This window comes from Orcinus orca, chromosome 4, assembly GCF_937001465.1.
Source record: "Orcinus orca chromosome 4, mOrcOrc1.1, whole genome shotgun sequence".
Lineage (NCBI taxonomy): Eukaryota > Metazoa > Chordata > Mammalia > Artiodactyla > Delphinidae > Orcinus > Orcinus orca.
This window is the reverse complement of record NC_064562.1, coordinates 135731373-135872556: the sequence shown is the minus strand read 5'-3', so window position 1 is coordinate 135872556 and position 141184 is coordinate 135731373. Positions and strand designations below refer to the sequence as shown.

At 36.9% G+C, this 141184-nt stretch overlaps 2 protein-coding genes and 1 long non-coding RNA gene across 3 annotated transcripts; 2 read left to right on the top strand and 1 right to left on the bottom strand.

The window, feature by feature from the left end:
* The first annotated feature begins 60757 nt into the window (after nt 1-60757).
* Nucleotides 60758-66016, top strand: IL2 (interleukin 2). Its single transcript, XM_004265103.1, has 4 exons — nt 60758-60951; nt 61045-61104; nt 63716-63862; nt 65645-66016. The coding sequence occupies exons 1-4, from the start codon at nt 60805-60807 to the stop codon at nt 65753-65755; spliced, it is 465 nt and encodes a 154-aa protein (XP_004265151.1). The 5' UTR covers nt 60758-60804; the 3' UTR covers nt 65756-66016.
* Nucleotides 66017-95247: 29231 nt separating this feature from the next.
* ADAD1 (adenosine deaminase domain containing 1) lies at nt 95248-140722 on the bottom strand. The gene is made up of 12 exons (XM_004265101.3): nt 140606-140722; nt 140061-140240; nt 139115-139303; nt 136792-136959; nt 132064-132131; nt 127330-127456; nt 120241-120364; nt 118280-118450; nt 116834-117063; nt 108954-109191; nt 104709-104841; nt 95248-95361 (listed from the first exon to the last, which is right to left on the bottom strand). The coding sequence occupies exons 2-12, from the start codon at nt 140230-140232 to the stop codon at nt 95248-95250; spliced, it is 1734 nt and encodes a 577-aa protein (XP_004265149.1). The 5' UTR covers nt 140233-140240; nt 140606-140722.
* Nucleotides 105740-138623, top strand: LOC125964333 (uncharacterized). Its single transcript, XR_007477271.1, has 3 exons — nt 105740-105910; nt 106692-106773; nt 138545-138623. It is a non-coding gene; the product is annotated as an uncharacterized LOC125964333 (long non-coding RNA).
* Nucleotides 140723-141184: the final 462 nt, after the last annotated feature.

Here is a 141184-nt window from a genome sequence, read left to right as displayed (position 1 = left end):
AAGTACTATTTTCAAAGGGGAGTTTTTTGGCCACAAGTGGTGAACTACTTTTCAAGTGATTGTATAGAGTAAAACTTAGCTCAAGTTAAATTTAAGATATTCTCTATTTTTTCCTTCCATACGGACCAAGAACATTTAAAAATGTCTAGATGAACCAGAAATACTTCTAGACTCTGAGAATAATGCTTTTTTAACTTGAATCTTTGAATGTAATTCTAATAAATAAAGACAAAAAGTCATGTGTATAAACTCAGAGAAAAATCTAAAATAATGAAAACTCACTATATACTCCAAAATTTTCTTGAGTGTTCTTTAATATAAAAATGTTTCATTAACTCAGAAAACATTTCCTTAGGCCCTGTGATGTGCCAGAAATCAAGCTAGCCACTGGGTAAACTGAGATGAATGAGACATGGCTCTGCTCTTGAGAAGTTTCAAGTATACTTCTCATTTTATATTATTGGACTAAGTTGCATCATGTTCTACCAATTTACCTTTTTTTTTTTTTTTAAACGTAAAAGATGGCAATTTCTCATGGTTTAACCTAATAGCTACTATATTGTATTGCACTGATTTATCATCAGAAGGATAAGTAGGCATCCCCATGAGACGTGGAGTGGAAGATGATGACTTCCTCTTGCCTGTACTACTGAGATCGTATTGAATCCTGTAGCCTAGAAAAACCACTGGAGGTTGCTACAGTGTTCTGGCAAAGGGATGAGGGTGGAAAACACTACCTATCTGTGTTATCTAAAAGTAATTTGGGTGGTAGTTTAGGGGATGAATGCAAGGAAAGAGAAGTTGAATATCATGAGATTAGTTGTAAGGTGTTTCACTAGTTTAAGCAAGAAATAATAAGGACCTGAATTAAATCTACTCTACAAATACTATAGACAACATCTATGAAAATAACAAGATGGCTGTGATGATTAATGTTATGTCTCAACTTGACTAGGTCACAGGATGCCCAGATATTTGTTTAAACATTATTGTGGGTGTGTCTGTGAGGATGTTTCTGGATAAGATTAACATTTGAGTCACTAGATTGAGTAAAAGCAGATGTCCTTCCTAATGAATGTGGCCTCATCCAATCAACTGAAGACCTACATAAAATAAAAAGGCTGAGTAAGAGGGTACTCCACCTGTTTGACCATTTGAGCTGGGACATTGGTCTTTTTTGGCCTCCAGACTAGAACTTATACATTGGCTCTTCTGAGTCTCCAGCTTGCCAACTGCAGATCTAGGTACTTCTCAGCTCCCAATGTGAGCCAATTTCGTCTTTATCTATCTATCTAATCTATCTATCTATCTATCTATCTACCTATCTATCTATCTATCTCCTATTGGTTCTATTTCTCTGGAGAACCCTGACTAATACAGGTTTTGGTACTGAGAGGTGTTCTAGAGGAACAGAATGTTAAGGATCAGTTTTCTGAATTATTTCTGGATTTCTAGAATTGGTTCCCTATTCCGATTAGGTTTAAAGATGCTAATGGCTTTATTTCCAGTAATAAAAAGAGTACTAACACTCCATGGTATGATCTGACTATATAGATAGGATAAATATCACAACTGGATACTCCTAATCAACTACTTTGAAGAAGCAAGGATCTGGGTGACTGTGTATATAATACTTTCAAACATTTTTGGCAAAATAATGAATATAATGAATGAGGTTGGCTGGTTGCTCCTATTGTTGCTGGACAAAGTTGGGATAGAAAAGGATGGGTTCATGGATTCAAATTCCCAGCTCAAGCATGCTGCATAGATGATCTGAAAGTTTCTTTGTGTGCTCACAAGGAGACCCTTATTTCCTGTAGCCACAGGGTTGAGACTGCTGAAAATCAAGGACAGACTCTCATCCTGTGACTGACTGGCTTAATTACAACGCAAGTTGAACTCCTAGCCTCTCCAGAATGTCTATTGTTAAAGTGAGACATTGATTGGGAAGGAGCAGATCCTGAAAGCTGAAATAGAGATGTGTGGGAAGACCCTGGTGAGCTGCAGACATTGAGACCCTAAATTCTGATTTAGAGTCTTTTCAGTGGAAGACACCTCCCTACTTCCAGTGGAAGCAGCCTCTCTACCCCTGTCTGAGGGGATAAATCCTGCATTGCCTGAGGAAACTGTAATGGCCTCCCTTGAGCAGTTGCTGTACAAGACACTGATGATTCTCCTCAGGACCACTCCTGCCACCCATCCTTGCTTCTATACCTTTAACTAGACTCATGTTCCAGCAAGTCCCTGAAGGTAGGGTGCAAATTGTGATCCATGAGGAGATATGCTACACGTTCAAATAATTACTTGAGTTTTAAAATTTATACAGGCAGAAATCCAGGGTTCATGTGTAGGAATGGATGTTAAGAATGTCGATAATGGTGGAAGGAACATAATATTGAATCAGGCAGAATTTATCGATAGGGGCTCACTAAGTAGAGATTCTGCCTTTAATGTTACAGCTTGGGGAGTTAGAAAGAGCTCTAATGGTTTCTTTGGTTGGTTGGCTAAAAACATGCACCAAAAAAGTGGCCCACAGTGAGCAAGCTGGAAGTACCAAACCTGCCTTGGTTTAATTCAGAGGAAGGGTTAGGGTTAGGCTTAGGGAGATTGGAATGTTAGAGTGGATTTGTCACTTAAGACCTAATCACCCACACTGGGAGAGTCCAGAAGAGATACTTTTCATGATTACTGTGATAAATAAATTTGTGAGGAGAGCGCCAGCCCCCTTAAGAACTCTGTGATCACTCTTTTCACAGTGGGAACTAGAGTCACTGAATTGAGAAACCTAAACACACGGGGAGTAACTGGATATGGGGGTGGCAGGAACCAAGTGGCAGCAGTCAGCAGCCAAAGGCAAGGTGGGTGTGATTACTGTAAATGGAAAGCAGAGTCAAAACAGTCACTGGAATAGTCTGAGTGGCACAGACCCATGGGGTTGGCTAGTTGATCTTGGTATTCCTAAAAGTGAAATGGATAGAATGCCTACTAAATTCTTACTTTACCTAATGGAACAGAATAGAAAGCCCAGAAATAAACCTATACACCTATGGTCAGTTAGTCTATGACAAAGGGGGCAAGAATATACAATGGAAAAAGAAAGTCTCTTCAACAAGTGGTGCTGGGAAAACTGGACAGGCACATGTAAAACAATGAGATTAGAACATTTCCTCACACAATATACACAAACAAATTCAAAATGAATTAAAGACCTAAATGTAAGACCTGAAACCATACAACTCCTAGAAGGGAATGTAGGTGGAACACTCTCTGACATAAATTATAGTAATATTTTCTTGGATCAGTCTCCTAAAGCAAAAGAAATAGAAGTAAAAGTAAACAAACGGAACCTAGTTAGCTTAAAAGCTTTTGCACAGCAAAGGAAACCATCAACAAAATGAAAAGACAACCTCCTGAATGGGAGAAAATATCTGCAAATGATGTGACTGACAAGGGGTTAATATCCAAAATATATAAACAACTCATACAACTCAATACCAAAAACAAACAAGCAAACAAACACCCTAATCAAAAAAATGGGCAGAAGACCTGAAGAGACATGTTTCCAAAGAAGATATACGGATGACTAACAGGAACATGAAAAGATGCTTAACGTGGCAAATTAATTATTAGAGAAATGCAAATCAAAAACCACAATGAGGTATCACCTCACACCTGCCAGAATGGCCATCATCAAAAAGTCTACAAATGCAGTCATGGACAGAGTCTCCTTAACCATCTCAAGTCCCAAGCTGGCCCCTTTTCCTGCTTTACCAACAGAAAAATTCACATCATCCTATTGTCAACATTGACATAGTCCAACAAGTTGCCTTCATTTAGAGAGCTGAGAGAATAAATGATAAGCACTTAAAAAAAAAGTCTACAAATAACATAGCATAGATCAAGGGAACATGATAGAAAGCCCAGAGATAAATCCATGCACCTATGGTCAACTAATCTATGACAAAGGAGGCAAGAATATACAGTGGAGAAAAGACAGTCTCTTCAATAAGTGGTGCTGGGAAAACTGGACAGCTACATGTAGAAGAAAGAAATTAGAACACTTCCTAACACCATACACAAAAATAAACTCAAAATGGATTAAAGACCTAAATGTAAGACTGAACACTATAAAACTCTTAGAGGAAAACATAGAAAGAACACTCTGACATAAATCACAGCAAGATCTTTTTTTGACCCACCTCCTACAGTAATGGAAATAAAAATGAAAATAAACAAATGGGACTTAATGAAACTTAAAAGCTTTTGCACAGCAAAGGAAACTATAAACAAGATTAAAAGACAACCCTCAGAATGGGAAAAAATGTTTGCAAACAAATCAAGGGACAAAGGATTACTCTAAAATATATGAACAGCTCATGCAGCTCAATATTAAAAAACAAACAGCCCAATCAAAAAAATGGGCAGACGACCTAAATAGACATTTCTCCAAAGAAGACATACAAATGGCCAAGAAGTACATGAAAAGCTGCTCAACATCACTAATTATTAGAGAAATGCAAATCAAAACTACAACGAGTTATCACCTCACACCGGTTAGAAAGGGCATCATCAGAAAATCTACAAACAACAAATGCTGGAGAGGGTGTGGAGAAAAGGGAACCCTCTTGCACTGTTGGTGGGAATGTAAATTGATACAGCCACTATGGAGAACAGTATGGAGGTTCCTTAACAAACTAAAACTAGAACTGCCATATGACCTAGCAATCCCACTAGTGTGCATATACCCAGAGAAAACTATAATTCAAAAAGTCACATGCACCCCAATGTTCATTGCAGCACTATTTACAACAGCCAGGTCATGGAAGCAACCTAAATACCCATGGGCAGACGAATGGATAAAGAAGATGTGGTACATATATACAGTGGAATATTAGCCATAAAAAGGAACGAAATTGGGTCATTTGTAGAGACGTGGATGGACCTAGAGACTATCATACAGAGTGAAGTAAGTCAGAAAGAGAAAAACAAATATTGTATATTAATGCATATATATGTGGAATCTAGGAAAATGGTACAGATGAAATGGTTTGCGAGGCAGAAATAGAGACACAGATGTCAAAAACAAAATTATGGACACCAAGGGGGGAAAGAGGAGGGCGGGGGTGGTGGTGGTGGTATGATGAATTGGGAGATTGGGATTGACATGTATACACTAATATGTATAAAATAGATAACTAATAAGAACCTGCTGTATAAAAAAATAAAATAAAATTTTATTTTAATAAAAAAAGACAAGGGGCTTCCCTGGTGGCGCAGTGGTTGAGAGTCCGCCTGCCAATGCAGGGGACACGGGTTCGTGCCCCGGTCCAGGAAGATACCACATGCCGCGGAGCGGCTGGGCCCGTAAGCCATGGCCCCTGAGCCTGCGTGTCCAGAGCCTGTGCTCCGTAACGGGAGAGGCCACAACAGTGAGAGGCCCGCGTACCACAAAAAAAAAAAAAAAGACAAATACTGGATGATATCACTTATATGGGGAATGTAAAGAAATAATACAGGTGAATGTATATGCAAAACAGAAACAGAATCATATATATAGAAAACAAACTTGTGGTTACCAAAGGGGAGAGGGCAGGGGGGAGGGACATATTAGGGGTAAGAGATTAAGAGATACAAACTATTATATATAAAATAGAGAAGTAAAAAAATATACTGAATAGCACAGGGAATTATACCCATTATCTTGTAATAACCTTTAATGAAGTATAATCTGCAAAGATACTGAATCACTATGCTGTAACCTGAAATTAACACAGTATTGTAAATCAACTGTACTTCAATAAAACAAACAAGCAAACGAACAAAATTCTAACTTGATTTGTATAAGCCCAAAAGTTTCAGGTCAAGTGAAGAAAAGCCTAACCTGAATTATAAAAACAGAGAGTCACAGTCCCTCAATCAATTCCTAGACTTGAGCCAGGCTACTTACTTAGAATTCCTTGGATGAAGGGAAGGCTGGATCCCATAAGGAAGGACCCTGGTACACTGCCAAAAACTTATACCATCAATCTTTCTTCCAGCCTTCCCCAAAGCAATCTTTAGCCTTTTACCAGGATAACTGTGTGTTGGGCAAAAGAAAATAATCAAAGCTTTTGGGGACTACTGCATACTGGCTCTGCACTGATATTTATTCTAGGAGACCCAAAACATCATTGTTGTCCACCTATCAAACCAGGGGATTATAAAGGTTGGGTAATGAATGGAGTTTTAGCTCAGGTCTGTCTCACAGTGAGCCCATTGGGTCCCCTTGTGGTTATTTCCCTAGTTTCAGAATGCATAATTGTAATAGATATACTCAATCCCTACATTGGTTCCTTTTTTTCTTTTTTTTTTCTTTTTCTTGAAATTTAATTTATTTTTTATACAGCAGGTTCTTATTAGTTATCAATTTTATACATATTAGTGTATATATGTCAATCCCAATCTCCCAATTCATCCCACCACCAGGCCCCCAACCCCTGCTTTCCCCGCTTTGTGTTCATACTTTTGTTCTCTACATCTATGTCTCAGTTTCTGCCTTGAAAAATGGTTCATGTGTACCATTTTTCTACACTCCACATATATGCATTAATATACAATATTTGTTTTTCTCTTTCTGACTTACTTCACTCTGTATGACAGTCTCTAGATCCATCCATGTCTCTACAAATGACCCAATTTCTTTCCTTTTTATGGCTGAGTAATATTCCATTGTATATATATACCACACCTTCTTTAACCATTCATCTTTCAATGGGCATTTAGGTTGCTTCTATGACCTGGCTATTGTAAATAGTGCTGCACTGAATATTGGGGTGCATGTGTCTTTTTGAATTATGGTTTTCTCTGGGTATATGCTCACTAGTGGGATTGCTGGGTCATATGGCAGTTCTAGTTTTAGTTTTTTAAGGAACCTCCATACTGTTCTCCATTGTGGCTGTATCAATTTACATTCCCACCAACACTGCAAGGGGGTTCTCTTTTCTCCACACCCTTTCCAGCATTTGTTGTTTGTAGATTTTCTGATAATGTCCATACAACCAGTGTGAGGTGATAACTCTTTGCAGTTTTGATTTGCATTTCTCTAATAATTAGTGATGTTGAGCAGCTTTTCATGTGCTCTTGGCCATTTGTATGTCTTCTTTGGAGAAATGTCTATTTAGGTCTTCTGCTCATTTTTGGATTGGGTTGTTTGTTTTTTGTTTTTGTTTTTATTTTTGCGGTACGCAGGCCTCTCACTGCTGTGGCCTCTCCCGTTGAGGATCACAGACTCTGGACGCGCAGGCTCAGCGGCCACGGCTCACGGGCCCAGCTGCTCTGCGGCATGTGGGATCCTCCCGGACCGGGGCACGAACCCGTGTCCCCTGCATCGGCACGCGGACTCTCAACCACTGCACCACCAGGGAAGCCCAGGTTGTTTGTTTTTTAATATTGAGCTGCATGAGCTGTTTATATATTTTGGAGAGTAATCCTTTGTCCCTTGATTTGTTTGCAAATATTTTCTCCCATTCTGAGGGTTGTCTTTTCATCTTGTTTATGGTTTCCTTTGCCGTGCAAAAGCTTTTAAGTTTCATTAAGTCCCATTTGTTTATTTTGTTTTTATTACCATCACTGTAGGAGGTGGGTCAAAAAAGATCTTGCTGTGATTTATGTCAAAGAGTGTTCTTCCTATGTTTTCCTCTAAGAGTTTTATAGTGTCTGGTCTTACATTTGGGTCTTTAATCCATTTTGAGTTTATTTTTGTGTATGGTGTTAGGGAGTGTTCTAATTTCATTCTTTTACATGTAGCTGTCCAGTTTTCCCAGCACCACTTATTGAAGAGACTGTCTTTTCTCCATTGTATATCCTTGCCTCCTCTGTCAGAGATGAGTTGACCATAGATGCATGGGTTTATTTCTGGGCTTTCTATCCTGTTCCGTTGATCTATATTTCTGTTTTTGTGCCAGTACCATATTGTTTTGATTACTGTAGCTTTGTAGTATAGTCCTAAGTCAGGGAGCCTGATTCCTCCAGCTCTTTTTTCTTCCCTCAAGATAGCTTTGGCTATTCGGGATCTTTCGTTTCTCCATACAAATTTTAAGATTTTTTGTTCTAGTTCTGTAAAAAATGCCATTGGTAATTTGATAGGGATTGCACTGAATCTGTAGATTGCTTTGGGTAGTACAGTCATTTTCAGTTAATTCTTCCAATCCAAGAACATGGTATATCTCTCCATCTGTTTGTGTCATCTTTGATTTCTTTCATCAGTGTCTTATAGTTTTCTGAGTACAGGTCTTTTACCTCCTTAGGTAGGTTTATTCCTAGGTATTTTATTCTTTTTGTTGCAGTGGTGAATGGGAGCATTTCCTTAATTTCTCTTTCTGATCTTTCATTGTTGGTGTATAGGTATGCAAGAGATTTCTGTGCATTAATTTTGTATCCTGCAACTTTACCAAATTCATTGATTAGCTCTAGTAGTTTTCTGGTGGCATCTTTAGGATTATCTATATATAGTATCATGTCATCCACAAACAATGACAGTTTTACTTCTCCTTTTCCAATTTGTATTCCTTTTATTTCTTTTTCTTCCCTGATTGCCATGGCCAGGACTTCTAAACTACCTACATTCGTTCCTTAACCTGTGAAGAGAGGGCTAGTACTGTGGGAAAGACCAAGTGGAAGCAACCAGAACTATGTCTACTTAGGAAAATAGTAAGCCAGAAGCAATACTGCATTGCTGGAGGTATTGCAGAGACTAATGCCATCAAGGACTCAAGAGATGCAGAGGTGGTGATTCCCACCATATCCCCATTCAGCTAGCTTATCTGGCCGCTTCAGAAGATTTTGGAGAATGACGTTGTTTAATGCTAAGCTTAACCAGGTATTGACTCCAATTGAAAATTTTGTACCAGATGTGGTTTCATCGCTTGAGCAAATTAACCTATCCTCGTGTATCTGCTAGGCAGCTATTAATCTGGAAAATGCCTTTTTCTGCAGCTCTGTCAATAAGGACCACCTTGCTTTCAGCTGGCAAGGCCAGCAGCAGACCTTCACTTCCTATACCTCAAGAGTATATTAACTCTCCAGCCCTATATCACAATTTAGTTTGCAGGGATCTTGATCACCTTTCCTTCTCATAAGATATCACACTGGTCCGTTACATTGATGATATGATGCTGATTGGACCTAGTGAGCAAGAAGCAGCAATTACTCTAGACTTATTGGTAAGATCTTTACATGCCAGAGTGTGAAAAGTAAATTAGACAAAAGCTCAGGGGCCTTAGTGAAACTTCTAGGGGTCCAGTGGGGTGGGACATGTCAACATATCACATCTAAGGTAAAGGATAAGTTGTTGGATCTGGCTTTTCCTACAACTGAAGAGAGGCACAAGGCCTGATGGGCCTCTTTGAATTTTAGAGGAAACATATTCCTCATTTGGATTTGTTACTTTGGCTTATTTACCAGGTGACCCAAAAAGCTGCTAGTTTTGAGTGGGGCCCAGAACAAGAGAAGACTCTGCCAACAGGTCCAGTCTGCTGGGCAAGCTGCTCTGCCCCTTGGACAATATGATCCAGGAGATCCAATGTTGCTTGAAGTGTCAGTGGCAGATAGGGCTGCTGTTTGGAGTCTCTGGCAGGCCCCTATCAGTGAATTACAGCTCAGGCCCTTAGGATTTGGGAGCAAAACCCTGCCAACCTCTGCAGAGAAACAACTCCCCTTCTGAGAAATAGATCTTGGCCTGCTACTTGGCCTTTGTAGAGACTGAATGCTTAACCATGGGCCACCAAGTTACCATGTGATCTGAGCTGCCTCTCATGTACTGGGTTTTCTCTGAATCACCAAACTGTGAAGTTGGGCATGCACAGCAACATTCCATAATCAAATGGAAGTGGTATATACGTGATCAAGTCTGAGCAGGTCCTGAAGCACAAGTAAGTTATAAGAAGTACCCAAATACCTATGGCTTCTGCTTCTGCTACACTGCTGCCTCTCTCCCAGCTTGCACCTATGGCTTCATGAGGACTTCCCTATGATCACTTTATTAAGCACTTCATATACATGAACTCACAATAACCTTGAGGTAGGTAGTATCATTTCCTTTTTACATTAGAGGAAGTTGAAACACAGAGAGGGTAATACCTTGCCCGAGACCATTTAGCTACAGCTAGGCTTTGAAGCCAGTCTGATATCAACATCTCCCTTTGACAACATGCCATACACATATTTTCTAAAATTCCACAGGGTATACGTTGGAGAGTTCTCCTTTAGCCCTGATGTTCTTTTTAGTAAATTTCTATTTCTCCTTATTGGGCAGAAATGATTGTGAGGGAAAGAGTAGGGAGAGGAAGCAAGCTGTATATCCAAAAGGTACTTCAATTAAATGGGATTTAGTCAAGTTAAATTATTCTAAAAATTAACAATAACAGAGAAAGTAACCTAGGATCTTTCCTCTTATAGACACAGGACTTTTAGGAGGAGTACTGTTTATTTCTCACAAATAAGCCAACTTTTTTAAAGGACTTAAAAAAATTAGAAAGCGTTCATTTAGAGACCTAATTTTCATCTGTAAAAATTATTTGCCCAAGTCACCCTCTCTTCCACACTAATTTTTCTTATTTCCTCTAATTCCAACCTTTAAAACATTTAATCTAACGTTCAGCATGGTGACTATAGTTAACGATACTGTAATGGATACTTGAAATGAGTAGATTTTAAATGTTCTCACCACACACACACACACACATACACACAAGGTAACCATGTGAGGTGACAGATGTGTTAACTAACCTTATTGTGGTAGCCATTTCACAATATATATGTATATCAAATCATATTGTACACCTTAAATTTATACAATGTAATATAGCAATTATAGTCCAATAAAGCCAGAAAAAATTAAAAACAGACATCAGAAAACAGCATTCATATGGGCCTTAAAGTAACCAGAATGCTAGTCCCTCAGATAATCAGAAAGTAATTTTTTAGTTTATTTTCAAAAAACTGTATCATTTGTTATCATAAAAGCCCAAGTGGTATTAGAGATAGTCTGGTGGACTTTCCTCAGAGTTGCAAATGAATCCACTAGTCTCCCTTTTGAAAACTGTTTCCTCACTGGCTGGTAAGTACAAAGAAGAAAGTAATAAATACAAGAGCAGAAATCATTCAAATATAAAATGAAGAAACTATAGATAAAATCAATGAAACCAAGAGTTGGCTCTTTAAAAAATCAACAAAATTCATAAACCTCTAGCTATAATAATCAAGATGAAAAAGGCAGAAAATTCAAATCACCAAAATAAAATGTAAAAGGAAACACCAATACAGATCCTATAGATAGTAAAAGGTAATAGGAAATGTTATAAAACAACTTTATGCCCCAAATTTTGACAACCAGATGAAATGGATAAGTTCCTTGAAAGACACAAATTACTAAAACCCTTGCAAGAAGAAATAGGAAATGGAGAAGTCCTATATCTACTAAAAAAAAATGAATTCATAGTCATAAGCTTTCCCATAAAGAAAACTTCAAGCCCAAATTCTTCACTGGATAATTCTATTAAATATTTAATAGAATCTCTGTCAGAAAGTTGAGGAGGAGGGAACACTTCCAAACTCATTTTACAATGCCATTATTACTCTGATACCAAAATCAGACAGACACAAGAAAAGAAAAAATATAGATCAATATCCCCCATGAACATAAATGAAAGAAACCTGAACAAAATATTTATAAATCAAATCCAGCAAGATATAAAAATAATAATACAGCATGACCAAGTGACGTTTATCCTATGAATGCAAGGTTGGTTTAACATTCAAAAAATTAATGTAAGTCACCGTATTAATAGACCAAAGGAATAAATCATATGATAATCTGATAACATGATAATAAATCATATGATAACTTGATGATATGATAACATATACAATGTATATCCTATACAACCAATACTTTGGGAATGGCTGAAATAGAAAAATGAAATGGTAGAATTTCAGGAGCAGGAATTTTCTTGAAGAGAGGGATTATCTGAAGGCACATGTGTGCATAAGATCAATAGCCATTTATATAGTGGATAATTAGTTTGACTTAGCCCAAGTTCCCCAGAAAACAAAACCTGAGGCAAGGTTTATGTGTAAAGGCTTTACTAGGTGGTACGATCTTAGGGCAGCAAAAGTGAGGGGAAAAGGAACATGAGGCAGGAAAGGAGAGAAAGCAAATACAAGTTATTGCATTAACAAGCTGGCCAGTTTCACAAGGAAACACTGTTGACTGCTCAGTTGCACAGGATATATCTCTTTGTAACCACAGTGCTTTAAAACAGTTCATCAGGGAGAGGAATTATCAGCCAACACCTTTCTATCTTCCATGCCTCAATGGTCAAAGTTTGCCACGTGGAACAGCAACTCTCCTGCAGTTCTTGGTTGTACAGCCCTGATTTGTCCAGGCAGCTTCTGGAGAAGCTGGATACCATGCCTTACAGTAAGATGCTTCATTTGAGACCAGAGTGTTGGGAGAGGCCAGATCCTCTGTAGGTCTGGTTAGCTCCTGTCTGTGTTCCCAACAGGCCCAACAAAGAGTCCAGCAATCACTTTGAGGAGGCAGTGACAGCAGGTGGTATTAGGTGACAGTGGTGGCCAAGGCACTCCACTGACCAAGCAGTGAGAACAGTGAGAACCCAGAGGGCAGGCAGGGCTGAGTAAATTTGGGAGGTGCATAAACCAGGTCTGATGCAGTCTCCAAAGGACTGATTGCTGAGGGTGATCTGCTCATAGCTTGAAATACCCATCTAAAGTTGGCCCATAGTTTCTGAAATCCTCTGAGATAAATTTGCTCCAAAATGTGGTACATGTTCCTATTTATTGGCAATACACATAAAAAGTTGCTCAAAAATGTGCTACATGTTCCTCTTTATTGGCAATACACATAAAAAGTTGCTCCCTGAGTTTTCGCAAATGCTGGAGCAGAGTTTAACTGAGCATCAATTCATTTTCTATGTCGGAAGTCTGAAATGTTTTTTTTTTCCTACTGAGATGTACACCCAGATGATGTGCCTGGGCATCATATACTCCTATGGGTTTACCTGAGATGCGGTGCAACTCCTGGCATTCTCAATGTAATCTGCTCGTTCTCTCTCTCTCTCTCTCCTACTCAAGGGAATGTCTACTGAGAAAGCCACATAGGGATAACCATTTTTAAAAAATATATATAAATCATTTGCAATGATTATTAGTATTGTTAGGGAGTGAAGTACAGTGTTTAAGCATTTAAGCTGTGGAGTTCTTAAACAATCCAGCTTCTGCCACATTCTATGTTACTTAGGACTTTGGACAAATATCTTCACCTCTCCTGCTACATAAAACACAGACAATAATGATATCCATCAAATTTGGTTGTGTGACAATTAAATGAATTAATCTCTTGCACCATTGCTGATCTAGAAGAGTGCCTAGCTTGTACTAAACATTCAATAAATGTTAGCTAGGAGCAATATCTAGTTACTCGTGATTATTATCAATACTCAAAAACCATTATTAATAACAAATGACTTCATTTACCAGTGTGCCACTGGTATTCAATTCAATTCAATTTGATGAATGTAAACCACTGTTCTATAAGAGAGGTAGAAACTGTATTTTGAGTTTGCTACAATTTTGTCTTTGAGAAAACTGGAAATCTAAGTCACATATCTAGTTCAAGTACTAACTTCAGCAAGGTATATTAACATTTCTATGAATTAGATCTTTATTCTAATTCTTATCAGAAGTTGCAGGATTCTGGGTTCTTTATTGAAAAGGTTATTCTGGAGTTTTCAACTGGTTTTCTTCTCAAAAGGCAGGGTAAGTTAAAAATTGGAAAGTATCAGAACTTGGGTCTTAGAACCACTGATGGAAATGAGTTCATGAACACAGGTAGGTGGGAGAGCTGCAGAGCGAGGTCAGACAGTGTGGGTGCAAACAAGTTCTCTAGGTGGGTGTTTGTCTTTCTCAGGTGCTGTTTTCTTCCCAGGCATAAGTTCTCGGTTGTACTAAACAGAAGTTGTTTAGTAACAGCCACCACTGGGGCACCTAATCACATCTTTACCTTTTCTGTTAGAAGCAGCTTCATTCTTTGGGCCTCCCAGGACAGAAGTCTTGGTCTGGTCTTTGTTTCATCCCTTGTAGCCACTGCATTCAATTTGCCTCTATATTCTCTAGTTGCTTCCTCTAACATACCCAGGGCCCCATTCTGTGCATAGTTGGTTTTTACTGGTTTCCAAGATAGATTGAAATTATCTGTTTATGGACCTGTCTCCTCCACGAGGTGAACAGTTACTCCAGGGCAGCGCTGCCTTCACCTCTCTACCCCCAACACTTAGCATAGTGTCCAGCGCAGCACATTCTCAGTGTTGATTAGTCGGGCACGGTCTTCTGCTCTTTCACTTACTCTTGTAGGCTGTTCACACTTTTCCATCCAAGGACCGACTGCCACAGAGAGCCCAAGAGAGCTAGCTGGCCTTGGAGCAGAACCTATAGCCATTCTGCAACATGCAGAGAATGTCATTTCTCTGAAGTATTAGATTTTATCATATTTGTTTGATATAAAGAAATGTCTTCAATTACTTACAAGTTAAAGTACCTTTTCCCCCAAATCTTCAAGTAAAATGAATGCTCAGTGAACATTTTGGTGTGTGAATGTGAGGGGAGTGCACCCCAGTTTAAAAGGCACAACTCTATTTTGTCTGTCTGGAGCAGCTATCAGGCAAATATTTCTCCTACACATTCTAATGATGTCCCTCCTCTGCTTAATAATTTACAAAACTTCCATGTGTCTCCTGCATGAAACTCAAACTCTCCAGTCTGGCTCCTATGCTCCTGTTGCCTCACTTCTCCCTGCCCCAGGGTGGGGGGTGGCACATCACTCTAACCAGCTTGCCTACTCACTGTCCCTGATGTCACGCTCAATTTCATCTCTGGACCTTTGTACTAATTCTCTAAAATGTCACATCGTCTTTATTCTGTTTTTCTTGAGGACCAACTCATACAACTCCTCTAAGAAAACGTGTACATCGCTCAGGGCCTTTTACCTTCTCTAAAATCCTCTGTTAAGGCAAGGAACAAGGGCTAATTTCTCTCTCTGTATCTCCCACATGGGTACAGAGGGGATGTTAGAAACATCAAGGAGTATCAGCATTCTTCTAGACCTCTGTGGCCACTTGGTCTAAGCTTGCACAGTAATACACTCATTTACTTACCAAACATGAATTTTTTCCAGTTTTATTGAAGTAATAATTGACAAAAATCATGTATGTTTATGGTGCACAATGTGATGTTTTGACATGTGCATAAATTGTAAAATGATTACCATGATCAAGCTAATTAACATTTCCATCACTTCACATAGTTGCAATTATTTACCAACAAGAATTGAATGTTTATTTTGTACAAGTCACTATGCATAAGAATTTTCACACTAATATATTTGAAGATGTTATTGGTCTTGCCCGAACATTTGTTGTGACAAAAAGCTTAGTTCTTAACAAGAAGGTTTATTTTATTTTTGGGCAACTGTGCAAGCTTTTCTTTATGATCATCTGAAATATGTTTTTCTGATCTTAGTTCTCCTTTTGGAACAATTTAGAATGAATCATATATCTTTTCCATATAACAACACTTTGATGTCATTTCATTTCATTTTTTTACAATTCTATCCCCAGCTGACATTAAAATTCTCATCTTCTGTTCCTCCTTCTCTGTACAGCCAGACCCTTCCTCAACTTAACTGTTTTCTTCTCAATGTATTTGAGTTTGCCATAGTCCTTGGTAATTGAATATGGAAGTATCATTGTAATATTACCAGTGTAAGTATCTACTGAGTAATCAGGGCACTTTAACATTTTAGCCTAGAGACCAGTGTCTCAGATGACACACAGGCATGTCTTAGTTACCTATATCACCAACGCAGACTTGATTGTCCTCTCAAAGCCAAACTTGTTGACAAAAATCAGATCTCAAACTATTATTTTCAAAAAATGACTAGCAAAAATGCATCACGGTTCCTTTTTGGAACACATGGAAATCAATGTGTAGAAGAATCCATTGTGTTCCTGGCATGGTACCAGCTGCTAAGTAGATGGTAGTGAACTAACAGAGATAGTCCCTGTGATCAAAGAGCTTTCAATTTTTCCAGAAAGAAAAACAAATAATAGAAAGAAAACAAAAAACAAATTAATATAATTGGTATAAAAGAAACAAACAGGACAAAGAAATGGAGTAAAAATGGTGGGCCCCACTTAGATAGGGTGGTGAGGGAAGGTTTCTCTGTGGTGCTGACAATAAGTTGAGATCTAAAGAGGAGAAAGAGACTGCCGTACTAAGTGAGAGGGGCAGTCTTCCAGGAAGAGGAAACGAATTGTGCAACAGCGTTAGGGAGGAAGACCTTGGTTAAGTTTTAAAACAAAATGGAGGCCAGAGGGCAGAGGAAAAAGTAGAGCAAAACAAGACTGGAAAGGTAGGCAAAGGCCAGGTTACTTAGGGTCTTATAAGTCATGGGAGGTTTTGAGTAGGATGGAGCTAAGAAGTGGCTTTTGATTTAAAAAATATTCGGGCTGCTAGACACCCAGCCAGGAGGCAAATATAGTGGTCCAGGCAAGAGGTGATAGTGAGTGGCTTGGACCTGGGTAGCTACAGTGGGGCTGAAGACAAGTTGATAAATTTGAGATCTATTATGGGGGTGCAAACAATACTTTGCTAATGTAATTACCTATCAAAAATACGCATCTGCAAATGAATTCTTACAAACCCAAAAGAGGTATTTTCATGAAACCATGGGCACATCAAATAAATAAATAAATTGGTTTTTTGGTTGTCTTTTTAAAAAGCCCAAAACAATATGTAGCAGGGTTTCTGTTTGCATTGGCAGAAAGTGGCCATATTCCAGATTTGAAACATCTGGCACTATCTCTTCTGAAAGCATGAATGAAAAGAAGGGCAAAAACAGTCATGGGGGCTATGCTCCTCTGTCCTTGCAGTAGAACAGTGGGTCCCAGGCTTATTTTGGGTTCACATTATTAAACTGTAGATTCGGTTCAGCCTTAGATTCATGACTCAATATTCTAGGAAAACAGATTTCTGCTCATTTTAGAAAAGAACTTTCTCATAACTGCCTTTTGAGGAGGTAAACTTCATGCAAATTATCTGTAAGACTTTCTGTCTTCTCAATTTTTACCAAATAGCCATTTAACTGGCCAAGGGATATCAAGAGAATGAACTTGAGAATATAAAAGTTGCATTTATTGGTTCTCAGAAAGGAAGTCAGCACAATATCCCAGAAGCTGATGCTTTAAATGTGCTTGGATAATAAAAATCCAAAGAGGAATGTTAAGACATTTTAGTCCTATTGCTAAGAGAGATTAACTTTGTCGTCTTGGACAAGATTCTTGGTTATTCTTTGACTTGATTTACTGAAATGTTATATAGTTATAAAAATCAATGGTTTTATCTCCCCTGTAGTAAATTAAAATCTGAAAAATCCCCCAAACTGAAAAGGAAAACTGAGAGAAAGTACCCACTAGTCAAAAAAGGAAAGAGGGAATTATTGAAGCACCTCGCAGCATTAAGCAATCATGACTCAAGGGCCAGAGAAAATCACTGAGTCAAAAATGAACAATTTTTCACTTGAATAGACTTTTCCTGCTCTATGAGCCTTGTTGTTTCACATTTCTAATCCTCTGAAAGGTTACTGGATACATCATATGGTGAGGATACAAATGTCACCAAGACACTGTGACCCCATTCTCATCTTGACCTATGTCCTAAAGTGCATTCAAAAGAGGGTGAGAGCTTGGTGTCTATACTTTGAAATGTGGCCTCTGTCTGGATTGATTTTATAGTGGCTCTTCTAAAGAAGATCCCAAAGAGACAGACCCTTTAGTGTTATTGAAGACATTTCTCTCTTCCAGAGCAAGTCTCTTAACCTCTCTCTATCTCAATGTTTTCATCTGTAAAATAAGAATAATGTCACCTAACTTACTACAGTTGTAATGTTTAAGTGATAAGCTTAAGTAAGATAAAACAATTCTTGAAACCATGTTTTATGTTAGTGACGTATTGCTGGCTACGTTAGTGACAATAAATGCTATTATTATTTTTACATTCTCATCCATAGCCATAACTTGAACTTCCATGTGAACACCCATAATTCCCAAAGACTGATCAGCCCTTCTGACCAAACTTTGCACTGTCACAGACTCTTGTGCCTCTCCATCCAAAATACTCCATCCACAATTATAACCCTCTCTATTTATTGAGTTCAATGTGTCTGTCCCAGCATATTCCCACAATTCTGCCCTGGCCAGGACTCTTCCTTTCTGTCCCCATTCACACCTCCTTTCTCTCTCTCCCCACCATCTGCAGCGGAGCACAATGACACATGTAATCCCATATCTGTGTCTTGTTCATGCTGTTTCCCAAGCCTCTAATGCCCTTTTCTTGGTACACACAAATCCTATGCATTCTTCAAGGCCTTCAATTCCATCGCCCCTACAACTTTATCTTCTTGAGCTAACACATATCCATATCAATTTGGTACTATTTATAGCAACCTTATTTATGTTTTCATTTGTTTTTCTGAATGAAAGTCTACTTTTCCTAACCAAATTGGAGACTTCCTAATAGTAGACTATGTCTAACGCTTCTTGCATATCTCCAACAGAGTCCCTCACTAAATCACACACAAACTGGGAACCCATAAGCACTACCTGACTTTAATCAAATCTCCAATTGAGTAAGTTCCTTCTGAAACAAGCTTACAACATGCCACAAAAATGGCTACAGGAGTGGTAGAGATCATATTTGTAATTCACTAAAACCCCTCATAATAACCACCACTTAATGACATCCCACATGGCAGACCCCATACAAGGCCAGAACACAATTAATGCTCCCTGAAACCTACTACTATCTCCATTTTGCAGATGAAGAAACTTAGAATCTCAGTTAAGTAATCTTCCTTAGGAGATAGAACTTGAAGGTCATTACCTTCAAGCAGGTAGTTATACAGTTTTTCCTGCATTTAATTACATGCTGTATATACTCCTTTTATCCACCAGCAATGTAAAAGAAACAGTCGGTCTTGTTTAATTTCTTATGTGAAATCTTTATAACTAGAAGTCACAAAATGGCAGTTCACAGCCAAATCTGGCCACCAAGGTTGTTTTGGCTCACACATTAAAAAGATATACATTTTAATGGCAGACATTTTAAAGCTAATGATTTTACCTGAAAACCTGGATTCCTAGCTAAATTTGAGTGAATTAAAGTTAGATCAAATATTTGATTATGAAAAAAATTAAGGTTCTAAAATAAAACAGGAATTGATACTTGCATACTCTTGGAACTGTGAAAGGCCTTTCTAATATATATATGAAGTCCAAAGGCCATAAAAACTTTTGACATAAAAATTTAAAACACCTATATGGGAAAGAGAGGGAGAGAGAGAGGGAAAAAGGAAGAAGAGGAGAAGAAGAAAATGAGGACAAAAGACAAATTAGGAAACAAAATTTGCAATATGTATAGCAGACAAATGCTAAACTATCCCTAATATACAAGAAACTCATCAAAATCAGTAAGAATATCATTAAATTCCCAACAGAAAAAGAAGACAGAATTAGGAGTTCACAAAAGGAAAATACAAGTAGCTAAATAAACATGAAAAGATGCTGAAACTTAATAACAGTGAAAGAAATTCAAATCAAAACAACAAGATACAGTTTTCACCCATCACACTGGCACATGTTAAAAAGACTAATAATATCCAGTCCTGGCAAAAGTGTACAGAAATAGGCACTCTCCTACAATGATGGTGGAAATATAAAATGGTACCATCTCATGGAGGGCATTTGACAACAGTCCTTAAAATTTTTAATATGCCTTTCCTTTGACCTGACAATTCCGCTTTCAGGGATTTACTTTAGACACATTGCAAAGATGTGTGCATACAAATATTTATTGTAGAATATTTGTAAACAAATTTAAGTGTCCAAATAAATATATTAGATAAATTATGGTACACTCATACAATGAAATACTAAGTAGTTCTACGGAAAAAGGAGATAAAGATATGAAAAGAATTATAAAAAAAAGACAAAGAAAGAAAAGAATTATAGAGCGTATTATTAGATGAAATGTTTCTGTGTATATCACAATCCTATTTTAAATAATTATATATTTATATGTGGGAAAAAGTCCAGAAGAATATACATAAACCATTAACAGCAATATTTTCTGATGAGATTATTTTATACATTTCTGTACTGTTTGAATTTTTAACTAGGATATATTTCTTTTGTAAACTTCCTTCTCCATCACAAAAAAACCTATAGATATATTTTATGGTTCCTTTAGTACCCACTTCCTCCTTATTTCTCTGTACGGAGTCATTCCAGGAGACCAGTATCAGGCCATGTGGAGAAAAAATTCTGTTCTCTTCTCTATTTCCCTCTCCATCCAAGGACCCCATGCACTTACAAATTTACAGTCCAGCAAACAGGTGGGGAAGAGGCTTTCTCCAGTCTTACATGCTCAGCCTTCACTTAGGCTCAAGGGGAATAAAACCCAGTAGTGTGTTCTTCAGAGGTGAGCATAGTGTTTGTCATGGAACCTTGGTAAACTGCTTAATATTTCCTCACCTCATTTTCTTTCTTCATAAAGGAGTCATAATAGTATCTACATTAGAGTGGCTTAGGGATTAAATGAGAATATAAATGGCTGGCATATGGTAAGTACCTGCTAAGTGGTAGTTGCTCTTATCATCGCTATTGTTATCAACTGTTCCTTTTAGGGTCAGGACTGTGCCGATGGTATTCACTGTACATTTTATTTCATTCAGTTTTATACACAAATGGGCATCTAATAAATATTTCTTGACATGTATGGCCACAGAGCGCCAAATGATTCATGTTCATGTCAGTGCGAATGAATACTGAGTTACATTTTATAACTCAGATGGAGACTGTTATATTTTTCAGACGGAGACTCTGCTTTTACAGGCTGATCCTAAGAAATGTTGAACTTGTCCATTCAATCTAAGACTGCATGCCAGAAATGTTAGAGTTGCCCAGGACTGAGTATCAGTGCTCTGAGAGTGAAGAGCTGGAATACAGAGAGGCAAAGGCAAATCTCTCTGCAGGCAGAGCCAGCACAGAGGGGTAGAGAGGAAGAAACTGAGTTGCATAAACCCCAACCCAATCTTCCTTTCAGTTTACTCATCGTGATTTCACTAAAGATAAAAAGTAGACCCGTCTTTACTGACTAGCCTTCCCCCACTCCCCTGCCGCCCAAAGAAAAATTAAACACAATCTTTTCAGGTTTGAAACCTTAGAAGGTTTCTGTAGTTAATTCTTGTCAAAAGAATCTCAAAGAAAGATACAAGCAGTCTTAACAAGCCTCTTAAGAATTCGATTTAAAAAATATCTTCATGATTGTGTGCATGAGACACAGCTTCTTGCGTGACTAAAAAGATCTGTTACAGGGAAAAGAGATTGTTTTTGAGTGTGGGCAGGGGATTCCTGATATGATCAATCAAACCAGTAAAGTATGTTTTCTTGGATTTGTGATTTAAGTTGGAATTTCATTTCTTCCAGCGAATTTCCTTGCCTTTGTTGATTGCTTCTAATCTTAATGCCATTAAAAACTTGAGTTTTTTTTTAAAATATGATTCTGAATGTGGAAAAACAAATTGCTTGCTCATTCTCATTTTCAGTGATGGAAGGTATGAGTGAATTCATTGTGGTGCACACACCTCCTTTACTTTCAGTTTTTCCCTTGTTAAGATATGGAAAGTAATAAAGACAGTAATTTGAATAAAGGTGGGAAGACCAAGTCTTGGGCAAATTTCTCCACTGCTTTTGCTTAATTATCAAGTTGATGTGAATAAAAACTCCAGATTTTTAAGGTAAAATTAATACCAGGATTTCAGCATTTCTTTCCATTGTATCAACTCTCTAATCACCCTCCATCTCTCCCTCTTCAGAAGGGGAAATACATTTTTGTGGAAAAAAAAAAGTCATTTTTTCAAGGGTTTAACTTCTAAAAACTCCATATCATGATCCTGTCAAAAACTGAGAGCTATGAATGCACTATGAATACTCCGGGGCAAAGGTTCGCATTTGATTTGAAGTAAACATTTTTTTGGTTTTTTCTGTATGTGTATCTCAAAATTATTACAAACAACACCAGCACAAAAAAATAATTGTTTTTTAATACATAATGCATGGTGGGTCCATTTAGTTTAATCCCCACGTTCCACAGGTGAAGCAGCAGAGTGTGAAACAGCTCAAAAAGACTAGTGCACGGCACAGAGATACAGGGCACTGGAGTGAACTCTTAGGCTAGTTTCCAAGCACTGTGGCTTATCCTCCTCCACTAAGAAGGAGGCAGCTCAGTAGCTGCACTGATGGCAGGAGAAAGGTAGGCATTTGCTAAAGGCTTGGCTGGAAAAAGAGAATCTCTGCCATACTAGAAAATCTAGCCCAGAACCATCCAAGAGGGCCAGGCAGACAGTGAGAGCTGAGGTCTAAAGATGGACTCAAATCAAAGAACCAGGAATCACGGGGCAAGAGCCAGTGAGTGGCACCAAAGAGGAGACCATCTGGATTAATTCCAAAGACCTGTGTGAATGGATCTAGCTTACTTAAGAGACCAGGGTAGGGCAAACAATCATATTAACTTCTACTTTTTAAAAGTATAAATATGCAACCTCATTTAAGCCCTAAATTACAGTGGACAATAATCTTAAAACTAACAGAAGGTGAATGAGCCCTCTCTTTCTGCTCATATAACCCATATGAATGGCTTTATCAGTTTAGAGTCAGTCATAGTGCTAATTTTAGCAGTTAATTGTTTTAGCCCCACCTGCAAGTTATTAACAAGTCCAGTATCTCAATCTTGAGCCCTTCCCACTTCCTCAACCCTTAACTGACATGAATTGCCAAAAAAGCCAGGTGCCTACTCAGTTCAAAAAAAGTCAGTCTTGATTCCAAGCAATAGGTAGAAGAGACCCTTGCTTTGGTTGCTGCCATGGGTCCCACACAGGCCAAAGGATGTTGTCTCTTGGTGGACTGATGCTCTTGCTATCCCAGACCATACCCAGGCTGAGGTACTGCCATACTGGGCTTTAAAGAGAGAGCCAGCCAGTCCACATGTTCACAGTCTTTGTTCCAAAGGCTGAGAGCTCTAGGCCAGGGGGGGTCCCAGGAAGGCCTTCCAGTCTTAGCCATGTTGTACAGATCTCCTCCTTGCCCCCATGAATCCATCAGACCAGGTTCCTCATCTCTTACAGTGTGCTTGCTTCTAGGCTATTATCCTTTCAAACTGCAGGAAGATCTGTCAGAACCATCCCAATCCATCAGGAAGTTTCTAATGAACTGACATTTAAAAGGCTTTCTACCTCCTTTTCTCCCAGGGGGTTGCTTGGCATCTATGCAAATTTACCTACCTTTTCTCCAGCAACCAGCCATGCACAACAAGGGGTCTTGAGAGATGTCTTACATTAGGATTCTGTTCCACCCTTCTCCTGGGGCAATGGGTGCCTGTGTACCTTTTGCTTGCCTAACCATTTGGGATCACTTAAATGACTATCCTGAAAAAGAAGACCCACTGTGCCCACCTACACCAGGGAAGTGCTGTCAGCTTTAAGCACTGGCTGGAGTTCTTACATTTCTATCCCAGTAAGCACTTTGTTATACCTGGAACTCCAAATCTAAATTCATGGGAAGCAGAGTGGGTTTGGTACCGTATGCTACATTCATCTTGTAATTCAGGTGTGTCTGAGCATGTCTAGAAGGCTGGCAGGGTGGCCCACAATAGGTCTGTTTGCCTAAAGGACTGAAGAGCCTTCTGGGAAAGAAAGAACTCATCCAAACATACACAAGAGTCCACATCCTCAAGTTTGGTCCAAGAACAAAGGATCACAGTGGGCAATGGGGAGGGAAGAAAGTCAAGAGAGGGAGTAGACCAAGGTGTTTACTACTCACATTGTCTTTCAATCCAACTCCCATGGACGTAATTCTATGTCCAAGGTGGAAAGAGCTGCAATAAAGCGTGAATAAAAACTAAAAGAGCTATTTCACTAAACTTTGTAGACCTTAGGAAACTCAAGGCAGCACTTTCCAGAGGAAATTCAGAAGACAAGATACTTTTGCCCAGCATCACACAAATCAGAGTTTTGGTCGAAGCCAAAAGGACCTTGACAATATCAACAGCTTCAGGACACCACCACAGCGAGCCGGAGAAGAGGGCAGGGAGGAAAAGTGCCACGTGTGAGCTGAGAGTGAGTTAGCAAACACAAGTGACCTCCCTCCTGGCCTTTCAGAATCAGCCGGGAGGAATTTCTGTGTAGCAGGTAGAAGTGCAGCAAGAGAGATAATTTTTTGTTTGTTTTTTTTTGTGATACGCGGAACTCTCACTGTTGTGGCCTCTCCCGTTGCGGAGCACAGGCTCCGGACGCACAGGCTCAGCGGCCATGGCTCACGGGCCCAGCGGCTCCGCGACATGTGGGATCTTCGCGGATCGGGGCACGAACCCGTGTCCCCTGCATCGGCAGGCGGACTCTCAACCACTGCGCCACCAGGGAAGCCCGAGAGATAATGTTTTGTGACTGTTCCTGTGCTTGTAACCCAGTCTGGGCTGGGAGACAAGCCTAAAATACAGCTGAAGCGTGAAAGTTTGTTCCGTGGAAACGTGCCAGGTCTTCTGCATTCCATTTGCCTTCTATAGATAAAAATGTTTCAAAAACAATTTGACAGTAATCCTTATAAATGATAGCAGCTGCTTGGGGGCTGCAGGGAGGAGAAATCAATCTGGAAAATGGGCCTATATTTTTGGGTAAAAATCAACCATTAGGAACGGAAAGATGACAATCATTTTGTCTTGTCCTTGGTAATACGTAGTCATGCTTGAGGCTCAAGGTTCTAACACGTGCTCTCTGCTCCGAAAATTTTTTGCCATGTGGAAATGTCAACTTCTGGAAATATTTTCTTGCAAACTTCTCTTGAAAAGAGCCTGCACATCAAATCCTGAGCTTACATGTTTTCATTGCTTATATTAAACCAAAGAATTTACCTATCTCTTTGTGATGATTTTGACCAATATTATATTTTCCTTTTTTAAGAGCTGCTTGTTTGGAAATTTTTTCTTTTTTTTGCTTTTTATTCAATAACCTTTTAGAAGATTCTCTACTTTTTCTTTATCTTATTTCTCTTTTATCTTTCTTTTGTAAGTGGAAGAGAGGAAGAAGAAACAGAAGAGTATCAGATATGAGGACTAACCAATGGTCTGTAAAGGGAAGGATGAAACTGTTTTTCCCCCAAAAGAGAATACTCTTTATTGTTATTGTTATTATAAAGGTAATATTGCTTATGTCAAAAATTCAAAAAATAGATATAAAGGAAAAGTAAAAATTTACTCTTCAGAAGATAATCTCTATTAATGTTCTAGTAAATGACTAACATGTGTCTCTCTATGTAGAATCATACATACGTACAGACAGAGAAGGAGAGAGAGTGCACAGGAGCCTTTCTAGGCCCTTCAAGAAAAGCCTGGTACTGCCTAAACGTTTAGGTACAATGCCTAAACGTTGTCACCTAGGATAGGCAGACAGATAAGTAAACCTCGTGTTTCAAAATTACCCATAACGCAGCAGCTCCACAGATCAAATTAACCACACAGGATAGCCCTAAAGCTTGCTCAGGAAAATTGCCAGAACCACACTGTTATCTTGTTTCCAGAACAATTCAGATCATCTATGAGGAAACTCATAAACAATCGTTTTTTGACGTACATAATCATCTGATAGGGACCACAGCTCCTGAGTGGCTCAAAATACCACAGAAGTGGGTGGGGAACAGTTCTACTCAGGAGAGTCCTTTAACTCATTTCCCTGTATCTGATAACTGCAGAAGGTCCAAGTTGTTTTAATTTACCTTTATATTTGGAGAAAGCATCCCAGAGAGACTCTGATAAAACTTCTGGAATCCACTGGTTGCTGGTCTGCATCCAGGACAAACTGAGTTACTTTCCATCAAAGCAGGAATTTTAAAACAAAACAACATAAAATAAAACAAAAACTTTTATTAACAGGGGAAGAGGATTGGTGCTGGTATAATCCCCAACAAAGCTTCCAGTATAGGAGTGGTGTTCAATCTTAGTGGCAGAGTAGAAAGAGTTGGACTTTGGTGTCACATAGTTCTAAGTCAAATGCCACTCACTTTGAGCTGTGTAAGTCTATCTGATTCAATATTTGGGACTAATAAGTACTTGTTTTTTTATCTGAAATACAATTTTAGCTGGTCATCCTATATTTTTATTTGCTAAATCTGGTTACCCTACACTCACTCAATGTGTGTCAATGCACAAGCTACTTTCTTTCTCAGAATCTCCAGCTCTGTATATGTAAGGTACAGGATAACAATAACTAACTCCTAGGTGATTGAGATGCACCTAGCATTCATTCAGTTGATATTTACTGACTGCCTACTGTGGAGAGGGCACTGGCCTAGGCCAGGGAAATACAGCCTGTCCTCCTGAAGATTACATTAATGGTTAACTGCGCAATTGGTCACTTACCTTAAACTGTGATTAGCACAACAGAAAAGCAGAGGATGTTAAGAGATGGAGATCTGTACCCTACAACTAGTCAGAGAAGCTTTCTCTGAAGAAATGACACTTTAACTTGGATGCATATATCCATATGTGTGTATTTATGGTACTCAAAACTCAAAATGTCCAAAACTGAGCTCAGTATGCACCTTTCATCTCCTCCCCCAAACCTGCTTTTGTCCTAAGTCCTTATACTTCAGTTAAAGGGACATCACTCATAGAGTGCCCAGGCAAGAAACCTGGGAGTCATTCTGAACTCATTCCTGACACTCAGTCTCTATATCATTTCAATTATCAAGTTTTGCCAGTTTTATCTTCCAAACATTCCTCAGATCTGTACCCTGTTCTCCATCTGTACTATCACTGCCCTCATTGTCTCTTGCATGGCTATTTTGATAGCTTCCTAACCAGTTAATATACTGCTAGTTCTGCTCCTTTTAAACCTATATTTTACACTTGAAATAGAAAAAGCTATTATATTTCCCTGCTTAAAACATTTCAGTAACTTCCTTTTACCAAAAGTCCAAGCTCTACAACTTGGCAAATAGGGTCTTCATAAATCGGTTCCTACACAAGACTACACTGTCTTGTATCAACATTTGTATCCTAGTAACACTGAACTACTTAGTTTCCCGCACATTGCATAATGTTTCCTGTCTATGCCTTTCTTCAATCTGTAATTTCTGCCTGGTACTCTCTTCCCTCCTTATCCAACTCTAACTATACTTCAAGACTGTGCTCTATTGTCCTCTCTTCCAGGAATTCCTCTCTAGAAGACTTCTCAATCACCTAAAAGTTATTGTTATCCTGAACCATACATATGTAGAGCTGGAAATGTGAGCTAAGTGTCAAGTGGATAGACCATGCCAGCGGCCTGCACTGACCCCACTGGGAAAGCCTCAGACTGTCTGATATCCCTTCTGAGAGAGACTTCTTGGTCTGAGTCATCATATTTATTAACATAGGATTCACCACCATGTTTATGGTTGCTTGCACCAGGAACAACCAGCAGATTCAAAGACAGTCATCAATAGACTGGCCCTTACCCATGAGGCCTGTCATATGAGTTCTACTTAACCTAGTACTGTGCTCAGCAGGAATGAGGATGGGCCAATCTAGTCTGCATTGCTCTCTTGGAGAGTTTGAACTGAGAACACTCAGCATCAGAACCAGCAGACAATAGTATGGATGGAAGCCAAGAGACACTGAAAGGGGGCAAGAAACAGAAGCCATAGTAGAGTAGAAGCCATGACTGAACAGAAGCTATAAGGAGATTAAGGTCAGTTAATTGTTAGCAGCAGAAGACATAAAAACACAGATAAGAAGTAGCCTACCAGATGGAGCTTAGTCTGCTACGGAGCAGCTGACATCTGCTACTGAGAGAAAGATAAAATTGCTAGCCGCTGGAGTAAGCACTGTACCCCGAATGAGCTTTCCATGGCTGCTCTTGAGGTCTGACCGAGTAGCTGCAGGATGATGTTCAAGTCTTCATTAGACTGCAATGCCCAGGTGCTCCTGATATGTTGTATGCCCTTATCTCCTGAGGTAACCTACACACATTCCATACAACTCGGAAGGGCTGGAGTAACCCAGCACCCTTTGCTGGCTGTCCCAGCACTCTGAATAGCCTATGAGAGCCTATACATTTTCCCAGTATAAGAATACTGCCGGCAGTTCTGGTCCTAGGCAAAAAGGCTCACCTGAGAAAAAAGGTGTCATTTCCAAAATGATAAAAGAGTCAAATCAGCAGTAAGGTATAACAATTATAAGAATATAAAACGTAAAACAAAACTACTCTCATACCCTATTGGTGTATTTTAAATAAATACAGGCCTTTAGAGTACAGTCTGACAATACCTATCAGGAATAGCCAGACACCTTACTATGGGTTAAATTGTGTCCCCCTAAAAAGATATGTTGAAGTCCTAATGCTGGTACCTGTGAATGTGACCTTATTTAGAAATAGGGTCTTTTCAGATGTAATTAGTTAAGATGAGATCATACTGGATCAGGGTAGGCCCTAAGTCCAATGACTGGTGTCCTTCAAGAAGGCCATGTGCAGACACAGAGAAGAGAGTACCATATGAACACAGAGGCAGAGACTAGAGTGATGTATCCTTACATTGAGGAATCCCAAAGACTGCCAGCAACCACCAGAAGCTAGATGAGGGACAAGGAACAGATTCTTCCTCAGGCTTAACTCTGCCAAAATCTTGATTTTGGACATCTAAACTCTAGAATAATAAATTTTTGTTGTTTTAAGTCAACAAGTGGGTGGCATTTTGTTACAGCAGCACTAGGAAACTCAACACACGTCCCAACCCCTAAACAAAAAGAAACTCATCTGGGGGTTTTTCAAAGAAATGGTTTTAAATATGGAAATATTCGTATCATGAACATGTCCATCATGGTGTTAATTATAAGTGGGAAAAAACAAGAAACAGTAAAAAATACCGTAATCCGAAATGGCTAAGTAAATTATGCTCATGAAAACCTATATATCATACAAAATGCTTTTGATGGTTAATTTTTTGTGTCAACTTGACTGGGCTGTGGGTGTCCAGATATTTGCTGCCCGTTATTCTCAGTGTTGTCCGTGAGTGTGTTTCTGGATGAGATCAACCTTTGAATCAGTAGACTGAATAAAGCAGAATGCCCTCCCTAGTGTGAGTAGGCCTCATCCAATCAATTGACAACCTAAACAGGACAAAAAGGCTGAGTAAGAGGGAACTTCTCCTGCCTAACTGCTTGCGTGGAACATTGGTCTTTTCCAGCCTTCAGACTTGGATGGAAACATTGGCTCTTCTTGGTCTCCAGCTTGCTGGCTGCAGCTCTTGGGACTTCCCAGCCTCAATAATTGGGTGAGCCAATTCTCTCTCTCTCTCTCTCATTCATTCACTTTATATATATATATATATATATATATATATATATATATATATATATATATATATATATATATAATGAATATATATATTCTGTTTCTCCAGAGAGCCCTGATTAACACAATGCTTATGATATAATGATTTGTGAAAACAATTCCAGGACAATTTTATGTACTGTATGATTACAGGTATGTAAAATATGGCAATCTAAAAGATTGGAAAGAGATATATAAATGTTATTAATGGTTAGGCCAGGTGAAGGCCTTAAGGGAGAATTTTGTTTTCTCTTTTTCAAAATGTTAGTAATGTGTTCAGATTTCTTAGATAATTAAAAAAAAAATTTAAAATGGTCAACTGCATTATTATTATCAAAAGACTAGATAGGATAATTTACATATGAAATTTCATAAAGAATGTGATAAGCATTCATACTCTAGATTTTCCAAGCTTTATTATTTCTATTTCAAATCCTACATTGTTGAACTATATTTTTCAAACTTTATGTTGAATATTTTGACTTAACTGAGAGTCCATTGCTTCTTCTAAGGATCTATAAGAGATGAAGAAGTGTGGAAGATTTGAATTTTCCACTGAGGATACTGTCATTAGGAGCTAGGACAAAGTGTATCTCTCTTTGTGAAATACCGGTTCTATGAGCACAAGTCTATTTTGTTCATCACTGTTCCCAGCCCCTAACTCAGTTCCTGGTACATGGGAAGTGCTCAATAACTATTTGTGAGCTGAAAGAACAAATGAATAATTGAAGGAATGAACTTTAGATAATAAAAGCTGGGTGTCTCTCAGCCCATGCAGTATTTTTCTTAGATTAGGTTTTCTGGTTTCATTGGTCTCTTTCTCCTTTCTTCCTCTACCTTCCTTTCTTCCTTTACCTTCCTCTTGGTTCCTATCTTTTTCCTCTACTTAGGATGATCTTCACTTTTATTTTAGCTATTCTTTTATGGTAAGTTGCCTCACAGAGTTTTGGAAAGTAGACCTAACGTAGAATAAACAGTATTTTAAAATACTAATTAAAATAATTAATTGTAAGTACTAATTATTTTAAATTGTAAACTCTATGTTTAAGTACTAAGCTATATGGTACAATTAATTTTTAAAAAGTTATACCATAATAAACTAAAATCTCTTTGAGATCAGAAAACTGGCCTTATAATTCTTTATATGTTTTACAGCATTTGGCAGAGGACAGTGAACATTTCATATGCTTTATTTTATTTTTAATATACCTGCTATTTAAATGCTATAAATACTATTAAAACTGTTCAGAAACGGTATGGATTATTATCAAGAAAATGATTAAATTTGATACAGTCATTTGATATTACAAAATCATTTTAAAAGATGTTTTAAACATATTTATTTGCCTGAGAAAATAGTTATAATATAATGTTGGGTGAAAAAAGCAGAATACAAAATCATGTATACGGTTATCATCCCAACTTTGCCAGGGCCATGAATTGAGAGAGACAGAGAAAGAAGCGGGAGACTTTAAAGAATGCATCAAACTGATAGGAGTAATAATTGCTGGACATATGGGACTACAGATAATTTTTGTCTTCCTTGTACTTTTTATATTTTTCAAAATCGCTACAATGAACATGCATTATTTTTTAATCAGGAGGAAAAAACCCATCACTTTAAAAACAAAAGCTCTGGACTCCACTGCTGGATACATGGGATTCAGAGGTGTATTTGTGTGAAAAGATCTGGGTTGGACTCTTTCCATAGATAGCAAAATAACATAATGACTTTCAAGATTTCCTTCCCCTTCCCCTTTGTAGCATCTTTAAGATTCATTCCTGAGATAACCTATTCAGGGACGCAGGAATCTGTTTTTAAATCAAGGACACCTGATTTTCTCTCCTGTACTGAGATAGTACTGAGAGACTGTTAGGATACCAACAGCTGTTGAAGGATCCAGGAACCACACACCTGCTTCTGAGCATAGCAAACAGATATACGCCCAGCACTGGGATGAAAAAAAAAAAAACCACCCTTATAAGAATTCTGCCATTCCAAACAATCCATGCCTATTTTAAACTTACACCTTTTGGCCAAAACCTGAAGTGTCTGGAGAAGAAGAGCACAGGGAGTCTTGGATATGTGTAAAAGGCTGTCACCACTTAGCTTCTTTGGTTCTGGACACTTCCAACTATGTAATCCTCGTTGCCTTGAAAGCTGTATCTGTTCATAAGAGTTGTGTGTGGACTCTGATGTTGACTTTCTACCTGTATATGACTTCTCTGATGAATGTCCAGTTTCCAACAAAAAAGGAAAATACATACCATCTTCCCTCAAGCTCCAGTTGTGAAAAACCATTTATTAGCAAGTTCCCTAGACTCAGAAATCTAGAATAGTTTTCTACTTCTCTTTGCCTTAGAACAGGATTACTAGTGTGTGCATGTGATGCTGGTAGGCAGGGATGGAATTCCATGACAAGATTTACGAAAAAGGCTCAGAAGGAAAGTTGTTATGGAAGAGAGTGATGCTCTGTTCTGACACAGAAAATAAGAACTGAAGGCAACAAAAGACAATTACCTCTTATTTGCTGCCTTGGTTCCAAGTAGCTCTAGGATTCCAAGAGGGTTTGACTATTGCTGAGTCATCGAAGGGTTTCAATCTTTCCTCTCTGTTCAGAGTAGGGCTAGCTTGGGAATGGTGGAGGTATGGGAAGTAGGCCTTCCAGTCTTGCCCTATTCTGCATCCAGCTCTTAGATGCTGTGGGAACAAAGCAGGACTTAATGAAGGTCAAAATGAAGTCCCCTTTGCTATAATCCTTTTTCCCTCTACTGTAGCCTCTTCACACCCACTGTCCAGTGAGATATAGAGATAACAAGAGAGAAGGTAAGAGAGTTGAAGCTAAGAAGAGGATAGTTCTTGAGGCTTAGGCAAGGAGGCAAGGTCCTCTCCAAAGTCTATCAGAGCTTGCCAATCCTAAAAGAACAAAGGCAACTTTGGGGGGCAGAGGAGGAAAGGGAGGCTCAAAGAATCCCTTATTCCCCACATGGACATTGGGAGGAGTTATGAGAATAGATCATGTGGCTATTTACGGGGTAACAAGAAACAAGGTCCACCACAGCTTCCTGCAGCATCAATTGTGATTCAATTTCCCAGTCAATTGGACTCCTATGGATGGGAACTCAGAAGCTGAGCTAAAAACCACAAGGTAGCAGGAGGCCATGGATAGCATACATTCTCCCAAGTCCAGGAGAGCTGCCACAGGTAGACTGCCTGAAGCATTCTGATAGGATGGGGCAGCTAGATTGGGCCTATCTAGATCCTTATGCCTATCACCAGATACTCATTTCTAGCTTCTGGAAGAAAATAAATTACTCTGTACTAAACTATATATGCTTACGTACTTTATCCAGTGGTCAATATGCAGCAGACATTGTGTTTGGCTTACCCCAACCCCTTCTCCACAGTCACCTACCAGCTGGGGGTGGCCATGGGTCATTAGTTCTGGCTGATAGTATGTAAGTAAGATCACCCTTCCCTCTTCTTCCTGCTTAAAATATAAACTTGATATTTGGAATGCAGTGACCATTTTGTCACCATGAGGTGACAGATGTATATAAAAAAGGCTGAGAATCAGACATTAACCTTGACATTGTCAAGCTACTGAGCCAAAACAGCAAGTACATATGACCAGATTTCTTATATGACACAAATAATACCCTATTTTTTTTAAAGCCACTATATTGGGGTTTTGCTACTTTCAACCTTGAAGCTTTTCTAAATGATACAGGGAGTCTACCTAGCGTTACTGAATTATAAAAGTGTTGGTTGTCGACAATAACTTAAGCCAAAAGAGAGATAACAAATACATAGCTTTGTCAATCAATTTTTCTGCCAATATCTACTCATACATGCAGAAGGTCAGTGAAAGCCAATCACAATAAGACTATCACCCTTGGAACTGGTTAATTGGGGGAAGGGCAGGCCTAAGACAATTGAGATCAAGGACCTACTTGAGTTTCTGGGAAATGGAGCTAGTTTCACTCTCCTACTGGATATAAACAAGGACGCGCATTATTCTAGTTTCTGCTGGCAGCCATATTATGTTCATGAGAGTAACTAGTCTTAGCAGGAAGCCAACACTGTGGCAGCAGAGAATATGGATCCTTGATGACCTCTCTAAGGTGTTGAATCAGTTGGCTCTGGAGTCTACCCTACTTTTAGACTTCCTAATATATGAAATACATGTCATTGGTATTCAGGCCAATTCGAAGTAGGGCTTCTGTTACTTAAAGCTGGAGGTATCCTATCTGATACAGAGTTTGGTACATGAAACTAAAGTGCTACAAGTCTCAGACTCTAAAATGTGATGTGAAATTTGTCGAGTAGAGAATGTGGGACTAATGGCAACGTGCACCCTGATATTGTTCCTCACTGAGAGGTTCTAGAACCTTGCTTGGGAAAAAGTTGGTAAAACTCTTTTACCTTGGGGGCAGACATACCTACTAAAGCTACAGTATCCAGGGAAATGACAGGAAAAATTAGGAATGTTAGAATGGATCAGCTGCTTCTTTCTGCCTTGGTAAAACTCTATAAGAAAGAGAGAAGTAGGGACTAAAGGTGGCCCATCTGTTGGCAGAGAAAGAAGAAAACAAGAGAACCTTTTCTGTCTATGGCCTATAATCTAAGTTTGTTGAGAGTCCAATAATTTTGAGCTTTGCAGGCTGAAAACAGACAAACCAAAACAACACCAAAGATGTTTCTGCAGGAAGAAGGGAGAATGGAGTACGCACATTCATAGAAAAGGTTTGAGAATCTCCCAGAAACTCTAGGCAGTATGATTGGTGAAGATTTTTCCTTATTGAAGCCAATCCAAAAAGGCTGGGAGAGGTGGCTGTTTCTTCATATGTGCAGACGCCAATGCAAAGCTATAAGAAACACAAAGATTCAGGGAAACATGACACAACCAAAGGAACAAAATATACCTCCAGTAACCAACCCTAAAGAAATGGAGATCTATGTATTTCTTGACAAATAATTCAAAGTAATCATCTTAAAGAAGTTCAGTGAGTTACAAAAGAACACAGATAGACAACTACAGTAAGTCCCCAACACATGAACCTTCAAGTTGGGAACTTTCAAAGATGTGAACATGTTTTCTCGTGTCCAATCATGTAAGTTAGTTCACGTGTCTGGCATACGTTGTCAAGTGCATGCATCCTCTACAAGTGGTTGTGCTTTTTTGTACTTTACTGTACACTACTGTATAGAGTACAATAATACAGATGCTTTTTATTTCTTTTCCTTCCCTAATTGCTCTGGCTAGTATTTTCAGTACTATGTTGAATAGAAGTGGCAAGAGTGGGCATCCTTGCCATAGCTAATATCATACTCAACAGGATGTCTGGAAGCAAGTGTAAAAGCAGCAGTATACAGCTGATTGTGTTAGTTGGGTATGTAGGCTAACTTTGTTGGACTTACAAACAAATTGGACTTATGAACTCGATCTCAGAATGGAACTAAATCATACGTAGAGAGTTTACTGTAAATGAAACCAGGAAAACAATACATGAAAAAGTGACAATATCAACAATGGTAAAAAAAAAACAAACCCAAAAAACAAAACTGTAACAAAGAACCAAACAGAAATTCTGGAGCTCAAGAATTTGATAATTACACTGAAAAATTCAATACAGAGCTTCAGTATCAGACTTGATCAAGCAGACGAATCAGTGAACTTGAAGACAAGTCATTTGAAATCACTCAGAGAAACACAAAGAAAAAATAATGAAAGAGTGAAGAAAGCCTAAGGAACCTATGGGACATCATCAAATGAACCAATACACACATTACAGAGTATAAGAAGGAGAAAAGAAAAAAAGGGACAGAAAGCTTATTTAAAGAAATAATGAAGAAATTCACCTCAACATAATAAAGGCCATATATGATAAGCCCATAGCTAATACCATACTCAACAGTGAAAAACTGAAATCTTTTCCTCTAAGATCACTAACAAGACAAGGATGCCCACTCTTGCCACACTATTCAACATAGTACTGAAAGTTCTAGACAGAGCAATTAGGCAAGGAAAAGAAATAAAAAGAATCTAAATAGGAAATGAAGAAGTAAAATTATCCCTCTTTGCAGATGACATAATATGTAGAAAACCCTAAACACTCCACAAAATAAGCATTAGAACTAATAAATTCAGGAAAGTTGCAGGATACAAAACCAGCACACAAAAATCAGTTCCATTTCTATACACTATCAATGAGTTATTTGAAAAAGAAATTAAGAAAAAAATTCCATTTACAATAGTGTCAAAAAGAATAAAATACTTAGGAATAAATTTAACCACAGAGGTGAAAGACTTGAAAACTACAGAACATTGGTAAAATAAATTAAAGAAGACACAAATAAATGAAAAGGCATTCTATTTTCATGGATGGGAAGAATTAATATTGTTTAAGGTCCACACTAACCAAAGTGATTTATAGATTAAATGTTATCCCCATCAAAATCCCAATGACATTTTTTATATAAATAGAAAAAAATATTAAAATTCATTTGGAACCATTAAAGTCCCCAAATAGCCAAAGCAATCTTGAGAAAGAAGAACAAAGATGGAGCCATCATACTTCCTGATTTCAAAATATATTACAAAGCTACAGTAATTAAAACAGTATGATAGGGACGAGGGGAAGATGGCAGAAGAGTAAGATGCGATCACTTTCCTCCCCACAGATACACCAGAAATACATCTACACGTGGAACAACTCCTACAGAACACTTACTGAACGCTGGCAGAAGACCTCAGACCTCCCAAAAGGCAAGAAAGTCCCCACGTACCTGGGTAGGGCAAAAGAAAAAAGAATAAACAGAGACAAAAGGATAGGGGCGGGACCTGCACCGGTGGGAGGGAGCTGTAAAGGAGGAAAGGTTTCCACACACTAGGAAGTCCCTTCGTGGGCGGAGACTGCGGGTGGTGGCGGGGGGGGGGGGGGGGGGGGAAGCTTCGGAGCCGCGGAGGAGAGCACAGCAACAGGGGTGCGGAGGGCAAAGCAGAGAGATTCCCGCACAGAGGATGGGTGCAACCGGCACTCACCAGCCAGAGAGGCTTGTCTGCTCACCCGCTGGGGCAGGCGGGGGCTGGGAGCTGAGGCTCGGGCTTCGGTCGGAGCGCAGGGAGAGGACTGGGGACTGGGGCTGGCGGCGTGAACACAGCCTGCAGGGGGTTAGTGCACCACAGCTAGCTGGGAGGGAGTCCGGGGAAAAGTCTGGACCTGCCGAAGAGGCAAGAGACTTTTTCTTCCCTCTTTGTTTCCTGGTGCGCGAGGAGAGGGGATTAAGAGCGCTGCTTAAAGGAGCTCCAGAGACGGGCGCGAGCCGCGGCTAAAAGCGCGGACCCCAGAGACGGGCATGAGACGCTAAGGCTGCTGCTGCCGCCACCAAGAAGCCTGTGTGTGACTACAGGTCACTATCCACACCCCGCTTCCGGGGAGCCTGTGCAGCCCACCATTGCCGGGGTCCCGGGATTCAGGGACAACTTCCCCGTAAAAAAGCACGGCGCGCCTCAGGCTGGTGCAACGTCATGCTGGCCTCTGCCGCCACAGGCTCGCCCCGCACTCCGTACCCCTCCCTTCCCCTGGCCTGAGTGAGCCAGATTCCCCGAAGCAGCTGCTCCTTTAACCCTGTTCTGTCTGAGCAAATAACAGACGCCCTCCAGCGACCTACACGCAGAGGTGGGCCCAAATCCAAAGCTGAGCCCTGGGAGCTGTGAGAACAAAGAAGAGAAAAGGAAATATCTCCCAGCAGCCTCAGAAGCAGCGGATTAAATCTCCACAATCAACTTGATGTACCCTGCATCTGTGGAATACATGAATAGACAACCAATCAACCCAAACTGAGGAGGTGGACTTTGAGAGCAAGATTTATGATTTTTTCCCCTTTTCCTCTTTTTGTGAGTGTGTATGTTTCTGTATGAGATTTTGTCTGTATAGCTTTGCTTCCACCATTTGTCCTAGGGTTCTGTCCGTTTTTTTTCTTAAAAAAATTTTTTTTCTTAATAACTTTTTTATTTTAATAACTTTTATTTTATCTTCCTTCTTTCTTTCTTTCCTTCCTTCCTCCCTCCCTCTCTCCTTTCTTTCTTTCTTTCTTTTTCTTTCTACATTTTCTCCCTTTTATTCTGAGCCGTGTGCATGAAAGGCTCTTGGTGTTGCAGCCAGGAGTCAGTGCTGTGCCTCTGAGGTGGGAGAGCCAACTTCAGAACACTGGTCCACAAGAGACCTCCCAGCTCCACATAATATCAAACAGTGAAAATCTCCCAGAGATCTCCATCTCAACACCAGCACCCAGCTATACTCAACGACCAGCAAGCTACACTGCTGGTCACCCTACGTCAAACAAGTAGCAAGACAGGAACACAACGCCACCCATTAGCAGAGAGGCTGCCTAAAATAATAATAAGTCCACAGACACCCCAAAACACACCACCAGATGTGGACCTGCCCACCAGAAAGACAAGATCCAGCCTCATCCACCGGAACACAGGCACTAGTCCCCTCCACCAGGAAGCCTACACAACCCACTGAACCAACTTTAGCCACTGGGGACAGACACCAAAAACAACGGGAACTACGAACCTGCAGCCTGCAAAAAGGAGACCCCAAACACAGTAAGATAAGCAAAATGAGAAGACAGAAAAACACACAGCAGATGGAGAAGCAAGATAAAAACCCATCAGACCTAACAAAAGAAGAGGAAATAGGCAATCTACCTGAAAAAGAATTGAGAATAATGATAGTAAAGATGATCCAAAGTCTTGAAAAGAATAGACAAAATGCAAGAAACATGTAACAAGAAACTAGAAGAACTAAAGATGAAACAAGAAACGATGAACAACAAAATAAATGAAATTAAAAATACTCTAGATGGACTCAATAGCAGAATAACTGAGGCAGAAGAACGGATAAGTGACCTGGAATTAAAATAGTGGAAATAACTATTGCAGAGCAGAATAAAGAAAAAAGAATGAAAAGAACTGAGGACAGTCTCAGAGACCTCTGGGACAACATTAAACGCACCAACATTTGAATTATAGGGGTTCCATAAGGAGAAGAGAAAAAGAAAGGGACTGAGAAAATATTTGAAGAGATTATAGTTGAAAACTTGCCTAATATGGGAAAGGAAATAGTTAATCAAGTCCAGGAAGCAAAGAGAGTCCCATTCAGGATAAATCCAAGGAGAAATACGCCAAGACACATATTAATCAAACTGTCGTAAATTAAATACAAAGAAAACATATTAAAAGCAGCAAGGGAAAAACAACAAATAACAAACAAGGGAATCCCCACAAGGTTAACAGGTGATCTTTCAGCAGAAACTCTGCAAACCAGAAGGGACTGGCAGGACATATTTAAAGTGATGAAGGAGAAAAACCTACAACCAACATTACTCTACCCAGCAAGGATCTCATTCAGATTTGATGGAGAAATTAAAACCTTTACAGACAAGCAAAAGCTGAGAGAGTGCAATACCACCAAAACAGCTTTACAACAAATGCTAAAGGAACTTCTCTAGGCAAGAAACACAAGAGAAGGAAAGACCTAAAATAACGAACCCAAAACAATTAAGAAAATGGGAATAGGAACATACATATCGATAATTACCTTAAACATAAATGGATTAAATGCTCCCACCAAAAGACACAGATTGGCTGAATGGATACAAAAACAAGACCCATATATATGCTGTCTACAAGAGACCCACTTCAGACCTAGAGACACATACAGACTGAAAATGAGGGGATGGAAAAAGATATTCCATGCAAATGGAGACCAAAAGGAAGCTGGAGTAGCAATTCTCATATCAGACAAAATAGACTTTAAAATAAAGACTATTACAAAAGACAAAGAAGGACACTACATAATGATCAAGGGATCGATCCAAGAAGATATAACAATTGTAAATATTTATGCACTCAACAAAGGAGCACCTCAATACATAAGGCAAATACTAACAGCCATAAAAGGGGAAATCGACAGGAACACATTCATAGTAGGGGATTTTAACACCCCACTTTCACCAATGGACAGATCATCTAAACTGAAAATAAATAAGGAATCACAAGCTTTAAATGATACATTAAACAACATGGACTTAATTGATATCTATAGGACATTCCATCCAAAAACAACAGAATACACATTTTTCTCAAGTGCTCATGGAACATTCTCCAGGATAGATCATATCTTGGGTCACAAATCAAGCCTTGGTAAATTTAAGAAAATTGAAATTGTAACAAGTATCTTTTCTGACCACAACGCTATGAGACTAGATATCAATTACAGGAAAAGATCTGTAAAAAACACAAACACATGGAGGCTAAACAATACACTACTTAATAACGAAGTGATCACTGAAGACATCAAAGAGGAAGTACAAAAATACCTAGAAAGAAATGACAATTGAGACATGACAACCCAAAACCTATGGGATGCAGCAAAAGCAGTTCTAAGAAGGAAGTTTATAGCAATACAATCCTACCTTAAGAAACAGGAAACATCTCAAATAAACAACCTAACCTTGCACCTAAAGCAATTAGAGAAAGAAGAACAAAAAAACCTCAAAGTTAGCAGAAGGAAAGAAATCATAAAAATCAGATGAGAAATAAATGAAAAAGAAATGAAGGAAACGATAGCAAAGAACAATAAAACTAAAAGCTGCTTCCTTGAGAAGATAAACAAAATAGATAAACTATTAGCCAGACTCATCAATAAAAAAAGGGAGAAGACTCAAATCAATAGAATTAGAAATGAAAAAGGAGAAGTAACAAGTGACACTGCAGAAATACAAAAGATCATGAGAGATTACTACAAGCAACTCTATGCCAATAAAATGGACAACCTGGAAGAAATGGACAAATTCTTAGAAATGCACAACTGCCAAGACTGCATCAGGAAGAAATAGAAAATACGAACAGACCAATCACAAGCACTTAAATTGAAACTGTGATTAAAAATCTTCCAACAAACAAAAGCCCAGGACCAGATGGCTTCACAGGCGAATTCTATCAAACATTTAGAGAAGAGCTAACACCTATCCTTCTCAAACTCTTCCAAAATATAGCAGAGGGAGGAACACTCCCAAACTCATTTTATGAGGCCCCATCACCCTTATACCAAAACCAGACAAGGATGTCACAAAGAAAGAAAACTACAGGCCAATATTACTGATGAACATAGATGCAAAAATCCTCAACAAAATACTAGCAAACAGAATCCAACAGCCCATTAAAAGGATCATACACCATGATCAAGTGGGGTTTATTCCAGGAATGCAAGGATTCTTCAAATCAATCAACGTGATACACCATATTAACAAACTGAAGGAGAAAAACCATATGATCATCTCAATAGATGCAGAGAAAGCTTTTCACAAAATTCAATACCCATTTATGATAAAAATCCTGCAGAAAGTAGGCATAGAGGGAACTTTCCTCAACATAATAAAGGCCATATATGACAAACCCACAGCCAACATCGTACTCAATGGTGAAAAACTGAAAACATTTCCACTACAATCAGGAATAAGACAAGGTTGCCCACTCTCACCATTCTTATTCAACATAGTTTTGGAAGTTTTAGCCACAGCAATCAGAGAAGAAAAGGAAATAAAACAAATCCAAATCAGAAAAGAAGAAGTAAAGCTGTCACTGTTTGCAGATGACATGATACTATACATAGAGAATCCTAAAGATGCTACCAGAAAACTACTAGAGCTAATCAATGAATTTGGTAAAGTAGCAGGATACAAAATTAATGCACAGAAATCTCTGGCATTCCTATACACTAATGATGAAAAATCTGAAAGTGAAATCAAGAAATCACTCCCATTTCCCATTGCAACAAAAAGAATAAAATATCTAGGAATAAACCTACCTAAAGAGACAAAAGACCTGTATGCAGAAAATTATAAGACACTGATGAAAGAAATTAAAGATGATACAAATAGATGGAGAGATATACCATGTTCTTGGATTGGAAGAATCAACATTGTGAAAATGTCTCTACTACCCAAAGCAATCTACAGATTCAATGCAATCCCTATCAAACTACCAATGGCATTTTCACAGAAGTAGAACAAAAAATTTCACAACTTGTATGGAAACACAAAAGACCCCGAATAGCCAAAGCAATCTTGAGAACGAAAAATGGAGCTGGAGGAATCAGGTTCTCTGCCTTGAGACTATACTACAAAGCTACAGTAATCAAGATAGTATGGTACTGGCACAAAAACAGAAAGATAGATCAATGGAAGAGGATAGAAAGCCCAGAGATAAACCAACGCACATATGGTCACCTTATCTTTGATAAAGGAGGCAGGAATGTACAGTGGAGAAAGGACAGCCTCTTCAATAAGTGGTGCTGGGAAAACTGGACAGGTACATGTAAAAGTATAAGATTAGATCACTCCATGACACCATACACAAAGATAAGCTCAAAATGGATTAAAGAGCTAAATGTAAGGCCAGAAACTATCAAACTCTTAGAGGAAAACATAGGCAGAACACTCTATGACATAAATCACAGCAAGATCCTTTTTGACCCACCTCCTAGAGAAATGGAAATAAAAACAAAAATAAATAAATGGGACCTAATGAAACTTCAAAGCTTTTGCACAGCAAAGGACACCATAAACAAGACCAAAAGACAACCCTCAGAATGGGAGAAAATATTTGTAAATGAAGCAACTGACAAAGGATTAATCTCCAAAATTTATAAGCAGCTCATGCAGCTCAATAACAAAAAAACAAACAACCCAATCCAAAAATGGGCAGAATATCTAAATAGACATTTCTCCAAAGAAGATATACAGACTGCCAACACACACATGAAAGAATGCTCAACATCATTAATCATTAGAGAAATGCAACTCAAAACTACAATGAGATATCATCTCACACAGGTCAGAATGGCCATCATCAAAAAATCTAGAAACATTAAGTGCTGGAGAGGGTGTGGAGAAAAGGGGACACTCTTTCACTGCTGGTGCGAATGTGAATTGGTACAGCCACTATGGAGAACAGTATGGAGGTTCCTTAAAAAAGTACAAATAAAACTACCATATGACCCATCAATCCCACTACTGGGCATATACCCTGAGAAAACCATAATTCAAAAAGAGTCATGTACCAAAATGTTCATTGCAGCTCTATTTACAATAGCCCTGAGATGGAAGCAACCTAAGTATCCATCATCGGATGAATGGATAAAGAAGATGTGGCACATATATACAATGGAATATTACTCAGCCATAAAAAGAAACGAAATTGAGCTATTTGTAATGAGGTGGATGGACCCAGAGTCTGTCATACAGAGTGAAGTAAGTCAGAAAGAGAAAGACAAATACCGTATGCTAACACATATATATGGAATTTAAGAAAAAAAAATGTCATGAAGAACCTAGGGGTAAGACAGGAATAAAGACACGGACCTACTAGAGAATGGACTTGAGGATATGGGGAGGGGGAAGGGTAAGCTGGGACAAAGTGAGAGAGTGGCATGGACATATATACACTACCAAACGTAAAACAGACAGCTAGTGGGAAGCAGCCGCATAGCACAGGGAGATCAGGTCGTGCTTTGTGACCACCTAGAGGGGTGGGATAGGGAGGGTGGGAGGGAGGGAGATGCAAGAGGGAAGAGATATGGGAACATACGTATATGTATAACTGATTCACTTTGTTATAATGCAGAAACTAACACACCATTGTAAAGCAATTATACTCCAATAAAGCTGTAAAAAAAAAAAGCAAACTAACAAACAAACAAAAAAACCCAGTATGATATTGGTATAAACACAGACATATAAATCAATGGAACAGAATAGAAAGACAAGAAATAAACTCATGCAAATATAATTACTTTTCAGTAAAGGTGCCAATAATACACAATGGAGAAGAATAATCTTGTGAACAAATTATGTACAGAAAACTGAATATCCACATGCAAAAGAATGCGATTGGACCCTTATATTAAACCACATGCAAACAACAACTCAAAATGGATTAAAGACTTAAATGTAAGATCTGAAACTGTAAAACTCCTAGAAGAAAACATAGAGGAAAAGCTTCTTGACACTGATCTTGGCAATGGTTTTTGGATATGACACCAATCGCACAGTCAACAAAAGCAAAAATTGACAAGTGGAACTACACCAAAACTAAAAAGCTTTTGTAGAGCAAAGAACAATCAGCAGAATGAAAGGCAACCTACAGAATGAGAGAAAATACCTGCAAACCATACACCTGATAAGGAGTTAATATCCAAAATATATAAGGAACTCCTACAACTCAATAATAATAAAACAAAACAACGCAATTAAAACACAAGCAAAGGGCTTCCCTGGTGGCGCCGTGGTTGAGAGTCCGCCTGCCGATGCAGGGGACACGGGTTCGTGCCCCGGTCCGGGAAGATCCCACATGCCGTGGAGCGGCTGGGCCCGTGAGCCATGGCCGCTGAGCCTACGCGTCCGGAACCTGTGCTCCGCAACGGGAGAGGCCACAGCAGTGAGAGGCCCGCGTACCGGAAGGAAAAAAAACAAAAAAACCACAAGCAAAATACTTGAACAGACATTTCTTCAGAGAAGACCATACAAATGGCCAACATATAGATGAAAAGAATCTCAACTAATTATTAGGGAATTGCAAATCAAAATCACAATTAGGTAACATCTCACACCTCTTAGGATGGTTATTATTTTTTTAAAAAGATAATAAATGATGGTTAGAATGTGGAGAAACTGAAACCCTTGTGCACCATTGGTGACAATGTAAAATGGTGTACTTGCTATGGAAAACAGTATGGTGGTTCATCAAAAAATTAAAAATAAACTATCATATGATCCAGCAATTCCACTTCTGGGCACATGCAAAAGAGGTGAAATCAGGATACTGAAGAAATATCTGCATACTCATGTTCACTGCAGCATTATTCACAATAACCAAGATACGAAAAAAATCTAAATATCCATCAACAAATGAATGGATAAAGAAAATGTGGCATATATATATATATATATATAAAATGGCGTGTTATTCAACCTTAAAAAAGAAGGAAATCCTGCCATATGCAATAACATGGATGAATCTCGAGAACATTATGCTAAGTGAAATAACCCAGTTACAGAGGGATAAATATTGTACTACTCCACTTCTATGAGGCATCTAAAATAGTTAAACTCATAGGAACAGAGTAGAATGGTGGCTGTCAGGGGCTGGAGGGAGGGGGAAATGGGAAGTTGTTCAATGAATATGAAGTTTAATTTGTGTAGGATGGGTAAGCTCTAGAGATCTGCCGTGTAACATAGTGCATACTGTTAACAGTAATACACTGTGTGCTTAAAAATTTGTTAACAGGGTAGATCACGTGTTAAGTGTTATTACAGCAAAACGGGGGGTATAACATATATGTTTATTACCTTGATTGTGGTGATGCTTTCATGGGTATTCCTGTATCCAAACTCATCACACTGTATACACTAAATATGTGCGGGTTTTTTGCATATCAATTATGCCCCAATAAAGTTGTAAAAAAATAAGTTAGTAATTCCTGACAGCATTTGTATTCTTCGAAACTGGGTTCAGATATGGTTGAACTATCTCTTTGACATGGTCAACTATAAAATGTAAAATAAATTTTCCAATTTAATAACGTGTTTGCTCATGAAATAATGCCCCTAGTTATGGAAGGTTTTTGCAGACAGAATTAAAATATGATGGCTATTTCTATGAATGTTAACTCATGGAATATCTAAGTCTCTCTTATATGACATGGGTTTGTGGTTTCATCTTTGTTTTTCCATCTTAGATCTCATACTGACTTAAGATTGGGGAGAGTCGCTTTTTTCTTAGAAAGTGAATCTTTCTGAGGATGAACAACTTGAGTAGGTGGAAATGGGTTTACTCCCAAGCTCACTAATGCCAATTTCCCCCCAACCCCAGGCTCTCCTGGTATCTACCTGGAGAAATAGAAGAAATATGTTGGATAATTTAGATTGAATAATAAAGTAAATTTTGAGAAAGTGGGAGGTTAACCAATTTCCACTAACTTAATTTAGTAAACTTAATGTCTTATCTACTCTGTGTAGTTACTGACTTATTTACAACTTGGCTAGAAATTTTAAGCCCAGTATATATGGCCAAACAACACTGAAATCCAGTAGAATGGTTAGGAGATGGGTATTTGAAGGAATGTAAAAGATTTTAGAATTTCTTGCTAAAATGCTACAAAGACTGCAGACATTCATGGGTGAAAGTATATAAAAAATTGGTTTGCCTCTGTTTTGATGAAATGGAGACAACATTTCAACCTGGAAACACACTATTACAAAGAAGTGGGAAAGTAGTAAATGAGATTTCTCTCTGAAGCTATCATTCTTGTGTGTTACTGAAAGCACAAACTTTTTAGTCTATGTAAATTGAGCAATTTGAAAACAGGTCTCTTGGCAATGTTAATACAATCTTCGATTAATAAACATTATTCTCCTTTATCCATGAATCCAGTCTTATCAATCCACTCTGGAATTAGTGTTTTAGGAAATTATCAATAAAAATATTTTCAATATTAAATTTTAAACTTCATGAATTCAAGAAAGAACAGGTATGAAAAAACAAACCCAAGGAGAAAGCTCACAACTGAAATGACTATTTGAGAAGTTTTCCTTTGACTATTATCTGCTCAGCAGGGCAGAAACAAGAGTCTCTCACTCAGCTCTCTGATTTAAGACAACAGCTCTTTTAGTTCTTTTTGGCCAGAAAATTAGCAAGAGGTAGATTAATAGAAAGTACAAAGTTAGGGAATAGACTGTATGTCATACGAAATGGTTATGGTAATTGTGAAATAAAACCTTTATCTACCCCAGTATAAATACACATCACATTTTTTTCTCCAAATATATGGCATAATCACAAAGAGAAAACCATAAAAGCATGCCGTTTTCACCATAAAGAGTAGCATCAGGATGGAAGCGTTCCATGGAAAGCCCAACTTTTCATCATTTCAGATTATAGGTAAATATCAAAAGAAAAACATGGAACACACAGTTGACTATACATAGCGTAAATCAACAAAGGAGGATCTTTGCTTTTATAAGTATTTGACTCTCTCAAAACTCTGTTCAGAGGACAGATTCTTCTGCTCCCTTAGAATTCAGTCACTCATTTATTTGAGACGCAGTAACTCTTTCCATCCAGAATACTACAAAATACCCACTGAAAGGTGTTTTTGGCCTTCATGAGGAAAAAAAGTGAATAATTTCCTTGCTTACCCGTGATAAAATAGTTGTGTCAGCACTTCAGTAATCCACATTTCTCCCCCACTCCAACGTTCCCTACCAAACTTTCAACACTTGCTGATTCCACATTATACGATAGCACTGCTTCATTCTGAATCTCTCAGTAACAAATAGCACATGGTAAATTTACATACAAACCTGATGCTGTACCTCATGCTCACAAATTGGCAAATAAAATTCAGATTTTATTTAATTAATCAAGGTATTTCTCAAGGAAATGATATGCTGTCTTCCTAAGCTATGTTCAGGCTCCCCATAGAGTGTTTCTGCAAAATTTTGATATGAGAAAAAAAGTCATTTTTTTTGGCTTTGCTCCTCCAATTTCTCCTCCGTACTACTACTAGAGGAATCTTTATAAAATGGAAACATAAAATCTATCAATATCTTTCCAATGTACTCAGGAAAAATCCTACTTCCTCAGAATGGCTTACTATAAATATTTATTGAGTGACATCTATGTGTGAGATACTGTTACAGGCCCTAGGGGTAGTTAGTAATAGGCAAAACAACCAAACAAAAATCCCTGCCTTCACAGAGTTTATATTATAGTGGAAGGACACAGACTATATTTAATGAATAAATAAGAAAATAATGCAGTGTATTGGAAGGTGATAATAAGCTGTAGAAGGGGAAAAAACAGGGAAGGGAGATAGCTAGTTCCTGGGAGGTCAGAATTAATAACATGAACAGAAAAGGTCTTTCTGAGAGGAAGATATATGAGAAAAGAATTGAAGAAGATGAGGGAAGTCAAGAGGATACTGGGGTAGAGAGCATTTCAAGCAGAGGAAACAGCAAACAATGGCCCTGAAGCTGTCGCAGGCTGTTTTGTTCAGGGAATAGAAAGGAGAACAGTGGGACTTGAGGGAAGAGAGAAGAGTGGAAGATGACATTACTGAGGTCAGATGAGGGGGCCTTGTAAGCCAATTAATAACTTTGCCTTTTACTTTCGGTGAGCTGAGAAGCCTCTTGAAGGTTCTGGTCAGCCTGATGTAATCTGATTTAGATTTTAGAAAGATCATGTTGTCTCCCGTGTGAAAAGAGGCTTACAGTATAAGGGGCAAGAACTGGAAGAAGAGGCATCAATTAGGAAAATTACTGAAATATTCAAACAAAAGATAATAATGGCTTAGACTAGAGTGGTTGAGATAGCTGTGGTTTCAGTGGTGGATCAAGGATGAATTCTGAGGAAGAACCAACAAGATTTTTTGACAGACTGAATATGGGAAAACAAAGATGAAAGAAAACAAAGATGATTGCATAGTTTTTTGTTGCTGTTTTGAGCAGTTCATGCTGTATGGAATTCCCATTAGCTAGTGAGAGGGAAAGCCACGGAATCACCTTTTCTGGAACTATTGTCACATTTCTATAGTATTGGTTGGTACAGTTATTCATCCTAAAATATATTTTTCAAGCATTCAAATATACTGATGTGTTGGAGGATGCCATTTTCATTTACTACTCAAAGAGAAAGCATTACCACTTCTACAATATTTGGGACTTAATTAGGTTATGATAATTGGCAATAGGAGTAGTGATTGAGTGCCATGTGTTATCTTTTACCATTTAACAATAAAGACAATTTAAAACTTTAACCCATTTCATTTTTCTTAATTGTAATAATATAGTTGTTTTACATTACATTGGTTATATATGTAATTCTTAGAGATAAATATAGTTTCATTTGAAGACACTATTTCAGTTTAGCCACAAACCAAAAACATACTGCATGTTTCAACCACAATTATGAAGCTAGCAAAAAAATTTTAACAGCTTTGAACTATAATTTACATACCATAAGTGTACATTTCATTGGTTTTCATTATATTGACAAAGCTGTGCAACCATCACCACTATCTAATTTTAGAACATTTTCATCACCCCCCCCCAAAAGAAGCCCCATAACCCCTTAGCAGTCACTCCCCATTCTCCCTTATTCCAGCCTCTAGAAACTACTAATCTACTTTCTGACATGATGGGTTTGCTTTTTCTGGACATTTCATATCAATAGAATCATACAATATTTGGCGTTTTGTGGTCAGTTGCTTGAAATAAGCATAATGTTTTCAAGGCTCATCTATGTTGTAGACTGTATCAGTACTTCAGTACTGATACAGTCTATCAGTACTGATAGACTGATATCAGTATCAGTCTATCAGTACTGATAGACTGATACTTATCCATTCGTCAGCTGATCGGCATTTAGGTTGCTTCCACTTTTTGGTTATTTTGATTAATGCTGCTATGAACATTTGTGTACAAGTTTTTATGTAGATATATTTCCATTTTTCTTGAGCATATACCTAGGAGTGGAATTGTTGGGTCGTATGGTACTCTAATATTTTGAGGAGCTGCCAAACTGTTTTCCAAAGCAGCTGGACCATTATTTTACATTCCCACCAGCAATGCATCATGGTTCCAATTTCTTAACATCCTTGCAAACACATTGTCTTTTTTCAGTTATACTAATTGGTATGAAGAGGCATCTCACTGTGGTTTTGGTTTGCTTTTCCCTAATGATTAATGATATTCAGTATATTTTCATGGGCTTTTTTGGCCATGTATACATCTTTTTTGAAGAAATTTCAAATCATTTGGCCACTTTTAAATTGGGTTATTTGTCCCTTTATTGTTGAGTTGCAAGAGTTCTTTATACATTCTGGATATAAATCACTTATAAATATATGATTTGCAAATATTTTTTCCCATTCTGTGGATTGTCTTTTCACTTTCTTTATGGTGTTCTTTGAAGCACAGAAGTTTTAAATTTCGATGAAGTATAATTTATTATTTTCTTTTGTTGATTTTACTCTTAGTGACATAGCTAAGAAACCACTGTTTAATTCAAAGTCTAGAATATTTACCGCTAAGTTTTATTCTATGAGTCTTGTAATTTGAGCTCTAAAATTTAGTTTTATGATACATTTTGAGTTAATGTTTGTATATGGTATGAAGCTGGGGTACAACTTCATCCTTTCACATGTAGAAATCCAGTTATCCCAGCACCAGCTGTTGAAAAGACTATTATTCTTCCTCCATTGAACTGTCTTGGCACCCTTGTCAAAAATCAATTGACTATAAGCAAGAGTATATTCTGGAACTCTCAATTCTAGTCCATTGATCTCTATGTCTATTCTTATGCCAGTAGAAGCTAGCATATATGTTATACTTGGCAAGTAACAACCTACAGGTCCCCTTGCATTTACTGTATTACATTGGAGCATCCCTATATATGTCTGTTTTTCTACTAAAATATAAAATTCTGTAGGCTAGGGATAGCAACCTATTTTTTTACTCTCATAGCCCATGAGATGATGTTCGATAATGTACCTTAAATATTTTGCAGTCAAAAAAAAAACCCCAATAGGATTGTCTAATAAGAACAAGGCCTAATGTACTCATACAGTGCTGTTAGGGGCATATAATGAGAAACCCAAAATAACAGTGACTTAAACAAGATATATTTATTTCTCTCTCACATAAAATAATTCAGCAACTAGGCAATCAGAGTTGATTTGGTAGCTCCATGAAAATATTGGTATCCTAGCTCAGCTCTAACATCCCTAGAGTGTGGTTCCCTATCTTTAGGTCCAGAAGAGTCGCTAGAGTGCCGCCATTATATCTGCATGGCCACACCTCATTGCAAAGGAAAACTAGGGAATGTGGTCTTTACTGGGGAGCGGTACTGTAACCAGCTAAAACTCAGGATTCTTATTCTAAGCAAGAAGGAAGAATAGATATTAGGAGGAAATTAGCATTCTCTACAACAGAAATAACAGGATAACTTTTTAAAATCCGTTTGTGCCTTAAGAAATAAGGTATTTAGGAAGCTCCAAAGTAATTCAGTGTCTCATAGCTGACCCTGTAGGAATGGACTGAGATACGCCTGGGATGGATGTTGCTTGTTCTTCCTTTTTTCAGGCTCTGATGCTCTAGCCATCTGGGACCCTCATGTGGTCCTACCCTCACCATTGTGGTGTGGCACTTGAATTTATATTCCCTAGGAAATAGTATCATACAATCTAAATTTAAATCATCCCTAAATGCCTAGTCAAATTAAATTTCTTAGTGCTCCATTTCCCCCCAAACGTATTCTAGTGTAGAGAACAATATCTTGAAATCTAGGGGATACTAGGATTTCATTACATTTATCCTTCTAAGTAGTATATGAGCACGTCAAAAGAACTTTCAGTGATATTTCAACCACACAAAAGTATTTCTAATAGTTGGGATTTTAACCACCACAGCCAGCATAGCCAACCACAGAGAGAACGCTGTATTAAAAGAGTGTATTATCTTGGATTACATAGTCTACCTGTGAGGTATAATACAATTATTTTTTCTCTTCTGTATATTCTACACAGAAAACATAAGTTACCTTTTGCCTCACCTCAAGAATATTCTTTGTACTTTTATGCCACCTCTTACCATGTTCATAGGTAATTCTAGGTCAAACAATGATTCTTCACTTATAGAAGAAGTAAAATTCTTAGGCATTATTATGTTACTACCTGCTATATTCAAAACACTTCATCATTACTCTGGTCCATGAAGCAGCCAACCTGCTGCTACTCTTTCTTTTAGGAACTGTACCTGCATCTTACCTGAGCAAGTATTCACCGCTGAGAATTCTTCATGGTTTTGCTTCCCCCCAAACATACCCAAACTCAGAATAATAAAAATTTAAGGATGCCCCTTATACCCACATCTAGGGTGCCTTCCAGATGGTCCATGGGTTGCACCAAGGGTTTACTCCCTCCCCTTAGGAAAGAAGGGATGCTAGAAATAACTAGGTTTTTGGTATACTCCATGTTTTAATATTAGCTCAATGGTTTTGTAAGAACTGCCCTATACTGCTGACTCACAATATGAGATATCTATAAAAAGTGAGAGAGAGGAGGGGGGAATCTCAATTTCTCCAGGTTAATTTGCACAGGAAAAGTGTTATTAATATAAATATTCTCAATGACTGTGCCTTCAGTATAGTTAGAAGCTTCCTCATATTTGTGAGCAAGGGCTAACATAATGATTGTCAACAAACAAGATTTTCCTCCTAGGTTAAAATAACCTCGACTATTGGTGATAATTATGCCTCACAATTTATGAATCAGATTAAAACACCCCAGAGATTTGCCAGTGCCTGTAAGTTCCATAATACATTCTTACCCCATGGATAAAGTTTGCCTGAATTCTTAATAGGAAATAAATACAGATATATGTCTATATGTATACATACATACAAGTACACACACACACACACACACACACACACAGAGAAGTCTATGTGGGTTAATCTATAAACAACATTTGGCTTAAGAGGTGAAATGAATTCTACCAGAATCCTAATATCATTTGGTGAGTAGCCCAGAATTATTTGCCTAATATTGTCAAAGATAGAGAATTAAGAATAAATTACATATTCATAAATTTTAGAAAGTTATATGGGGACTTCCCTGGTGGCAGAGTGGTTAAGGATCCTCCTGCCAATGCAGGGGACACGGGTTCGATCCCTGGTCTGGGAAGATGCTGCAGAGCAACTAAGCCCGTGAGCCACAGCTACTGAGCCTGCAACCTAGAGCCTGCGAGCCACAACTCCTGAAGCCCCCGTGGCAAGAGCCCGTGCTCCGCAACAAGAGAAGACACGGCAATGAGAAGCCCGCGCACCACAATGAAGAGCAGCCCCCGCTTGCTGCAACTAGAGAAAGCCTGCGCGCAACGACAAAGACCCAAGGCAGCCAAAAATAAATAAATAATAAAATAAATAAATTTAAAAAATAAAAAATTATATGAGGCAAGCTTGACTCTAAAATCAGCCACCTAAGTAACTACTTCTAGAATCTCTACCAGTATAAAAAGCCAAGTAACCATGAGGTGGTGTGAAAGCTTTCCTTTTGTTCCCTGTAACAGAAGATACAGATGCATCTTATTTACAGAGGCTGGCTCCTCCTTCCATTCTCTATGATTTGCATGAGTGAGGCCTGATACAGTGTTGATTTGTTTGACTCCCTCCTCTTCTCTAGCATTACTGTCTTCTATAATAATTTTTAAAATTTGATCTGCAGACATGTGAAGACATGCTCTCATTTGCTTTTGCTAAAATATCAAATTTGTTTCTATCTTAAACATTTGTAATGGAAATCTTTCCTAAAAATATTACATATACTCTGACTTCCTAAACAAAGCAGATTTTAACAAGGCAAAACATAATTTCAACATTTTTTGAAGAGGCAGGTTATCACTGTGAATATCAGTCATTATATTCTGCTATCATACAGGGTTATTGGGGTGCATGGGGGCTACTGGATCACATACTAAGGTTTCAGAAGGCTGTGCTTTTCTTTGGTCCCCATATTTCCTTCATTTTTAATACTTGTTTTCTGTATTTATAGTTACCTCCTATGCCTCATCCTTTTAAACTGTCAGCGATCATTTCTTCTGTGGGCAGCCTGATTCCCACAATTGTTTCTAATCTAACCTGCTCTTGAAAACAAAAAAGCTGGCTAGAACTGGGCCTAAAGAAAGCATGAGCATGGAGCACAAATGTTAAAAACTTGGCATACAGGCCATGACCCCACATTCCAGAGCCCACTGCAGACTAAATATCCCTGCGCACTTCTCCACTGAGAACAAATTATTCTCAGTACAGCACTCCAAGCAGACACTGTTAATAATTCAGCACATCAGACGACTTTTGAAAATTAACTTTCAGAGTTTTGGTTGTTTTAGAGGAATGAGGCTGCTTTTCAACTCAGATCAGGATAGGTCAATTTTGATGATGAAGGTAGCAGAATATTTCACCCCAAAATACACCCTTTTGGCCGTAAGAATTATTTTTAGTTGATTATTTTGAGAAACTACAGACACAGGAGCATCTCTGAAAACAGAGTAGAAGTTACCCTTTTGTAAGAGAGATCTACAATTATAAAGGAAATTTACTTTAGAGAGGGGTCTGTACCAGGAAGAAAGCTCTTACCAAAGATAACTTTTTTTTGACTGTTCATTTATCTGTTTTTATTTTTTTTAACCCACTTTATTTCCAAATATAACTTTCTAACTTGAGAGACTTATCTGCATGGCAGGGCAACCTTTGCTTACCAAACATTTCCTCTTTTCACCTTCCCAAGAAACGCCTTCCCCCCTTTGAAGCCCCAGACCCCTATCCGGTTCCTTGGCTCAGGATGGTATCTAAGCCTCAATCATCTGGCTGCCTTCTGAGGCTCAGATCTTTATAGTGCTCCTGTAGGTACATACGTATGTACTTACAATTGCTTATTTTTTCTCCTATTAATCTGTCTTTTATTACAGGGTGGGGGGTGTCTCAGCAGAGCACCTAGAAGGATAAAGGAAAAATGTTCCTCCTCTACAATGGACAGAGATCTCTTTAGACGGGACTGATATATTATGGAATAATATCTATGTTATACTTTACCTCTAGTAACCCTACAGAATGATGAAAAAGTATTTGGTTAATTAGATTTTACCTGAGTTTAATCTGGGCTTTGCTGGAACGGTAAAAATTTCTACCTCTTTCTTTTTCAACCTTCATATTAGGCAGATTGATAAACCTGGATGATATCAAAACAGTTTGCAAAGCAAATGCCATCATTTAAAGAAATATCTTACTAGAAAAGGGAGAGGGTGTAGCATACCAGAAACAGGTCATGGGACTACTCATTCATTCAAAGTTATCAGATTAGTGTTGTGTGCTTTCATTTATGATATTTTGTCATTCACTCAAGAGTCCACTTAGGTCCATATTGTCATTTTAGAAATGAAAAAACAGGCTCAGAGAGGATAAGAAATTTGTTCAAGGTCACACAGCCAGTGAGTGATAAAGACGACTGGCACTCAGGTCCACCTGATTCCCAATTCCAAATATGGAACTGAATGTATTAGTATAACCTCCAACTGGCATACATTTCACCATTCCCGCTCCTTTCTCCCTCTTGATCCACCCTTATTTGATAATACGGAAACTATGTAATTGGTACAGAAATATAGGCTTATACCACTGATAAGGAGTGGTAAATTGTTAAGAACTTTCTGAATAAGTATCAAAAGCCTTAAAATATTCATACACTTTGACACAGTAATTCCCATTCTAGGATTTTATCCTAAAAGGAAAATCAGAAATTTGCACAAATATTTACGTACAAAAGAGCTTAGTGAATTACAGCACTATTCATAATTGTGAATGTTTGTAATTAATGTAAATTCCAATAATAAAATAGTCACACAACAGAATAAAAATGTTTTAGAATACTTAATATGCGAGATATTTATAACACATGATTAAGAGAAATAAGCATGTAAAACCATACCACAGAAAAAAGATTAGATGGACATAAATACCAGTATGTGATAACAATAGTTATATCTACCTGGTAAGATTACAGTTGATTTTTAATTTTTTTCAGTTTCCTTTTACTTTCCAAATTTTCTATAATGAATATGTATTATTTTGTAATTAGATCATGTTACAATTTTTAAACAAAAAATCAGGCTATAATCTTTAAAAAATATATTAGTTAGTGTTAAAAACAATACAACAGGCCCAAAATGGAATCGTTTATGCTAAGTCCCACATCACTAAACCAAGACTTAATTACAGTTTTGGCTCTCCCAGATATTCCCATCAGGAATTGCCTAATCAGCATAAATTAGGTAATCTGCCTGATAGACCCCTGCAATCCCCTAAAGGAAAGTAACCTTGCAGTAACCAATCCACTTTTTTGCCTAGTATAACTTCCTTGCTCTCATTCCCTCCTGGCTATTTTCATTTTGTACAGCTCCCCAGAGTTCCCTTCTATCTGCTAGATTGGATGCTGCCTGATTCGAATTGACTTTTGCTCAAACTCGCAAAATTTTTAGTATGCCTAAGTTTATCTTTCAACATTAGGAATGATGGAACAATGTACTGTCAATGATACATCCAAAGCTTCTGTAGAAGAGGAAAGAACCAATAGTTAACAGAGAACTTAAATGTAAATGATTTTATTTTTACAATGATTTTAATGAAGGCATTTATCTCCACAGAGGAGAAAGCTAATATTCATTTGTAAGTTGCAAGGTTTAATCTTAATGTACAAAGAAAATAAAGGTCTTCATGAAATACATGCAGCCAGAAAATTTCTTTCCTTAACTATTTTACTGTGAAATGAGATAAATGGATGTGAAAGTCCTTTATGAACTTGAAGTGCTTTACAAATCTATTACTATTACCATCAGAAGACTGTCATGTTCTACCTCTAGTAACTGCTGTGTGACTTGTCATAGGGGTCATATATTTACACAAAAAATTATTTCCAAAGGTTGTGAAGATACCCCCAATTCTCATCACATTTAAGTAATAAGCTGTCTCCTGGTTGACAAATGCAGACAATTGCCTTGTGTGATATCCCCATGTCAGCCTTAGAACACTGCACTCCTAAAAGGACAATGCAGCTTAAATCCACATTGAATACAATCATTTTCTTACTTTAGATATGGGAGAAGTGTCAGGAAACATCAAATGTTCCAGTGCTTTTAAAAGACCCCAGAAAGAGATTAAAAAACATGAGCAAACCCCAGCTTCCATAGCTACTGTATGGATTCAGCTGCTCTAAATTCTTAGAAATCCTAAAGTTGCTCAGACAAGGTGTTGGTTAAGTGAAGGTGGATGGTGGATGATGCCTCACTTGATTCATCAGCTATCACTGAGAGAATGAGTGAGATGGAAAATGGGCACAATTCATCTTTTTCTATGTAGCATAATGGGCCTAGAATTTGGCATCACTATTTAGCACAGGAAATACATAAGATTAGAGACAAGGAAGCCTTGGGTTTTTGCTCTAACTTCACCACTAATTTAAGAATGGGATCTTGGGTAAGTCACTTAAACCTCTAAAAACATCAAATTTCTTATCAGCAAAATGTGACTCAATTAGATAATGAATTTGAAAACACTTTGCAAAATTAAAAGTACCAAGGAAATAATTCTTCCATTCCAAAAGGTTATGAACATCATTAAAATTTACCACACAGAAGAAGGGCACACACAAACGAGACTTAACTGTGATGAACAGACAGATTTACAGAAGCGGTATCACATTAAGGCGGACCACAGGTCTAATAAGGACAAACAATGGGCACCAACCTATGCCTGAGGAAATCTGGATTTTCACAGGAAACACAGAGCTCCTAGTGAAATGTTCTCTAGGTGGTATGGAGATGATCCAACAATATGTCCTAACTTCAAAAGGAGAGAACGGTATCTTGAAAAACCAAGAGGCCTTCAGAGAGACCGACAAGAGATGCATTAATACAGGCATCAAGCTCCAGATCAAATTAAAGTTTTACAGAGCTGTGAAAGAGGCTCAGAAAGAAGAAATTCTTGCAGGAGGTGGAGTCCCTGAAAGTTAGCTTTGATGGATGGATGATTAGGCAACTGACTGACCAACCTCCCTGGGAGGCAGCTTTAGCAACTTGGGCTATTCCTGAGTCTAACAGGCAGACTCACAAACAATGCTAAGCAACTAAAAGAGCTTCTAATTGAACAGTAAAGTTTATTTTCAAAGGGGAAGCAGGGGGTGTGACACATGCGGTAGTTAGCAGTCTACTACTGACTCTATAACCACTATAGCCGAAGAAGTCCGCTGATGTGTCAGACGTGTTAAAAAGTGAAAGTTTGCCACAGCATACGATTGCCGTAGCTTTCTTCCCAAGCATTTCAAGAAAGAAGTTATAAGGCCAACTTCCATAATGATGCCTGTTACACAATAAGGACAAGCCAGGGGCCTAGGAATTCAATTTTCCACAGGGTCCCGTCAATGTAGCCATATACTGACCCACTCTCTCATGGAAATAGCCGGAGAAATATAAATATCAAGACTATGAGCACATCACAGGCCTCACTGGAAAAGCCCCACACAGAAAAATGTGTGGGTGTGAATTTTTCCATTCTGGAAGGGTAAAGGCCTGAGCTGATGATGCTGGGATGAGACACTGAAGTCTTTAGAGAAGTGAAACAAGTGTAATAAAGTTGACACACAGATTACCAAATAGCCTTTCTCTTATAACTGATGCTAAATTTGTGGTTTTGATTTGAAAGGTACAGAGAGACATTCTGCATTTTATTAGGGAAAAAAAAAAAAGGAAAAGATCATCATCATTGGTCTCTAATCTTTTCTAAAAGAAAAAATTATTGTCTCTAACCTGGCTTTTTCTTTACTTTTTTTCCGTTGAGGAACTGTAACTCTTATTTTTAAATTTTAGGAAGATGTTTTATATTCTTCTGAATATTGCCTAATGCATAGATAAAAAGTACTGAAACATTTCTTTTTTTTTTTTTTGCGGTACGCAGGCCTCTCACTGCTGTGGCCTCTCCCATTGCGGAGCACAGGCTCTGGATGCGCAGGCTCAGCGGCCATGGCTCACTGGCCCAGCCGCTCCGCGGCATGTGGGATCTTCCCGGACCAGGGCACGAACCCGTGTCCCCTGCATCGGCAGGCGGACTCTCAACCACTGCGCCACCAGGGAAGCCCTCTCTGTTCTTTTTATATACAATTAAGTGTTCCTTAGAATGTGTAACCTGGACTTCCCTGGCAGTCCAGTGGTTAAGACTCTGTGCTTCCACCGCAGGGGACACGGGTTCAATCCCTGGTCAGGGAATTAAGATCCCGCATGCCTCTCAATGTGACCAAAAGAAAAAAAAAAAAGTAAATTATGCTCAAAGAATGTGTAACCTTTCCTGCCTATCCACCCTCATCTTAATCCTAAATTTACATATCTACATTTTAACCATGTTGTCAAAATTCGGTTTAAAGTCATGTTTCTTCTTCAAAATTCTTCATATTCACTTTTCTTGAGGCAGCAATCACCTATTACCTGGGATTACACCTGTCTGTGTATGACTGCTCTATTACACATCAGGTTGTTTGAGAAAGAACACAAATGGTAAGAGTGTGGGCTTTGGAGTAAGATTATTCTGGTTTCAAATCCTTGTTCTGCCCTAAACTGGTAGTAAAGGCTAAATAACCTAGAACAAATTATTTAACATCTCTGATCTTCAGTTGTCTAATCTACAAAATGGTACCATCACTTCACAGGTAAGGCTTAAACTAGACGGTGCGCCTGCGCATTTCCTTTCTATATGCCTGACAGCATCATAGGTGCTAGATAAATATCTGTTTAAAGAACAGACAAGAAATGAATAAGGTAGTAAGAACGGAGAAGTTACAAGAAATGTCTTTGAAGAAGGATTTCCTCAGTTTAAATTAGCAGTATATATCTGTACCATCATTCAGGCAGTCAGTGCATTACATTGAGGACAAACGAACACAATCCTAAGTATCCTACCTGATATAATGACTACAAAAATACTGATCTGATGTTATTTAATAACTATTATTGTTATACTCATAGTGTCACAGGTGCTTTAGAAGCTAAATCTAAATCTATTAAAGAGTGAAAACATATAAACTAGAAACTTGTGGACTGGTTTATATATGGCACACATAAAGTCTATTATAAAACTGGCATCAATACCCTTGGATGCAAACCCTTTTCTGAGTATTTGTTTGTCACAAGTTTTTTGCAGTACTTAATTTTTTCATAAAGGTGTTCCAAGAATTGTAATGGATACCCCTCCTGGTAACTTCTATTGATTGAGTTCTGGCTTCTGTATTTTAAGAGTCATGTTGGAATAACTGAGCCCAAATACCCCTGCTCTGAGGACTGCTCTCACTCCACAAGACACACACACACACACACACATGTTCCGTGGCTCACCATGGCCTCCTGGACTGCTTATTACCCTGCCTTTTGCACCCCCAGCCACAATAATTAGGCCAGTATTGGATCACCACGAGCTAGTCACATCATCTTTCTCCTAAAGAGTGAATGAATGGTATCCAGAAATTCCAGTTAGTGAGCTTCCTATAAACAAATAAACTTGGGGATCCCTATTGTTATGCTCATTTTCTGCCTTATATTTAAAGAAATATAAGCAATCTGTTCAACAGAGAGAGAGAAAGAAATGAAATGGACATGAAGAGGGAGAAAGATCTAATAGCTCAGGTGGTCCCTGAGAGACTGAGAGGAAGATAAAGCATCCTTGATTCTGGCAACATTCCAACTATATCCCCTTGATGCCCATCAAAAAGAATAAAGGAGCAAAAATAAATCTGTAAAACAAATGACCAAAAACAACCCCCATTAGCATTAGTAGTGTCCTTGTATGCAAACCCTTTTCTGAGCATGTTTGTTAAACACCGTACCACTAAAAAAAAAAAAAAAAAAAAAAAGTACAACAGACATTAAGAGATTTAAACAGATACAAGAAACATGTTAAAATTAAAACAGCATAAAACAGTGCCTCAAGCTCAGTATTTTATGTATTCTAATTTTAATACCTCTCTAGCTGATTGTATAAGAAGTAATCTAGCATGTTGTATGCATTAGCTCAGTCATCGTGGAGATAAAAAGGTAAAGCCATCCTGAAACAGGAAACCAATATTCTTCCTGTTTAATCAACAAATCTAAAAATTTATTCTTTTCAACTATTTATTCTTGCTCTTGTCCACCACAACATGGTGTTCCACATAGTTTTATGACAAAGAGAAATTTTTCATGAGACTCTTTTGTATCCCCACCCCCTTAAAGAAAGAGGGAGGAAAAACTGTTTCACACAGAAGGCGTTAGTTGTATGAATTAGAACTGCCACCTAAGTGTGGGCTAATGTAACCAAGAGGGATTTCACCTACATCCATTCAGTCAGTTTATGGGGGTTTAAAGAAATTCCAAAGAGTCATCAGAAGAGGAAAAATAAAGGTAATGCTTTTTGCCACACAGGTAGAATCTTTGAAAGTATGTGTAATATGTAAAACATTTTGACACCCCCATCATATTTTTCCAGAATTAACAGTATAAATTCTCTTGTTCAAGAGCTTCCTATCAGCCTCTCTAACCACTACTCACAGTAACCTCAACTCCTGCCACAATGTACAAGATGCAACTCTTGTCTTGCATTGCACTAACTCTTGCACTCGTGGCAAACGGTGCACCTACTTCAAGCTCTACAGAGAACACAAAGAAACAAGTGCAGTCATTGCTGCAGGATTTACATTTGCTTTTGAAGGAAATTAATGTAAGTTTATTCCCTTTCTTACTCAAATTATTACATTTAATTTGTCTAAGTGGAGTTTCTTTTTTTTAATAACAATCTGTTATGCTTTCTCAGAACTATGAGAACCTCAAGCTCTTCAGGATGCTCACATTTAAATTTTACATGCCCAAGAAGGTAAGTACAACTTTCTACATTCATTTACATTTTAATAGAATTGAAAGTAATGTGAAAATTTACAAACTACCTGGATTAATAGCACTTCATCTGAGGAGAAGAATTAGTAACCTCAGCATCTTTTTGAAAAAAACCAAGTTTGCTAATGGGCCTCTGAAAAATGGCTTTGCCAATATTTTCTTTATACGTACTTATGTGTGTTTGGGGGTAGAGGGAATGGGAAGAAAAGAATAATATTCTCTTTATTGCTCAGACAGTTTTAAAAAAGATTGTGTTGACCTACTGTTTTATTTAAAAATATAAAACTCTAGAGATACTTGATCATATCACTTTACCACTCAAATTAGCAAAACTGATATCAGAGGGCCCACTTTAAAATAAATCCTTTACTGTTTCAGGAAAGAATCTTAAGGATCTATCTTCGAGATGCAGCATAGCAGTAATCCGTAGCACAGATTCTAGGGCAGATTATTTAAACTGAAATCTCAGCTCTGCCATGTCCAATCTTTTGTAACCTTGGGCAAGTTACTCTCTTTGTGATTCAGTTTCTTACTTACTTATGTAAATGATAATTGTATATACTTCATATAGTTTTGTGAGGATTAAGGAGTAAATGTAAAGTACTCAGAACAGTATCTGGCATATGGTAAACACCATATAAGCATTAGCTATTAGAAGTAATAATAAAGACAAAATTCTTCCTGGAGAGTGTAAAGTAAAATTTTGGACTTACACATCTTTCATGTCAATAGACCTAGAGACTTCTGATGCTATATGACTTACATTCCAAGACTAAAAGCTTCATTTGGTCGTTTGGGGATTCAGACAGTTAGCTAAGCATCATCTAAGCTCCTAGAGCTACGCTAGTCATGTAAAATTTCCTAGTCGTCGTACCAGTCAACAGATAATGGGCAAAATCTGATGCTAAGAAGAGCTTGTCCCTGGGTGAACAGCCCAGAAAAAAAATGGGATTTAAGGGTAATGAATGCAATCACACTGACCCACTTCTTATAAATTTGAGGAAATTATACATCAAACTACCCCTTTAAAAGATAAAAAGGAGATAACTTAGAGATGCTCCTCCAACTTAATCAGAGTCACGTAACTCTTACCTCCAGCAGCGTAAAGACACTAGACTGTTTTTTGAAGGAAAGAGCTCCAATTTGCTCATGCCAAAAACTTAAGCCCTGAACTTGTAGAATTTATAGTAGCAAGTTGAAAGGGCATTAGATGAAAATGTCATAAAATGTATGTGGTGTATTCCTACCTCTCCCTTTAAAAAGTGTTAAAAAGATAACACCAGATTATGTGCATAATTTAGAGGGTGGTAGAATTCTTTGAAATCTAGCAGTTTCTAAATGACAACTGCAAAATCTATTTGAAACTAAAAGTAATGTGATAAACGCCATTCATTTGTTCATTTTACAACCATTCATGTTTGCAAAAGAATTTAGAGAGCTATAAAAACATTTAATTCAAAGGTTGTTATGTTAATGTTATAAAGAAAAAGAACTGAAGTTTAATCCTGGCTCCACCTAGTCATATGGCCTTGGGGAAGACACTGAAATTCTGAGATTTAGTTTCCTTATTTGTAATATGGAGATAACACACTGCATTACCTATCACAAAAGGTGGCTGTGAGACTTGGGCTTCTTCAGGACAAAACACTTTGAAATTATAATGTACCACAGAAGTATGAAATATTATCATTATATACAGAAGTGTGTTGTGTGTATTTGTATGTGTATATGTCTAAATTAGGAGGCCCATCCAAAAATCCTTCAAATATTGTAAGCTTTTATTTGATTTGGACAAATCATTTTTAAAAATATATCTTAGGGCTTCCCTGGTGGCACAGTGGTTGAGAGTCCGCCTGCCAATGCAGAGGACACGGGTTCGTGCCCCGGCCCGGGAAGATCCCACATGCCGTGGAGCGGCTGGGCCCGTGAGCCATGGCCGCTGAGCCTGCGCGTCCGGAGCCTGTGCTCCGCAACAGGAGAGGCCACAGCAGTGAGAGGCCCGTGTACCGCAAAAAAAAAAAAAAAAAATGTATCTTTACTTATTATAGAAAAGTAAAAAATTAAGATGTAGTTATATGTGCCTTGCTATACTGACCCATTACTAAATAACTACAACTAACTAATCCATAAAGTGTTGGAACTGTGACAGATGGCATCCAAGAGCTCCCTCTGTCCCTAACATTCTATGATTCTCAACTCTTAGATTATTAAATATTAGAATCGGAGAATGTGATCCTATACTTCCACATTATGACCACTCTGATTCTAATAATTTCTCTGCAGACTGGAAAAGAATTCAACCTATATTGGTGATTTACATTTGGGTGCAGAAATGTTGACTTTTTTTCAAAGTCAAATTAAGCTGAAATTAATGACTCATTATTTGTTAACTAACAGTTAATGCTAACTATGGGCAGCTGAACTCTCATTTTTCCAGTCTTATAATGTTGGTCCATCTTTATAGCAATGATGAAAACAGAGAATGGTAAAAACTATATACTGCCTCTGTTAATACATTTTGATATTAATTTCTGATTCTGACCTTTAGTCAGGGCAAATTGACCTGATAATTACTTTTATTATTATTCAAGGCTACAGAATTGAAACATCTTCAGTGTCTAGCAGAAGAACTCAAACCTCTGGAGGATGTGCTAAATGTTGCTCAAAGCAAAACCCAGAACTCGATAGATATCAAGGATTTAATGGACAATATCAACAGAATAGTTTTGACACTAAAGGTAAGATATTACCTTATTTGCTCTCCTGGAAATAAAATAAATGGAAGGGTGTTTTAACATGGTATAACATTTTTGGTGTTTGTGAAGTACTCATGCATTTTAAGTCCACTGTGAACATAACTCATTTTTATATTAGGTGGAGCTGGGAAGTGTAAGCTAGAGGGCTTCCACCTACCATCCATTCAGGGACAAGCCCCCACCGCTGCACTCTGTCACCCCTCACATGAACACAAAATTGGGAGTGGAAGAAGACACTGAATTGAATTTCACAGAAAGCAGACAGGTTTCATTATATATTTTTTAATTCCTTCAGATAATTTTCCAGAATAGCTAATTCTGATTACCTGAAAGACTTTTTAAATGAGATTTTCCTATCATCTGGTGGAAGAACTGAGAGATTTGTCTAAAAAAAAAAAAATGGCAACCAGTAAAATGGCCAATGGACCAGATAATTAACTTTTTATTTAGAAGTAATACTCACTTTCAGGACCTCAAGTATTTTTAAATGCATAGGAAGCATGAAACATACAAGGAACTTGGGTGATGTGAGGAATTCATGGCTCTCTTTTCTCATCCATCTGCCAAAGTACAAAATTCATGAATTAATAGATATTCTAAATAAACAGCATAATTTTAATTACAGTAGAACCAACTTTCTAAAAGTATGTAACTCTAGTTGTTTCCAAATAAGAGTCACTTTATTAGTAGACAGTCTCTATTTAATTTAAAAAATACATTGAGATCAATGTCATCTACCCATTGATGGACTCAGTTTACCATCTATGTCAATAATTTTGCTCTAAAATTCTTGACCAACATCAGAAAAACTGATTCTAAATTCTAGATGCAAAATTAATAAAAAATTACATGAAAATCGAAAAAGCAAGATACTTTAAAAAATCTAAGCCCCCAAGAAGTTATAATATTTAAATAACTATATGTAAGAGGGTATATAATACTGCAATAGTTTGTTTAAAGGGAATACTTTATCTCACTTGATTTATGTTTTCAGGATAGGAATTACTTCAAATTTGAAAAAGTCCCCCCTTTCAATCTCACTATATATCAAAATATTTTCTTCTTAGCTTGTCAGCCAGAGGCAGAGTTGAAACAGTTCCTATCAGCAGAGGAGGTTAATTTCTAAAAAGTCAGTCCACAGAATTTCTAATGTTTAGATTTCTAAAAATTGGGAAATTTATCTGCACTGAGGTGGGGTGGGATTCGTTATGAGCATTTTTGAAAACGTTCTTCATACAAATTTCCCCCCAAAGCTTATCCTAACTTACTCTGGGCTGGTTCCATCTTGCTTTGGGGAAAATATGAGGAGATTCACTCAAGCAGACTAATAGGAGATTTAAGGTTTAGAAATGAAGAAAGTATAATGTGCTTATCACTATATACATGTAACCTATATTTAGATACAGATATAATTCGAGAGGAAAAGAGGTTTAACAACTTTAATTCTGCATGCAGCACTTAATGAAGTATTTGTCTAAAATTGTTTTAAAATGTTTATTGTACAAAATTCAGGAAAAACATTGTGTTCATTAAGAGTGACAATTAACAAATGAGGAAAATTTCCGTTTTTATGTCACTATCACTGGGTATCATAACATATAACTTTGGCACATCATTTTGATCATTTCAAGAGAATGTGAATGGTTAATATGTTTAACATACTTGAAAATAAAGGCCATAAGTCTATAAGACTTCAACTGAAAATATTATATATAAGGTAAACTACCCTGAACTAAAACAAAATTAAAATGTTTTCTTTTACAGGGATCTGAAACAAGATTCACATGTGAATATGATGATGAGACAGTAACCGCTGTAGAACTTCTGAACAAATGGATTACCTTTTGTCAAAGCATCTACTCAACAATGACTTGATAATTAAGTGCCTCCCATTTTAAATGTATCAGGCTTTCTATTTATTTAAATATTTAAAATGTATATTTATTTTTTGATGTATGCTTTTCTACCTTTTGTAACTATTAGTCTTCAGATGATAACTATGGATCTTTTAAGATTCTTTTTGTAAGCCCTACGGGCTCTAAAAAATTCACTTAATTTATCCTAAAGTATTTATTTTTATGTTGAATTGTTAAAGACAATGTCTATATAGGTCAGTTAATAAAATTATTTAATAAAAACAAGCCCAGATATTTGTTATTCTGGGAATAGCACAGAGTGAGCACTAAAATATTTCTGAATTACTCATGTAAACTCACAAGACGGTTAAGATGCTTACAAAAGTCACTCTTCCCCTGAAGAGGTATGTGGAATACAGAAATGGGTTTCTCAAAGCTCTTGCTTTCTCCTTTCATAAGTTGATTAGACTCTTAATTCTAATCTGAGACTACCTCATCAAATTATACTATTTTCCTTCTCCAGGTCATGCCTTAAATTTAAATAAGATGCCAAAACAAAAACATTCTTGAAACCCTTTATATGATTGGTGTGTCTTTCTATCCATTCTCCAACATCTTATACCTTGCTCTCTGCCCTCAGGAGGCTCACCTATTTGACCTATATCAAAGCTCTCCCCTGCCCTTTGGCTTTCCATTGGGTCCTGCCACTGGGGAACCCTGGTAGGATGTCTGAGGGACAGAAGAGATTCCCCTGACTTTCCCTATGGAGTAGCCACTGGATGGTTGTGCCTCTCGACCAAAGAACCCAGTTTCTCTCAAGGTGGCTCTCTTGAGATTTTTTCCTTCTGAGTTCTGCTAACCTTTCCCTCCACTCCTCCCTTCCAGCCTAAAGATGGTAGCACTTATACTATTACCAGCTCCAGGGTACTAAACTATTCCTTGCAGTTTCCCTGTATGCTGACCATAGCTTGGTAAATTGTCTCTTTATTAGGTTCTCCTTGAATTATTCTGAGTATGCCATCTGTTTTCTGAGTCAGACACAGTAGTTGTACCAGAAATAGTCCTAAGAAATAGATCCTCAAAATAGAATTCTGGGACCAGGTTGTTCATATATTCAGGGAATACAACAAAATAAGGCCATGAGAAATCTATGGGATGTAGCATCCTGATTTTTCAAATTATTATCAGTGGTAGCATAGGATGAAATGCAGATAGAGAGCAAGATGTGAGATGAAATGACTGTGACATTTAATTGCTACAGCAATAATAGTTATAAAAGTTGTGATTATCACCTGTATTCTTCTGACAGTCTCAGAGAATGAAGGGGAAAAATTAAAGTTATGAACACACAATTAAAGACATTCATGGGCAACCAGAAGTCCTCACTGGCAGTTGTGAAGGAGTTCATCTCTTGTAATCATAGGGTGTATATGGCAGAGAACAAAGCAAAGAGTCTAATGTAAGATCTGCAAAGAGCTAGTGCCACTTAAAAGCTTAAGCCCTCCAGGTCTCCTACAGTAAGGATGGGGAAGGAGTGGGACTCTGAGATATGGGATGTGGATGTTCTGCCAGACACAGAGACTGAGAACCTTAAACATCTGTCTTTCCTGTTGACAGAGGCAACTCCTTTTCTTTAATAGAATCCCTTGTGAGGAAAAACCACTCCTTTACTTAAAAACCTTCCAATGACTCACAAATTGAGGACAATTTTCCTCAGAACACACCTCTACCATCTTTCCTTGCCTCCATGCCTAAAATGGGAGTTAAGATCTCAACATTCTGGGGCAATGAGATACAAAATGTTTAGACCAATGGGGATGAAAAATAAGTCATGTTTGGGCCACTTTAATTGTGATGAATGCAACTCCCTGGGACTCCGAATTTAATGATAACTTGCAAATGGCATTAACAGCTGGTTGAGTAAATGCTGGGACTCTACAGTGGCCTCTTTTAATGATGATGAAATGCCAGAGCTTCTTGGTAGAAGATGGAGTCCAAAGGACCAGGGAACTGGAAATGTTGAAATGGATCCATTAGGTACAGTCTTCTCATCTTGCCCAGGAAGCCTTTAGGAAGTACACTGGTAAGAGGGACACTAGCATCCACCAGAGTTCTGTGGTGGTGTTTTCATTAGGCCAGAAATGACAGACGGTGCTGCAATGGAACTGGTTTCCCGGATCTCATTGGGGAATAACGTAATCCTGGAATGATAAAGGCCAGGTGACAGCACTTAGCCCTCAAAGACAAAATGGAAGCAATCACCACAATAAACCACAGGGCAGAGTGCTAATCAAAGTGTTTTATCCAAAACAGATCTTAAGTGGTGGCTACCTGATTCCAAGATCCCTAAAAATTAGAAGATTCTAATTCTGTTGGGCAGAAATGAATGAAAGTCACCATAATTGGAATTCATGACCTGTTCCAAGTTCCTGGATTTAAGCCACTTCATATACCTGGTATCCTGCCTCAGAAGGGGGATGCAGAATCCCTTTAAGGAAGGATACTGTAATATGGCCACAGATGTATACTGCAAAAATTTCCCCAAGCCATTCTGCAAGAGATATTTACAAAGAGACAATTTGCTGAAGAATGGAAACTATCAAGATATTCTGGGGGCTATTAGATAATGGCCCTGAAGGACCCTATAATTCTGAAACTCCACTGTGAGTCACCAGTTAGAATGGGGACTTAGCCTGATGGAAGATTAGCCCAAGTCCCTCTCAGGAGGGCCCAAAGGGATCACAGACCCTCCTGTAGCACACCCCCATAGTGGCCAAGGAGCTGCACTGTTCAGGACTCCCTTCAACAGAACATATTCTCCAGGGAGCATAGGTGACTGACAGTCTCTACCTATTGCCATTTGCATTTACATAACATGGGCAATAGAATATGTTAACTGTCTTGTCCCAGGGATATATCAATTTTACTGCTTTCTATCCTAATTAGTCTGGAGAGTACTTGATCATCTTACTATTTCAAAGAGTATCATGTGGGTCGATTACATTGATGCTTTTATGCTAACTGGATTTGTTGAGAAGTAACAAGTAGGAGTAGTGCCTGAGTAAGGCGAATGTGCGTTAGAAGAAGGGTGACAAGTTCAGGGATGTGTCACAAATATGAAGTTTCTAAGGGTCCAGTAGTTTCATGCATGTTAGGAGGTTCCTCTACAGTGGAGGGCAAGATGCTGTGCCTTGAAAGGCCAATTACAAAGAGGTACAAAGCTTGGTGAGCCTCTGGGATTTAAAAGAACGCTACATTTGCTACTCTGACCCGTTTTTGAAGGGTAACTCATAAGGCTGTCAGTTTTCAGTGAGGCCCACAGCAAGAAAGGGCTACCTAGCAGGCCCAGGCCTCAATACAAATTCTTCAGCCACATGAGATTTATGACCCAGCCAACCCAGTGTTATTCAAAGTGTTTGTGATAGAGATGTTAGCAGCCCGTAGAAAGTCCCCAAAAGATAATGACCACACAGTCCTATAGTTTTTAGAAAAGACCACACCCTACACTGCAGATACTCCATTAAAAGCAGCTCTTGGCTTGTTAAAAAACCCTGGTAGAGACAAATGTCTGACCATAGGACACCAAAAGATTATGCAACCTGAACTGCCCATCATGAACTAGTTATTAACTGATGTACTGAAACATAATATTGGACAACAGAGCACATTTCACTATAAAATGCAAGTGAGTAGGTATAAACAGGTCCAAGAGGGACAAGTCAACTTTATCAGCAGGCAGTTTAGACTTTCATGGTATGTGGTTTAACCCCGCTCCCTCAGCCTACTCCTTTGGCTTCTTGCAGAGTTCCCTATTATAAGAGAAAATTGAGGGCCTGGTTCACAACTGGATCTGCACCAGATGCTGGTATCAGCCAGAATGGATGATCCCAGAGTAATAACCCTATGCAGATTTGTACATTTGGTTACCCATTTCATATTGAAGGAGAAATGGACAGAGGTTTGGATCTAGAATAGACTGATTTATGAGAAGTGGCAAATGAGATTGCCAGATGACTGAGGGTATGAGGAAGAAAATGGAAATGGAAAATTGGTGAGAGGGAGGTCTGAAGAAGATGTATGTGAATGGGCAGAGAATCTGAAGATATTAATGTCCCACTGTAAAGAAGGCTCTCATTATTCAGGTGGACAAGATGACCCTTCCTGAGGATGCCAGCCAGCCTCTTTCTTTGGCCAATCCAGTGCTTATTCAATAGGCTCAAGAACAAACTGGCTACGGCAGCAAGTATGGAGATATGCATGAGCCCAACAAAACAGTCTTTCACTCACAAATACTGATCTGGCTACTGCCACTGTTGAGAGCCCAACCTCCCCAAAGCATAAGCCAATGCTGAGCTTTCAATATGGTACCATGTCCCTGAGGAACCAGCTGGGATTGATTATACTGGACCTCTTCCACTGGGGCATGAACAATGTTTTGTCCTCAAAAGGATAGATCCATGTTCTAAACACAGATTTTCCTTCTCTGCCTCAAGTGTTCTGCAGCACCACTGTCATTAGATTTATAGAATGCCTTATCCATCACAACACTGCCTCCAACCAAAGAATATAGTTTATGGCAAAAGAATCATGAGCATGTGGCAATAGGATCAGGAGCATGGATTTCACTTATCTCACTACATGCTCTATCATTCAGAGGCAACTGGCTTGGTAAGACAGTGAAATGGCCTGTTGAAGGTTCAGTTATGAACCTGCTTGGAAACAGTATTATGAGGATCAAGTGCAGAATGCTCTATCTGTGTTAAATCAGCAGCCAAAATATGGTACAGTCTCCCCCAGAGCCAGAGTGCACACGTCTGGGAATCAAGAAGTACAAGTAATGGTAAGCCATCTCATTATTATACTAAATGACTCACTCGAAAAATTTTTTTTACCTCCCATTAATAAAACCTTAGCTTGGTTAATATTAAGGTCCTAGTGCTCAATGAGACACGTGTCTACCAGGAACATTAACTTCTATCAGAAAACTGATTAACTGGGAGCTGAGACTACCTTTTGAGCAACTGGGGGCTTTTCATGCAGCTGAACCAACAGGTACATATTGTACTAGCAGAGTAATTGATTTTGCTGACAAGGGGAAACTGAATTCCTGCTACAGAACAGACGTGACTGCTACACAATAGGTAACACTGTATTTGGAACCCAGGAAACTCAGCATCTTTTAGCTCTCTCTTTCCAATTGTACTGATCAATGGAAAACCGTACCAATCCTCAAAATGCAAGAGCACCAAAGATTCAGATTCCATAGAATTGAGATCTGGAGTCTACCACCAGGCAAAGAATTCCGCCCAGCCAAAGTAATGGCAGAGGATAAAGGGGAACATGCAAAGAGTATTGAAAGAAGGTAGCTATGATTACCAACTTTCATGACTGTGAACTTTCATGACTACCAACTTTCTCGGCTATTGAGCAGAGACCCAGGTAGTTATTTTACTTTTCTTTTTGGGACTTCATATAGTCTCACTTTCTTTATGTGAAAAATACTGGTGGTGTGCCTAATATTTTAAGTTTCAGGAAAGTATTGCTGAACGGACATTACCCCACAATGATACCAAAACTGATGGAATTTCAAGTGTCTCCTTTGCTTGAGATACAAACTTTTCTCCCAAATGAAGAAAGAGAGTATCTGTTAAGGAACAAAGGAAAGGGGTGAACTGTGCCAGGTATTTCCATTTTCCCCTTGACAACCTGACATCCTCTCGACCCTAAGCTGACTTACATACATTAATGTGCTTTCCTGCCTTCTGGTTTCTAGTTGAGTTTGGCCAAATCCCTGGTAAGAGTTGGATGAAGGATCACCTCTGGATGGCCTCAGGATGGCTTACCAAAGGTCATACTCCTCTCAATATAGCCGTTTCTTTATGACCCTGACCTTCATTTTTCTAGTAATCTCCTCCTCCCTTCAAGCCTAAGTGTGGTACCAGCTCCCCTGTGTGAGGACAGCAACCAGCGCAGGCAGATATTACAGGTTACATTCCTCATGAGAAAGAATGTGGACAACAGACATCCTGGCTTTTTTGCTGAGGCTATTTTCCAAATTATGGCACAGGGAAATAGAACTCAAGTGGCAGACCTATGAGGAAATAAAAGTAGGAGTTCAGGGTTGTCAAAGTGAATGGGATTTGAGAAGCAAAACAGAGGGAACTGTGGAAAAGGACCCCATCCATATATCTACATACAAATTCCCTTCAAGGGCTGATCTGTCACCTGCAAATGCACAGGTTAAGACACCTTCCAACAACCAAAAGAAATGGCAGAGAAAAAGCAGGTATGAGGCAAATGAGCTGTGTGGTGCTGAGGAGACACAGACTGGAGTTTAACCTCTGCCATGGGGGAAGGGTCCAGTAAACACACCAGAATTTAAGATGAGAGAAAAAAAGGGGCAAGGCCCTAGGTAAATGAGCCTTAGAATAAGGCCATCTGAAATAAACCAGCTCTCACAAAGCCTAAAACCAGGATTCAACAGGATGAAACGTATCCACCAGATTCTACTTGCCTTCTCAAGACAACATAATCTGCTTTAAAGATAACATCATCAAATCCACATCCAGAGCCTCTATAATATTTCATCCACATGTAACATCAAAAACTTATGAGGCATGCTAACACACACATACATTCAAAATTATGAGGCCAAAACCAATAAAAATCTTCAACGAAGAATTCAGATATAGTTATAAGTCACAGACTTCAAAATAACTGGTTAATATGTTGAAGAAAATAGGGCATTAGTTCTAAAATACAGATGAAACTACAATGAATTTTGGTAGAAAGCTGAAATATATTTTTAAAAAATCTAATGAACATTCTAGAACTGAGAAATACAGTATCTGAAATTAAGAAATCACTAGATGTGCTTAAAAGCATTACTGAACATAGCAGAAGACTGGAATAGTGATCCAAAGACAGGCCAATAAAAAATAACCAAACTGAAGACCAGAGGAAAAAAGGAAGTAGAAACAAAAAGAACGTAAGAAACAAGTGGAACACAGCAAAAAGATCTAACATACAGGTAAATGGAATCATAAAAGGAAAGGGAAAAAAGAGGAATAAGCTATATTTGAAGATATAAAGGCTAATAATTTTCACAAACAATTAAAAGACATTTATCTACAGATTAACGAAGCTCAGTAAAACCCAAGCAGGATAAATACAAAACAACAAAAAACACCCATACAAAACCCTCCAATCCACACCTAGGGAAATCACAGTCAAATTGTTGAAAACCAAAGACAAAAAGCAGCCAGTGGGAAAAAAGGTATTGCCTTCAGCAGAACAATAATAAAATTATTGGCTAATTTTTCAACAACACTTACGGAAGCTGGAAAACAATGGGATGACATACGGGTGATAAAACAAAACACATAATCATCTAGAATTCTTTTCAGAATGTTAGAAATTTAGGTGAAACAGACAGACAAAATTCTGAGAAAACTAGTCAAAAGCAGACCTGAACTATAAGTACTTCTAAAGGAATAACTTCAGGTTCAAGAGAAAAATCCCAGATGGAAGCACACAACTGCAAAAAAAGAAATGAAAAGTACCACACTGGGTAAATAGTAGCTAATTAAGATGACAACATGTCTTGTGGCATTTTAACATATGAATAAGTAAAATATTTGACAGCAAAAGAACTTAGGGCAAAAGATAGTAAGTGGCATTAAAATGTTACATTAAAAACTTGCATTGTTTGGGAAGTGCTAAAAGAATAAAGTTTAAGTAGACTGTAGTAAGTCAAATTTGTGTATTATAATATACAGCAACCTCTAAAAGAATAGTATAACTAAAACGTAATACAGGAGAAAATATAATATTAAAAATACACCTAAAACGATAAGATAAAAAGAATAAAGAGAAGCTATAGGAACAAAGAATGAGACAAACAGAAAACAAATAGCAAGAATAAAGACTTAAACCAAATTCTATCAATAATCTCATTAAATATAAATTAAGAAAAACTCCAATTAAAAAAAGATTGTAAGATACAATAAACGTTAATCCCAATTAATGGATTGGGAGTTTGGGGTTAGCAGATGCAAACTATTAAATATAGAATGGATAAACAATAAGGTCCTACTGTACAGCACAGGGAAGTATATTCAATATCTTGTGATAAACCATAATGGAAAAGAATATAAAAAAGGAATGTAAAAAACAAAGTTGATTCTAATATTTAAATTTAAAAAAATATATAAAAGTAATCATTTTAATAAACATATATCGACTACTTGTTTAAAAAAATACCAACTATACACTGGTGTTTATAAAAAAAATACTTTAAAAAGACAAAAAAGGTTAAATGTATAAGGATGAAAAGAAATTACAATGCAAACAGTAATCAAAAACAAACAAAAAATCCCCCAAAATACAGAGGTAGCTTTATTAATTTTAAAAAGGGGACATTAAAGCAAGAGTTATAATCAGAGATAAAGGGAATTTCATAATGATAAAAGAGTTCATTCCACAAGAAGATATAACAGTTCTAAATTTGATTCATCTAATAATTCCATAGCTTCAAAATATATAGAAGACTTCTGCTTCCAGCCTTGACAGTATAACTGGTACCAGACTAACCCTTCTCTTATAAATAACCATTAAAGTGGGGCATTAAAGAACAAGCAGTAGAAAATGTGACACCTAAGGAACTGGCCATAAAAAAAGGTAAGCCCTACACAGAGCAGAGCAACCTCACAGAGCTAAAGAATCAGAGTTTCAAGGTTACTGAAGTAAATGAAATTTGTGGCACAACATACTGCAAATAAGACAGAAGTACAGAGAAGGAGCTACAGAAATATGTAGAGAAAATTCACTCACTCATTCATTCATTCATTATTTTGCTGAATACTAAGCTGTGCCTATTTTAGGGGTGAAGAGTCTACAAGACTAGACAAAGAGCAACTAAACAGGAAAGAAATGTACACTGAAAAACTGTTACCTAAACAATCACTGAAACTATGTATAGGATTAGAAGAAGCTCAAATTCCAACAACCCAGAGTACAGAAACCTTGTTGAAAAGCTTAAAAACCCTAGAAAGTGCCTCAGAAGTTGGACTAATCTAGCCCTAGTGTAAAGGCTACTCTAAACTTGTCCTAATAAAGCTTAAAAGCAAGACTTGAAAGACTCAAGATTATCCACAAATAAATTAATTCCATTCTAGAAAATTCAACACTTTCTAAAATAAGCCAACAAAATGCAGAAACTCAACAATGAAGCATCAATAATATCCAGCAAAAACCAAAACTGACCAGGCATGTGAAAAAGTAGGAAAAGGTGACCTATAACCAAGAGAAAAAATAGCTCAATAGAAACAGAAAAAACATGACAGAGGCAATGGAATTAGCTATTATAAACATGTTTAAGACTTAAAAGACAAGCCAAACACAATGAGGGGACAAATAGGGAATCCAAAAGAGAAATGGAAACTATAAAAATGAAAACTAAAACTGTTAAAAAAAACTATAAAAATGAACCAAAGTCGTAGAACCGAAATTCTATTAACTGAAAAATATATGAAATTAAAAATTCACCAGATGGGATTAACAAGAGATTAGGCACTGAAGATCAATGAACTCAAACATACTATCCTAGAGAAACTACGAAACTAGAGAACAAAGAAAAAAGTAAAACTCAATGATTGTTGGATAATATCAAGTGGTTTAACATATATGTAAATAGGAATACCAGAAAAAGAGGGCAGAAAAAATTTTTTAAAGAAATAGTGGTCTAAAATAATGGAAATTGAATCTATAATTTAAAACATTCCCATGGGGGAGAGCTTCAAGATGGCAGAGGAGACGTGGATATCACCTTCCTCCCCACAAATACATCAGAAATACATCTACATGTGGAACAACTCCTGCAGAACACCTACTGAACGCTGGCAGAAGACTTCAGACTTCCCAGAAGTCAAGAAACTCCCCACCTACCTGGGTAGGGCAAAAGAAAAAAGAAAACACAGAGACAAAAGTATAGGGACGGGACCTGCACCAGTGGGAGGGAGCTGTGAAGGAAGAAAAGTTTCCACACACTAGGAAGCCCCTTTGCGGGCGGAGACTGCGGGTGGCGGAGGGGTGGGAGCTCCGTAGCCGTGGAGGACAGCACAGCCACAGGGGTGCGGAGGGAAAAGCGGAGAGATTCCCGCACAGAGGATGGGTGCCGACCAGCACTCACCAGCCCGAGAGGCTTGTCTGCTCACCCATCGGGATGGGTGGGGGCTGAGAGCTAAGGCTCTGGCTTAGGAGGTCAGCTCCTAGGGAGAGGACTGGGGTTAGCCATGTGAACACAGCCTGAAGGGGGCTAGTGCGCCACAGCTGGCCAGGAGGGATTCCGGGAAAAAGTCTGGACCTGCCTAAGAGGCAAGGGACCACTGTTTCGGGGTGCGTGAGGAGAGGGGATTCAGAGCATCACCTAAAAAGCTCCAGAGACGGGCATGAGCCGTGGCTATCAGCATGGACACCAAAGACGGGCCTGAAATTCTAAGGCTGCTGCTGCAGCCACCAAGAGGCCTGTGTCCAAGGACAAGTCACTATCCACACCTCTCCTCCCGGGAGTCTGTGCAACCCGGCACTGCCAGGGTCCCATGATCTAGAGACAACTTCACCTGGAGAACACACAGCGCAACTCAGGCTGTTGCAACTTCACACTGGCCTCTGCCGCCACAGGCTCACCCCGCTTCCGTACCCCTCCCTCCCCCTAGCCTGAGTGAGCCAGAGCCCGCGAATCAGCTGCTCCTTTAACCCCGTTCTGTCTGAGAGAAGAACAGACACCCTCAGGCAACCTACATGCAGAGGGTCCAAATCCAAAGCTGAACCCTGGAAGCTGTGCGAACAAAGAAGAGAAAGGGAAATCTCTCCCAGCAGCCTCAGAAGCAGATTAAAGCTCCACAATCAACTTGATGTACCCTGCATCTGTGGAATACCTGAATAGACAACGAATCATCCGAAAATTGAGGCGGTGTACTTTGGCAGCAACGATATATATATATTTTTTCTTTTTCTCTTTGTGTGAGTGTGTACGTGTATGCTTCTTTGTGTGATTTTGTCTGTATAGCTTTGCTTTTACCATTTGTCCTAGGGTTCTGTTTTTTTTTTTTTGTATCGTTTTTAGCGTTTGTTATCATTGGTGGATTTGCTTTTTGGTTTGGCTGCTCTCTTCTTTCTTTCCTTTTATTAAAATTTAATAATTATTTTTTAATATTTACTTTAGTAACTTTATTTTATATTTCTTTCTTTTTTTTTTCTCTTTTATTCTGAGCCGTGTGGCTGACAGGGTCTTGGTGCTCCAGCCAGGTGTCAGGCCTGTGCCCCTGAGGTGGGAGAGCTGAGTTCAGGACATTGCTCCACCAGAGATCTCCTGGATCCATGTAATATTAAACGGTGAAAGCTCTCCCAGAGATCTCCAACTCAAAGCTAACACCCAGTTCCACTCAACGACCAGCAAGCTACAGTGCTGGAAACCCTATGCCAAACAACTAGCAAGACAGGAACACAACCCCACCCATTAGCAGAGAGGCTGCCTAAAATCATAATAAGTTCACAGACACCCCAAAACACACCACTGGAGGCGATACTGCCCACCAGAAAAACAAGATCCAGCCCCATCCGCCAGAACACAGGCACTAGTCCCCTCCAACAGGAAGCCTACACAACCCACTGAACAAACCTTAGCCACTGGGAGCAGACACCAAAAAAAAGGGAACAAGGAATCTGCAGCCTGTGAAAAGGAGACCCCAAACACAGTAAGTTAAGCAAAATGAGAACACAGAGAGACACAGCAGATGAAGGACCAAGATAAAAACCCACCAGACCTAACAAATGAAGAGGAAACAGGCCGACTACCTGAAAAAGAATTCAGAGTAATGATAGTAAAGATGATCCAAAATCTTGGAAATAGAATGGAGAAAATACAAGAAACGTTTAACAAGGACCTAGAAGAACTAAAGAGCAAACAAACAATGATGAAGAACACAATAAATGAAATTTAAAATTCTCTAGAAGGAATCAAGAGCAGAATAACTGAGGCAGAAGAACGAATAAGTGACCTAGAAGACAAAATAGTGGACATAACTACTGCAGAGCAGAATAAAGAAAAAGAATGAAAGGAATTGAGGACAGTCTCAGAGACCTCTGGGACAACATTAAACTCACCAACATTGGAATTAGAGGGCTCCCAGAAGAGAACAGAAAAAGAAGGGGACTGAGAAAATATTTGAAGAGATTATAGTTGAAAACTTCCCTAATATGGGAAAGGAAATAGTTAATCAAGTCCAGGAAGCACAGACAATCCCATACAGGACAAATCCAAGGAGAAACATGCCAAGACACATATTATATCAAACTATCAAAAATTAAATACAAAGAAAACATATTAAAAGCAGCAAGGGAAAAACAACAAATAACGTACAAGGGAATCCCCACAAGGTTAACAGCTGACCTTTCAGCAGAAACTCTGCAAACCAGAAGGGAGTGGCAGGACATTAATTAAAGTGATGAAAGGGAAGAACCTGCAACCAAGATTACTCTACCCAGCAAGGATCTCATTCAGATTCGACAGAGAAATTAAAACCTTTACAGACAAGCAAAAGCTAAGAGAATTCAGCACCACCAAACCAGTTTTACAACAAAGGCTAAAGGAACTTCTCTAGGCAGGAAACACAAGAGAAGGAAAACACCTACAATAACAAACCCCAAAAAATTAAGAAAATGGGAATAGGAACATACATATTGATAATTACCTTAAACGTGAATGGATTAAATGCTCCAACCAAAAGACACAGAGTGGCTGAATGGATACAAAAACAAGACCCATATATATGCTGTCTACAAGAGACCCACTTCAGAACTAGGGACACATAGAGACAGAAAGTGAGGGGATGGAAAAAGATATTCCATGCAAATGGAAATGAAAACAAAACTGGAGTAGCAATTCTCATATCAGACAAATTGACTTTAAAACAAAGACTATTACAAGAGACAAAGAAGGACACTACATAATGATCAAGAGATCAATCTAAGAAGAAGATATAACAATTGTAAATATTTATGCACCCAACATAGGAGCACCTCAATACATAAGGCAAATACTAACAGTCATAAAAGGGGAAATCGACAGTAACACAATCATAGTTGGGGACTTTAAAATCCCATTTTCACCAATGGACAGATCATCCAAAATGAAAATATTATTAAGGAAACACAAGCTTTAAATGACACACTAAACAACATGGACTTAATTGATATTTATAGGATATTCCATCCAAAAACAAGAGAATACACTTTCTTCTCAAGTGCTCATGGAACATTCTCCAAGACAGATCATATCTTGGGTCACAAATCAAGCCTTGGTAAATTTAAGAAAATTGAAATCATATCAAGTATCTTTTCTGACCACAACGCTATGAGACTAGATATCAATTACAGGAAAAGATCTGTAAAAAATACAAACACATGGAGGCTAAACAATATGCTACTTAAGAACCAAGAAATCCCTGAAGAAATCAAAGAGGAAATCAGAAAATACCTGGAAACAAATGAAAATGAAAACATGATGATCCAAAACCTATGTGATGCAGCAAAAGCACTTCTAAGAGGGAAGTTTAGAGCAATACAATCCTACCTCAAGAAACAGGAAACATCTCAAATAAACAACCTAAACTTACACCTAAAGCAATTAGTGAAACAAGAACAAAAGAACCCTGATGTTAGCAGACGGAAAGAAATCATAAAGATCAGATCAGAAATAAATGAAAAAGAAATGAAGGAAACAATAGCAAAGATCAATAAAACTAAAAGCTGGTTCTTTGAGAAGATAAACAAAATTGATAAACCATTAGCCAGACTCATCAAGAAAAAAAGGGAGAAGACTCAAATCAATAGAATTAGAGATGAAAAAGGAGAAGTAACAACTGACACTGCGGAAATACAAAGTATCACGAGAGATTACCACGAGCAACTCTATGCCAATAAAATGGACAACCTGGAAGAAATGGACAAATTCTTAGAAAAGCACAACCTTCCAAGATTGAACCAGGAGGAACAGAATAGATAAACAGACCAATCACAAGCACTGAAATTGAGACTGTGATTAAAAATCTTCCAACAAACAAAAGCCCAGGACCAGATGGCTTCACAGGCAAATTCTACCTAACATTTAGAGAAGAGCTAACACCTATCCTTCTCAAACTCTTCCAAAATATAGCAGAGGGAGGAACACTCCCAAACTCATTCTACAAGGCCACCATCACCCTGATACCAAAACCAGACAAAGATGTCACAAAGAAAGAAAACTACAGGCCACTATCACTGATGAACACTGATGCAAAAATCCTCAACAAAATACTAGCAAACAGAATCCAACAGCCCATTAAAAGGATCATATACCATGATCAAGTGGGGTTTATCCCGGGAATACAAGGATTCTTCAGTATATGCAAATCAATCAATGTGATACACCATATTAACAAACTGAAGGATAAAAAACATATGATCATCTCAATAGATGCAGAAAAAGCTTTCAACAAAATTAAACATCGATTTATGATAAAAACCCTCCAGAGAGTAGGCATAGAGGGAACTTACCTCTACATAATAAAGGCTGTATATGACAAACCCACAGCCAAAATCATTCTGAATGGTGAAACACTGAAACCATGTCCTCTAAGATCAGGAACAAGGCAAGGTTGCCCACTCTCACTACTATTATTCAACATAGTTTTGGAAGTTTTAGCCACAGCAATCAGAGAAGAAAAAGAAATAAAAGAATCCAAATCGGAAAAGAAGAAGTAAAACTGTCACTGTTTGCAGATGACATGATACTATACCTAGAGAATCCTAAAAACGCTACCAGAAAACTACTAGAGCTAATCAATGAGTCTGGTAAAGTAGCAGTATACAAAATAAATGCACAGAAATCTCTTGCATTCCTATACATTAATGATGAAAAATCTGAAAGTGAAATTAAGGAAACATTCCCACTTACCACTGCAAGAAAAAGAATAAAATACCTAGGAATAAAGCTACCTAAGGAGACAAAAGACCTGTATGCAGAAAACTATAAGACACTGATGAAAGAAAGTAAAGATGATACAAACAGATGGAGAGATATACCATGTTCTTGGATTGAAAGAATCAACATTGTGAAAATAACTATACTACCCAAAGCAATCTACAGATTTAATGCAATCCCTATCAAACTACCAATGGAATTTTTCACAGAACTAGAACAAAAAAATTTCCCTATTTGTACGGAAACACAAAAGACCCCAAATAGCCAAAGCAATCTTGAGAAAGAAAAATGGAGCTGGAGGAATCAGGCTCCCAGACTTCAGACTATATTACAAAGCTACAGTAATCAAGACAGTATGGTACTGGCACAAAAACAGAAATATAGATCAATGGAACAGGATAGAAAGCCCAAAGATAAACCCATGCACATATGGTCACCTTATTTTTGATAAAGGAAACAAGAATATATAGTGGAGAAAAGATAGCCTCTTCAATAAGTGGTGCTGGGAAAACTGGACAGCTACATGTAAAAGAATGAAATAAGAACACTCCCTAACAGCACACACAAAAATAAACTCAAAATGGATTAAAGACCTAAATGTAAGGCCAGACACCATAAAACTCTTAGAGGAAAACACAGGCAGAACACTCTATGACATAAATCACAGCAAGATCCTTTTTGACCCACCTCCTAGAGAAACGGAAATAAAAACAAAAATAAACAAATGGGTCCTAATGAAACTTAAAAGCTTTTGCACAGCAAAGGAAACCATAAATAAGACCAAAAGACAACCCTCAGAATGGGAGAAAATATTTGCAAATGAATCAACTGACAAAGGTCTGATCTCCAAAATTTACAAGCAGCTCTTGCAGCTCAATATCAAAAAAACAAACAACCCAATCCAAAAATGGGCAGAAGACCTAAACAGACATTTCTCCAAAGAAGATATACAGATTGCCAACAAACACATGAACGGATGCTCAACATCACTAATCATTAGAGAAATGCAAATCAAAACTACAATGATGTATCACCTCACACCAGTCAGAATGGTCATCATAAAAAATCGACAAGTAATAAATGCTGGAGAGGGTGTGGAGAAAAGGGAACCCTCTTTCACTGTTGGTGGGAATGTAAATTGATACAGCCACTATGGAGAACAACACGGAAGTTCCTTAAAAAACTAAAAACAGAACTACCATATGACCAAGCAATCCCACTACTGGGCATATACCCTGAGAAAACCGTAATTCAAAAAGAATCATGTATCACAATGTTCATTGCAGCTCTATTTACAATAACCAGGACATGGAAACAACCTAAGTGTCCATCGACAGATGAATGGATAAAGAATATGTGGCACATATATACAATGGAATATTACTCAGCCATAAAAGGAAATGAAATTGAGTTATCTGTAGTGAGGTGGATGGACCCAGACTGTTTCATACAGAGTGAAGTAAGTCAGAAAGAGAAAAACAAATACTGTATGTGCTAACACATATATATGGAATCTAAAAAAAAAAAAAAAAGGTTATGAGGAACCTAGGGGCAGGACAGGAATGATGCAGATATAGAGAACGGACTTGAGGACACGGGGGCGGGGAAGGGCAAGCTGGGACGAAGTGAGAGAGTGGCATGAACTAATATATACGCTATCAATGGCATGGACTAATATATACGCTATCTATGTAAAACAGCTAGCTAGTAGGAAGCAGCCACATAGCACAGGGAGATCAGCTCGATGCTTTGTAACCACATAGAGGGGTGGGATAGGGAGGGTGGGAGTGAGACACAAGAAGGAGGAGATATGGGGATATATGTATATGTATAACTGATTCACTTTGTTATAAAGCAGAAACTAACACACCATTGTAAAGCAATTATACTTCAACAAGGATGTTAAAAAAAAAATCCCCATAAAAATGGTCCAAAATAATGGAACATTAATCTATAATTTAAAACATTCCCATAAAGGAAACTCCTAAAGAAAGGCCTAAATCGCCTTTCTGTTATAGTCTTCCAAATAGTAAAATAATACTAGCAATCTTATATAAGCAATCTGAAAGAGTAGAAAAAGAAGGGACACTTCAAAAATCACTCTTATTAGGCCAGCATAACGTTGACATCAAACTAACATTATAAGAAAGAGGAAATATAGGCCAATAACTCTGATAAACATAAATGCAAAAAACAAAACTTTAGCAAATAAAAACCAATGTTACATATGAAAGGTAATATATGTGACCAAATTGGATTTAGTCCAGGAATGTAAAATGGGCTTGACGTTTTTTAAAAAATGTAATTAATTCATCATATACAGAGAAAAAACCAAATCGATATAGACTACATGAATCAACTCAATTGGTATATAAAAATCAGTTAAGAAACTTAAAACTTAACGGTGCTCAGAAAACTAAGAATAGAAAGGAATTTCCTTAATCTGAGTATCTTTGTCACAAAACCACAGCCAATATGTTAATGATGAAATGTGGGACACCTTTCTCCTAAGTTCGGGACTAAGACAAGGGTGTTCATTACCATTTCTAGTCAATGGTATAGTGGAGGTCCTAACAAATGTAATAAGACAAGGAAAAGAAGTAAAAGATTAGAAAGGAAGAAGTAAAATTACTTTTCACAGATGTGATTGTACAAATAGAATGTCGAAAAGGATCTGCAACTACAAACTATTAGAATTAATGGGTGAACATAGTAAGATTAATAAAAAGATTAATATACAAAAACGTCAAATGTGTTTTTATATGTCAGAATCAAACAGAATATTTTAAAACAATACCATTTGCAATAGCACCAAAATACATCAAATAACTGGGAATAAATGTCATGAAATATATATACCTCTATCTTGAAAAGAAACATTACTGAGAGAAATTAAGATCTAGATAAACGAAAGGATCTACCATGTTTGTGAATTTAAGACTCAGTATAAGATGTTAATTCTCCCTAATTTGATCTAGAGTTAACTCAATCTATTCAAAATTCCGGAAGATTTTAAACGTATATATGTTTGTGGTGGAGGGGTGGTATGAAACCAAAAAAGTGAAGCTTAAATTTATACGGAAATACAAAGAATGTAAACTAGCCAAGACATTCCTGAAGAAAAACAAAGCTGCAGGGCTCCTATTGCCAACTATCAAGACTTAGTAAAAAGCTCATAATAAATAAGCATGGTTGACATAAGGACAGAGCAGAGGAAAAGAAAAAGTCTGACATATATAATGTTACATCAAATGTACAACTTAATTCAGTGGGGAAAGAACAGTCTTCCCAATAAATGCTTCCAGGTTAACTAGATAGATTAAAAAAAAAAAACCCTTGAGCATTATGTCTGAATAAAGGTAAAATAAGTGTTGATAGCATGAGGAGAAACTGATACCTCTGTGCACCGCTTGCGGGAATGCAGACTGAGACAGCCATACTGGAAAGTATGGTAGTTCCTCAAAAAATTAAACACAGAATTACCATATGATCTAACAATTCCACTTCTAGGTATTTGTCCAGAAGAATTGAAAGCAGGGACTCAAACGTACTTGTACTCTCATGTTCAGAGCAGCATGAAATACAATAGCTCAAAGGTAGAAATAAGCCAAATATCTATCAACAGATGAGAGGATAAACAACAACAACAACAAAATGCAGTATACCCATACAATGGAATAATATTCAGCCTAAAAAGGTAACTCTGAATGAACTTGAAAACACTATGCTGGACAAAACAGTACAAATATTTATGATTCCACTTATATGAGGTACCTAGAATAGGCAAAATCATACAGACAGAAAATAGATGCGTGCTTACATGGGAGTTGGGGGAAGGAGGGAATGGGGAGTTACTGTTTAATGGGTATAGAGTTTCTGTTTAGAATGATACAAAAGTTCTGGAAATAGATAATGGTGATGGTGGCAAAACACTGTGAATGTACTTAATACCACTGAATTGTACACTTAAAGTTGGTTAAAACAGCAAATTTTGTTATATATTTTACCGCAATAAAAAATGCATTAATATTCTCTGAATTTGTAATAGCCAAAATTGGAAACAACCCAAATGGATTCACCTTAATGGGTGAAGGGATAAACAAACTATGGTAATATATAAAGTGAAATATTATTCAGCAATAAAAAAAGAACTATTGATACCCACAACAACTTGGACTGATCTCAAGGTCACTCTAATGAGTGAAAAAAGCCATTTTCCAAATATTATACTATATGATTTCATTAATATAACATTTCAAAATGGCAAAATTATATACAGAGAGAGAACAGATTGCCAGATGTTGGAGGAGAAGGTTTGACTATAAAGCCTGAGGGAATTCCTTTGTGGTGGTAGTTATATTAATGTATACATGTGAAAATATTTCATAAAACTGTACACATCAAAAAGGAGTACATATAAAAACGGGAGAAATCTGAGGAAGTTCTGTGGTCTAGTTAATTATATTGTGCCTATGTGCCTGGTTTTCATAATGTTCTATAATTATGTAAATGTACCACTGAAGGATGGTGGGTGATGGGTACAAAGGACCCTCTCTGTACTGTTTCTGCAACTTCTTATGAGCATATAATTATTTCGAAAAAGTTTTTTAAAATTCTGAGAGAAAATAATTCCTTTTAAGTGTTTTTAGTAAAAAAAAGAACAACACGTTAAACTTGGTGCTGTATACCTTCTTAATTCAGAAAGTCCTTGGCTTTTAAAAGTAGAAGTCATCTTAGTAAGTGCAGTTATACAGGAAGTGCAGTCATTAAAATTCTAGCAGTAAATGATCAAATAAGATAATTCATCTACAACAACATACATCTAAGGGACTCAGAGATGCCTCCAGTTTCTGAAGTAGTAAATTTAGTTGTCTCTAGATATGTCTACACATATCTGCATCTTTCATTCTTGGGAAAAAAATATAAAAACTTAGTAAGTTTTCAATAAGTAAATATTTATTAACTAATTACTTAAAGTCACTGCCCAGGAGGCTATAGGAAAAAAATGAACAAATTTACAATTTAGTAACAGTGATAAGAAGTAAAAATAAATGTGTTAAGAGAGGGATGGATATATGGGAGTTCAGAAATAGGAAGGATATTTAAAACTAGGAAGTTTCAGAGCAAATTTAATGGAAAAGTTACATTGGAGCTGTCCTTAAAGTAGGAAGAATTTGGATAAAGATGGAGAAGAGAGGCTCCAATTCAAGACGGCAATGTAGGAAGTTCCTGAACTCACCTCCTCCCATGGACACACCTAACCTACAGCTATATATGGAATAATTTCCTCTGGAAACAAAACTAAAAACCAGCAAAACCAGTTTGCCCCTTCACATTGGGCAAATGAGAGGGATATCACATCAAAGTGGATAGGAAAGGCTAAGACACAGTCTCACCATAAATCCCATCTACTGTGAGGTGACCCACAACCAGGAGGGAACTCAAAACCTGGAGCTTCTCACTAAGCAGCAGAGGGCTCATAATACCGCACATTGGACACTCCAACTTTTAAGGTCAGCACCTGAAACAGTCCTCCAAACACCTGGCTTTGAAGACCAATGAGGCTTGCACCCATGACACTTGGAGAGCTGTGGCAAACTGAGGGCTTGTATACAGACTCACCTGCCCCAGGGCCCAATGTAGAAGCAGTCCTTTGAAAAGTGCCCAGACTTTATGTAAAGGAGATTCATTTCCTAATTTTAAAGCACTGGTCTGAGGGGCAGGGGCCTGTTGGTATACTCTCCAGGAACAGAGGCTGGTGGGCACCATCTTCCTGCTTTCATTCTGCTTTGCTAAAGCCAGAGGGCACCATCTTCCCGCTCACACTCTCCCTCTGTCCTGCTTCAGAACACCAGTATCTCCTGGAGGGGAGATTCTACACACACCTGCTGCCCTGGCTTTTTTTTTTTTTTTAAACCTCTTTATTGGAGTATAATTGCTTTACAATGGTGTGTTAGTTTCTGCTTTATAACACAGTTAATCAGCTATACATATACATATATCCCCATATCTCCTCCCTCTTGCGTCTCCCTCCCACCCTCCCTATCCCACCCCTCTAGGTGGTCACAAAACACAGAGTTGATCTCCCTGTGCTATGCAGCTGCTTCCCACTAGCTATCTATTTTACACTGGGTAGTGTATATTAGTCCATGCCACTTTCTCACTTTGTTCACCCTGTTTTTTTTATATCTGGTGACCCAGTTTTTGTGGCTGCCACCCAGGGGATACCCCTTGATCACCTGTCTCTAGAGACCAGGGGCCTGTATTTCTGTGTCTTACAAGACTGTAACAATCAGAAAGAGTTCTTGGAAGTCTATCACTCCCAGGGCACTGCACATGTAGCCGACTGAAACACACCCCCAGTCTTTCTGAGAAAGAGGTCTATTTCCTTGTCCATGAGCTTTAGTCTGAGGGTCAGGCTTCTGGTTTGACACACTTATAGGGACCTACAGAGGTGCTCTCAGAGAACGCCAGTGGATGCAATCTTCGTGCTCTCCCTCTACCTCACTTCAGCTCACTGGTATCTTATAGAAAGGAGCTTATAGCCTTCTCTGACGTTCTGGTTTTGTAACTGCTGCCCTGGACTGCCTGGTTCTGGTGGCCAGGGGGGCTTGCATTCTTGGGTACCACAGGACTGTAACACGAGAGACAGTTCTTGGCAGCCTTCCCCCTCAGGGCACTACACAGATAGCAGACTGAAATACACACCCAGACTTTCTGTGAAAGAGGGACTTGCTAATCATGGACCTTTGGCCTTAGGGGCAGGCTTCAAGTCCGGCACACATCTAGAGGATACGAAGGTGCTCTCAGGGAACACAGGCCAGGAAAAATCTTTGCACTCTCCCTCTGCCTTGCCACCGTTCAACGGTACCTCCCAGAAAGAAGCTTATACACTTGTCTAAAGCCCTGATTTTTGTGAATGCTACCCAGGGGATACCTCCAGATTGTCTGGCTCAGGGGGACCAGTGGGGCTTATCCTTGTGGTCCCATAGGACTATATATATTTGCATACTTTAACAGCTGCTGCCTGAGGGTCTGGCTTCCAATCAACCTAGATTCTAGATGCTGAATTCTTCCCGTTTGGGACACTAACTGGTCTTGGCACACCCTCAACTACTGGGAGCTATTAAAAATAAAATATGCTACTTGGACGATCAAGATCAAAACTCTTAACAAACATAACATATTAATATATGTAGAACAATTTAAACTACAACTCTCAAAATAATTCATTTAAAGATTTTAAATGGTAATACCAATCTTCCAGGAGTAGTATACCTTTTTAACCTCTACCATCATGTAACAATAAAAACTATAGCTTCTAAAAGAATAATCCAGATTTAAAATATCACAAAGAAAGGGAATTCAGGCTCAGCAGACTTTTTAACAACAGAAACATGTATGTTATTTCCAGGAACAAATAATGTTTTGGTAGTCAGGATGCTCCTTTGATACTACTAAAACTATTACACTAAACAAAAATACTTTTGCCATCTATTATAACACAAGAAGTGACAGAGTAGAAAGTTGTATTTTAACTCAACTTAATTTATAGTATGGTACCAGGATCAAAAGATTTCTAAAGAGGAAATTCGCATGCTTCCTGTTTACTTAACAATATTCTTTCTCCTTTCTCACATCAAAGAAAAGTTATCTTTATCTTGGAACCATCAATTTCAGCTCATTCTCAAAGAAAATAAACTTGCATTTGAAAGTCACAGTGATCCTTCATTAACTGTTATTATGAAGCTTGACAACACCCATATCCACTCCGCAACCAACAATATTTTTAAAGTATCTGTACCTATTTCATGTACATATTATCCTTAAATTATTTTTCACAAGTTTCATCTAAGCCTTCCTTAAAATAATGCTCAGTCATGTCACCACCTCATGTGCAAAATGAAATATTATCTAAAAATACCTCCCAACTAAAAAATTGTAAGTTCCTATAACAGATATAATTAAATGGCTATTCTACCTCAATAGGCAATGACTTAACACATGATCAACACCACCACATTTTTTATTAAAAAGTTTGGAATACTGCTTTCTAACCTTTTTCATACATGGCACAGATAAGAAACTGGCATTACTGGACATGGGGGCAAATAACAGCTGCCTAAGGACACAGTTGACTGTCCAGGCTTCAGCTGTCTCCGGGCCTGGGCTCAACTCCTTTCACAAGTACACCCAAATCACAACTATTTACACAACAACCATCAGTGAAAAAGACTGGAACCTACCAGAAAAGATGTTCTACAACTTAAGATGTAAAGAAGAAACCACAACAAGATGGGTAGGAGGGGCAGATTCACGATATAGTCAGGTCACATGCCTGGGTGGGCAACCACTGTGGCAGAGGTTCTCCCACATGTGTGAGAGGTCCAAGCCCCATGTCAAACACCCCAACCCAGGAGTCCTGCACCAGGAAGATGAGTCCCCAAAGTACTTGGCTTTGAAAGGCAGTGGGACTTAATTTCAGGAGTCCCAGAGGACTGAGGGAAATAGAGATCTCACTTAAGGAGCACACACAAAATCTCACACACTCCAGGACCCAGGACAAAAGCAGTAATTTGATAGGAGCCTGGGTAAGACCTACCTGCTGCTCTTGGAGAGTCTCCTGAAGATGCAGGAGGCAAGTATGGCTCACCCTGGTGACACAGATGCTAGCAGCAGCCATGCTTGGGAGCTCCTTCTACCAAGTGACACTGGTGCTGGTGGGTGCCACTGTGGAATCATCCCTCTAGCTTATCAGCCCCAGGACCCAGCCCTGCCCTGGCCCAAGAGCTGGTAGGTGCCAGTGCTGGAATGCTCTAGGCCAAGCAGCTAAGTGGGCAGGGACACACCCTACCCATCACCATATAGGCTGCCTTAAGACCCACTGAGTCAACAGTTGCCTCTGGTCACAGCCCTGCATAGCAGAGGGCCCAGGAACCAGCTCCATCTACCAGTGGGCAAGCACCAGCCCCAGAATCCCCTGGGCCCTGGCCATGCCCCCAGGAAGTCAGCTCTAGCCTCTGGATTAGTCTCACCTACCACGGGGTAAACACCAGATGCAAGAAAACCACAATCCTACAGCCTGTGGACCCAGCCTGCCATCAGCAGGCCAGATCCTGTCATGGGACCAGCTGGGCAACAGCCTTACCCATTAGTAGGCCAGCACAAGCTTCAGGACACCCCAGACCCCTTACCAAACTGTGTCAGGAACCAGTCTCCCCCAACAGCCATCTGACACCAGCACTGGGACCCCTAGGCCCTGCAAGCAGACTCCAGGTCCTGGCTCTGCCTGCCAGTAGTCTGGCTCTAACCCGAGGACCTGGTTTCACCCACTAGTGGGCAGGCAACAGCCTCAGAGCCTTCTGGACCCTGCCTCTGCCCACCAGTAAGGCAGCACTAGTCCTGAGGTTCCCTGTGGCTCTGCAGTCAGCCACCTCCTTGTGACCCAGCCCTACCAACCAGCAGCCGGCAGCCTGTGCACAAGGCAAGACCTGGCAACCAACTGGACTGGGGACCAACAAAGCGTAAAAGACTGCCCACATAGTCAGGCCCTTCACAATGGAAGGACCCTGTAGCCCTCATAAAGGGAACCCCTAGAGATATAGTTCGGATGATGAGAGGGGAGTGTGTTGCTGGGATGCATAGGATGCCTCATACAAAGGGAACTTCTCCAAAGTCAGAAAACATAACTAATCTACCAGATACATAAAAATACAAATAGCAACTTAGGCAAACTGAGGTGACAGAGGACCATGTCCCAGATGAAGGAACAAGGTAAAACCCCAGAAGAAGAACTAAGTGAAGTGGAGTTAGGTAACCTACCCGAAAAAGAGTTGAGGGTAGGGATCATAAAGATGATCAAACAACTTGGGAGAAGAATGGACGCATAGAGCGAGAAGTTCGAAGTTTTTAAAAAAGAGTTAGAAAATATAAAGAACCACCAAAAAGAGAAGAAAAATACAATAACTGAAATGAAAAATACATCAGAAGACTAAATGATACAGAGGAATGGATCAGTGAGCCAGAAGACAGTAGTTAAAAATCACTGATACTGAATAGAAAAAAGAAAAAAGGCTGAAAATAAGGACAGCTTAAGAGACCTCTGGGACATCATCAAGCATACTAATATTTGCATTATAGGGGGTCCCAAAAGAAGAAGAGAGTGAATGAAGCTGAGAATATACTTAAAGACATAATAGCTAAAAACTTCCCTAATCTGGGAAAGGAAACAGACATCCAAGTCCATAAAGCACAGAGAATCCCACACAGGATTAACCCAAAGAGGAAGACACCAAGACACACTGTAATTAAAATAGCAAAAATTAAAGATAAAGAGAGAATATTAAAAGCAGCAAGGGAAACCAACAAATAACATATAAGGGAACTCCGATAAGGCTATCAGTTGACTTTTTAGCAGAAACTCTGAAAGCTAGAAGGGAGTGGCACAATATATTTAAAGTGATAAAAGGAAAGAACCTACAACCAAAAATACTCTACCTGGCAAGGCTCTCACTCAGATATGATGGGCAGATCAAAAGTTTTACAGGGCTTCCCTGGTGGCACAGTGGTTGAGAGTCTGCCTGCCGATGCAGGGGACACAGGTTTGTGTCCCGGTCCGGGAAGATCCCACGTGCCGTGGAGTGGCTAGGCCCATGAGCCATGGCCGCTGAGCCCGCGCGTCCGGAGCCTGTGCTCCGCAAAGGGAGAGGCTACAACAGTGAGAGGCCCGCATACCGCAAAAAAGAAAAAAAAAAAAGTTTTACAGATAAGAAAAAGGTAAAAGAATTCAGTACCACCAAACCAGCTTCACAAAAATTGTTAAAGGAACTTCTTTAAGAAAAGGTCACAACTGGAAACAGGAACATTAAGAAATGAAAATGCTCATCAGTTAAGGCAAACATACAGTAAACGTAAGAAATGATCCACACACAAAGCTAGCAGACAGGTTAAAAGTAGTAGTAAAATCATCTATATCCACAATAAGCAGTTAATGGATACACAAAACAATTAGATGTAAAATATGATATAAAAGGCAGTAATCATGATGGGAGGTGAGAACAAATGCAAAGTTATTAATATGCATTTGAAATTAAGAGACCAGCAACTTAACTTTGTTATAAAGCAGAAACTAACACACCATTGTAAAGCAATTATACTCCAATAAAGATGTTAAAAAGAAGAGACCAGCAACTTAAACCCATCATGTATATATATAGATTGCTATATAAAAACTGCATGATAATCACAAACCAAAAATCTGTAATAGATACACATGCAAGAAAAGAAAAAGGAATTCAAATGTAACACTAAAGATAGTCATCAAATCACGAGAGAGCAAAAGAAATAACAGCAATAACCAATAACAGCAACAAAATGAGACTGTGGGAAACTTTGCAAACAAAGAACCCAGTTTTTTCAAGAACCAAATTAAAAGAAAAAAATGAGAGGGCATCTATAGATTGAGATACTTAACAAAAATTTGAATTTCAATACATGGATGTAATTTTGATCTTGATTCCAACAATATATACAACATTTATGAGATGAGAGAATTACTATTAATTCTTATGGTATACTAATTGAATTGTGGTTATACACACACAGGTGTGTGTGTGTGTGTGTGTGTGCGTGTGTGTACTAAAGAGTCCTCATATTTTACAGATACATATCAAAGTATTTCCAGATGAAATAACATGTCTGATATTTGCTCTAACATAATCTACTTTAGGGAGGTATATATGAAACAAGATTGTTTTAATAATCATGCCATGATTTATAATACATGTGTGATGGGTACTACTCTCTCTACTTCTGTATGTCTGAAAATTTCCATAAAAAGTAAACAAAGAAAATGTTGTGAAATGCTGTTTTACTGTAGGTCACTTCCCTACACAAAATCTTTCAAGGACTCCTTTCTGCCTACCAAACTGAGAACATCTGCTAGACTCATTTCTCAAATCTTCCATCCAGTGTTCTATATTGGCCTCAAACACTGTAACATTTCCCCTCTAATCTTTGCTTCATAATTTCCAAGTGGAATGCATTCTCTCTCTCATTTCAACCTTCTAAATTTTACCCATCTTTCAGTGCTTGCTTCAGGTAACATAACATAACCTTGGAGCTAAAAGGGGACTTTAAACTAGTTTCATGGGTTTTTGAACAACTTTAGAAGTAGAGGTTTAGAAGTCTAAATTTAGAAGTTTGCTTTTCCCAACAGAACTTTAAAAATAAATGGAACTTTGAATAAAATGTTTTTCCTGTATTGAAAAATAGCTTACCCCTAAACCTTCTATATAAAAGTATTTCATAATTATCTACCTTTCTTATAAAAATCTTTGAAAAATATCTGCCACTAATAATGTATTTATCATGCTTACAAATATTGTGCTCAGCATGCTTACAAATTAAACATTACATATGATTTATATTAAAAAGTTTGCTTTTCTTAAAGCAAAATATTTTGTACAACCCCAATATATTATATATAGAAGAGATAATAAGCATTTCTACTTTTGATGAAGGGCAGCCTGAAGTCCTTTCTATTAAGCTTCCAACACTGAACAAAGAATAACAACCACAAGTACCAATTTCATCCTTGCAAAGATAAAAAATTGAGCTAAAAGAAATTAAATAATTTACAATTGTCAAGAGTCATAACAGCCAATGTTGGGTTTCACATCTATATCCTGCCCCTTCTGCTAAATGACTGCCTTCTACTAAATGCCATCTCCTTTACCCTTTATATAGCTTATCCCTCTCTAGAATATAATCTTTCTCTAAATCACAACACCATATGTAAGTTAAGTAGACATAATACATACACAGAGACACTCAGTGACCACTTGTTGAATAAATAAGTGGCACTTACTAGATTCTGTCTATAAAACAGCTGGGTATATTTGTTTTATCTTACCCTTAAAATTAAAAATTTCTTGAGGAAATAAATTGTCTAACATATGACCTTTCACTAGTTAGGTAAAACTTTCAGAAGCAAATATTAACCACTTGGTGCTTTTCCTTATTTTGTGTCAATCAAAAGCAGAATACCCACAAATGTGAAGAGCCAAGAGAAGATGAAAGGTGTTGTATTTTTAGAGGCAATTTACTATCAAAGAGAGGTAAAGTAATAGACATAAAGGCTGGAAATTAGCTGTAGATGGAAATCAACCCAGATAAGAGACTAAAATGATTTTAGAAGGAAATGCCAATTTAGAGAAATAAGCACTAGATATCATCTAATTGATGGAAATGGAACTTATTAATAACAGTATATTTATGTTGATCCACATGAAACTGCCCATATTTGACCATTTTTGACCTACTTCCCCCCCATAAAAATGGCAATTTCACATGGTTCAACCTACTGATAAGTATAAAATCTAGTCTACTGAAAGACATGTAAGTATGTCTTTCCAGAATGACTTCAGTGTTCATCAGCTAAACTCTACCATACTTTTAGAACAGACAAAAAACAAATCCAAAAACCAAAACCACAAAAACCCTACATTAACCTTATCAGAGATTATAATAGTTCATATGGGTTGGAGTTGGAGTGAGACAAATTTAATAAAGATCCAAGCTAAAAGGAACAAAGTCTGAGAGCCAATGCTTAATTCATCTGTGATTTAAACTAAGGAAGAGATTAAAGAGGCTAAAGTATGGAACAAACTCCCAACTTCAATAAAGATATATATCCTAACCCAAGAGTAACTAAACTTTCTCTTTCATCTAACTGTATAAACAAAGACAAATATAAAGCTAAATAATCTTTTATTGATCTATTATTAGAAGTCCCTACTAATCTAAATGATAAAGAATAACATTTGGATGAATCTTACAGAATACCTGAAAATAGGCAATCTTAAAGCATTTACAATAATCCTCTATTAATTAGAATAACTAATGTATCAAATTATTCCCTAACATGGTTAACATTTTTCTGCATTTACATGTTCAGTTTGCATTCAAGAGCTTCTCTGACATGAGAAATGATGTTTTAGTTACTGTTTCTTACTATGGTTATTGGCAAATATTAGACATTCAAATGTCTGTTGATTTAATCAACAAATGAGTAAGAATTATTATTTATATTCTTGAATTCCAATTTTTAATTAAGAAAAAATGAGTGAGATATCAGGACACAATGCTGAATATCTCTGCTGAACAAATAACTTTAAAGCAAAAACTTAAAAGAAAATGAATATTCTTTTAAATTACAAAAGGGTAATGGCTTTATAATGTCTATAAAAATAAATACAAAATAGCTATATAATGAAACAGGTAATTATTTTTTCAAAAACTAAAAAACATTTAAAACCCTAATGTTTCAACATAAATTGACACGAATATTTACAAAATTTCAGCAATCTCTGAACACTGCTGTTGCATGACTCTGATTTTAAAAGCTGAAAACCACCAACATTTAAAAAAAAATTTTAGTAGTCAAAACACATGAAAAAAAACGATTTTTAACATGACAATGGATTAATTCACATACTGAATTGCTCTATACAGGGAGATTTCACAATCCAGGAGCCATAGCCATGCTGCTGTAAGTAGGATTTCAACAAAGTTTTAGCTTCTTGATAGGATCCAGACATATGCTACAGAAAGAAAAAAATATTGAATTATAGAATATAGGCAGAATTAGGCTTATGAAAAGTAAGTAGCCCTAATCTTCTTTCTTTAGTTTGACATTTTAAAAATTAAGAAAAATCTTTTTAATTTCCCATTTTCCTCAGTATTGTTTTTGAAACTAAAAATTTTCCTTCCCAACACTCCTAAAAGACAATTTTTCTTAATTTTTAATTAGAAGAGTAATCATACTCATTACAGAAAACTTGAAAATAGAGAAAACAGAAGTAAATAAAAATCACCTGTGCTGGATCACATGGTAAGTATATGTTTGTCTCCATAACAAACTGCCAAACTGTCTTCCAAAGTGCTTTATACCATTTTAACATTCCAGTCAGCAGTGCGACAGGTTTCTAGTTTCTCCGCAAAAACACCCAGTGTAGTCAGTCTTTTGGATTTTAGTAGGTGTGCAGTGGTATCTCATTGTGGTTTGATTTTGCATCTCCCTAATGAGTAATCAGGCTGAGTATCTTTTATATGTGTATTAGCCATTTGTATATATTATTTGCCACTTTGAAAAACTGGGTTGTTTGCCCACTTAATAATGAGTTATAAGAGTTCTTTATCTATTCTAGATCTAAGACCTTTGTCAAGTGTATGATTTGCAAGTATTTTCTTCCATTCTGTGGCTTGTATCTTCATTTTCTTAATCCAAGTTTTAAATTCTGGAGTCCATCAATTTTTTCTTTTATGGATTGTGCTTTTGGTGTCATATCTAAGAAAAATTTGCCTAAGCTAGGAAGACAAATGTTTCCTCACATTTTCTTTGGAAGTTTTTATAGTTTTTACCTCTTTTAGTTCTATGATCCATTTTAAAGTTTTTGTATGACTGATATAAGTTTAAGTTAATTTTTTGGCTTGCCCACAGATACCCAACTGTTCCAGCACCATTTGTTGAAAAGATTTTTCTTTCTCCCATTAAATTACTTTGTACCTTTGTACAAAATCAATTGATCGTAAGTGTGTGGGTGTATTTCTGGTCTCTTATTCTGTTCCATTGATCTATATGTCTATCATTACATCAATACATTGTCTTGATTACTGTGGCTTTATGGTAAGTTGTTGAAACTAGGTAGGGTACTCTACCAATTTTGTTCTTTTAAAAAATTGTTTTGGTTCTTCTATGTCCTTTGGATTTTACGTAACAATTTTAGAAACAGCTTGTCAATTTCTACACAAAAGCTTACTGGGATTTTGATAGAACTTGCACTGAATCCATAGATTATTTAGGAGAGAAGTGACATTCTAAAAACACTGAGTTTTCCAATCTATTAATTGGTACATTTCTCCACTTACTTAGGTCTTTTAAAATTTCTCTCAGCAATGTTTCATCATTTTTGGTGTACAGGTCTTACCTTCTTTTATTAAATTTATTCCTAAGTTTATTTTTATGCTCCTGTGGATGAAATTTTTTTCTCAAGTGTAATTCTGGGGTGTTCAGTCCTAGTATATAAATATACAATTTATTTTTCTATATTGTTCTTACACTGTGTGCTAAATTCACATATAATACAGTTGTTTTTGGTAGATTCCAGAGGATATTTTACATACAATATCATTTAGAAATAAGGACAGTTTTTCTACTTCCTTTCCAGTCTGGATGCCTTTTATTCCTTTTCCTTGCCTTGCTGCTCTACCTAGGACCTACAGATCATGCTGACTAGAAGTGGTGAGAGCAATCTTTGGGGGAAGGGGAAACAGTATTCAGCTTTTCAGCATTGTCAGGTAAACTGTAGTTTTTCAGTGATGCCCTTTACCTGGTTGAGGAAGTTCACTTCTATTTCTTATTTATTCAGTGTTTTTATTGTGAATAGGTGTTGGATTTTGTCAAATGCATTATGTACATCTACTGAGATAAGTATGTGGGTTTTGAACTTGAATATATTCACATAATACATCAAATGATTTTCTGATGTTAAATCACCCTTGCATCCTGGAATAAACCTCCTTGGTCATGGTGTATAATCCTTTTTATATGTTGCTGGATTTGGTTTGTAAATATCTTATGAATAATTTTTGCATTTATGTTCCTAAGAGATACTGATTTGTAGTTTTCACTTCCTGTGATGTTTCTGACCACTTTTGGTATCAGGGTTATTATACTGGCCTCATAAAATGAGTTGGGAAGCATTCTCTCCTCCTTTATTTTATTAAACAGTTTTTGTAGGATTTATGTTAATTTTTGGTTATGTTTGGTAGAATTCACCAGCGAACCCATAACTGCACTTGTGCTTTTCTTTAAGAATTTTAACTAATAATTCAATTTTTTTTTACTTTAGTTCAATTCAGATGTTCTGTTTAGTCAAGTTTTGTAATTTGTCTTTCTAGGAATGCATCCATTTCATTTAACTTGTCTAATTTGTTGACAAAAGGTTGTTTATAGTATTTCCTTATAATTATTTTAGCTCTTTGGAGTCTTCAGTGATGACTCTTCTTTCATCAAGATTTTGATCACTTGCGTTGTCTCTTATTTCTCAGTTATTTCTTAGTTCTTTAGTCTAGCTAAAGTATTATGAATTTTTTTGATTTTTTTTCAATGAACCAGCTTTTGATTTCATTGATTTTTCTATTGATTTTCCTGTCTTTTATCTCATTAATTTCCAACCCATCCTATATTATTCTCTCATTTTTTGTTTTAAATTTGCTCTTCTAACTTCTTGAGGTGGAAGATTAAATAACTGATTTTATGGTTCTCTTCCTTTCTAATATAAGCATTTAAAGCTATGCATTTCTAAGCACTTCTTTGATTATATTCTCTAAATTTTAATATGCTGTATTTTCATTTTCATTCAGTTTGAGATATTTCTTAATTTCCTTTGTATTTCTTCTTTGACTTGTGGATTAGAAGTTGTTTAATTTCCAAATGTATAATTATTTCTAGATTTCATTCTGTTGTTTTCTAATTTAATTCCATAGTAGTTAGAACATACTTTGTATGATTTTAATCCTTTAAACTTATTGAGACTTGCTTTATGGCCTATATGGCCTATAGTGGAGAATGCCTCATGTGTATTTGAAAAGAATGTATATTCTGCTGTTGTGTATAGTGTTTAGTCTGGTTGGTTTGTAGTGTTATTCAAGCCTTCTATATTCTTACTGATTTTCTGTCTAGTTGAACTATCAATTACTGAGGGAGGAACATTAAAACCTCCAACTATAATTGTAGAATTCTCCATTTCACCTTTAAATGCTGTCATTTTTTGCTTATGTATTTTGGGGTTCTGCTGTTATACCCATATACTTATATAATTGTTGTATGTTCCTAATGTATTAACCGTTTACCACTGTAACATGTTACCCTTTGTCTCCAGTAATATTGCTCATCTTGATGTGTACTTGTTTGATTTTAATGTAAACACTCCAGCTCTCTTACTGTTATTGTTTGCCTGGTATGTCTTTTTTTTCATCCTTTTACTTTCAATCTATTTGTGTCTTTGAATTTAATGTGTCTCTTACAGATAGTATACAGTTGGATCTTGCTTTTTAGCCCAATCTGAAAAATCTCCGTCTTTTTTCTGGAGCATTTAGAATATTCAAATTTAATGTAATTATTGATATAGTGGATTTATGTCTGCCATCTCACTTTATTTTCCAAGTCCTGTGTCCTTTATTTCTCTGCTTGTTTATTGCCTTCTAGTCCTTTTAAAAATGCATTCTTAGTACACCATTTTAATTCCTCTGTTGATGCTTTAGCTGTAGTTTTCCAGCTGTTCTCTTCATGGCTACTTTAGGAATTACAATATGCCTCTTTCTCTTACCATAGTCTGCTTCAGATTCATACTGACTTAATCCTGCTAATATATAGCAACTTTGTTCCAATATTGATCCATTTCTTTCTCTGTCCTTTATTATTGCCATTTATACTCCACTTACATACATTATAAAATTCAATAATACAGTGCTAAAACAATTTTAAACAACTTTGGTTTTTTAAAGAAAATAAGAAAAAAATATACACATCTTTTATATCTACCCACATAATTACTGTTTATAGTATTCTTTATTCCTTCCTGTAGACTTGTTATCATCTGGTATAATTTCTTCTAAGCCTCAAGGACTTCCTTTGGAATTCCTTCTAGAGAAGTTCTGCTAACAACAAATTTTCTTAATTTTTGTCTACCTGGCAATGTTTTTATTTTGCTTTTGTTTTTAAAGGAATCCTGACCCATTAGCAGTCACTCCTCATTCTCTCCTCCCCACAGCCCCTGGAAATCAGTAATCTACTTTCTGTTTCTATGAATTTGCCTATTATAGACATTTCATATAAATGGAATCATACATGCAACCTTTTGTGGCTGGCTTTTTTCACTTAACATTTTCAAGGTTGACCCACACTGTAGAATGTATCAGTACTTCAGAGTTCCTTTTATGGATGAATGGTAGTCCATAGTATGGACATGCCACATTTTGTTTATCCATTCATCCGTGGATGAACATTTGGATTGTTTCTACCTTTTCTGTATTATGAATACTGTTACAGACATTTATGTATAAGTTTTGGTGTGGATAAGTGTTTTCAATTCTTTTATGCATATACCTAGGAGTGAAATTCCTGGGTTACATGATAACTCATATTTAACTTTTTGAGGAACTGTTAAATTGTTTTCCAAAATAGATGTACCATTTTATATTCCTATCAGCAATGCATGATAGTTCCAATTTTTTCACATTCTTGACACTTGTTAATGTCACTCTTTATTACAGCTATGTCCTAATGTGTGTAAAGCAGTATATCACTGTGGTCTTCATTCGCATTTTCCTAATGACTATGTTGAACATCATATGCTTATTGGCCATTTTAAAATTTTCTTTGTAGAAATGTCTGTTCAAATCCTTTGCTCATTCAAAAAATTTGGTCATCTGTCTTTTTATTATTGAGTTGCAAAAGTTTTTTGTGTATTCTGGATACAAGTCCCTTATTAAATATATGATTTGCAAATTTCCTAATGATAATTTTTGAAATGCAAAAGTTTTACTTTTAATGAAGTTTAAAATACTATTTTTTTTCTCTTTTGGATTGTGTTTTTGTTATCAGATCTAAGAAGCCTTTTTTCTTACTTAGGAACACAAATATTTTCTCCTATGTTTTTCTCTGAGTTTTATAGTTTTAGCTCTTACGTAGGTCTATCCATTTTGAGTTCATTTTTGTATATGGTATGAGGTAGAAGTCCAAGTTCATTCTCTTCCATGGGGATATTCAGTTATCCTAGGACTACTTACTGAAAAGACTATTTTTTCCCACTGAATGATCTTGGCACTCTTGTTAAAAATCACTTGACCATAATAATTGCCAGGGTTTATTTCTGGAATGTCAATTATATTCCATTGATCTATATGTTTATACTAATACCAGTATTATACTATCTTGATTATTATGGCTTTGTAGTATGCTTTGAAATCAAGAAGTGTGAATCCTCCAACTTTGTTCTTTTCCAAGATTGCTTTGGCTCTTCTGGGTTTGCTTCCATTACTGCTAATGAGAAATCAGCCTTAAATGTATTGGTCTATGGTTGATAACTATTTTCTCTCTTGCTGCTTTCAAGATTTTCTCTTTGTCTCGGTCTTAAGCAGTTTGACTATGATGTATCTAGGTATGAATCTTTATATTTTTCTTTCTTGGGGTTTCTTGAGCTTCTTGGATCTGTTAATATTCTTCCTCAAATATGGGGTTATTTTTAGTAATTTCTTCAAGTGTTTTTCCTGATCCCTTTTCTCTCTCCTTTTCTTCTAGGACTCCTAGCATTGGGTTGGTCAAAAGGTTCATTTGGTTTTTTTCCGTAAGATGGCTCTAGTATCACTTAGTTGTCTTCAACTTCATTCAAAACAATTTTGTTAGATTGTATGTGACAGCTGTCATATCATCGTGCATTTAAAAAAAGACTTATCAAAATTGGTGAATTTTTGTGTAGCCATTTTAATACTGAAGATGGAAGAAAAAAGCAACATTTTCAGCATATTATGCTTTATTATTTCAAGAAAGGTAAAACGCAGCTGAAATGCACAAAAAGATTTGTGCAGTGTACGGAGAAGGTCCTGTGACTGATCAAACGTGTCAAAAGTGGTTTTTGAAGTGTGGTGCTGGAGATTTCTCGCTGGAGGATGCTCCACGGTCAGGTAGTCCAGTTGAAGTTGACAGCAATCAAATCAAGACATTCACTGAGAACAATCAAAGTTATACCATGTGGGAGACAGCCAACATACTCAAAATATCCAAATCAAGTGCTGAAAATCATTTGCACCAGCTTGGTTATGTTAATCACTTTGATATTTGGGCTCCACATAAGTTAAGCCAAAAAAAACCTTCTTGACTGTATTTCCACATGCGATTCTCTATTTAAATGTAATGAAAATATTCCGTTTTTAAAACAAATTGTGATGGGCAATGAAAAGTGGATACTGTACAATAATGTGGAACGGAAGAGATCATGGGGCAAGTGAAATGAACCACCACCAACCACACCAAACGCTGGTCTTCATCCAAAGAAGTTGATGTTGTGTATATGCTGGGATTGGAAGGGAGTCCTCCATTATGAGCTCCTTTCAGAAAACCAAATGATTAATTCCAACAAGTACTGCTCCCAATTAGACCAACTGAAAGCGGCACTAGATGAAAAGCATCCAGAATTAGGCAACAGAAAATGCATAATCTTCCATCAGGATAACGCAAGACAGCATGTTTCTTTGATGACCAGGCAAAAGCTGTTACACCTTGGCTGGGAAGTTCTGATTCATCTGCTATATTTACCAGACATTGTACCTTTGGATTTTCATTTATTTCGCTCTTTACAAAATTCTCTTAATGGAAAAAATTTCAATTCCCTGGAAGACTGTAAAAGGTACACAGAGCAGTTCTCTACTCGAAAAGAAAGTTTTGGGAAGATGGAATTATGAAGTTGCCCGAAAAATGGCAGAAGGTAGTGGAACAAAAGGGTGAATATGTTGTTCAATCAAGTTCTTGGTGAAAATGAAAAATGTGTCTTTTATTTTTACTTAAAAAACGGAGGCAACCCAACATAAGTTGGTACACTTAATACTGTTCCACAAATCTTTGAAGTTCTGTTCATTTTTCTTTAACCTGTTTCATTCTGTCCTTTAAAATAATTTCTTTTGATCTATCTTCAAAGTCCACTGATATTTTTCCTGCAATCTCAAATGTACTGTTGGACCCATCTAGAGAATTATATTCATTTCAGTTATTATATATTGTTTCAATCCTAGAATATTCATTTGGGGTTTTTCTTTTTGTAGTTTCTATTTCTCTACTGAGATTACCTACTTACTGAAACATTGTTGTATTTTCCTTTAATTACTTGAACACATTTATAATAGCTGCTTTGAAACCTTTGCTATATTCAACATTGGGATCCACTCAGAACCAGTTTCTATTGAATGTTATTTTTCCTGAGTATAGGTTTTACTTTCCTGTTTTTTACATATCCCATAATTTTTGGTTGAAACAGACTTTTTAGATAATATATTGTAGCAACTCTGGATTCTGTTTTATTTTTTTTAAGTTTGCTGCAATTGTGAGATCTGTTTTCCCCATGGTGTGTACTGTCTCTTTCCAGTTTTGTTATGTTTTAGTCTGGCTTCCTAGGGGTTACCCTGTATCTGCAAAGCTTAGTGATAAACAAATAGCTTAGTGATAAGGAAAAGATTTCAGCAGACATTATGCTCAAACACCTTAAACCTAAAAGGCTTCTACCTTTTTCTGATCAATTCATTTGGGGAGGGGTGGGTGGTACAGTGTATTTAATGTTGCAGGCAGTTCTATTTCACACTTTCACTCTTTACTAGGTTCTCTTGAGTCTGCATTGCACATGAGTGTAATTTCTCAGTCAGCCAAGGATATATAGAGAATTTCTCTCAACCCTTCCATGGCTCTTTCACTTCCAAGATCTACCTGTTAAGTTACTAACTGGTATACCACTTGCCCCAAGGACTGCAACCTTGGGCCAGCGAAGTTACTGATTTTCTCCATTATTTTCCTCTACCAGGTTTGGCACATTTAGTTGAAAAAGTCACAAATTTTCACCCTCTGCCACAAATCAAGTTCATCCCCTCTAGCAGAAAATCTACTACTTTTGGTGGCATTCTCAATCTGATAAAACTACAGTTCTTGCCGTTCAGACTAGCAGAGAGGAAGGAGAGAGAACAGGAACAGCTTTGGGCAAAGGTGCCACAAATTCCTGCTGTTCTTACCCAAAGTTCTAAGAGTTTTACAAGAGTATACACTTTTCATTGTGTTTTCTGCCTTTAGTTAATTTCCAGAGTTGTGAGAAGGGGTTTTTTCCCCTGATAATTTTGTCCAGTTTTATATTTTTTTACAGAGATGACTTGCAACCTCTTTATGCCCAAACCCGAAATTGTCTAGGTAAGCTTTTATACTTAAAAATGTTTGTATATACAAACAAACCTACAGTTAATATTAATTGCTTTACAGGATGGAATTATACAGTTTGAGTATTAAGATATTGGTGAAATTAAGAGACTTTCACATAATACTATATTACTGAAACTGAAATTAGGTTATTAAAAACAATTTGTATTTAATAATTTGATAACATGGATATAACATATTATGAAATGGCTCAGGTCTTAGTATGTTGAATGAAAAAATCAGATTAACAAGCATATATAATATAAGCTTAATATTTTAAAATATATGCATACACAAAAATATAAATACATGATAAGAAATTGAAATAACATGCTTACATTACAAGATTAGAGTATTATATTTGAGTAGTAGGTGGATTTACAAGTAATATTTTCCTTCTGTACTTAAAAAGAAAATTCCAAATTCTCTACTCAACATAAATTATGTTCGTAATACTAAAAAAAAGAATATATATATTTAAAGATAGAAAAAGACTACCTACATCACTTAAGCCCAAATCACAAACTCAAATTAAAGGTGTTTCACAATTTTAAGATAGGCAAATTAATTTATATGAATATACTAATATATCATTTTAGAATACTTAAATACTATCGTTAACATAGCTAATATCATATACATAAGAAATTTTATTACCATTTTGTTCCTCTGGGTATGACAGTAGGTTTTGATCAATATTGTCAAAGTAGGTACACACCATACTGAGGTAGCTACTTTCAGGGGCAACACTTATTTACATATCCAATTTCCAGCATGTTCACTTAAAAATTAATTTTACCACTACATGGTAATCTCTTATTTTCAGGAACTATTTACTCAACTTTTGCTATGTATCATCATCATTATAAAATTACCACATTATTATTGTCTTAAATTTTTATTTCGGTGATTAGCTTCATTCCTTTTAAGACTTACCTTAGCTGCATGATATGTACTAGCTTCAAGTAAATCTTCTTTTTCAGCTTCTTTGGCAAGCAGGTTAAATCGACTTAACATTGCAGCCTTACAAAGCCGACTTGCCATTGACACACCACTTTTAAATGGGGAACTGAAATAGAAAAGAATGAAACATTCACTAATCATTATTCAGTATTTATGTTGGCATTTGTAGGGATTAAAATCAACACAGAATCTACAAATATTTATCTCAATTATGTACAGTGCATATAGTGAAATTTTTTTACATAAAATTATTCTGAATATTTAACTTTCTGAAGCTAATTTCTTTTATGAAATTATAGTTTAAGTTATCAGAGTACTGCATTAAAAATTAAAGCAGAGGATGGATATTTGGAACATTTCTTTTGTTTGAAGCAAAATTAATCTATGGTGATCCAAATTAAAACAGTGGTTCTACCAAGGATTGACTAGAAGAGGGCAAAAAAGTATTTTCTGAAATGAAGAAAATGTCCTGTATTCTGACTGGGGTAATGGTTACACAGGCATGTATATAAATAAATAAATATATAAATATATAAATATATATAAATATAAAAACTCATGAAATTGTACATTTCACTCTTTGTAAATTCTGACTCACTAAAAAAGTAAATTATACACACTCACCTCACCACCCTCCATATATATGTATGTATGCACATATAGATATGTATTTTTCTATGTTTCTAATAGAAGTGGGTCCACAGATCATGAGCTTTCTTGCTATTGTAACTCTTTCCCTTCATTATATCTTCTCATTAGTTGTTCTCCTGATAGATTACAAAAATTGCCAAAATCCTTTATTCCTTCCTGTCTCCATGCTCTTTACAATGTAACTTTTCAGATTCTCCCATCACTAACTATGGCTGATTGCTCCTCCCCATGAATTTGGGCTGGCCTTGTGACTTGTTTTGGTGAATAAAATAGACTATGTGCCAGTTCCAAGCCTGGGCCTCAAGAGGCTTTGTGTTTTCATTCTCTGGGGACCCCTTCTTCTGCCATGTGAGCCTCCTAAGACTGGTCTACTAGAAGGTGAGAGAACACATGGACCAGAGCCCAGCTGTCCCTCTAAGATCAGCCAAGATGCCCTACAGCTGACCTAGAGTGGACCCCAGACACATGGGAGAGCCCGACCAAATCTAGCTCAGTTGACCTAAGGACTTGAACAGCAATAAATGGTTGTTGTTTTAAGCCACTAAATTTTGAGATAGTTTATATGCAGTAATAGTTAACATAAATGCCTATTAATGAAATGTACTAATCTCTATATATTAATTTTCCACCATCATACCTTTTTTTGGTGGTGGATTTTTAGATGATTCTCTTGGGCTTTTCAAGTATAAAATGATACCATATGCAAAAAGTCGTAATTTTACCTCCTCCTTTCCAATATTTTATATCTCTCATTTCTTTCTTTTGTTCAAATGCATTAAATAACATGTTAAATAACAGCAATAACAGTAAACAATCATGTCTTGTTTCAGATGTTAGTAGAAATGACTCTGAGATTTCATCATTAATCATGATGGCACTTTTGGACTAATAAAGATATATTTTACCCTTAACAAAAATATCTATTCCTTTTTTATTGAGTATCTTTATCTAGAGTAGTTGTAGAGCTGTATTACATGTCTTCTTAGAATTTATAAAAATGAATATATGGTGTTTTTCCCTAGATCAATTAATCTGACAAATTATATTAATATGAGTTTCTAATTCGGTATTATTTTTATTATTTTATTCTCACATTTCTAGAAAAAATTCCACTTGGTATTATTGTATAAAATATATTATTTTAAGGTTCTGCTTCCTAATATTTTATTTAGCAATTATGCTTGAATATAAAAGTGAGCTTCGTCTGTAACTTTTGTGGTAGGGGGACAGCAATCTTCTATTAGGTTTAAGTATCAATGATACACTTGCTTCATAAAAATATTTGAATGTTTTCTATCTTTTTAGATAGCACTGGAAGTTCCTGCTATTTAAAGGTTTATAAAATTAATCCGAACCACCTCAGAATGGTGTTTTCTTTGAAAAAGAGGTAGGGCGCCTTCTTGGTAACTTTCTCAAGAAAATAATGTTAGATATTTTTCCCTCTTCTGTACCAATTTTAGAAAAATATTTTCCTGGAAATATATGCATTGCACCCAGATTTTCAAATATATTTGCATGGTAGGGCAAAGAAGTTTCTTATGACTTCTTTTAATTTTCTCTGTAATTACTCCTTTATCATTAGTATATATGAGATTAGCTACTGATTTTTTTCACAGAATCAGTTTTTTTATGATCATTTCTAACTTCTTCAGTTCTCTAGATCTTTAACTTACATTTCTAGTTTTATGAACTTCTTCATTCTGTTTATTTTCATTATTTGTTGCTATAAGCATCTAAAGAATTGGCTTTTCCATTCATTTTGCTTTAGCTATATATCCTACAAGTTCTGAAATGCAATGCACTATATATCCGTGTTTTCTAAATATTCTAAATATTCTGTGATTTCATTTTATATTTCCTCTTTGAGCCAAAAGTTGGAGAACTTCTTTTTCCCAATGAAAGTGGTTTCTAAATATTCTGATTTTGTTATTTACAGTTTGATTGCATCACAATCAGAGAACACTGCCTACATCACTTTTACTTCTTAGAATTTCAGATTTTTTTTGTGGCCTAACATATGGTCAATTTTTGTTAATGTTCTGCAGGTTCTTGAAAAGCAGGTATATTTTACATTTTATGGTACAGAGTTTTAAAGAAATTAATCAAATCTACCTTATTGTTATTTAAGACTGTTATATTCTTGCTTATTGTTTTGTTTACTCAATCTACTAGGAACTGAAAGAGGTGAATTATTGCCTCAACTAATAGTGTATTCTATTTATCCTTTTATTTTCTGTAATTTCTGCTTTATGAAGGTTGATACTATGTTATTTGCTGCAGTTACTCAGAACTGTTCTTCTTCGTGGATTATATTGCTAAAGCGTCCTTTGCCTTATGTAATGCTTTGGGGATGAATAATCAGATCATATCTGCTTTCTTTGCAATCACCTGGCAAGCACTTAGCCATAACAAATGAGTTAAGCTCATTTTACATTAATTTCATCTTTGTTATACTATTATGTTTTCAGTAAACAGTTTTTTTATTATTATTTTTTGGCCTTGCCATGAGGCATATGGGGTATATTAGTTCCCTGACCAGGGATCAAACCCATGCCCCCCACACTGGAAGCATGGAGTCTTAACCACTGGAGCACCAGGAAGTCCCTCAGTAAATAGTTTTTTAATGTCTTCCACAGAAGACCTGTTTTGTTTGTATGTGTGTAGTCTGTTATTAACAGAAATACACTTCTTAATGCTGACTCAATGCATAAGTAGTATAATTCATCCTAGTTGAAATAATCAATAGTATGCTTGACTGAGTTCATACCAAGAAACATTTGTATGTGATCTTAATTTAAATCTGTCTTTCACAAAGAAAGCAAATTTAGGCACTTAAACTTTTAACATTATTCATTACCACATTATAAATGTATTTTCACACTAAAAGGAGGATTTTAGTTTTACTTGATAATCAATGACAGGGATATTACAAAGAAATGCCTAAAAGGCATAATGTATTATGGCTAAGAACAAAGGCTTTGGAAATAAAATGCCCAGATCAGAATCCTACTTGTGTCACTTAATAGTTGGGTGACTTTAAGCAAGATATTTAAACTAGCTTGAATCTCAGTTTCTTTACCTGTAAAAAAAACAATATCACCTAACCCACAATGTTTTTATAAGAAAGCAGTATAACATAGTACAATAGTTCTCACACTCAAGTGTACATAAATAATATTTGGGAAAGTTGTCAAAAATACAGATTCCGGAGCCCTAAATCCAGACATTCAGATTCAGTAGGAAAAAGTGAATTTTTAAAACAAATACATTATTTGCTAATGATCACTGGAGAAACAAAGGATCTGGAGACTGATTTTGAATGCTGGCTCTACCATTTACTATGTAACTTTGGTAAATTATATAACTTCTCCAGGCCTGTGTTCTCATAAGGAAAAAAAGTTTTTTAATTAGTACAATGCCTGCAACATAGTCACACTTGATAACTATTATTATTATTAATCACAATTTAAAAAATTGTATTCAAAAAACAAGATAGTTTTTAAAAATCGTATTAAAATGTATTGTTTTGCTTAATATGTGATTTTTGAAGAAATTAGTGACGCTAACCTTTCGGTGGTCTTCCCAGTTAGGCCATCCACAATCTCCAAAGAAATGTCCCCTTGTGCCCAATTCAGACTCAGGAATTTATATTCCAAGTTTGTTTGACATGGATATGCAGAAGGTACTAAACTAATATGAGGTCTGTTGACCAAGTAAAACATTGGAAGTTTTGAAGTGAGTGCATCATCAACACGTTGCTTTATAGCAATTTCTAAGCCTCTAGTATCACTGCAATTCCCATCACCTAGAAAGCAAAAACAAAGTAAATACTCAGAAGTTCAATAGGAAAAGACTATACTGAAAAAAAAGGATATAAATAAAAGTTTAATTGTAAATAGTTCACTTCTTTATCCTCTATCTTGCAACCTTCTCTTTCCGACTTCTACTCTCTTAGTAGCTACTTCTATACTCTTTACCAGAATCAAGACAAGGTAATAACAGTCAGAATTTCCATTCAAAAAAGAATCTTCTACAGAAAATAATGAATTGACATTCCAGTGAATAAAAGCAAAAAGCCAGACCTGACCAGAAACAAATCAGTACTTTTACAGGGTTCTGCCAGAAAGAACTGGCTCATTCTGTCTTGATTTCTAAGATTACAGCATGAAACCAGCACATAATGTAGCAGATATATGTAGCTGAGAAATAGTTGGTTAAAGTGTGTTATTTTTCCACATCTGAGAGCCACAGCTTGCAACTGTTCCAGTACCACATGGCTTAGTTTCACAACATGAAGTACTTTAAAGAATGACCATTTCTGATTATAACTGTGGCCAATGCCAAAAGCTTTGAGTTCTCAGTTAAAATTACTGTTGAAGAAGAAAGCTCAAAAAGATGATTAGTATAAGAAAATGGGCTGCGTCAAACTTAAAATAGAAGTTAGGGAACAGTCATTCCTATTTAAAAATTAATAATTCCAAAGCAGATCTCTTTCCTCCTTAGAGGGTCTGAAGTTCTCACAACAAGAGAATCTTTATATACCACTAGACATATTTCACAGATAAAGTTTTGTTTTCACATCACTGGAACTGTTGAGATGGCTACTGGGCTTACACTCACTATGATTATTTGGGAACTAGAAAATGATGTAAAAAGAACATGAGTTGCTTCTGACACTCTTTTTCTAAGCACTCCTTTCAATGTTCCAAATCAAGAGATACTGACTAATGCAGGCTAGTTAAGTTAAAGATATACTTAGACATAGGAAAAAAGAAGAAATAAGGTCTGTAGAATAGTCATTGTATCTATAATGAACAGAAAACATGGGTTAAAAAAAAATGTTACGTATTACACACTGTACTACAGACTAAATGTGTCCCCACAAAATTCATATACTGAAACCTGATCCCCAATGTGATGGTATTTCGAGGTGAGGCCTTTGCAAGGCGATTAAGTTATGAGGGTCAGAGCTCTCATGAATGGAATTGGTGCCCTTATGATAAAAGAGACCCTAACCCCTCCCACCATAGGAGGACATACTGAGAAGACAGTCATCTATGAAGCAGAAAGCAGGTCCTCAACAGATAATGAATCTCTCAGCCCTTTGATCTTGGACTTCCCAGCCCCCAGAACCGTGAGAAATAAATGTTTACTGTTTAATCCACGCAGTCTATGGTATTTTTTTGTTTTTTGGTAGCAGCCCAAACAGACTAAGACATACTGTAATAAGATAATGACATTGGTTGTGCCTAAAACAGCAAGATAACATTTGGAAAAAGAAAAATAAAAACCTACCAGTAACTCCACGTTAAGATTCTCTAAACATCAAATTGTTTCACCTAGATGTTTTAACGTGGTGGTATAAAATTTAATAGAAAAAATCAAGTATATTAATATTTTATTAGAAATTTTACTTTCTCCATTTATATATGTATGCTTTAATTATTAGCTATACCTGAGGTATGATTTTAATTATATCTTGAGGCTAAATCTTGTTCCCGGGAAAATATATCTCTAAAATTATATCACATAATTTCGATTTGATTCATCTAAAATGATTTGAAATAATAACGTAAAACTCAAAGATTAAAGGCAAAGGTTAAATCTTAGCAAAGACTATAGCAAACCTGACCTGAGAACTTTTCTGCATGAAAAGGTCTCAGATGGGATTGATATATATACACTAAATATGTATAAAATGGATAACTAATAAGAACCTGCTGTATAAAAAAATAAATAAAATTAAATTAGAAAAAAAGTTCTCAGGACCTTAGTCTACCATAAGTTAATATAAGTGAACAGAAACAGCTGCTGAAACAGGTAATGAAGGCATACCTCAATTTATTGCACTTTGCTATACTGCACTTTGCAGATATTATGATTTTTACAAATTGAAGGTTTCTGGCAACCTTGTGTTGTCAGATGATGTTTAGCCTTTTTCAGCAATAAAGTACTTTTAAATTAAGGTAAGTTCGTTGCTTTGTTTTAGACATAACGCTATTGCACACTTAACAGACTATAGTATAGTGTAAACATAACTTTTATGTGCACTGGGAAACCAAAAACTTCGTGTGACTCACTTTATTGTGATATTGACTTTATTATGGTGGTCTGGAACTGAACCCACAATATCTTTGAGGTGTGCCCATACAAACTGAAGCTGCATTAATAAAAATACAGTGTCTAAGTCAAAGAATTCAGCATTATTATAGAACTATGCACTGCTCATATCATATCTGAAACATCATATTTAGTCTGAGGCATTACATTTTAATACCGCCACCCACAAATTACAGAACATCTGGAGAAAACAAATCATGCTCCTGTGAAACACAAATGATGTCTAAATAGGAGAAGACATGAAGGCAGAAGCATCTTATCTTTGTATTCCTAATTCTCATTCTATATTTTATGTGAATGGTGCCCCTGAGAGTTATTTAACAGTGCACAGCACCTAGCATATAGTAGGTGGCTCAATAAACACCTGATGAAAAAGGAACATAAAAGATTAGATTATCAGAGAGCAGTAATCATCAATTCTGGATACACATTAGAATCAGTAAGGATGGGGATATTAATACTAATGCCATTCCCATATTATTTTAAAAGCTATCCAGGTGAACCTGAAGTGCAACAAGAGTAAAGAATAATAGTTAAAATTTATTTTTCAAGTGTTCCAGGCAAAAGAATTGGTATTAAGAAGAAAAATAAAAGCATTTTAAAAAATAAAACATGCTGACTCAAAGCATTTATCCATGAAACATTTATTGACCTCCTGGTACAAACCAGACCAAGATGAGTGTCGCAAAGCACCTGCCTTTCAAGAGTGTCAAGTTTAGCAGACACAATAGTGGGATTCTAGTCACTGGCTAGGCTCAGACAAAGCTGTCAGAGCTCAATTTAATACAAAAGGCAGAAGCATGAAAAGTTATGAAAACTGAGTATGAGTCCAGGCTCTGCCAGCAGGCAAACTGAATGATTTTGGGCACGTATTTTTATTAACATTCTAAACCTCTTATTACTGACCTGAAAACAAAAAAAAGAAAGAAATGAACAACAGAATCTCTAAGGTTATCACATGCTTCTTAAAAGTTCATGAACTATGTTGAAAATAGATTCCTTCACTAAGAGGGAATCAGAATTTAGTATTCCCTATAATGGAATTGTACAATTCAAATTAGCGTATTGAAAAGGACTCCTGAATGGAAACACCTCTGGATAAACATTCTTGAGGTATTTATTCAGAAAACTTTATATTAACAGCATAACAAATTTGCAAATACACCTTAAAAGGCTTGAAAACGAATATAAATCCAGCTCTTTTAATAGCTAAGCAAAATGAATTTTTTTCCAATTACTCTGGATTATTTTCTATACAAATAATAGTGCCTTTTTATAGTGCAAGCTTAAGACATTTTTCTTAAAAAAGAAAGACTATCACCATAAAATGACAAAATGAATTATCTGAGAACATCTACAGTATAAAATTAGTTTCCAAAAACTTCCCGTTGTGAAGCACAGGCTCTGGATGCGCAGGCTCAGCGGCCATGGCTCACGGGCCCAGCAGCTCCGCGGCATGTGGGATCTTCCCAGACTAGGGCACGAACCCGTGTCCTCTGCATCGGCAGGCTGACTCTCAACCACTGCGCCACCAGGGAAGCCCTCCAAAAAGTTTTTGAAAAGTTAAATGAAGTCTTATAATAATCTCTCCATTTTTAATTGATCTATTAAAATATCTTAGGTTTTTCAAGCATCAAAATAAAGAATTGCAAAAGATTTCATAAGACTTAAGAGAAAAGGGGACAAGGTCATTATCATCAAATAATTAGATTTAATCTGCATTGTCATTTAGTTCAGAATTAAAGGGAAACAAATTTCAATTCTAAAGAGTAATTTTTAAAAACAATTGGAGCTATCAATTAATGGAATAGATTGTCTTTAAATCTTATACTCCACATTATTGGATCCTTTTAAGGTAGGGTTAGATGATCCTCTATCAGAGATGGCATAAAAAGAGTTTGTGAAGACATACAGATGGCCAAGAGGCACATGAAAAGATGTTCAACATCGCTAATTACTAGAGAAATGCAAACCAAAACTACAATGAGATATCACCTCACACCAGTCAAAATGGCTATCATAAAAAAATCCACAAACAATAAATGCTGGAGAGGGTGTGGAGAGAAGGGAACCCTCCTACACTGTTGGTGGGAATGTAAATTGGTACAGCCACTATGGAGAACAGTATAGAAGTTCCTTAGAAAAACTAAAAATAGGGACTTCCCTAGTGGTCCAGTGGCTGAGATTCTGCACTCCCAATGCAGGGGGCCCAGGTTTGATTCCTGGTCAGGGAACTAGATCCCGCATGCTGCAATTAAGACCCGACACAGCTAATAAATAAATAAATAATTTTAAAAAACAAAACTAAACTAAACTAAAAATAGAGCTACCATATGATCCGTAATCCCACTCCTGGGCATATATCTGGAGAAGAACATGGTCTGAAAGGATACATGCACCCCAATGTTCACTGCAGCACTGTTTACAATAGCCAAGACATGGAAGCAACCTAAATGTCCATGGACAGAGGAATGGAAAAAGAAGATGTCGTACATACATACGATGGAATATTACTCAGCCGTTAAAAAGAATGAAATAATGCCATTTGCAGCAACATGGACAGACCTAGAGATTGTCATACTGAGTGAAGTAAGTTTGACAGAGAAAGAGAAATATCACATTATATCACTTATATGCGAAATCTGAAAAGGAATGATACAAATGAACTTATTTACAAAACAGAAACAGACTCACAGACTTAGAGAACAAACTTATGATTACCAGGGGGGAAGGGTGGGGGAAAGGGAGAGTTAGGGAGTTTGGGATTGACATGTACACACTGCTGTATTTAAAATGGATAACCAACAAGGACCTACTGTATAGCAAAGGGGACTCTGCTCAATATTATGTAACAACCTAAACAGGAAAATGTGTAACTGAATCACTTTGCTGTACAATGGAAACTATCACAACATTGTTAATCCACTATACTCCAATGTGAAATAAAAAGTAAAAGTTTGTATAATAAGTGAGAAGCTGTACTACACGACTAGTTCAATAAACTCTTAAGATTCTTTTAGCTGTACATATCACACTTTTAAGTATACAGACACTCTGAGTATTTCTCAATGTGAGCCATTCAAATCATCTGTATCAGAATCACCTGGTGGTGCTCTTTTAAAACATATATTCCTGGGGCTATCCCCCAGACATACAGTACAGATCTTAAGAGGCTGAGAAATCTGCATTTTTAACAAACATTAAAATCTGTTTAGGTTATGCCAGACAGAACACCAATTAATTAACTTTAGATATGTTCCATAAAGATGCAAAGAAAGAGATCAGAAGCAATTTTACCAAGTTTTATAGTATTTTTATTGCTACCTGGTATTCTTACTGCTACGTGCAAGATGACAGGCAAAATGATGAGATCTAATTTTTAAGCCCCTGTCCAAACCACTAAATACTAAATAATTCTAAAAGAATCTAAGATTCTACCCTTTTAAGAAACTAAATATAGTACGGAGTTATGTCATACAAAAGGCAAACTGTAAAATATCTTTCTTCACAAAAGTCAAAGAAAGCCTTGCATGCCAAACTGTGACTCTAGAGAATGCACAGACATTTATTAGACATTTTGTAGACATTTATCAAGAACAAAAATTGCCTTTCCTAAAGAAGATTGAGAAAAGTTTGAAATGTCTGAGAGAGTATCTGAACTGACTAAAAGAAAACATCATAAAGTATTATTTTTGTATCCAAGTTAAATCTAAGAAATAAATCATCTATAAGAATAAATATTTGGAAAAAGAGTTAGAAACAACCACTTTTTAGGGTGTGAGCAAACAGGCACTCTCAAATATTGCTAGTGAGAATATGATTTGGAGGGTAACTTGGTAATAGTTTTCAAAATTGCAAATGCATACCTCTTTGGCCTGCAACTCTACTTCTAGGAATTCATTTTATATAGATATATTTTACATGTGTCAATAACATAATAAGGTCATGATTCACGATAGCATTTGGTAGCTGGAAAAGATTAAAAACAATCTAAAGTTCCATTAACCCACAACTGGTTAAATAAATTATAATATGTTTGTACAAAGAAATACCATACAGAGAGTTATGAATTATAATAATAAAAATTCTTCATATACTCATATGGAAAAATTTCCAAGACACCTTGTTAAATGAAAAGAGCAAGGTGCAGAAAAGTATGATCCCACTGATGTAAAATACAAAAAAGTATGCATATACTTTTATAAGCATAAACTACCTTTGGAAAGAAAAACAAACTAGTAACAATGGATGCCACAGAGGTAAAATGGGTTCCTAGGGCCCTAGGATAGAAGGAAGACTTGACTGAATACCCTTTTGAATCTTTTGAATTGTGAACCAAGTAATAGGTTTCCTAAACAAAGAAAATAAGCTTAATATTAGAAAAATAAATAATTACTATTTCCTTTTTATCATTTATTAAAGCCAAACCAAACAAAAATGGGAAGAAAATAAAATATTTTGTATATACATGGAACTGAAAAAATACTGTCTATAGGAGAAATTCCTAAAGAAATGGGTATAAAATATATAGAACAACAACAACAAAAAACCACAAGAATAAAAGAAACAGCCCTTTCTAAAAGTAAAACTACTTCTCATGCGAGGATCCAAAGCTTGCATATGGGCCATCATTACGAAAAATTAGCAGTAAACAAAGAACAGCCAAGTAATGGTAGTATTTAAATTGTTTCCCAAGGGTAACTGAAGCTTTGAAACTCTTAGGGCTTTATTGAGAATTGAGTGCCCAAAATGTCTGTCAATGCGATAATATCTGGAAAACCATTCAAATATAAATACAGCATTCTATAATAGCCCCTACCAAAGAAAGAAAGAAATTACTAGTTCACATTATTTGTGTTCTAGTTACTTCCCACTCACTTCACAAATCAAAAGGATCCAAATCATAACCAAATGTATAAAAAAAGCATAAAAGTAAGAAAGAACCAAAATGGGCATTTAATATTTTTTATTTCAGGAATAACTAAATATAAGCTTTTAAATTTGATAAGTTCAAAGAAGCATCTTCTTCCAAAAGAAAGAGAAAAATTGAATACTGTACAAACAAAAGTATACATTCAAGACAGAATACATGTAATTGCCTAACATAAAATATTGATTCTTATTAGCCTCCTGATAAGATGGCAAAAGTCATATTATACTAAATGTGATGACCAGTTACCATGAAATGAAAACCTCAACAAAACAGTGGATCTGAATTTTACCTTAAGTAAAGCTTCATGCATGCAAATTGTGATTTTACACTGGTAAATAAAATATAGCGAAATGACTTAGTGAAAGAGGCCAAGAGGTACTGTAATCCAACTCACCAACAAGTATATTGCTGATATAAACTGGCTGTATAAACTGACTCAGCAATGCTCCCTGTACACCAAGCACTCCCCATCTCATCAGTTTGTCACTTGAGGCCATGCTGCTTATTCTATTAACAACATCTGCAGGGCAGTAGACAGTCAGATGAATTTTGCCTTCAACAGCCACATGGAGACTCAGCTCTTCATGGGCTTCAAATGCAGACACAGAACATGGATTAAGACGCCTAGAGAAAGAAAAGAAAGTTTCTTCCTTTAAAAACCAAAGCCCTGAGCTGATCTCCCTGTGCTATGCGGCCAGCTAGAGGGGTGGGATAGGTAGGGTGGGAGGGAGGGAGAGGCAAGAGGGAAGAGGTATGGGGACATAGGTATATGTATAACTGATTCACTTTGTTATGAAGCAGAAACTAACACATCATTGTAAAGCAATTATACTCCAATAAAGATGTTAAAAAAAAAACCAAAACCCAAAGCCGACAAAGTAAAATCTGCATGTACCTAAGAACTGTTCTCAAACATATTTAACTTGCCAGTGTACATTTAATTCCAGTAACAGAAATAGATGCAAACCCAAAGCAAGGTAGGATGGAGTGACTTCGTTCCACAAAATTAAAACCAAACAGAAATTAACCATATTTAGAGCTTCCAGCAAGGATAAATTTCATATTATTGCCATTCTTTATGTCCCTTAAAATCAAATGAAAACCCAATTTTTGTCCCTGCCATAGTTTGTGAGTTATTTCCTTTCTCCATATTAAAAGTTTTAAACACTACAAAATTAGAGAATGAAAAAAAGAAAACTGACAATTTATATTCAAGATTCACCTCCAACAAAATATGTTAAAACGGTAAAATCTAAAATTATTTTTCTTGAGGTTTCTCTCAAGAGAAACACTCACCCTTGTTTTCAAAGGTGTTACTGGAAGGCTTTTAAACAAACTATAAACCGCAGTTATCTCTAGATGGTTGGATTGAAGTGAATTTTACTTTCTTTTTTGTGCTTGCCTGTGTTGTTCAAACTTCATGCTAACTGATGCTACCCATTCATCAAGGTAATGAAGTTTTGGCCACAGACGGACCAGAAGAACAGACTGCATTCCTTAACTCCTGTGTTAGTATGTGAAGAGTGTATAAATCCATACTTCCTAAAGTTTATGAAGTATTACAACTAGAAAGGAATAGAAGATTTTCAACAGCATCAAAAAGAGAGCAGTGAAGTACATGGAATACTTAAGTAGTAGTAATGGACCAGACTGAGTGGAGGGAAGGAGAAAGCATTTGTGGTCTTTCAGCCTTCAGGCTCTTGCAGCCTACAAATAACACCTCAAGGCTGGAGGAAGAATATGGATAGATATGAATTTACTTGTTCTTTTGCTGTATGGATTCAGAACGCATGATATGGCCATCCTAGATTCCTTCAAAAACAGCTTCCATAATACTTACAATTGCGACTTAATCTGGGCTGATCCTTTAGGCAACTGGTTCATATAGAGATAAATGTTGATATTCTGCTTGAGAGTGAGTAGATTAGAAGCTGGTTCTGTACAAAATATTGATTTTTCCAACACAGCAGGATTTTTGCTGTAGAAGAGTAGAAGTTGTCTATAAAAGTACCTAAAATTAATGAGATAGAGCTTCATCAAGTAAGAAAATTTAAAAATGAAGTATCTTAAACAAACATTATATTCATGTTATGAACAATGTCCCTATATGTCAAAAGTTTTGATATTGATAGGAACTTGTAAAATAATCTTAGCCTTACTTAATGAAGAATTAAGTCCCTTGATAAGTCTTCAGTTAGAGCCCAGTCTGCCCGGTGACCTGCCTTAAAGCATCATTCCTCGACTACCACTCCACTCTCATTTCACATTAAAGTACTCAACTATCATTTTCTGCAAAAGACCCATTTCTCTACTGATTCCTCCCTTCTTTCTTAGACAGCTCTGCTCCCAGCCTCCTAGGTGAAGTATCAATTTTCTGCTTTACTTCTATTTTCCCTTCCATGCCAAAACAGGCAGACAACGACTGTGGTTCCCACTGCTTAGTGGTTCTGAAGACAAAAACACAAGAGCATAGGAATAACATAACAAAGCCTGTAAGTTAAATTAAGAAGTGAAATAGATTTCCTGAAACTACTAATCAAATCAGAGGACAAATACTATTTTGCTTATTTAAAAAACCATGATTTTAATCCTATCATCAGAAATATATAATAAAATATTAAGCACCAGTATAAATGACAGTGCCAAGCATGACAAGAAATAAACACAAAGAGGTAGTTTTAAAGGGGGTCAAATAATTCACTAAGCACCAAGGGGGATGGGAGGACAATTAGTTGCATTACCTTCATGGACTTCCCAAAATCTTTCCTTTTAAGATTATAGGATTCTTTCCTTATTATTACAGATATATACTTAAGTTTTTCCGATAAAATAATGCGTGTAAATTTGTTTTAAAACACTCCAGTAAAGAAACACCACCAACAAAAAGTGAGGGTGCATAAATTAAATAAGATCAACAGAATCCTAATAACTGGATATGCTAATAATTGGATATGATCATTGGGTATTGGTATCAGAATGCTGACAACTGAATGATGGAATTAATTATCTGATTCTCACTTTTGTTTGAAAAATTCGATTAAAAATGTTTTATAAAAAGTAAACTTAGTGACTTAAGAGAACAAAAGCTGGTAACTACTGCAGGAGGTAATGCTCATGTCCCACTTTTCATGTTTTTACAGAAAAGGAATTCCAAAGAGTAACATTCTTGGTTTATTTCTCTACTATCTGCTAATTATGCCTCTTACAAGGAGCAGAGTGACTGATAAGTTTGGAAAAAGAAACTAGGCATCCTCACTTCAGCCCCTTTCTCTCTTTCTCTCTGAGATCTGCCAGCCTAAAAAATACTTTATCGACACTCTGCTATATCCTAAACTTTGTACAGACCTCATGAGTGGAAACTCATTGATTTCTGCCTTTGGATAAGTATGACTAATTCAGGGGTGAAATATTACCAAGCCTACTTGGTCCAGATCTAAAGCTATACTCTCCAATTACTTTTATCATTAATAAAGACAGTATTTTTATCTTAAGAAAAAGGTTGTATGACTCTTAAAACTGAGTTCATAAGCTCTTGATAATAGAAGCCACTAAAATTCATAGGCTAGACACTGAAATTACTATAAGGTTTCCAAAAGTGACATGAAAATATCAGATGGCTTGGATAAGTAAGAGACTTGGCTCAATGATGAGTAAAATTCCATTTGTAAATAAAGACATATATATGTGATTGCTTTAGGCTAAGAGCATTAATATTTGATGGCATTAAATATATCTGTTAAATATTAACAGATATATTTATATATATTTAATATATTTAATTAAATATATTTGTTACCTTACCTAAGGAGAGATCTCCTTGCCGTAACAACAGCATGAGTATCATGCAACACTCTTCCATTTGGCTTAATGCACTGACTATAATTGTATTCACCTGTGCCTATAGCTACAACTTCACGCTGTCCAGCTGAAAGAAAAGGTTAACAGTAGCAGGTTATTTTTACCTTCCTCTTCCCTATGTTCAACCTCCACCTCTTTCTTACCATTTTTTTCCCATTTTTATTCAACAAACTTTTATTTGAGCATCTAGTAAATGCCTGGTGTAAAAAGAGAGTAGGTTAAATGAATTAATTACACCGGTAGTTCAATGAAAAAGTCTACCTTACCATTTTAAAGTTAGTAAAATATATTGACCAAAAAGTTGGAAAAATAATTCCACAATTTCAAATAAGCGTTTGAGAGTCTTCTAGGAAGCAAAATTTAAAAAATACTTCAATAATATCACAATTTAAAAGGCAGATGTTTTATATTATACTTTATCTACATTTCTACTACAATCAATAGAATCATTTTTTGCTGTACTCCATTTGAGATTTGAGATTTCTTTGAAACTCTATGCTCAGAAGATAGTTTTTTTCCTTTCACCTCCTACCTATGTGGCCTTTCTATATCCTAGTTGCTAGATCATTGTTCTTTTTTCTCATGAGATAGGTACTCATGCTATAGTTTACCTCTGTGTTCATGATTTCAGAAAATCTCTAGTATTAGTCTTTCAAAGTTCAGTTCCACATCTGCAACTACCTAAGAAAGGACTTCCATTAATTCCACAAAAATTTTTGCGGTCCTACCAAATACTAGGCAGTGAAATAGATGCTAGGAATCAAACGCTGATTAAGACAGGCCCTCATGAAGCTTCTAATAGGAGAGAAGAAAAAAAGACTAAAACCACAAATTGTAATAAAAGTTTTGAAGGAAACAGATACACGGCTAATTTAAAGAATATTAGCAGGAAAGATTACCTCATGAAGACCAGTTGCAGAATCCCTCCTTATGAAACTGAAATTTAAGTTTCATTATGAGTGAGCAGCAAAAGGAGTGGGGTAAAGGATTCCAGTAAGGTCCAAGAAGCTGAATTAGGGGCTCTGTTACAGTATTCCAGGTCAGAGATAATGACTTAAGACTCAAATGATGGAGGTTAAATGAAAAAAAAGGAAGATCAGACCTGAGATAGAGTTTGAGGATATAATAAACAGGACTTGAAGATAAATTGTAAGATGTTAGGGGAAGGGATAAATAATGGATGACTTAGATTTTTAGCAGCTGGATGGATGCCATTTACTGAGATAAAGGCAGCTGGAGGAGTAGGATTAGATGAGAAAAGTAAAAATGTTCTATTATCTCTAATGTATTGGGTTGGCCAAAAAGTTCTAGTATGGGTGTGGGGGATGGGGTGATATAAGGGAATTGTATAGTGTCAGTGTAAGTTCTGGAATGGTGATCTATGTTCTGAGTTATAATGGGCAGTAGTGTAGCCAAGAGCTCAGCTTCTTTCTCTGTAACTCAAACTGCAATGTTTCAGGTAGATACTAGAGTTTGATAATGTAGGAAAAAGAGGGAATAACCAAAAGAAGAAATTCACCAAGATGTAAGAGGAAATGGCAGGCAAGCCTGCCCTGTCCTCCATTGGCCTCACAGCCACCACACAGGGTCTGGTCTTATAGCCAACTGGGTCAGGGGCCAGGCCTGCCTACCCACATGCCCAGAGTAGTAGGCCCCACCACAACAGAAGGGCACACACATTCTAAATAGAGGGCACCCCTAGAGTATACAGCCCTGGTGACCAGAGAAGAATGTGTTGCTGGGCCCCATAGGATGTCTCCTACAAAAGGCTACTTCTCCAAGAGGGGGAAATGTAACTGAACTACCTAACACACAGAAATAAACACACAGAGAATTGGGCAATACAAAGAGACAGAGAATTACGTTCCAAATGAAGGAATAAGACATAACCTCACTAAAAGAACTAAATGAAGTGGAGATAAGCAATCTACCTGATTAAAGAGTTCAAGATAATGATCATAAAGATGGTCACTGAAGACAGGAGAAGAATGGATGAACACAGAGGTAGAAAATATAAAGAACCACCAAACAGAGCTGAGGAATACAATAACTAAAATAAAAAATACACTAAAAAAATCAACAGTAGATTAGCTAGTACAGAGGAACGAATCAGCAATCTGGAAGACTAAGTGGTGGAAGTCACCTAAGCTAAAGAGAAAAAAAAGAACTTAAAAAATGAGGATAGTTTAAGACACCTCTGAAACAATACCAAGCATACTAACATGTGCATTATAGGGGTCCCAGAAGGAGAAGAGAGACAGAAAGGGGCAGAGAACTTATTTGAAGAAATAGTAGCTAAAATCTTCTCTAACCTGGGGAAGAAAATAGAAATCCAGGTCCAGGAGTCACACAGTCTCAAAAAGGTGAACTGAAAGAGGTTCAAACCAAGACACATTATAATTAATAAGGAAAATATTAAAGATAAAGCAAGAGAATAGCAGAAAGAGAAGGGCAACTAGTTACATACAAGGGAACTCCTATAAGACTTTTAGCTGACTTTTCAGCAGAAACTTTGCAGGCCAGAAGCGAGTGGCACAATATATTCAAAGCAATGAAAGGAAAAGAACCTACATGAAAGGAAAAAACCTACGGTAGAGGATACTCTACCTGACCAGGTTATCATTTAGATTTGAAGGAAAGACAAACATTTTACAGATAAGCAAAAACTAAAAGAGTTCAGCACCAAAAAATCAGCTTTACAAGAAATGTTAAAGGGACTGCTCTAAACAGAAAAGATCACAATTAGAAATATGAAAATTACGAAAGGAAAAATTTCACTGGTAAAGGCAAACATACAGTAAAGTTGATAGATCAGCCACTTATAAAATTAGTAGGAAGGTTAAAAAACAAAAGCAGTAAAATCATCTATAGCCACAACAAGTAGTTAAGGGATACACATGCCAAAAAGATGTAAAATACATTAACCTTTGGGGGGAGTAAAAATACAGGGTGATTAGAATGCATCTGAACTTCAGAGATCATCAACTTAAAATACTCACCCATATATATATATATATATATATATATACACACACACACATACATATATATAAAAAACCCGATAATACAGATACACACACAAAAAAGGGAAAGGAATCCAAACACAACCACTAAAGACAGTCATCAAATCACAAGGGAAGAGAGCAAAAGAAGGGACAAATAAGAACTACAAAAATAATCTGAAAACAAGTTAACAAAATGGTAATAAGTATATATCTATCAATAATTACTTTAAATGTAAATGAACTAAAAGCTCCAATCAAAAGACATAAAGTGCCTGAATAAGAAAACAAGATCCGGGCTTCCCTGGTGGCGCAGTGGTTGAGAGTCCGCCTGCCGATGCTAGGGAACACGGGTTCATGCCCCGGTCCGGGAAGATCCCACATGCCGCGGAGCGGCTGGGCCTGTGAGCCATGGCCACTAAGCCTGCAAGTCCGGAGCCTGTGCTCTGCAACGGGAGAGGCCACAACAGTGAGATGCCCATGTACCGCAAAAAAAACACCCCAAACATAGAAGAAAACAAGATCCACATATATACTACCTACAAGAGACTCACTTCAGATCTAAAGACACACAGATTGAAAGTGAAGGGGACAAAGGTATTCCATGAAAACAGAATGAAAAGAAAGCTGGAGTAGCAATACTTATTATCAGACAAAACAGACTTTAAAACAAAGACAGTAAAAAGACAAAAGAGCACACTACACAATGATAAAGGGATCGATCCTAAAAGTATATATAACATTTGTAAATGTAAAGCACTCAACATAGGAGCACCTAGATATATAAAGCAAATATTAATAAATGTAACAGGAGAAACTGACAATAATACAGTAATAGTAGGGGACTACACCCCACTTACATCAATGGCCAGACCATCCAGACACAAAATCAATTAGAAAACGCCGGTTTTGGATGACACATCAGACCAGATGGAATTAAACATATATGGAACATTTCATCCAAAACAGCAGAATACACATTCTTTTCAAGGGCACGTGGAACATTCTCCAGGACAGGTCACATCCTATGCCATAAAATAAGTCTCAATAAATTTAAGAATACTGAAATCATATAAGGCATCTTTTCCGACCACAACCCTATGAAAGTGGAAATCAATCACAAGAAACAAAAGCACAAAAAAGCACAAATAGGTGGAGTCTAAACAACATGTTACTAAACAATCAATGGATCACTGAAGAAATCAAAAAGGAAATAAAAAAATACCTGGACACAAATGAAACTGCAAGCACAATGACCCCAAACCTATGGGATGTAGCAAAAGCAGATGTAAGAAGGAAATTAAAACAAGTCTACTTCAGGGCTTCCCTGGTGGTGCAGTGGTTGAGAATCTGCCTGCCAATGCAGGGGACACTGGTTTGAGCCCTGGTCTGGGAAGATCCCACATGCCATACAGCAACTAAGCCTGTGTGCCACAACTACTGAGCCTGAACTCTAGAGCCCGTGAGCCAGAACCACTGAGCCCACATGCCACAACTACTGACGCCCGCACACCTAAAGCCCAGGCTCCGCAATAAGAGAAGCCACTGCAATGAGAAGCCCACACACCACAATGAAGAGTAGCCCCCACTCGACGCAACTAGAGAGGGCTGGCATGCAGCAACAAAGACCCAATGCAGCAATCAATCAATCAATTAATAAATAAAATAAACTATAAAACTTCTAAAAAAATTAGAAAAAAACAAGTCTACTTCAGGAAACAGGAAAAATCTCAAATCAATCATCTAATCTTACACCTCAAAGAACAAGAAAAATAGATATAGCCAAAACCTAAAGTTAGAAGAAAAGAAATCAGAAAGATCAGAGCAGAAATAAATGAAATAGAGAATAAAAAAAAACAATAGAAAAGATCAATGAAACTAAGTTTGTTCTCCGAAAAGAAACAAAATTGATAAACCTTTAGCCAGATACATCAAGAAAAAGAGAGAAGGCCCACGTAAATAAAATTGGAAATGAAAAAAGGGAAGTTACAACTGACACCACAGAAATACCAAGAATCATAAGAGATTACTCTGAACAATTATATGCCAATAAAATTAACAACCTATAAGAAACAGATAAATTCCTAGAAACATACAATCTCCCAAGACTGAACCAGGAAGAAACAGAAAATATGAACAGACCAATTACTAGTAATGAAATTGAATCAGTAATTAAAAAACTCCCAACATACAAAAGTCCAGGACCAGATGGCTTCACAGGTGACTTCCACCAAACATTTAGAGAAGAGTTAATACCTATTCTTCTCAAACTATTCCAAAAATTGAAGAGGAGGGGTCACTTCCAAACTCATTCTATAAGGCCAGCATTACCCTGACACCAAAACCAGACAAAGATACCACAAAAAAAGAAAATTACAGACAAATATGCCTAAACACAGATGCAAAAAAATCTTCAGCAAAATATTAGCAAACCAAATTCAACAATACATTAAAAGAAGGATCATACACCATAATCAAGTGGGATTTATTCCGGGGATGCTAGGATGGTTTAATATCCACAAATCAATCAATGTGACACACCACATTAACAAACTGAAAATTAAAAAGCATATGATCATCTCAATAGATGCAGAAAAAGCTTTCAGCAAAATTCAACATCCATTTATGATTAAAAAAAAAACTCTCAACAAAGTGGGTAGCAACAGAACATACCTCAACATCAAAGGCCATAAGTGACAAACCCACAGCCAACATCATACTCAATGGTGAAAAGCTGAAAGCATTTCTTCTTATATCAGAGGAATAAGATAAGGATACCCACCCTCCCTACTTTTATTCAACATAGTATTGGAAGCCCTAGCCACAGTAATCAGACAAGAAAAAGAAATAAAAGGAAAACAAATTGGATCAGAAGAAGTAAAACTGTCACTGTTTGCAGATGACATGCTATATACAGAAATCCTTAAAGACTCCACCAAAAAACTATTACAACTAATAAATGAATTCAGTAAAGTTGCATGATACAAAATTAATGTATAGAAATCTGTTGCATTTCTATACACTAATAATGAACTATCAAAAACACAAATTAAAAAAGCAATCCCATTTAAAATTGCATCAGAAAGAATAAAATACATAGGAATAAATCTAACCAAGGAGGTAAAAGACATACTTAGAAAACTGTAAGACGTTAATGAAGGAACTGAAGTTGACAACAAATAAATGGAAAGATATACCATGCTCAAGGACTGGAAGAAGTAATATTCTTAAAATGACCATACTACCCAAGGCAATCCACAGACTCAATGCAATCCTTATCAAAGTATCAACAACATTTTTCACAGAACTGGAACAAATAATTGTACAATTTGTATGGAAACACAAAAACACCCAAATAGCCAAAGTGATCTTGAGACAGAATGATAAAGCATGGAGGTATCATGCTCCATGATTTCAAACTAAAGTTGACCCTTGAAAAATCATATATATCTTCTCCCCACCTAGGTCACAAAAAATCCTTAAGAATAAGAACCAAGTATCAAATTGTTTTTGTATCATCTATAATATTCAGAGATGAATATAAAATTCAAATGTTTAATTAATGATCAATCTAGAACATTACAGGATAAATAAAAGATAAAATGTAATTGGAATCACATCAAAATATTCACAGGAAAAAACACAGATTCATGATTTTTCACTTTAATCTTTTATTATTTGAAAGTGAAGAAAATGTTAATTTTTATAGAGTCTCTCTCAATATTTGTTATAATGGGGTTAGATTTCAAGATGGTAGTGACTCCAACACAGTTACTGATTAAAATATTAGGTTATTTTACCATTCTGCAGTTCTCTATTGGTTCCTATTCAGTATACTTTATCTCTACCTTTGAGAATCTTTGTGTTTAATGACCCACACCTACTAGAAAGGGCCACTTCAAATCAATGCAGCACCACTGTCAACAGGGGCAAAGATAGTTAATTAAAATATTACCATAGCATAGTTCAGATCATTAAGTTACTTAATAGCTTTTGTACAAATGAACACATCCCAAGTACTTGCACTTACCTCTTTCAATTATAAAAGCAGCTAATGAGTTGCTACATTTCAGATACTCTGAATTATTAGAAATTAGTTGATAAAATGTTCCTTTAACGATCTGTGAAATCTTTGCAAACTGAATATGTCTCCCTTCTAGAAAAAAAAAAATCAAATGCAATATGAATTTGAAGAACACTGTGCTTTCTCCCAGAGGTCTCTATTATTCCTCTTATAACCTTTCAATTGAATGAATTAATTTATAGAGATATGTAAGCAAATTTATAATTTATGTCATGATTGATTTTAAAGTATTCCATTCTAAAAGAACACAAGCTATTGAGCTTTTTGGATTCTTGTAAAAAGATGTATAAGTATTACATATTAGAGGATTACTAATTTATAATTGATAAAACATTCAAAAGTCATACAGGACACAAGACAATTCTCTGTTGTATGGGATTGTCCCACATTGCCTGACAAGCAACATCTCAATGAATGCCAGCAGTCTTCCCCAATCACTGTGACAATCAAAATATACTCCTAAGTATTTGTCCCACTGACAACCACTGCAAAGCACTAAACACTTAGACTCTTGATATAGTTCCACGTTCGCACTAAAAAAAAAAGTCCCAAACTTTGAAAGGAGATAGTCTGAAGTAATCAGGATTACCATAGAACAGTTATAACCAAGAACAGACATCAAAAGTCACCCATGGACCTTTTTAAAAAAATGAAAGACTTGAGGTTCTGAGATAGGGCCCTGGCCATCTGTTGCTTTGTGTATGTATGCTTGTATATCCCCAGGGAAGAATCATTATTCTAGAGAATGAGAGGTTGCAGAATCACTTAATATAGTATTTCTCAAAGTTTAGTTGTTTACTAAACACTGATAGTTCTTGTTAGTTGCATGATAGTTGCTAAGTAGTCTATCAAGTGGTTCGCAGTCCACTATATCCTGAGGAAAAAAGTAAATGAAACAATTTTGCTCTCATACCTTGCATATATATGAACTGTATAACTATATTTTTCACAGAAATTCTTTTTACCTGCTTAATAATTAAAAAGGCACATAAATGATAAAAATTTAATATTAGTAGTCTCAGCTAAGACAACTCATTTCAGTAAGGCCATTTACAAGTTTTTACTTATATTTGTTAAACTTGAATTTTTCTTTGTTAATATTGTTAATGCTCTCTTAGCAAAAACATGTAAAGTCACATCAAAAAGAGTTAAAGAACATCATAAACACAATCAGAAGAATGAACTACTTGCTATATTCTTTTATCTAACCACAAAGCATACAATGAGAAGGTGCAAATTATTATAATTGCATTCCAGCATGTATTTCATTTAAATTAGTAAAACCATCATGTGGTGTAAAAATTAGCTTTTCGTGTTTACGCAGTAAAACTATGACTGAGAAGTACTCAACAACTTGGCTCAGCTTATTACCAAAAGCTTATGATACAGGAGAAGCATATTCATTTGATGATAGTATAAAGTTAAACGTTTTTTTCCCACTGAAACAGCAATATAAGAGATGTACATTCATAAGTCTCCCTCTCCAAATGCAACCACTATTACCAGTATGGATATTTTGATAAACAAAATATACATCTAAACATACACTAATTAAAAAATAAAAACTGGGGCATGCTAAAATCCACTTTGCATTTACAGTAAGTTCTCTACATACGAACCTTCAAGTTGTGAACTTTCAAAGATGCAAAGGTACGTTCATATGTCCAATCATGTAAGTTAGTTCATGTGTCTGTCATTACACTGTCACGTGTGTGCATCCTCTACAAGTGGTTGTGCTTTTGTGTACTTTACTGTACAGTACTGTATACAGTAGTACAGTATATTTATTTCAAGCCTAGGATGTCTGGAAGCAAGTGTAAAAGCAGCGGTGATGTAGCTGATAGTACTGTACTTTTCAAGGTACTGTACTGTAAGATTAAAAGTGTTGGGGCTTCCCTGGTGGCACTCTGGTTGAGAGTCCGCCTGCCGATGCTGGGGACGTGGGTTCGTGCCCCGGTCCGGGAGGATCCCACATGCCGCGGAGCGGCTGGGCCCATGAGCCATGGCTGCTGAGCCTGAGCGTCCAGAGCCTGTGCTCCGCAACGGGAGAGGCCACAACAGTGAGAGGCCTGCGTACCGAGAAAAAAAAAAAAAAAAAAAAAAAAATTATTTTTTGTGTTTGTTTTTTATGTATTATTTGTGTGAAAAGTATTATAAACCTATTACAGTACAGTACTATATAGCCGATTGTGTTATTTGGCTACCTAGGCTAACTTTGTTGGACTTATGAACAAACTGGACTTACAAACACGCTCTCAGAATGGAACTCGTTTGTATGTAAGGGACTTACTGTACTTGGTCTTGGGCATCATTCAGAGGTAGTGCTACCCTCCTTCTTCTTAATGGTTCCATACAATGAATGCACCGTAATTTATTTAATCATGTCCTATACAGTTAACAATTATTTTGTGCAATGATATAGAATAGAAAAATACACTGCAATCAGTACTGACAGATCAAGAATTATGTGTGTGGCAAGAGAATATTTTGCTGCATATTAAAAACGTTGCACCTGAATATCATAAAGGATGTTTGGAAGTTAACAACGTACTGATATAGCTCTTGATCTTAACTGGTGTTGAAGGAAATAACAAATGTTGTGAATATAATCAAATCTTAGTTACTAAATGTATCTCTTACTAGCATGCATATGAAGGAATAAGGAGCAAGTGCAATACTATTTTTCCTATACATGTGCGCTGGTTGCTGAGGAAATAAAATGTTCTCACCAACTATTGGAAGTGAAGGATGACACAAAAACAGGACATACATAATGCTAATTAACACCGGTTCTTTGATTTCCAGTTGCTAATTTCAAGTGATCTTTAGTATCATAAGTAACCTGAACCTATCTTCAGAGCCAAAATATCACTATATTAAATGAAGATACACTCCAGTAAAAATATGGCGAAGTAGACAGGCTGTGAAATGGTGATACCCTCCATAACTAGCCCAGCAGGACCTGTTCAGGAGATTTTTATGTATCCCAAATCTTTTTTTCTTCAAAAGTGATAACATTCAACACCCGTGTTTACCTATAAGCCTGATAATGATGTCTGTTCTCCATTTCCCAACTAAAAGAAAACTGTCAAGTTTTAACTTTTTAACTCCTTACCTGAGCCTACCAAACCTGACTCTACTCATGTATTTCTTTAAACATACCGTTAACCACATACTCTTTCTTCCCCATAGATTGATGTGTTTTCTCAGGGTAACAGTAGTTTATATTATTTGCCAACCCGGGATTCTTTTTAACTATTTATTAAAAATGTCCACAGAGGCTGAAAAGAAAGACTAGAGTCCTTTCTCATATTAAGAAATCATTGCTGTTGGACTGACCACTCACTGTCCTTCTGTTCATCAATTCCTATGACCATTAGGGTAAATGACTATCTCTGACTGACTATATTTAACTATTGGTAGACTTTGCCTTTTGAATGTGCCTATTTTCCCTGGTCTGGTCGTTTTACTCCAAACAAGCACACAAATGCAGCTTTTTTTCTGTCTCAGAAAGACAATGGAAAACCAAACCTGAAAAGGCATAAATCCTAATCCTCAGACCTGGAAAAGACAAAGAAAGAAACGCTGTTCTTCACTTTAGTTGCACAAACACTCTAAAGTCTGAAGTGTTACTATTATGTAGGCAATGTAGAAATTAAGGATAATTTCCTGCCTTTCAGGGGATTCACAATCTAATGGGAAAAGTATACAATAATCTACATAATGTTGAATATAATAAAATGTTAAAATAATGGTAGTTACTATTTAGTGAGCACCTACTGTGTGCCAGGCACTGATCAAGTTTTTTTTTAAATGCATAAATTAATTTAATCCTCACAATAACCCTATGAGGTAATTATTGTTGTAGCTATTTTATAGACAGAGAAATTAAGGTGTACAGAGAAGTAACTGGTCCTAGGTCACATAACTAGTAATTTCAATTGCAGTTATAGTTTTCTTTGGGCTTGAGTGACAAATAACTAACATTAAAAGAAAGTGAATAGATTACTTGAAATGAATACCCCAACCATCAAGCACCAGAAAGCCACTGGATTTCATTAATGACCGGCCCACCGAAGCAAAGAGTTCTCAAAAAAGCAGTTATATGATATTGATAAGCCGTCTCTTTATAGGAAAAAAACCACTTCTTCAATAGTTCCTCTCCAATTTTATTATCTCTCTAATTTTTAGCAGAGTATGGAAGGAAATACTCATCTTTGTTGAAGTGTGACAGGTTTGAATAATAAAATTCTAATGTACATTTTCATACCTATGCATATTTTAATTATATGCTGTTATAATTTTTAATTGGGTTAATCTTCTTTAAAAATTATCATAGGGGCTTCCCTGGTGGCACAGTGGTTGAGAATCTGCCTGCTAATGCAGGGGACACGGGTTCGAGCCCTGGTCTGGGAGGATCCCACATGCCGCGGAGCAACTAGGCCTGTGAGCCACAACTACTGAGCCTGCACGTCTGGAGCCTGTGCTCCCCAACAAGAGAGGCCGCAACAGTGAGAGGCCCACGCGCCACGATGAAGAGTGGCCCCCGCTTGCCACAACTAGAGAAAGCCCTCGCACAGAAACGAAGACCCAACACAGCAAAAATAAATTAATTAATAAATTCCTACCCTCAAATATCTTCTTAAAAAAAAAAAAATTATCATAAAGGACTTTCCTTCCATAATGTACTTTTGAAACATATACTGGTTCAGGTGAAACAATAGGTTCTGCAGGGATAGGAGGGGGACCTGTAAATAAAACAAAAACATAAGGAAAAATGAAACATCAAATGTTCCAAAGAGCAGGTATCATACTACTCTGTAATAAAACAGCAATCCAAGAATGATTATCTTTTCTGTATACTTCTGCCAACTCTAGGCCATCTACTATCCATTAGCTCAGCCTTGCTAAATGTCTTTCCTATATTGAAATCAATTCTACAAACACCAAATACCTTTCTGGGTGCCCTATTCTTATGCTACTACATAGCTTGCTTTGTAATAGATTCAACATTCTGAAAACCGGTAAAAATGAAACCCTGTTCTAAATGCTTATGAACAATTTTATATTTACAATAATACTAGGTAAAACATTTAAACTTAATATTCTACCAAAAAGTTAGTAAGTAAAAAATTACCATTTTAATACTATTTTATCAGAGTAGTTTGTAGGGGAATACTTCATTCAAAGTTTTCTAAGCTTTTAGTCCCATTCTTTGCAATAGCTTTCCAATTTGGTTCCCAAGTTGGGAAATCCAGGAAGAACAAGAAAAGAACATGACAGTAAACTAAAGGGATAAAAGATCAGGAAAGCTTAAATGAGAAGGGTCCAGGAGCAAAGGTTCAACTAAAGTACTCAATATCTCTCAAGAAATCATTCATAAAGACAAAGGAAGAAAATAGAACTGCTACTCTGGACCTCATTTTGAGTAAAAATGAGAAACTGGTTGTAACACAGAAATTAGCAAAGAAAGACTGACAATGTCATCTTGGGGTTCACATTAATTAAGTAAATGTTGACTATAGTTAGATATTTACACTCTGGACTTTAAATAAGCAGAACTTTAAAAACTCAGAGAAAGATGGATTTTTTCCATCTACTCAGTGAGGATCAAGTGAAATGAAAACTAAAGATATTAAATCCTGTTTATCAAGCACAAATGCTTTCAATAAATAAGAGAATGTGACTGTACAAGTTGGTCTGCATTTTGAAACACCATATACAGAGTAATCTTGAAAAAGATGAACAAAGTTGGAGGACTCACACTTCCTGAATTCAAAACTTAATTTACAAAAGTTACATTAATCAAAACAGTGTGGCAATGGCATAAAGACAGACACTTATAGACCTATGAAATAGAATAGAAAGTGCAGAAATAAATCCTTACAAAGGTGGTCAAATGATTCTCAACAAAGGTGTCAATACCATTCAATAGGGGAAAGGACAGTCTTTTCTACAGATTATGCTGGAAAAACATGATATCCACATGCAAAAGAATGAAGTTGGACCCTCAGATAACCCTATATACAAAAATTAACACAATATGGATCAAAGACCCAAACGTAAGAGCTAAAACTATAAAACCTTTAGAAGAAAACATGGGCAGAAAGCTTCATGACATTGGACTTGGCAATGATTTCTTGAATCTGATGAAAGGCACAGGAAACAAAAAAAATAGGCAAACTGGACTTTTTCAAAATTGAAAACTTTTGTGACTCAAAGGCCACTATTAACAGAGTAAAAATGCAAATCACAAAAGAGGGGCAAATACTTGCAAATCACATATCTGATAAGGGATTGTTATCTGGAATATACAGAGGACTCCTAAAACTCAAAAGAAAACCAAACAACCCAATTCAAAAATGGGCAAAGGACATGAGTATGACATTTCTCTAAAGAAGATATACAAGTGGGCAATAAGCACATGAAAAAAATGCTCAACATCACTGATAATTAGGGAAAGCAAATCAAAATCACAATGAGACATGATATCACACCCATTAGGATGGCTACTATCAAAAAAATGAAGAATAGCAAGTGTTGACAAGGATGTCGAAAAATTGGAACACTTGTGCACTGTGGGTGGAATGTAAAAGGGTGCAGCCATTATGGTAAACAATACAGCAGTTCTTCAAAAAAATTAAATACAAAATTACCATATGATCCAGCAATTCCACTGCTGGGTATAAACCCTGAACAATTGAAAGCAGGGTGTCAAAGAGATATTTGTACACCCATGTTCATAGCAGCATTATTTACAATAGTCAAAAGCAGAAGCAACCCAAATGCCCATCAACAGAAGAACGGATAAACAATATGTGGTATACACATATAATAGAATTATTATTCAGCCTTAAAAAGGAAGGAAATTCTGACACATGCCACAACATGGATAAACTGGCTAACTGAAATAATCCAGTCACAAAAGAGACACATACTGTATGATTCTACTTAAATGAGGTACCTAGAGAAGTCAAATTAATATAGACAGAAAGTAGAATGGTAACTGCCATGGGCTTGGTGGAGGGGGGAATGCGAGTAACTGTTTAATGAGTGTAGAATTTCAGTTTTGCAAGATGAACAGTTATGGATATTGGATGCACAAAAAAGTGAATGTACTTAACACTACTGAACTGTACATTTAAAATGGTTAACTTGGTCATTTTTATGTTTTAAATACATGCATTACAAAAAGTTTACGTTACTTTTACATTATTAAATGATTTTTTAAGGGGTATTGAACTAAAATAAACACAGAGCCAGATTCTTAAATCACTGTGTCAAAAAGTGTTAGATTTTTAAAACCTAGCATAATATCATTAAGCATACTGCTCTTGAAAAGAGTCAGAGCAAAAAAGTATTTATATGGTTAACAAAAAACTAATATACTTTTAAAAACACCATGTACAATATATGAAAGAAGATATACATGAAAGATAATTCTGATGAGTTCAGAATTTTGAAAAAATTAGTTTTTAAAATTTTACATTATAAATAGGGAGGAGACTAGAAAAACAAATATAACATTAACAGCAAAGAAAAGAAATAAATACTCAATACTTACCTTCCATATCTCTTCACAAGAAAAATAAATAGTTAAGCTCAGTTGTCTAGGACAAACATTTTAAAGAAGAAAATGTAGTTCATTATAAGGGAAAAGATGACCTAATTGAATTATTTCCAGGCTCTATGCCAAGAGAAAACCTTTTATTAAAGAACTCTTAGTCATCATTAAGGAACTATTGGCACTTTTTGAGAAAACAATGGTGAATATAAAAGTGGCATCAGTGCAGATGGGAAAATGCTACTTTAATTTTCACAAAAAAGGGAAAAGATAAATGTTTAGAAACTAAAAATTGTGGCCCACAGGGCAAAAGATTTGCTAGCCCTAGATAAACATTTTGAAAACCCTCAGGGGAAATGCATTTTTCATGAGAAGCCAATCATAAATATCATTTTCTGATAATTAAATTAGATGCGTGGGAAATTCTGTAGATATATTTTAACTTGATTTCAACAAAGTATTTTAGTTCCTTGAGGGTACGGAATGGGTCTTACTTGATTCTAGACTCCTAGTATTTACCACAGTCCCTGGAAGTTATCACAGTCCTAGTATTTACCATAGTACATCCTCAAAACATAGATTTATTGATTTGAATGCATGTGACGGTTGGAAAGAAATGGGGAAAATATTGCTGGGGACACACCTAGGTGGGTTGATAGCTTATAAAATAATCACATATAAAGAATTTCCATTGATAAACTGCCAGCATGGATAAGACACCAAAATTATCATACCCAGCCCTAAAAAATTAATTAATAAATCTAAAAAATAGTGAACAGAAATATGAAAATTAACAAAATACTTTCCTAAGTACTTATTTAATCCAAACTATCAGTATTTTGAAAACAATGAGAAAGACTACACATCAAAACAATAATGGTTTTAATTAAACAACAGAAAAATTAAAATATATAGAATAAGAACTGAACTTAGAGAAAGAACAAAATGACCTTAAGGAAAGTATTACAAAAGAAATATTAAAATTAATAGGTTATAAACAAACAAAAAAAGCCCAGTCATAAGGTGATTTGAATTTAACTAGAATTTATTGTCACTGTTTAAATCAAATTTAAATGTTTTTATTTACTAAAGTTGCCTCATTTACAGCTAAACCAAAATGTAATCTAACATGAATGAAATATTGACAAAAACTGGTTACTATGCTAACATATATATTCCTCAAATTGATTAATGTTTAATAAGAACCACTGTCATTTGATTATGTTACTGTTCACCAGGCACTGGTTATAAGCTTTGCATCCATTATTTACTGAATCCTAATGACAGCCATAGTAGGTATCTATCCTTGTCTCCATTTTTCAAATGATGAAACTTAGGTTTAGGAAGCAAACAACTTGTCTTGTCCAGGGTCAATACTCAATCCTGAGCAATCTAATTCTGGACTTTACACTCTCAACCTATTTGCTATGCTACCTTAGGCCCTTATTTTCTCAAGTAACCCTACCATTACTGAATTTAACATAGGCAAACTTCACAAAAATTGCATTAATAACCTCTACATATTAAGTGCACAGTGTTAAGTTCATAATAAGAATCCAATAAATTACAGAGAAAGCTAAGTTTCAGGACTCAAACCCATCTACAATCTGACAAGTTATCAGACAGTTCAGCAACATGTTTACATCTTTGGTGTTGAAATATACAAGAGCATTTTAACTACTATTAAATAAGTCAGCAATCAGCAACAGAAGAAAAGTATTCAAATCCTGCTACTTCTATCTTGTAGTTGCCAAGTAACTCTTCATTAACATAAATCTTTCAGGTGACACTTTCTGGAAAATGATACACTTTATAAACACTACTTTATAATCAAGAATATGTACCTGATGTTTCTGAAATTCTTGGTTCAGTTTCATCCAATTGTAGAAGCTCATCAAGAGCTAATTTTGCTGCATTGGATCTAGACTCCTTTTTATTTTGTCCCAGTCCAGTCTTGTATTGAATACCATCCACCACAGCACAAAAAGCAAAATATGGTCCCATAACATTACCTTGAAAAATAACTCAGAATGAATGCTGTAATACTTCACAGTATGATCTTGCAAAAGATGTCTGTTACATAGATCCCAGTACAACTGTAGAAAACTATCTCAGCCTACCAGTTATTCTGCAGAGCCAATACAGGTTAAAAGTAAAGTGGAGTGGGCCCCTGAACAAGTTCTGAGGAATCCTTCAAGCAGCCAGTTTGGCTCCAGATTCAGCATGAACAATAGGGCCAGCTTAGAGTACACGTCACACACAGAGTGACAGTGCCTTGTATAATTCCTGGCAATGGTAAGCATCCCAATATCTATCTAATGATCAATGAGAGGGAAGATGTGGAGCCTCTGGCAACATGTCTCTTCTTTCGAACGTCAATACCAATGAAGTTGAACAACTCCTACACTCCGAGTGCCCTGATACTCTTATAAGCTCCGGAACAGAAGGAATCCCTTTGAAGAAATCTTATGTTTCTATCAGGGAGTCACAATAAGCAATCCAACCCATCACAGCCTTACGGTGTGTGGGGGGGATTTACAAGGAAAACCAAACCGTAAATAATAATAAGAAAAGATATGCTAAAGAACTGAACTGTCCAGTCACCCAAAATTCCCGGAAAAATTACCTTTACACAGTTACATTTACCTAGTTCATATTTGCCTGATGAAAAATGAAATGGAACCATCTTCTAAATTTACAAGCCAAAGATTTTTCTGGTTCAAGTTTTACTTGGTATTCAGACTATAGGAGGCCTTTAAGAAACTTAAGTCTCCACTCTGGTTACAAATGGCTACATACAGTGTCACTCCACATAAGCCTCATTATTATTGTATTATCTTGTCTTCTTACATATTCCATTAACTTCTGGGTTTTTCTTTAAGATGTACATCAAGAATTTAGAAGCAACTCCAGACTGCATCAGGGTAAACTGTTTTCCTCCTAACATCTATGACCTCAGTTTCCCAAATTCCTTCCTTCATGATCACCTGGGTTCCAATCCAAATTTAGTAAACCTGAGCCTATTTTATATTTTTAACAAGTGGCCCAGATGATTCTTATTTGTGAGATATTATGTGTCAAATTTGTTAATAAGTACTCTGTGTCAGAGTGCTGAGGCTTTAAGCTTCATCCTGTTTCTACCCCAGGTTCTCAAACTTGATCATCATCTAAATCCATACTAAAGAGCTTGTTAAAAAATATTGACACTCTGGTTTTTCTACCAAATCTACTGAATTAGATTATTCAGCTAGTACTATGAACATAAAATGAACACCATTAACAATCACTGGATTGTGTTTTTGAGTTTTTGCTTTGTTCAACGAAGAGTTGCCCTGATAAGTTTTCTTCGTACTGTGACCAATAGTTTACATTTTCCAAGGGCAGTCTGAGAAGAATGGCAGAAAGCTAATTACACAGAAATTCAGTCCATAGTATTGATCATATGAAGTTATCCAACCTACAGTGATAGAACCTAGGAAAACTTCACTTCATTATTAAGACCCTATTTTTGTCACCTGTTAATTTTCCTAATCACTAGTCATAAGGTTAAGAAATCAGAAACTTCTTTACATCTTTTACTAATCTGTACTCCTGTAGCCTTCCACAGGCCCAATGTGCTAACAGATTCTTCTGGCAGGGGACAGTTTAAGAGAGAATGGAGAAATTTAGTCAAAGACAAGTCTGCAGACAGAGAATCAATCAGGTAACTGCTATTTTCCCTTATACTTTATAAAAATTAGGTTCTGAAATATAAATTTCAGAAGCCAAATTTGACTATAATTTTCATTAGGCATCATCATCACAGAATACCCATAAAATCATCAGAGTCCAAATATTCAACATCCCTACAGAAGTATATTTATGCTATAAGAAGTACTTACAATTGAAAATAATCTACAAGGCTGATGAGATTTAAACTAGCCATACACAAAAAATTAAAATTTAGTATTTTAGAACTTTTGTATGAGTAAATTTAGAGGCTCAAAAGGCTAAAGAAGTATGAACATAAAAATTTCTGAAGTACCCTTGTGAAGACATACTAGCAATTATCTAACCCCGACATTAGGCAAATAAATAAGATAATCAAATTTTGTACCACTTATATACTGTTTTCAATAGGAAAATATTTTCTAGTACTGGAACAACCAGATACAACTTCACACTTGCCTGTTGTTACTGTTTCCTTAAGGTCAAACTGAACCCGCTGCATTTGCGCAAACTGGTGCAAGGCTGATACCGGATTTATCTCTCCATGCTTGTATTTCATTATAAATTCCTTAGGTATTTTTTTTGGAGGAAGGAGAGGATTTGAAATAGGTGAAAGACCTTTGGAGAGCGATGGTTCTGGAAAATTACCTAAAAATAAATGTTTACGCTTGTCAACTTGGTTAAATTAAAAAGAATAATAAGACAAGCAAAAGCACCAAACCCTTTCCTAAAATGGAAGGTGTTCCAGACACATTTAGTCACATGTGTTTTTCATTAACAATGAGTTTCTACTACTAAAGAAGTGTAACCTGTTACTGTATATATCTTTTAGAGTACTATTTTGCAAAGTACTATCATTGTCATATAATTAAGTGATATCAAAGAATCCTAGAATTTCAGCGATGTCAAGGTCTTCAGAGGCTCCCTAAGCCAGTTTTATCCATGATGTCATTAAGGCCTAAAATGTATTAAGACAGATTTGGGACTAGAACCTAGTTTCTACTTCCCATTCACTATTTCATATTACCTTTCACGTTGAATTCAATCAAATTTTTAGTGTGTCTGTCCCTGCTTTACACTTAACACTCTACTGAGTGATACGTGGAATAGAAACCAGTATAAATCCAGTCCTCTCTCCTGAAGGGGATGACACAGCCTCACCTCAAAAAGGCAAGACACACTGGAAGTGGTTGTACACCCAAGTGGTAAAGAACAATTAAGTCAGTAGCCAAGGGAAGGACTTCTACTGTGCTGGGAGTCAAATCCAAGTTTCAGCCGGGACATGGCCACAGGTAAATGGATATATATCCAGGAAACATTTAAACCGGGGGCTCAACAAAACTAACTGGCCATCTCAGAATCTTAAAGAACGTTAGCGTTAGTACAAATGTAAAAGAGTTTGTACCCGTCACTTGAGTAACCCTGGATGTCATGTTCGACAGGCTGTAACTTTCCGAGGAACATCCTGTGCGTGTGGTTACCGTCTGGGCTGATGGCTGAACTGCCAAGTTCTTTTTCAGCATCTGGGCAAAGCTAGGGACCCGAGAACCCTGAAACCAGTCATCGTGGCCAGACATTTTCTCACCTACAAATTGTAAGAAAGTTGGCAGAAGACAAAAAAAAAAAAGTATTACGTAAACTAAAAATACTCTGAAATAAAAACCAACCACATTCCCATAAGCGGCCTTTACACACACATGACAAGCGCTAAAGCTCTAACTGATGTCACGGCTGCTCTGTGCCTACAGTTTTACGGGTGACAAAACTCTCTCTCCTAAATCCCTCCCCCAAAGCACTACTACAAAAAGGAAAGAAGGGACGAGGTGGTCCGTGGTGAAAAGCCCTTCCTCGGGTGTCAGGAAAAACAACAACAACAAAAAGAATACATTTGAGACCCGCAGCGGCCCGCCCGCTGGCGGCCTCCCGAGTCCCAGCACAACACCCACTCACCAAAATTGTCCTTCTTGCCCTGCTGGCCAGACCCTGCCGGCGGGCAGCTCTGACGGAGCCGCAGGCCGGGTGCTCGCCGGCCGGCTGCCGCCGACGCCGTGGCTTCTTCCTCCCTGCCTCAACCTCTCACTTCAAACCGCTTGGCCTGACAACCACACGACCAGGGCTGCGTCTTTCTAATGGCTGCCTCACGGCGTCCCTGCAGGCCAGGGACTGACGCCCCCGTGCTCTGCCTCAACCAGTCACCAACCGTCTCCTAGGCTCAAGCTACCGCCCCCCGCGCCTGCGCCTACGCGTGCCCGCCGCGCTCCACGGCTTGCGTCGCCAAGCGTCGGGACGCCGCAGAACGTCCCGCACGTTTAAGGCAGCGGGTTGTGTTCCCAGCTTTCCGAGGGTGGGTATCCAGGCCTCTTGGCCGCCTTGACTGCTGGAGCACGCCGGTAACGTTGAGCAGTTCGGCCCCTTCGCTCCCCTGCCCGACGCCCTCTACGCACACCTGTCCCCTACCCACTCCATCCTGACAGAGCACTGGAATGGGGTCTCCTTATCTAGGGTCCTTGGAGGCAGCCCTAGGGCTAC

Excerpts from the sequence above, each read along its gene's own strand:
- IL2 (XM_004265103.1), top strand. The coding sequence starts at position 60,805 with ATGTACAAGATGCAACTCTTGTCTTGCATTGCACTAACTCTTGCACTC. Across the intron at positions 61,105-63,715 it reads AATTTTACATGCCCAAGAAG|GCTACAGAATTGAAACATCT; the intron begins GTAAGTACAACT and ends TTATTATTCAAG. Across the intron at positions 63,863-65,644 it reads GAATAGTTTTGACACTAAAG|GGATCTGAAACAAGATTCAC; the intron begins GTAAGATATTAC and ends TTTCTTTTACAG.
- ADAD1 (XM_004265101.3), bottom strand. The coding sequence starts at position 140,232 with ATGTCTGGCCACGATGACTGGTTTCAGGGTTCTCGGGTCCCTAGCTTT. Across the intron at positions 109,192-116,833 it reads TATCAGCAATATACTTGTTG|GTGATGGGAATTGCAGTGAT; the intron begins GTGAGTTGGATT and ends TTTGCTTTCTAG. Across the intron at positions 104,842-108,953 it reads ACTGGGAAGACCACCGAAAG|TTCCCCATTTAAAAGTGGTG; the intron begins GTTAGCGTCACT and ends TTTCTATTTCAG.